This window comes from Cydia amplana, chromosome 6 (genome assembly GCF_948474715.1).
Source record: "Cydia amplana chromosome 6, ilCydAmpl1.1, whole genome shotgun sequence".
Lineage (NCBI taxonomy): Eukaryota > Metazoa > Arthropoda > Insecta > Lepidoptera > Tortricidae > Cydia > Cydia amplana.
The window spans coordinates 10,547,221-10,661,426 of NC_086074.1; the positions used below are offsets into that span (position 1 = coordinate 10,547,221).

At 37.7% G+C, this 114,206-nt stretch overlaps 12 protein-coding genes across 13 annotated transcripts; 7 read left to right on the forward strand and 5 right to left on the reverse strand.

Moving 5' to 3' along the window:
* Positions 1-271: 271 nt before the first annotated feature.
* On the forward strand, positions 272-18,057 carry LOC134648797 (sodium- and chloride-dependent GABA transporter ine-like). The gene is made up of 9 exons (XM_063503355.1): positions 272-852; positions 11,587-11,780; positions 14,306-14,440; positions 15,648-15,861; positions 16,175-16,671; positions 16,778-16,890; positions 16,976-17,255; positions 17,411-17,643; positions 17,815-18,057. The coding sequence occupies exons 1-9, from the start codon at positions 446-448 to the stop codon at positions 17,959-17,961; spliced, it is 2,220 nt and encodes a 739-aa protein (XP_063359425.1). The 5' UTR covers positions 272-445; the 3' UTR covers positions 17,962-18,057.
* Positions 18,058-24,022: 5,965 nt separating this feature from the next.
* LOC134648856 (glycerol kinase 3-like) lies at positions 24,023-35,823 on the forward strand. Its single transcript, XM_063503436.1, has 12 exons — positions 24,023-24,227; positions 24,405-24,533; positions 25,082-25,211; positions 26,792-27,009; positions 27,319-27,531; positions 27,712-27,814; positions 28,132-28,239; positions 28,610-28,772; positions 33,391-33,592; positions 33,756-33,885; positions 34,518-34,610; positions 35,517-35,823. Exons 1-12 carry the CDS (start codon positions 24,156-24,158, stop codon positions 35,618-35,620), a joined length of 1,665 nt encoding a protein of 554 aa, XP_063359506.1. The 5' UTR covers positions 24,023-24,155; the 3' UTR covers positions 35,621-35,823.
* Positions 35,824-35,959: 136 nt separating this feature from the next.
* On the reverse strand, positions 35,960-38,508 carry LOC134648798 (RNA-splicing ligase RtcB homolog). The gene is made up of 5 exons (XM_063503356.1): positions 38,158-38,508; positions 37,937-38,067; positions 36,868-37,572; positions 36,559-36,723; positions 35,960-36,283 (listed from the first exon to the last, which is right to left on the reverse strand). The coding sequence occupies exons 1-5, from the start codon at positions 38,447-38,449 to the stop codon at positions 36,056-36,058; spliced, it is 1,521 nt and encodes a 506-aa protein (XP_063359426.1). The 5' UTR covers positions 38,450-38,508; the 3' UTR covers positions 35,960-36,055.
* A 935-nt stretch (positions 38,509-39,443) lies between these two features.
* Positions 39,444-40,190, forward strand: LOC134648799 (NADH dehydrogenase [ubiquinone] 1 beta subcomplex subunit 11, mitochondrial-like). Its single transcript, XM_063503357.1, has one exon. It carries the CDS (start codon positions 39,553-39,555, stop codon positions 39,982-39,984), a length of 432 nt encoding a protein of 143 aa, XP_063359427.1. The 5' UTR covers positions 39,444-39,552; the 3' UTR covers positions 39,985-40,190.
* Positions 40,191-40,964: 774 nt separating this feature from the next.
* On the reverse strand, positions 40,965-44,394 carry LOC134649234 (uncharacterized). The gene is made up of 5 exons (XM_063503952.1): positions 44,080-44,394; positions 42,899-43,126; positions 42,515-42,647; positions 42,048-42,208; positions 40,965-41,184 (listed from the first exon to the last, which is right to left on the reverse strand). The coding sequence occupies exons 1-5, from the start codon at positions 44,179-44,181 to the stop codon at positions 40,966-40,968; spliced, it is 843 nt and encodes a 280-aa protein (XP_063360022.1). The 5' UTR covers positions 44,182-44,394; the 3' UTR covers position 40,965.
* A 1,297-nt stretch (positions 44,395-45,691) lies between these two features.
* LOC134648800 (uncharacterized) lies at positions 45,692-52,554 on the reverse strand. Its single transcript, XM_063503358.1, has 3 exons — positions 52,473-52,554; positions 51,914-52,345; positions 45,692-46,078 (listed from the first exon to the last, which is right to left on the reverse strand). The coding sequence occupies exons 1-3, from the start codon at positions 52,485-52,487 to the stop codon at positions 45,971-45,973; spliced, it is 555 nt and encodes a 184-aa protein (XP_063359428.1). The 5' UTR covers positions 52,488-52,554; the 3' UTR covers positions 45,692-45,970.
* A 1,597-nt stretch (positions 52,555-54,151) lies between these two features.
* Positions 54,152-78,538, forward strand: LOC134648854 (sodium-coupled monocarboxylate transporter 1-like). Its single transcript, XM_063503435.1, has 13 exons — positions 54,152-54,632; positions 57,423-57,700; positions 57,793-57,958; positions 58,122-58,233; positions 67,367-67,434; positions 67,723-67,877; positions 69,759-70,002; positions 72,233-72,348; positions 73,003-73,102; positions 74,262-74,432; positions 75,679-75,833; positions 77,409-77,607; positions 78,271-78,538. Exons 1-13 carry the CDS (start codon positions 54,576-54,578, stop codon positions 78,496-78,498), a joined length of 2,049 nt encoding a protein of 682 aa, XP_063359505.1. The 5' UTR covers positions 54,152-54,575; the 3' UTR covers positions 78,499-78,538.
* Positions 78,539-80,281: 1,743 nt separating this feature from the next.
* Positions 80,282-82,968, reverse strand: LOC134648801 (Golgi reassembly-stacking protein 2). Its single transcript, XM_063503359.1, has 5 exons — positions 82,803-82,968; positions 82,435-82,719; positions 81,890-82,204; positions 81,057-81,348; positions 80,282-80,789 (listed from the first exon to the last, which is right to left on the reverse strand). The coding sequence occupies exons 1-5, from the start codon at positions 82,863-82,865 to the stop codon at positions 80,410-80,412; spliced, it is 1,335 nt and encodes a 444-aa protein (XP_063359429.1). The 5' UTR covers positions 82,866-82,968; the 3' UTR covers positions 80,282-80,409.
* Positions 82,969-84,695: 1,727 nt separating this feature from the next.
* Positions 84,696-90,500, forward strand: LOC134648802 (hyccin). Of its 2 annotated transcripts, XM_063503361.1 has the most exons (8): positions 84,696-84,893; positions 85,690-85,855; positions 85,939-86,033; positions 86,282-86,499; positions 86,585-86,838; positions 87,005-87,121; positions 87,466-87,749; positions 89,956-90,091. In XM_063503361.1, the coding sequence occupies exons 1-7, from the start codon at positions 84,696-84,698 to the stop codon at positions 87,717-87,719; spliced, it is 1,302 nt and encodes a 433-aa protein (XP_063359431.1). In that variant the 3' UTR covers positions 87,720-87,749; positions 89,956-90,091. The 2 variants fall into 2 exon arrangements, with proteins under 2 accessions (XP_063359431.1, XP_063359430.1); XM_063503360.1 differs by lacking the exon at positions 87,466-87,749 and having other exon boundaries at positions 89,956-90,500.
* Positions 90,501-91,429: 929 nt separating this feature from the next.
* Positions 91,430-92,224, forward strand: LOC134649235 (uncharacterized). Its single transcript, XM_063503954.1, has 2 exons — positions 91,430-91,637; positions 92,030-92,224. Exons 1-2 carry the CDS (start codon positions 91,452-91,454, stop codon positions 92,171-92,173), a joined length of 330 nt encoding a protein of 109 aa, XP_063360024.1. The 5' UTR covers positions 91,430-91,451; the 3' UTR covers positions 92,174-92,224.
* An 890-nt stretch (positions 92,225-93,114) lies between these two features.
* On the reverse strand, positions 93,115-95,350 carry LOC134649237 (uncharacterized). The gene is made up of 5 exons (XM_063503955.1): positions 95,138-95,350; positions 94,357-94,492; positions 93,934-94,019; positions 93,645-93,801; positions 93,115-93,392 (listed from the first exon to the last, which is right to left on the reverse strand). Exons 1-5 carry the CDS (start codon positions 95,210-95,212, stop codon positions 93,124-93,126), a joined length of 723 nt encoding a protein of 240 aa, XP_063360025.1. The 5' UTR covers positions 95,213-95,350; the 3' UTR covers positions 93,115-93,123.
* A 2,014-nt stretch (positions 95,351-97,364) lies between these two features.
* Positions 97,365-104,601, forward strand: LOC134648830 (F-box only protein 21-like). The gene is made up of 11 exons (XM_063503404.1): positions 97,365-97,571; positions 97,670-97,801; positions 98,409-98,561; positions 98,893-99,079; positions 99,631-99,825; positions 100,312-100,461; positions 101,162-101,319; positions 102,073-102,211; positions 103,115-103,189; positions 103,477-103,693; positions 104,423-104,601. The coding sequence occupies exons 1-11, from the start codon at positions 97,405-97,407 to the stop codon at positions 104,599-104,601; spliced, it is 1,752 nt and encodes a 583-aa protein (XP_063359474.1). The 5' UTR covers positions 97,365-97,404.
* Positions 104,602-114,206: the final 9,605 nt, after the last annotated feature.

The window sequence follows — 114,206 nt, forward strand, 5'->3', positions numbered from 1 at the left end:
CCCGGATTATAGTACATATAGATACAGTTAAGGAGACGAATATGAATAGTCATGAAGTATATTTGTAAATGGTAAGATTAAACGAACGCTGTTAAGATTAAAAGAAGAGCTCGGCAACAATTTACAATATATTATCTTGAAATGAAATGTGATTTGCCTGACGTGATCGCAGGCGCAGCCGTGACGTAAGTAACTGTCATCGCCAGCACACAGCGCCGCCGAGCGCAGGCGCGGCCCCCTACCCTCCCCCCTTCCTGTGCTCTCCCCACTACCCAGAATCGCAGTTATTCACCAATTGCTACGATTGACGGACGGATACAGTCGGGTGTCCGCCACGCTAAGAGCGACCTCGTTCGCTTGCGTCCGTTCATTATTTAGCCGTCGCGCGTCGCTAGCGACGTACGCGACATCATTCATCATAGTTATGGCACTGTGAACCGATAGTATGAATAAAGCCGAATCTTCAGCGGAAGCCGCCGTGCCCAGCGTGGCAATAAACGTGGACCAATATGACGACCCGGACGAGGAAAGTTCAAAGCTTCTCCATACTAACGCACCCACACCGATCGTGACGCCCTCTGGACAAATGCGCAAGGTGAAGAGCTTCAGCGATACACACAAACTCCGAGATGTGTCCACCGCTTCAGGTGCAGCATCAGCCAGATGCCTGCGCCCCTATGAGCAGGTGACCCCATACCCTGAAGGCTCCGAGTGTGGAACAAACCAATATGGAGCACCTTCAGTCAGATCTCTCGCATCAATCGGGATGGGATGCACGGATGGGCGTAAATTGGTTATTAGAAGAGTGCCGACTTCGCCTACGGAACTGTTTCATTTAGTGCGACCTCCTACGTGAGTATGTCAACAAATGGATATACATACCTATGCTATGGCTCCTAGACAATCAGTGATCATTTGCATTTGCACATGTGCATTTAGGTACAAAGGAAGAAAACGATACTGCACAACTCCAGGTATCCCCGCCCGACAATCCTATTTAGATTTAACTGCTCTTATCAAACAACCATTCGCACCTTCACACTCCGTGTCATTTATTGTATTATCTTAGTCGAACCATTTTACGTGAGTTAATACATATAAGTATTAATCTACTTTGTATTATACCTAGGTATCTACATACAAAGATACGTTCCATACCTATCAAATAATCATATGTTCGTACTTTGTGTTAAGAGTTTGTAATGTTATTGTATATATAGATTAGTTTTGCCTAAAAGTAAATAAATGAGGCTAACAATGTCTATTTGATGATGGATTTTAAGCAGACCAACTGATTAAAGTTTAATTCAAAAAATGATAAATGATATTAAAGGATTAGCGCGCGTTTGTTTGTGTAAGTAGGTACAATTATTTGTAATTGCATCAATTATAACATTTATAACTGGATGTCAAAATAAACTGATTCTGTGTAGATACGAAACAAAAAAAGCGGCCAAGTGCGAGTCGGACTCGCCCATGAAGGGTTCCGTATTTAGGCGATTTATGACGTATAAAAAAAACTTCTTATTAGATCTCGTTCAAACCAATTTTCGGTGGAAGTTTAGTAGTAGTAGTAGTAGTAGTAATCACTTTATTGTACACAACACAGGTTTACAGAAATAAAGGTACAAAGGCGAACTTATCCCTGTAAGGGATCTCTTCCAGCTAACCTTCGAGTAGATGAGGGGAGAATTCAAATTAGATAGACAAACTTACGGAATGTACAGTAACACTTTAAAAGTAAACTAACCTAAATGTCCAAAAGTAAATAAAATACATAAATATTATTATAAAATAAAATACATGCTACATACATAAATACTAAACATATATTACATATAAATATATATATATATATATATATATATATATATATATATATATGTGTATATATATATATATATACAAGTGTCAACAAAAAAAAAATAGACATCAGTACTTAACCAAATCACGCTTGGCAAGTTTACATGGTAATGTACATCATATATTTTTTTTAGTTTTAACATTCTCTTATTTTAGAAGTTACAGGGGGGGGGGGACACACATTTTACCACTTTGGAAGTGTCTCTCGCGCAAACTATTCAGTTTAGAAAAAAATGATATTAGAAACCTCAATATCATTTTTGAAGACCTATCCATAGATACCCCACACGTATGGGTTTAATGAAAAAAAAATTTTTGAGTTTCAGTTCGAAGTATGGAGAACCCCAAAAATTTATTGTTTTTTTTCTATTTTTGTGTTAAAATCTTAGTGCGGTTCACAGAATACATCTACTTACCAAGTTTCAACAGTATAGTTCTTATAGTTTCGGAGAAAAGTGGCTGTGACATACGGACGGACAGACAGACGGACAGACAGACAGACAGACATGACGAATCTATAAGGGTTCCGTTTTTTGCCATTTGGCTACGGAACCCTAAAAACGGAAAAAAATTGCCGACCAGATTAAAAAAAACAACCACTATTTGGAAAACAATAGAAGCATGAATAATAACAAAAGTGACATTAATAACTCAACATAGTATGTACCTTTACATTTATTCGGTACCGGCAAAATGCGGAATGTACCTCCGTACTCCGTACCTCATGTTTAATACAATAGAGAGAGCTAAATAATAACTAATCTTCCTTTCATATATTGCCTAATTTTACTGAAATTGCGATTGACTCTTGCTGTTATCTTTGTTTACGAATTAGGTACCTACCTACATAAAAATAGGTAAATATATTCCAGTATTTACTTAAATAATTTATCGATAACTGTTTAATGGCATAGTATATGATCAATTATAAAAGCATACGTACTTATGACTGGATCATATTTTGAAAATATGTGTGTCTCAATTCAAACATATCATATTGTAGGTAGTGTTTGAATATACGATTATAATAAATGACATTAACAAGTTTTTACAGAAGGTGTATTCGGGTAATTTGCATTATAACTGCTTATTTGAATATCAAACTTTCAAGAAATTTTTAGGATCAAAATTTTGCCAAATATATGTGGCTATTAGTGTTTTATCGCTACTAATATTATAAATTAAATATTCCGATTTTTTACCGACTTCAATAAATCGTTAATCACCGACTACTCGGAAAATACATTAAAATAAGTTTTTGGAAAAATAATCATTTGTGGTACAAGCTTTTTATCGCTGACTGTACTTTTTTTCCACAGACAACTAATACTCATCGAGAAAATTCTAAAAACCCCAAACACAATCAGATTGCGTTGTTTTATCAAATTATCACAGAGTTCCTATGGCCACCTCCTGTCTCCATCATCAGATCAGCTCCATAATATTGCATTGTCACCCGAGTTACCGTATGCAAATTTTCAGCTTCATTGGAAATCGGGAAGCGGGTCAAATTTAACTTGCAAGATTTGGCCCGTACAAACATATGTAGTTAATACATATATACATAGATACTCAACGACGAATACTCATTGCAAGTTAATAATAATAAAAAGCTTGAAAAATTGATTGATTTTTGACTATTTAGATCGATTTTGAAAATTACCTATTATTTTGTATTGAAAGGGTATTCTAATTGGTTCCATTGTAAATAAATAATACCCAAGATGACCCAAGGATGAAGTCAGGGTCCGGGACGGACGAAATCCTGTGTGGCTACCACCAGATGTGGCACTGACATAAACGCTAGCGTGAACGTAACTTACTTTCTATGCCTCTCGCTCGTACTGACATATTAGTGCGAGCGAGATGTACTTATAGAAAGTAAATTACGTAGACGTTGGCGTACATATCAGCGTTGACACTTGTGCACTGTCAGTGACTCATGGTACGGGTATTGGAAAAATCGAGGGAACTCTTCATATTTTGCTTTTGCGAAGTAGACCTGCTGTTGAAGACCACAAAATGATGACATTTTAAACATGTGTAGTGAAGTCGCTGTTCTTTTTTTAAACGGTTTATTTTAAGTACGTTACCTGATTTCTTGAAGACGGCCGAGTCGATTTAGAAAAATATTTTGGGAAGGTTATACTTCTCAGTTGATGCAATTGCCATTAGGTCAGAATCTTATATTAAGAGGACCAGAGTGCATACCTATAGGGATTTGGGTATTTTTCATAGTAATTATGTCTCGGAAACACACACTTACAAACAAACATGTATTTAACTTCTATAGAATAATTGTATAACCTTGTCAATTCAATAGAGGATATACTTCTTGAGCAGCAGCATCTTTCAGCAGAAGTATTTCATTTCGAGTGTCTATCCACTCAAATCCTGAGCAACATACAGTACCTTTACCAGTATTTTAAAATCGAATTATATACTTATTATATATTTAAAATCTAATTATATACTTATAGTTACCTTATATTACGCACCGGACCGCAGTTAGCGAGTTTATTTGACGAACACTATGTCCAGCAAATCAGTCCTAGTACTCCTCCTTATCCTAGTCTTATAACTTATTTCGAATATGAACAGAAATTTAACCGTAGGTTTTTACCTCCACGTAGGTTTTTGATACTTGGTGGGTTTTGGTTGTCATTTGTCATGATATACACAAAGATATCTAAGATAACACGCAGAAATGAACCCAAAGATTATTCATGTTCTAATTGCTTACCTTCACTGCATACTTATTTCTTTCTCACCATCATAAGCGCGCGCACCTGTAAAATAACATTTAACTTTATATCCGATATACCTATACTAACTATATATACCTAACTAAACACCACTAGTAATTGATAAAAATTACTAAAGTCATTCCAAAAAAATCTCTGTGTGTTTCCATATACAGTTAGTCCGTTCGAAAAGAGAAGAGTCATGGAATGTATGTGGCCCAATACATTCCACGACTCTTCTCTTTCCGAACAGACTCTAGTAGAAGATGGTACGATTGAGGAAAGTTGCCCCTAACTCATAAATTCTAGATAGAAGTCAGGTACTTATTTATAAGTTATAAGACTGTAATCTGTGTCAAGTTCAAATCAATGTCAAAAATATTTGAAGGTTTGAAAATATAAATATATACTTAATGACACAATTAACCGATCTTACCAAAAATATGTTATTAAAGGCTACTGAGGCATCTGAGTTTACCTTAAATCCATCCAAATTATAAGTTTTACTTGATCACAGCACGCACTATGAACGAGTACATAATTCATATTACCTATACAATACCTAAACTAAGCATACTTAATAAATTGCTTTGTCTTATTCAAATTCACAAGTAACATTATCAGTTATGAATTGCAACAGACATCAATAAATCACTTTATCGCACTTCCAGATGAAACTAAAATACTAGCTGTGTTTGTTTTATGTTATGTGTTATACGTAAACAATGTACCTGGCTACTTTCTGTCGCGTACATACCTATGTCTAGGTACTTAAAAAATGTTTTATGGGGTTTCTCCAGGCCCAATATTGGACAATAGGTCATGTGGACAACAACATACCTACGTATACTTAACGATTTGGGTATAGGTAATAGATATACATAGGTACTCGTATTTTACTAATGCTTTGATTATACAGTTTTTAAGAAGTGGAAGATAAGGATGTAAGCAAGATAATTAGGCTTTTAAGCCCGTTTATGTTAATATGTCCACAGGAAAGACGCATAGTTAACGCCAACTCATAATAATTGACCCAAATGCGATAACTCTAGGAACACAAGTATGTAGAGTAAGACATAAAGGCAGTTCTACTGTTCCAATACTACCGCCGCAATAGAGTGTGCTATTTAGGGATGCATTAATGCGATTTATTCGTGTGAATAATCTTTTATTCAACAAATATCCGATAATTTAATAATCTCCACCAGCAGTTCCGCTTCGCCAAATTTCAAGAGCAAAATGCACAAATCACTATAAACGCACAAGTGCGAGTCGGACTTACCCATCGAGGGTTCCGTACAAATTAAACTTATTTTGTATTTTTATTTTTTTACTAATTTGTAGTTTGCAGATTTTTCACTGTAGTTACTTGTAGTGTAAGACGATATTATATGCCAAATTTCATAGTTCTAGGTCAATGGGTAGTAGGTAACCCAATAAATTTATCACATTCGGAATTAGGCTTTTTCTTCAATGTTAAGAGGGATCAAAGTGGCACTTTTCCGTTCAAGTACATTTTATTGCCACTATAAAATATTATACAATGAAATATGAAATCAGTATGCACATAATCGATTACAATTTCTTTATAATCGATTACGTGCATAGCATACTATTTTTCTGACTTAAATAAGATTTTGTAATACTATTTTGTTTGTAGACTGAGCAGGAAAGCGGACCCTGGCGCTAGGCCGGGAAAACGCTAGGTTGAAGAAGAAGAAATAAGATTTTGTCATAATAGTAAAAAAATAATGTAATTAGCGTACCTATTTAAAATTAATTAACAGCGTATTTTAATTAAGTAAATTAATTAATTAGCGTAATATATACAAAACAACGAAATGCATTATTTTAATAATTTAATTTTTATTTTGACATTTAGGTCTCCTTGAACTGGCTTGAACGCAGCTTGTCCATGCAATTTAAAAAGTTTAGTATTACATAAACGTAGTTTTGTACAAATTTTTAACAAAAGCATATGCAGCTCTGTATTGTGTATAATTTTTAAACAAGTGTTACCTAAGTAGGTTAAATCAAAGCGCTGGTGGCCCAGCGGTAAGAGCGTGCGACTTGCAATCCGGAGGTCGCGGGTTCAAACCCTGGTCAACCAATACCAATATACCAATGAGTTTTTCGGAACTTATGTACGATATATCATTCGATATTTACCAGTCGCTTTTTGGTGAAGGAAAACATCGTGGGAAAAACCGGACTAATCCCACTAACCCACTAAAATCTACAAAAATAATACTCTTGATTTTCATTTTATAATTTTAGGTGTTTACTGTCTTTGAAAATATATTATGTGCCACGGTACAAATAGCTGTACCTACTTTAAATTTGTGAGTAGGTATATAGGAATGCTTAAATAATGTTTTGAAACCTAATATAATATTATGTCATGTCCTCATAGGTGATGTGAAAATCAGTGTCACATGGTAGTAAAATTAATTCCACCTTGGGCGTTAATACTTGAATCCCTCACTACGCTCAGGATTCTATGTTAGAATCCTTCGCTTAATTCAGGATTCTATGTTCTCTCGCGTCGTAAATAGGTAGGTAAATAATTTGCTCCCTTGTTACAGTTGTTACACAATCTACGATTGATTCCCTTGAGAGTATCGAATATACGTTTTGGTTTCACCAACTCATTGTCAGTGACGATCATTTCGAGTTCACTGTCTTGTTGGACCTTAAGTACCTAATTGAGCGCTAATTATTTTATTCCGAGCTACTGCTGGAAGCACTCAAGCGCTAATGTGAGAATGAGCGATGTAGCCATGATGTAGCAATCAAATCGGAAAAAATAAATTATCATGTTACGCCGAGTGAGTTACGCCGGGCGTGTCTCACTCCGCGATTTCGTCGCTTTGCTACAGGTAGCTAAAACTACATCCGTTCGGCCCCAATTTTGGGGAGAGCCATAAGCCGCGCGTGGCGCTGTCGCCACCTAGCGGCCATATCTGTGCTGATCGTAACAGACGCGTTTCGTTAGAGAGTGAGTCTTCTGTACTTAGTACTATTATTTATTCTGTGCTTACGCATTCAATTGTCGGTTCATATATCATCTGTTCGACATTAATACATACATATCTGGGAGACCGAGCAAACATATAAAATCTCAAAAATCTGCGTTTACCTAGCTAGATCGATTTTTCGCCCCCGGAAACCCCCATATACCAAATTTCATTGAGATCGTTAGAGCTATTTCCGAGATCCCCGAAATATATATATATATATATACAGGATGGATTTTCGTTTTGGGTCAGTGAGGGCAGCTACCAGATCCCGTGCTGCTACGAGAAAATGGTCTTAGAAGACCTTCCCTCGATTTCAAATTAATGAAGATTGGCTTTTACAGATTTAAAAAAAAACATACAGGGTGCGAGAAAAAGGTCATTTTTGACAAACTTTTTTTTATGCCAATTGATCCCATTCCTATTGAGGATCAAAAGCTTGTATAGAACCAAAAAAAAAATTCCGGCTAGAAAAGCCACAAATCGAGGAAAACTTTTCCCATACAATTTGTATGAAAATGAAAACTTTTATTTTTCACATGCTATTTTTGTATGCCAATCGATTCCATTCCTATCCAGTATCAATAGTTTCCTAGGGGTCAACTTTCGATAATGTACTAAGAATTGCTCGTTTAAAGGTATTAGATTTACGAGTACATTGTTTATACACTTCAACTGAAAAGCTAAAAGAACTCTAAATATGAGAAAACGCCTTCATTATCAATAAGAACGTGCGTTCAGATGTTTTTATCCGCAACTGAAAATGCATTCAATTTATAACGATCACTGTAGGTACGTATCGAACTTATCATGGCTTAAGTGGAGTTTTCTTCATCTCGAGAAAATCCTCGAAAATCCCATTAGCTTTACATCTTGCGCGCCTTGGCTTGGCCGACATGACCTTCATTCACTGAAAACGATAAGGTTGCACTTGGATATCCCGCATTTTATCTTGGAATCAACAATGAACGACGGTCATGAATCATACTATCACTAACTGATTAATGATCGAAATACGTATATTACTTACTTAACGTTAACGCATGAAATTATTTTTTACAACCGAAAAATACTTTACTTGTGTGAATGATACGCGATATCTCGGTAGTTACTACTTCAAGTTATTTGTTTAAAGAGATGTTTTGAATTACTTACATCCATTCTAATCTCGAGATTCCAAATCGAAATAGATTTTTGTATTTACGATAATTATCTACGTCCTATTGTAGTTTATCATTGTTATGAGAGTTCACACACATAACTCAAAGCCATGATCAAAAGTTATGTATAAAGTGGAAAATTTTCTACGATCTATATTCGATCTATATTTCCTAATCAGAAAAAATGCCTTGACCGGTGTAAGGTGTAAGAATTAAATCCATTGAGCTCTAAATGACGTCACGTAATCTACAGCACCACGAGTTATCCATCTTTAAAACCAAACAAGTGACAAGGTTAAACAGTTACCGTAGAGCCGTTATCATTACTCTTCCACGTGTTGAATGGTGGTATAAAGCCAAGTGGAATACATTATGCAAAGGCTGCATCGTTCATAATAATCATAATAGAACACAATACATAATCCATTTAAAACTAATATTAACCATTTTGGCCTCGAATGTCCAATTCCTGAAATGTCCATATGCCTCGAATGTCCAATTCCTGGAATGTCCATATGCCTCGAATGTATAATTCCTGGAAAGTCCATATGCCTCGAATGTCATGTTCCAAAATGGGTCTTGGAAAGTGTAAAAAAAATGTTTTACTGCCAAATGTACTTTTCACGATAAACTACTCAATGAGACGATTGTAACAAACTTAAATACGATGGGGTTACGTTGATTTATTGCAGAGTTCCTATGGCCACCTTCCGGTTTTATTATACTCGAGCTCTATGTCTATGTCATAATATAGTATTTTATGCAACCGTTGTTTAAGAGAGGTCAAAAAAGGCGAGTGGCGTGAGTAACAATTTGAGGTGAAGCCGAAAATTGTATTGTTAATAAAGACGCCACGAGTATTTTTTGACTCAGTTAAACAACGTTGCATACAATACTTTTTCTACGACCAAGCACTTACTTTGAAATAAAATTGTATATTTAAATAACAAATATTTTTCATTCAAGAAGTAGCAAAGAATGGAGGGTACGGGCAGGAAAAGAATGAATGAAATAAAAAAAGAACATGTCTATGGTTCACTCATCTGTCAGAGATGACACTTAAAATTTGGTTGTCAACAATGTATTTCATACAATATTTTTTAAGTGGTGATTACACGAAGTATCGTAAAAGTGCCAAAAAGATACTGCGTGTATGCACAAATACTTTTTTGGGGAATAGACTAAAGACTTGTCTTGACAACTATAGGATAGGGGTTTAAAGGTGTATGCACGACCCTTTAAATGACAAATAAAAGTACGGGAGTAGAAAAATATATATACATTTATCTGAGTTTACATACGAGCAACGTTCACAGAAATGGGTCAAATTTAAGTTAAGTATAAGATTCTATTATAAACACCGTTTCGCGACACAAACATAAATAAATGCATAAAATGGATAAGTTCAAGCTTTATTTTGAGCTGCATAACCTTAACGTCGTCGTTGTTATCTACACCTAGTCCACAAGGTGCCTGCATATTTAATTAGTTATGTTAACATGTCACTTCAAATTAAAACACCTCATCGTTGTCTACTTACTTGAAGACATGATTATTATCATGATTGACAAATATTTACATACCTATATATAAAAATATAATAATATATAAAAATTATATCATCAATTAAATATTATCGTTACACGGGTTAATTGATATGTTAGGATCTAATTAGTAGTACAAAAGTTATATTCTGGTAAAGTAGTACTTGAAGCAGACTTTAAGTAAGACTTAAAGGTCCTAACCTAACCTACCTACCGTATGCAGAGTTAGCAGTCCATAACTATAGGAGAGGCGTTTTTAGGGTTCTGTAGCCAAATGGCAAAAAACGGAACCCTTATAGATTCGTCATGTCTGTCTGTCTGTCCGTCTGTCCGTCTGTCCGTCCGTATGTCACAGCCACTTTTCTCCGAAACTATAAGAACTATACTGTTGAAACTTGGTAAGTAGATGTATTCTGTGAACCGCATTAAGATTTTCACACAAAAATAGAAAAAAAACAATAAATTTTTGGGGTTCCCCATACTTCGAACTGAAACTAAAAAAAAATTTTTTCATCAAACCCATACGTGTGGGGTATCTATGGATAGGTCTTCAAAAATGATATTGAGGTTTCTAATATCATTTTTTTCTAAACTGAATAGTTTGCGCGAGAGACACTTCCAAAGTGATAAAATGTGTGTCCCCCCCCTGTAACTTCTAAAATAAGAGAATGATAAAACTAAAAAAAATATATGATGTACACTACCATGTAAACTTCCACCGAAAATTGGTTTGAACGAGATCTAGTAAGTAGTTTTTTTTTTATACGTCATAAATCGCCTAAATACGGAACCCTTCATGGGCGAGTCCGACTCGCACTTGGCCGCTTTTTTTTTAATTTAAAGCCAGACTTAAGTTATCATGTTTAATTTTCCATTTAAGTAAGTACCTAGTGACAAATGGATGTTATTTGACATTAACTTTCGGTTTAATGACGACCTCGTATATTATACAGAAATACACACAAATATAAGTACTTGCGATTTGCGACTCTACGTTTAGGAAATATTTACCTATTTACAATAAAGTATGTAACAACCCGATAGAATGAGTTGAGTACATCATCCACCATGTGTTCATTTTTTACGTCTCAAGTCAATGCACTCTGTGAATTTGTTGAAAAGACTAATAATAAATAGCGGCGCGTAATTTTTTAGGTTAATTGGTCAACCCTTAAGAGAATTCAGCTAAAAGTTGTAGAAGAAAATTCAGTTGTCAGTAAACTACAGCAACTTTTTAAGATATTGTTTTTAATTACAGGCCGCCAGATGAAGATACGGGGTCTCACGAAAGCGATTGCGATGAGGAAGAGGAGGATGCAGAAACGGACCACCTTAAACCCCGACGGCCATTTTGGCCAAACAAGATACAGTTCGTGCTGGCTTGTGTGGGCTACTCCGTCGGCTTGGGCAATGTGTGGCGCTTCCCATACCTCTGCTACAAAAGCGGGGGAGGTAAGATTACCAACTGCCAAGTTTTACTCGTTAACGACAACGAACAGAGTTAATTGCAGTTTATATATGTTTGCACACCAAAAATAAACAAATTGAAGTCGGTTTCGTTTCCGAAGCGTTAATCATATGTACACGAAGTTATCTAAGGACATATTTTAGCGATGAACGTAATTTTTGCACAGACCATTTAACACTCATTCACCGCTAATGTTAACAAGTTATGTTGTCGCCGGACGACGCTAAATCACTCATTAGGATGACAAAAACGTCGTGATCTTCGTGGCATTGCACCGCGATCTCTACAGAATGTTCCGCGACCATTTTATTATCACTTGGGTAAAAATTATCCTTACACGATGTCACGGAATCATAAATTAAGGCGACCATGAGGACATTGACACTAATGAAAGGTATTATTATGATATTTACTGGCACATTATCTTGTTTGTATTGCTTACTAATGCGTCTATCCGGGACGCAAGGCCAAGAGTATGGCAATAATCTCCTTTTTAACTTCGACTTCGTAAGTTCAGCACATGCCAAAATTAGGGCATACATTTTCCTTAACGTTCTCACTGTCATTTACGGAAGTCATGGTAGAGGAGATGCACTGTATTGTTTTCATCAAATTACTTACGTATGACTACGAGTATTTAATGTTTAAGACAAAGTGAGCAATCAAACTATTGAAGTAGGCACTACTCAACGTTACCAAACCCTCCTGAGTCACTCCGTCACGTTATAGTCTCAAACAAATGTTATCTTTATTATTCCGGTAAAAATTGTCACGTCATAATCGTACCTAATCAATCTACGTAAGTTTGGCAGTATCGAATTAGAGATACGAGTAAATCACGATAAGTGGAGTAGGGTATGTTATGTATTGAACAAATCGTGAGATCGTGTCCGTGATTTGTTTGTGTCCCATCACGCTAACTGCGGCTAGTTGACACCAAGGTACCATCAAACAAACTAAGCTACACGACAATGCGGTGTGAATTACAGCTGATTCCTTCGGTAAACTGATACTTCACACATCGCAAACGCGAGATATCAAGTGATTATTAGTCATTATCTTTATTATTGTTAAATAGGCTGCTTACTAATACTTCGAGTGTTTCCAAATTTAAGTATAAGATACAGACAGAGTAATTTGATCACCCATAGCGGTATTCTACTTTGTTTTCTGGTAGATTGTTACATTTAATTGTTTTGTAATATAGCAATAATATTACGAAATGATGACAACCGCACTTACCACGACTTTAATGCATTACGAAGAGGCGTTAAGTAGGTATTCCTCCGGTACAAACAAATAATTCGGCTCGCATATGCCACAGTTAAAAAAAATTACGAAATAAGACGACCTTGACCATAACTCTTCTGTTCGGTTTTGTATGGGAAGTACCCTAAAGTATCCATGCCAAATTGCAGTTTTCTAGCACTAACGATCACGGAGCAAAGCCGCGGTCATACGGACAGACGGACATGGCGAAACTATGAAGCGTTTCTAAGTGACTACGAAACCCTAAAAATTTCTATATTTTTCATTTAACTATAACATGTGTTGGCATAAACACGTGTAGCAGAAAAACTCGCTTACCTATTTGAGAAACAAAGCCCAGAACCGAAAGGTATAAATATGAGCACGACAATCATTTCAGTGGGCGAATTAGCAGGTTAATTATGCTAGTTCCTGTAGGTCAATTCGTTGTTAGCGCAACGAGAGGACGGAACAATGTTATGAACGTGTCATTCGTTGTCATGTACTTAAGTACAAACCAGTTTAACAAAAAAGCTATGCTTTAAAATGGTGGAAGTGGAGACACAGACCACACAGATTTAATCGTCTATCGACTCCTCGATCGATAACATTTTACAATTTACAAACATTATAGTAGGATCGAAAGGCCAATCAACGGAGTCGTTTGTATTTGCACTAAGGGCCGGTTGCACCAAACCGTCTGTCACCGTTAACCTTTTGGACGCCAATGACCGATATATACGCACCGCAGGTCCAACGCCAAAGACGTATTAATCGGTCACAGACCACAGAGCAACATAAACCTAGGTGCATATGCATAAAGTTCAATTTCAGTTTTGACACTTCGGTGACGTGGCGTCTGAGAGACAGCGTTTGTGTTTGACACGGCGTCGAAAAGGTTAAAGCGTTCGCTAAATTTTATTGCATGGAAAATGTTATGTTTGACGTTAATCGGTCTGTTAAATGGGGTTGGTGCAACTGGGCCTAAGTGAACTGCATTTTGACAGCCGGTCATTATTATCATCTTTTTGTAAACTCCGGCGTATAAACACTATAAACAAACTTTAAAATTATCACTCAAGTTTCCATAGCGACATTGCTATCATGTTCCCAGGGTACCACGGTATCATGTACCACGAGATTAATGTCGCGTAATATTTTATTACATATTTTATTTTTAGTTTTACCGGTGATCGACTGTAATATTCGTCAATGTTTACGTGTCCTTCGGCAAGTAAAAATAACAAAATCATTTTTTCAGGTGCATTCCTCATCCCTTACTTCATAATACTCCTAGTTTGTGGCGTGCCTATGCTCTTTATGGAGCTAGCGATTGGACAGTACACTGCGCACGGACCAATTGGAGCACTTTCGCAAATATGCCCCCTGTTTACAGGTAACTTGCTTAAGATAACATATATACATTACTTCTATATACTTACTACCTATGTCCTAACATAGTAACTATAGTAGGGATCAAAACCATCTTGAATGACTTTATGACTTCCTAATGTTACATAAAATTGTGCAAAACTGCGAGAGCAAACCACATGTATGGATTAATAAAGGACCTCTACCTATAACGTTTTTTTTTTCAATAAAATTATTTGGGACAGTAGTACCTATGGAATTACTAAGTGTAGTAACATATACGTAGGTACAGTCAGCTGCAGAGATACCTGACCACCTTCATAGATATTTGTTTGCAGGAGGAGTCAACTATCTCTGCAGCTGACTGTACTTCTACGTCTTAGTACCTATTTTAAGTCAACAAATTTGTTTAACACATATAGGTATCTTGTAACCTACACTCATTGACATATATTACATATATATCTAAGGACTGGCTTTACGGGCAATAATGATGAGGCATGACAGGGGCCAGTACAGCGGTGTGAAATCGCTACAACGCGATTGGTTGATGAGTTCGCATCACGCGCGCGATTGGTTGACGAGTTCGCATTACGCGCGCTATTGGTCGCAACTAGTCGCGTTAGACTGCGCGATTGGCTGGAATTCGTGGGTAGCACCGCTGAACTAGTACGATGTTTAGTGCCCCATTAGCCCGTCCTTAGATATTATACGTCAATGCCTACACTACACTTTTGTCGCGTTCAATAATTGAACAATATCAAAAGAACACATGTTTTGCCCACCCATATAACTATTTACGTAATGATTCAAGGCGAAGATAAATTGAATGATATTCATACAAACTGCTATAGGTACATATGTATTTAAACGATACAGTATTATTATAGGTACCTCCAATAAATGTCCAGCCTTCTTCCTTGTATGTACTATTTGTATATCGGCGCTAATGACACACGTATATGTTGTATACGATACGTAATTAGGTAGGTATCAGGTAGTTAACATTTATTTAATTACGTTTATAAAATCCCGGAGAAGCTATTTGTTTCGAAAAACGCTCTATATTCCCGTGCAAGAATTAAAATGTGATAGAGTAGAGCTGTTTATGACCCAAAGGACTTTAACTAAGCAACTATAAGTAGTAAAAAGTAGTAATATAAAAAAAAAAAGCATACACAAACACACACACTCAAGTACTCATCATTAATTCGGTATCTAATGGCTTTCAGGTGCCGGTATCGCAAGTGTGGTGATCTCGTTCTTAATGTCGACATATTACGCAGTAATAATAGCCTGGGCAATTTACTACTTCTTCACATCGTTTAAGGCCGTAGTCCCGTGGGCTAACTGCAACAACCGATGGAATACGGCTCAATGCTGGCAACCTGTTCATAATCTTACCAAGCCAAACGGATCTCAAACGGCCACTGAACAATTCTTCGAGTAAGATTTATGTTTTCTGTTGAAGCGCGTCAAGCATGGTGTGTCTCATTTCCCTCAGTGTTATCTTTTTGACGATTCCGGTTTCTATTATCAATATTTTGTTATATTAAAACAAGTCATTTTCGACGAATCACTTAGTATAAAAAATACCCCGAAATCTGTACGAGATAAAAACCTATCCTAGCCACAAGTTTTAATGCTAATTATATATATTATCTATTTAATATCATTACTATCAAGTTTCTTAAATTTTTCTAATGACATACCTGGTCTTCTCTTACCTACTTTTACTTATGCACTTCTATTTTTTCAGGAAAAAGGTATTAAGCATGAGTGATGGTATCGAATATCCCGGTGGCATGCGGTGGGAGTTGGCAGCTTGCTTATTCTGTGCTTGGTTGTTAGTGTACTTCGCCCTGTGGAAAAGTATCAAGTCTTCGGCTAAAGTGCGGTACATCACAACAACACTTCCATTTCTGCTGATTATAGTCTTTCTTGGCCGATCGCTCACCCTCGATGGCGCTGACAAAGGATTAAGATTTTTCTTCAAGCCGGAATGGGAATTGTTAAAGACATCAAGGCCCTGGGTAAACGCAGCGTCGCAGATCTTCAACTCGATTGGAATAGCTTTTGGATCGATGATAATGTTCGCCTCATATAACAAATTTGACAACAATTTCTTGCACGACACGTTGGCTGTATCTCTCGTCAATGCCGTCACTAGTCTGATCGTGGGGATATTTACCTTTGCTACGATCGGAAACATAGCTTTCGAACAGAACACTTCTGTAAAGGATGTCATTGCCGACAGTAAGTATTTATTTAATAACTAGGTACAACACCCAGTACTTATATAGCAACTATTAAAATATCAATGTTAATATAAATGTGTCTTTCTAATTTTAACCAATTTCAGGTCCCGGGTTACTGTTCGTCGTATATCCACAAGCAATAGCAAAGATGCCAGCATCGCAACTTTGGGCAGTCTTATTCTTCTTTATGTTCCTCTGCCTAGGATTAAACAGCCAGGTACTTGACTGCTTTCATATAATTGAAGTTTATATCAGCTACCTATTAAAAATGAATAAATATTAATAAACCGTTTATATTTCAGTTTGCCATAGTTGAAGTCGTAGTTACTTCAATTCAAGATGGTTTTCCAGATATGATACGGAAGAAGCTTGTCTACCACGAACTGTTGGTACTATGTGTCTGTGTGGTATCATTTCTATTTGGGTTACCACACATCATACATAGTGGAATCTACGTTTTCCAACTAATGGATTATTACGCTGCCTCGCTCAGTATCACATATCTCGCCTTCTTTGAAGTGGTCGCTATAGCATGGTTTTATGGCGCCGGCAAACTGTCCCAGAACATCAAGCAAATGACAGGTGAGACATTTTCAACATTCTATCAATAGTGAAATGAACTTATTGAACCCACAACAGTATGAAACCACCGGTGTATAAAATAAATACACAGATCTTATCTTTGTATCTGTGAGAATTATGGTAATTATAATTAAAGCGATTTATGTATATTCCAGGTCGCTACCCATCGCTATACTTCCGAATATGTTGGTTAATTGCGGCGCCAGCACTGCTGCTGGCGCTATGGGTCGCTAGCCTGGTGGACTACACGCCGCCCAGCTACCGCCAGTACCAGTACCCTGGGTGGGCGCAGGGTCTCGGCTGGGTCATCGCGTCTCTATCGCTATTGTGCATACCGGTTTATGCATGCATTGTCGTCGCAAGAGCGCCGGGAAAAACAATAGTAGAGGTACGTATAATTTACGTTCTTATCGTATTAACACTTCCTGTTTTGATTAATGACGAAAATAGATTTCAAGCATGAGAACTAAAAAAAAAATGATTACCATTTTATCAATTTAAGTTATATAAGCGTACGCAAGAATGCTAGATAATTAATGTCAATTTCTTTTTCTTGCAGAAATTGCGGTATTCCATCCGTCCTAATTCAGTGTGCGAGTGTGGAGTGAACGAGTGTGACGTGTGCGGCTCCGACTCCGAGCCGCCCGACGACAAACACCCCACCATTACCTATTATCAACAACCATCGTTTCCTAGTCCTAACTAATCAATCCAAATTAAGTAGTGTTCATCACAGCCGCAGCTGCAATTAACGTGAGATATGCCCAGGCCTATTTATGGTGCCGAGCGTGAAACGTCGGTGTAGAATGATAAAAATAACAATACACTCTTTTTTTGGGGCAGTCGTGTAAAAATAGGTGGTAAGTTGAACTCCATTCTCGTATACTTATAGGTATTTATAACAGAACGTCGTGGTCGTGAGCTTACTCTTACGTAGGAAATTTTTAATGTCATACTAAATGGTTGTCAAAATACATAAAGTACGTTCTATAGAAAATCGATTGAAAATACCAATTAATAAATCGGCCTGGGCATAATCTCACCTTTAAAAGCCCGACGCGTGTTAATTACTAATTACACAAATGTTTTGAACATAGGTAGTACCTAGATATAAAAGAAACAAAGACAATAATAGAATAAGATATTTTCCGCGCTATCATTATCTTTTTTATTTATAATGATCGTAGAGGCACTTGACCTAATACTGCTATCACGTTTAGCAGTGACACATATTTCTTAGCACTCGAGACGTGTGGTGCGAAGCGCGTATACGGTCAAGTTAACGCTAATCACTCATTCTACTGATTAAATCGAGATAACAACGTGAGTTGTGTACCTAAGTCAAGCAGTTGCGTTTAATATTAAAATTTATTGTTCTCATAGTTCTCAGGCTATACCTATATGTAGGTAGATATCCCAGGATATCGATAGTTAAGGTCATTCAATCAGAAAATATCGAGTTTTAAAATGTTATGTCTATTTATATATGGTATTTCAAAACAACTATCAAAATTAACTTATGTAACATTCCAAATTGCTGTGAATCAATGTTAATCGCTATTGTAAGTTCAAAGTTAAGTATGTAGTTTATTGTGATAAAAAACATTCCATGTGTTATAAGTTTCCTGTTAAGAAAATGATATGAGTGATGTGGCTAATTAAGGTGCTTAGGTCCTTCTCCGAACGCAGTTCGCTAAGCACTGAGCGGACAGCGGTGCGTGCCCGGGATTGCGGAAATCATTGTTCTTTTTAATTATTTTTAACAAAAAAAGTAATCAATGAGTTCGATCAAAAACAACATAACGCATTTTTGGAAGCAATTTTGATGTTAATCGGTTTCGAATTGATGAAGTTACTAGAGAACGACCTCAAGATTGCTATTCATATTTTTTGGCAACCGTATTATGATTTTTCATAAACTTTGCTGGTTGAACCCTCTGCACCTTAAAGTCAAAATTAGTTGTAGAAAGTCTTGCAGACTGTTTCAAGTATTTATTATAACTGCTAAGTAAAAAATGGTTGTGTTGTTCGATTATAAATTATCAATAAAAAATTTGTTGAAATTTATGCCTTAATACGAAATAATGTCTAAAAACCGTGAAAGTTTCAATCAGTGATTTACTTGATGATTCACTATATACAAAAAAGGAAAAAATGCTTATTGTATTTTTGGGATGTATGATAATAGAGAGCACTCTTTGTCTACAACTACACAATTTAACTGTGCCCTAATCACATAATGCTCAATCGATTCAAATACCCTTTTATCACATGCAAATTTCAAGGTGGTTCCCTTACATTCTTTTGCTCATATCATAATTTGGAAACAGTATCAATACTATCATAGTTATTGTCAGTTAGTATTTACTGCATATTTTATGACGAAAAATTATAAGCCTTAAGGTTATTATTATCTACTTTTTTCAAATAAAATTAATTAACCTTTTACCCGTCATAAAGCCCAATTATATAAATTTAATGTAATTATTTAAGAATTTACCTCAAATGAAACAATACTACAAATCGAAAGTACAATACAGACACTTTACTAGAAGATGAGAATATAATGTATGTGTGTATTACTTCATGAAGCTATGTAAATATTTAGGGATGTAAATATTTAAGTTGCTTATGAGATGTTACCAATGTTAGTGGTATAAGAAATAATACCAAGAATACTGAAAATACTTTGATGTTTTATTTACAACCCACTTACATATACACTCAACAGTAATGAAAATGGGTACATTATACATTCTAGACCCAATTATTGTTAAATTCCAATACCTCTGGCTTAACATTGACATTATTATTCATACAGAATTATAACAGTAAAAGTATCTTTATAATTGTCATATATAAATAACTTGGAGAACAATGTTTCTCTAAAAAGAATAACCTAGCTAAACATACAATTAATTCAAATGGTAATCATACTTGTCAATGCAATGTTCAATCTAGGCCAATTTTTAGTGAAGGTTTTTCTAATACAAGTTTATTAAACTAAGGAGTTTATTCACTCCTTTTATTACCTCAATCAGATTATAACTTATTAACAATTAGGTATCTTAAAAGTAGTGTAAAAGTATCATAACAGATATAGTTATAATAAAAAACTAACATAAGAAAAATTGCCTTGAGGTTTAAGACATAAAACAAAAACATGGTGTATACCAGATGTACCCATTTTGATCACTCTTGACTATATTAACTAATAAAATTAAGTAAAATAATGAAAATGTACCTATGTACTATTTCCGTCTTTTCTTTGGGGTAACAGCACCATCTTCATCTTCTTCACTATCTTCATTCAGTTCTGAAATTGATATAATTAAATGAGGCAAGCAAATCTCTACTCTTAGAACAAATACAAAATAAATAATTAATGGGGTAATATTTTATAGGTAATTAGGTACTTATCAACAGGCATCGGAGTTTTTGTCGCATGGTAAGACTAATAGCAAGCTATGGAGTCGACATTTGCCATAAATGTAAACTCTTATTCATACTCATACTCATAATTAATTTTATTTAATATGAGAACAGATTACTAAATAGCTACTACATATATGAGTTTAATTTATTAAACCTCATTTGTTGCAATAGATACGTTTTAAAATAAATGTATGTTTCAATTGGGTGAGTTGTACTTCACAACTCAAGCACACTATAGCAGATTTTTCATAGTCATATTGTAAATCGTTGTATGGCTAGATCCATGCCAAAATTGCAGCTATTTCTGGGTTAGGCATAATAATTAATTATGGAATATTCCACAACGTATTTACCACTTACAGATATAAATAACTACTACATTTGCAATCACCAGTGATTGACACATGACAAATACTAATCAATTTTATCAGCGGCACAGAATAAATAATAGTACTAAATACTGACTCGCTCTCTAACAAAACGCATCTGTTATGATCAGCACAGATATGGCCGCTAGGTGGCGACAGCGCCACGCGCGGCTTATGGCTTTCCCCAAAATTGGGGCCAGAACGGATGTACTTTTGGCTACCTGTAGCAAAGTGACGAAATCGCGGAGTGAGCCACGCCTGTCAGCGGTCAGTACCTACATGACATTAGGTCTTTCGCAGTGATGTAGTTTGTATAGTTGTATGTTAAAATAGTTGAAATTATGAATTCATAATGTAATAAAAAAATATTTTTTTATATAATTCGACTAAGATAATAATACACGACCGACCCGCTCTACAGGCATTTTAAGATAAATTAAATAAATGAGTATGAGTATGAATAAGAGTTTACATTTATGGCAAATGTCGACTCCATAGCTTGCTATTAGTCTTACCATGCGACAAAAACTCCGATGCCTGCTTATCAACATCTGGCAAAAATATTTAAAGAAAATGTCTTTAAACTACCAATTAATAAAGTTATCCTTTATGATGAAAAGAATAATATAATGACATAAATTATTAGTTATTACAGTTAAGATTAAGGTTAAGATTAAAAAAAAAAGAGTTATTATTGTAAATGAAAACATACCTCTTTCAATCAAGATGATCGGAACTTGTATCTTTAAAAAAAATAAAGCAGTTGTATTATACTCATAAGATGACTGCTAGCAGTCATCTTATGAGCCTATAGACAAAGCATTCAAATGACATTGCTTTAGATATCACTGTCAGTCATTTAATTGACACATTTGAGTGCTGGAGTAGAAAATAATGCATTACATTACAGACATAGCTGTGATTGACTTGGGATTGGGAATAAGAAATATTATTTTGACTATGTTTATTTAATGCACAGAAATGTTGTCCTATATATTGTACTAAAAACAATTAGCTATTTATTGTGTGGTATAATCTCAGCACAAAGTACTATTGTTTGTTTATTTTTAGCTTTAGAAAGAAGGTAAAGAATATTGACGTGTCTTTTTATTAAACAATATTGAAAACGCTTTAAAAATTACTTATGAAAGCAAAAGAATGTAAAAGAACATATTTACTGTGACTTATTTTTCAATGGTGATTTTTAATCAAAAGACATTTCAAGATCGACTATCTTCTTTCTAATGCTAAAAAAATTACTATACCTAAAGCGTAGGTTTTTGGACATGAGTAACTCATGGTTATTGACAGTAACCAACATCGTACCTTCATTATCTCCTTGGTTGCTCCCACCACGGTCTTCTATGATGTTAGTTAGGGTTGCATTTACTAATTGTTGAAACTCTTGAAGAGACTTCACTAGATGTGATGCTCGTGGATTAGTGTTCTTCACAATTGTTTTTATTACTTGCTTATTCTCAGTTATCACCAATTGCATTTCCGGCACCATGTTTAACTATTGATGTAATTTTTGTCGACTAATAGATAAAAATTCCCAAATTTAAACTTTTGTTCTCTTGTTTGCATGCCTTTACCCGCCTTGTTTTTTCGTAATTTTCGTATTTTAGGATTTGACAATGACATTGACTAGTTGATTTTGACGTTAGGATGTATGACCGTTGCCATTAATATAGGTAAATGTTGAAGTGAAAAACTTATATATTAGGTCCATTACCACTATCGCACCGAACCGCGACTTTAGTACGTCGCACCCATAAGTGAGAGCGAGAAAGAGAGAAATATCTTTTTGGCGGTGCGATAGTGTGATGGCTTTAAATCTTGTCGATAGAAAAACGCGGAAAATTTGCATATCCAGCTTGACAGACTATAATAAAAAGCGGCCAAGTGCGAGTCGGACTCGCCCATGAAGGGTTCCGTATTTAGGCGATTTATGACGTATAAAAAAAAACTACTTACTAGATCTCGTTCAAACCAATTTTCGGTGGAAGTTTACATGGTAATGTACATCATATATTTTTTTTAGTTTTATCATTCTCTTATTTTAGAAGTTACAGGGGGGGGGACACACATTTTACCACTTTGGAAGTGTCTCTCGCGCAAACTATTCAGTTTAGAAAAAAATGATATTAGAAACCTCAATATCATTTTTGAAGACCTATCCATAGATACCCCACACGTATGGGTTTGATGAAAAAAAAAAAATTGAGTTTCAGTTCGAAGTATGGGGAACCCCAAAAATTTATTGTTTTTTTTCTATTTTTGTGTGAAAATCTTAATGCGGTTTACAGAATACATCTACTTACCAAGTTTCAACAGTATAGTTCTTATAGTTTCGGAGAAAAGTGGCTGTGACATACGGACGGACAGACAGACGGACAGACGGACAGACGGACAGACAGACAGACATGACGAATCTATAAGGGTTCCGTTTTTTGCCATTTGGCTACGGAACCCTAAAAAGCTGTCGGCTTATAGCCGTATCCAGGACACGCAGTGCAAGTGTAATTTATATGTCATAATCTCATAGAAGTTTGACGTTTAAAATAACACTTGCACTGCGTGTGCTATCAATGGCTATCAAAATCGTTGCAGACTCTCTCTATCAAAATCGTTACTCTAAAAAACTTGGATAAATCGTTCTGCTTCAAACAAGTCTTGATCAGATCAGGCCGTGTTTTTTTGGTTGTTCATTAGCAATGGCAGTAGTTTGTCAAAATGACAATTCTTAAGACCGTTCAAATTCCACATACGAAATGCCCTAAGAAAGTAACGATTATAAGTCGTAATTAGTAGTGAACTAATAAAATACAATATAATTACAAAAAATCATAATTTATTTAAACAATTGCAATTCAGGATACTTTGGGTTCCGTAATATAACAAATTATAGTATTTTTGTAAAACTCTAAGTAAGAAATATCTATGTATGGGGTCATTTAAGAACGTTATTCAAGACAATCAGCTGATTTATCAAATTCTAATTTTTGAATACTGTTCGGAGTCAAATATTAACAATTCACTATGTAATTGCTTAATTTTGTATTAGAAAATATTCAGTCCACCAACCAAAAGTATTATGCGTACATTTGGTAAATTTGGGCCATTAATAGGTGCCATAGATGAAGGAACATCCAACGTAAAGTTTTTGGTAATACCCAGTTGTTTTATAAATATTCTTCAATGATTTCGTTTGTATCCACGTATCCTAATATTTAATTTGAATAATTGGAGTCTTACATGAAACAGAAATATAATACTCTTTTGAATTCATCATCATTATCGCATACGTTTGTTTTTGTGATTTTAAAGGTCAAATTATTTGTAGGTTTTTGCAGCAAACACTTCAGAAGTGTTAACTTATCATCAATCATCTCTAAAACGCTTCAGCCCACAAGAAGGATGGGTTGAACAAGACGCACTAGAAATTTTAAATGCTGTGGTGGAATGTATTGAGGTACTCTATTTTACTCCAATTTTTGAATGATTTCATTTAACTTTCCAGCGTTATTCAGTTTTTATACTTTAGTACCCATAACACAAGTTGACAATCAACTCTGGCACATACACTATTTACTTTCTATGCATCTGATGTTTGTGTTTTTATGTCAGTGTTGACACTTTCAGTGACTCATGGTATGGGTACTAATTTAAGTTGTACAGCACTTTATTTTCTATGCACGTATTAAATTCTGTTTACACTCTCTTTATATAACAAATCCCAGTAAGTGCATTTATGGGTGTGTATCATAAATATTTGTTTTTGTGTTTATATAAATACATAATTATCTAGTGCCTACAACACAAGTCTTATTGCTTACACTTAATTTAAAGGGACTGTGTTGATTTGTGTAAGATCGTCCCACAATATGTATTGTTTTTCGATGTGGGAATGCTGTTAGGCATCGTCCCCTGGCTTATTTATTAATTTATTTATTTTGTTTATTTATTATGATACTATTTTGCTATAACAGGAAATAGAGGTTGTTTTAATTAATATTACAGGTAACTGCAGATAATTTGAGAAAATTAGATATAAATCCTGAAGACATTGTTGGTATTGGAATCACAAATCAAAGAGAAACCACTGTTGTATGGAACTCTGCTACTGGACAACCACTTTATAGTGCCATTGGTAATTATGTCATTACTGACTAGTCTATGTGCCAGAGACTTCGTCTGCATGGGATGATGATGACTATTGATAAAAGCTATGTCCTTTCTCAGGTCTCCAACTATCTCCATACCAAATTTCATTTAATTTGGTCCAAAGGGTTTAAGCATGAAGAGGTAGACAAATAGACAGAGACTTTCCATTTATAATATTAATAAGAGTACCTATTATATTTCCTGAATAATTATTATGTACTTGTGTAAGCTTTGTCAGCTCATAAAAAAAACTCAATAGAAACATAATCTATATATATAAATGCAAGTGTCCTGACTGACTGACTGACTGACTGATTCATCAACGCAGAGCCGAAACTACAAAAGCTATAAAGTTGAAATTTGCACACTAGGTTGAATTTATAAAGTGTACAAGAGATAAGAAGCGATTTTGAAAAATTCAACCCCTAAGGGGGTTAAAAAGGGGATGAAAGGTTGTATGGGGTGCAAGTTTTATTTTAAGCTAGGAATTTGAAACTTTGTAAAAATATACTATATTAAAAAACAAGAAAAAATTTCTGCGTTTTCGAAAATTCATCCCCCAAGGTTGTGAAAAAGGGGTTGAAAATTTGTATGGAGATAAAATATTTTTGTGAGTGTTGGACTTGACACTTTGTATATGGAGATATTATTATAAGACGGGAAAAGTAATTTCAGCGTTTTTGAAAATTCATCCCCTAACAGGGTTAAAAAGGGGTTGAAAGTTTGAATCCATTATACAAATGCTTTGAAACTTCTTAGAAAGGCATAATAGCCGATGACAAAAAAAGTAATTGCGACGTTTTAGGTAATTCAACCCCTAAGGGAGTAAAAAAGGGGATGAAACTTTGTCCTGGGGTGCAAATTTTATTTTAAGCTAGGACCTTAAAACTTCGTAAAAAGGTATTAAATTAAAAAACAAGAACACTAATTTCAGCGTTTTTAAAAATTCATCCCCCGAGGTGGTAAAAAAGGGGTTGAAAATTTGTATGGAGGCCAAACATTTTTTTGAGTGCGGGACTTGAATTGTTGTATAAAGGCATATTATTAGAATACAAGAAAAATAATTTCAGCTTTTGAAAAATTCATCCTCTAAAATGGTTAAAAGGGGTTGAAAGTTGTATAGGGTTCAAATTTTATTTAAAGCTAGGAACTTCAAACTTCGTAAATAGGTAGTTAGGTAGTAGGTTTTATTAAATAGAGGACATGAAAATCTTCTAAGGGGGTTTAGAGGGATTATATCGAGGACAATTTTATTCAGTTAGGGGCTTGAAACTTCGTAGGTTGTGAAAGACAAGTCTCATGCGTTGTATAATATTAATAATTAACAAATGATTAACCGTCCTACCGCAATCTCTTGCTGCATAATGTTCTAAGCTAATGTAGAATATATAACCACCAATATACAAATCCACGCGTACGAAGTCGCGGGCAACAGCTAGTCATAAATATTTAAGATATTGTCTGAACAAATCTCACGTCAGAATTGTCCAATTTGGGTTGAGTATTCTATATACCTACATTCCATAATGATATTGATTGTTGATGCACCATTATTTATGATTCTAGTTTGGCTAGATGTGAGAACATCTAAAATCGTTGATGATCTACTCAAGAACAAAGGTGCACACTCAATAAATGCAGTGTCACAGACTAGTGGGCTTCCATTATCCACATACTTCTCGTCAGTGAAACTGAAATGGCTACTGCAGAATGTGACGGCTATCAAAGATGCTGTGGCAGCAGGGGAGTGCATGGCCGGCACAGTGGACTCCTGGCTAATATGGGTATGTTATGTAATATTAATTGACCACGAGTAGGTTTAGTTATTAGTTGCCAAGCGGACCCCAGGCTCCCATGAGCCGTGGCAAAATGCCGGGACAACGCGAGGAAGATGATGAGTAGGTATACAATAGAAATTATGAAATTAGTCACTAACTAATTATTAGTGTTTACTTCAAGTACAAATTAAAGAAACCTATACAGAGTTTAAACAAGCAACCAGAGCACGCAAAGACTTTTTGCTTTATTGTTAAGGTTTAACTTTTGGCAACAAGACCATTAGTTGTGTTTGATGTGTATCAATTCAACTTCAGAACCTCACAGGCGGCACACGGGGAGGCATCCACGCCACGGACGTGACCAACGCCTCCAGGACCCAACTCATGTCGCTACGAAGTTTGCAGTGGGATAAGGGCCTGCTGAGATTTTTTGATATACCAAAACAAATACTGCCAAAGATAAAAAGTTCAGCTGAGATTTATGGTTATATATCTATGGGATCTCTTCTTGGTGTGCCAATTGCTGGGGTGAGTAAATAATGGAGTAGGTATCAATCAGATTAGGGTATAACACCAATTTCTGTAGCCAAGAAGTAACCAAATTTTGTAAAAATAATACATATTTTAACCCCTTTTTACCTCAAGGAACTAATTCCGGGAATAAAGCTCTATATATTATATATGTCTTATTGTGTGTTTTTGTTTCAGTGCTTGGGTGACCAACAAGCAGCATTAGTTGGTCAGGGATGCATGAGATTTGGTCAAGTGAAATGTACATTTGGTACTGGTTGTTTTCTGTTATATAATACAGGTATAAACACTTATGTAGTTACTTAAAAAAAATGTTATTTGGAGAGCATTCATCTGTTAAATGACTGTAATTTAAAACCCGCGAAAAAATTTCATGCCGCCTCGCGCCTTTTAGAAATGCGTAATAAACGAAAGGCTTGTAGAAACATGCTATTCTTGCATATCAGACGCTCAGAATACGAGTGGAAATAGAATTAGATAACAACTGTACAATTATAGGTAATCTCAGTATTTTCTGGAATTTGTTGTCCATTTAAATTGAACAAGTACGTCGGTATATCGAAACGTGTTTTACAGTTTTGTGTTATTGGTTGACAGGTGATTCGATAGTGCACTCACAAAATGGGCTCCTAACGACGGTAGCGTACAAGCTCGGACCCGACGCGCCGCCCGTTTACGCCTTAGAGGGATCCGTTGCAATAGCAGGTAACATCTATTTTCGAGACGGAGTTTATATATTTTTGAGTTATATTTCCACGGGTGAATTAAAATCGCACAAATAATAATTATTTTTTGTTTTGTAGTTTGATCTTCCTGTCAGAAGATGTATCATAACGAAGAGGAAAAGACAGAAAAAATGCTATGTGCGTACCCTTTTTATTTTTTCCTTTTCGATAGGATACCACTTTATTCGGCCCAATCAATTCATTATTTTCCCCATTTAAATTGAGAATGGAATAAATAAAGTAAAGGTATGAATTAGCTAAAAATCGATTCTCATTAATTTTATTCTAAGCTGGTCAGCCTGGCTTGGTTTGATTCAATTGAATATTTATAATGGCGGAATTCTATCTAGGAGACACGTTGCAGTGGCTGCAACACGGCCTGGGCATACTGGAGGACGTGGCGGACAGCGAGACGCAGGCCGCCGAGGTCGGCGACAGCGACGAGGGCAGCTGCTGCTTCGTGCCGGCGTTCAACGGTATATACTCGCCGCACTGGAGGAAGGATGCGAGGGGGTAAGTATTCTATAGGTACACGTGTAACTAGAGACACGTTGCAGTGGCTGCAACACGGCCTGAGCATACTGGAGGACGTGGCGGACAGCGAGACGCAGGCCGCCGAGGTCGGCGACAGCGACGAGGGCAGCTGCTGCTTCGTGCCGGCGTTCAACGGTATATACTCGCCGCACTGGAGGAAGGATGCGAGGGGGTAAGTATTCTATAGGTACACGTGTAACTAGAGACACGTTGCAGTGGCTGCAACACGGCCTGAGCATACTGGAGGACGTGGCGGACAGCGAGACGCAGGCCGCCGAGGTCGGCGACAGCGACGAGGGCAGCTGCTGCTTCGTGCCGGCGTTCAACGGTATATACTCGCCGCACTGGAGGAAGGATGCGAGGGGGTAAGTCTTCTATAGGTACACGTGTAACTAGGAGACACGTTGCAGTGGCTGCAACACGGCCTGGGCATACTGGAGGACGTGGCGGACAGCGAGACGCAGGCCGCCGAGGTCGGCGACAGCGACGAGGGCAGCTGCTGCTTCGTGCCGGCGTTCAACGGTATATACTCGCCGCACTGGAGGAAGGATGCGAGGGGGTAAGTCTTCTATAGGTACACGTGTAACTAGGAGACACGTTGCAGTGGCTGCAACACGGCCTGGGCATACTGGAGGACGTGGCGGACAGCGAGACGCAGGCCGCCGAGGTCGGCGACAGCGACGAGGGCAGCTGCTGCTTCGTGCCGGCGTTCAACGGTATATACTCGCCGCACTGGAGGAAGGATGCGAGGGGGTAAGTCTTCTATAGGTACACGTGTAACTAGGAGACACGTTGCAGTGGCTGCAACACGGCCTGAGCATACTGGAGGACGTGGCGGACAGCGAGACGCAGGCCGCCGAGGTCGGCGACAGCGACGAGGGCAGCTGCTGCTTCGTGCCGGCGTTCAACGGTATATACTCGCCGCACTGAAGGATGCGAGGGGGTGAGTTTTCTATAGGTACCTACATATGTAACTAGGAGACATATTGCAGAGGAACACCACGGTCTGTCACCAGCTCACTAATCAACACACTGCAATATTTTTGACCAATCGACAAGTGGTTGATCGAATTCATTACGGCTTGTCACTAAAATGTTCTTTAGAATAATTCAGTTGAGTAACAAGTGTCACAGAGTATTCAGCATTGAAAAGTATGTGATTATGTATGGTTCAAAATGGTCTGAGAAGTCGGGTTATTCCCACTAGTTACCACCAAGTTGTTACCAGTGGTAACTGCTGGGATTTTTTCCCACCTTTTACCACTGTTTACTACTGGGAAAAATAATTCCCAGTCTTCGATCAACACGGAAGGGATGCGGCATTCGCACTATTTCCTCTCTGCCTAGGTACAAGATCAACTGATCTAGCGCGGGTAATAAAACTAGTTGCGCTCGGATTTTTAACTAGACCGAGTCCAGACGCGCGAGTGAACACAGCAGCAGAAAAAATGCCTAATTGCTCGGTTATTTGTTGTAAAAAGAGGTCGAGGACATCAAATTTACAAAAAGAAGGTGTTACATTTCACATGTAATATTTTTTTTACATGTCATACGTTTAATTACATTTAAACACAATTATTATATTTTAGTCTCATGTAATTGCTGGATTTATCGATTTTGCTCGCCCAGTACAAATTGAGGATCGGTCGAGCGACAAATCCGACTTCTCATCTCTCAGAATACAATAAAATTCTTCGACGTAAATGTGTTAGTGTGCGTGTTGTCACACTTGTGACTCGTCCGTACACAAAAAGAGATCGAGGTTTGCAAGATTTGTCTTTGACGTGTGTCATTTTCTATGTATTTGTGTCGTTATTACAGATTGGATTTTGTATGCAAGTGTGTGAGAAGTGCGACTTTGTGCCACGGATTTAGAGTTAATAAACTGGATCGAGTACATTGACCAAAAAGTGTGTCCACATGAGAAGTCAAACTAGAGCCCTGCATCTCGTTCTAATTAGGGTGACCATAAGACATCTGTATGTGGGATATTAGGATAACATAACATGGAATATATCAGTAGGGTGTGTCATTTTGTAAATAAAGTGAAATTTTAAGTAGTCAGGGTTTTTTTTTCATTTGTAGTCGGCCTCTTTCGCACTCACTCATGGTATGTTCATAAAGGTAGGCTTCCCTTTTGTCCACTTCAGCTTTTTGAAGTGAAAACTTCTTTAGCGGCACTGGGCACTTTTTGAGGTGAGGAAAAAATGATAAACTCGAGACAGCGTACGGCGATCACGTGACCGTAAGGGGCGTAAGGCGATCACGTGACCGGAAGCCCCGTAAGGTGGCCACTCATAATTTAAATTGCATTTAAATCAATAAAGAAAAACTCAATGTTATTTGACATTTATGTTGCGGACTCCTTTTCAAGACTCTTTACCTATGTTCAAATAATTTGACGTTGTCATGGCAGTATGTAAATAAACATGTCAATGAAAAAGTGTGATCTTATTTGAGAATGATAATAATATATAATAAATAAATAGAATACCTCCGCTAAACGTATGTATCGTTTTACCGGGCGTCGGTAACATAGTGAGGTGAGTTTTCATTTCTATCGGCACTCCCGGAGTGCAACCGTTGTTGCTTGTTTTAAGTGTAAGCGTCATTGAAGATCTGTTTAGCAAATATGACGTTTTTTTAAAGTTGGTGCCTTTTTTCTATTGACGGAAATGTATCCTATCTAGAAAGAATCGATTGCATATATTATATTAATTATATAAACAATTTGACACACCTTTTCCGTAACAAAATATTATGTATAAATGAGAGTCTGTAATATTTAAGGAGTTATGCACTTTGGTTTTAAATTTTGGCAATTTATTCTATAACAAATCTTAAATTAAACATGCCGAAATAAAGACATAATACCTATTAAGTTAAACTTACTTTTACATTACCTACGTTAATAATAAGAATTCTGTGAGACCGATTCACAACGTGCCGACATCATAGTCACCCTAATGAGTTTGACAATGTTGTCTTGTATTTTTATAGTAAAATGTAATAATTGTGGCTTTCTTGTGAAACAATATTCCACAATTAGCAATTATTTCACTCCAACAACCTTTAACACAACATTTCTTCACAATTTTTAAGAAATTTCGCATTCACGTGTTTTGAAGAAATGTTATCAAGTTGGGGATACCAATTAATATTTAAAGTTACTACAAATTCTACCATACTAAAATTTAGGTTTTTTTTGCTGTGTATGCGCTTGGTTTAATCAGTTAATAATATTGGCATCATAATTATTTACAAATTACTTAAAAGATATCAGAACTGTAATCTGAATAAAGCACTAAAATTGTATAAGAAGGTAATTAAATTCAGTAGTTTATTGATATAATTTCTACCACTATGGTATCTTTTTAACATTGGCAGCATGTGCGAGTGAGACACAGGGCTCGGGTTTTTCTATCTCAAGTGGACCGTTTTCTCTAGTCTGGTACGAACAACTTTCTGTCTCGGTGATAAGGTTCAAATTAGTATGGCAGAAAAAGTGACAACTCGCTCCAGTTTAAAAAATATAACTTCATGCTTTGTGCACGTTCCCCCCCGCGAAAAATGGCAGAATGATTTGAATGTCAAGATATCCCTTGGGCCTATCCCTTCCGACGTGTCGGAAGCCCGTGTTGATCGAAGTTCCCAGTAGTTACCACCAAAAATTTGTTAGAGTTAAATACTAATAAAAACAGTTTAATAGTAAAGTATAAATATAGGCAGTTTAGTAAAACACTAATCGACTTATAATTATTTATTAAATTACTCTATAAATTTAAACATTACATAAACCCAGAGTGAAGTAGAAATCGACCTAATAATACCATTTTTAGGGTTCCGTAGCCAAATGGCAAAAAACGGAACCCTTATAGATTCGTCATGTCTGTCTGTCCTTCTGTCCGTCCGTATGTCACAGCCACTTTTTTCCGATACTATAAGAACTATACTGTTGAAACTTGGTAAGTAGATGTATTCTGTGAACCGCATTAAGATTTTCACACAAAAATAGAAAAAAAAAATTTTTTTTTGGGGTTCCCCATACTTAGAACTGAAACTCAAAAAAATTTTTTTCATCAAACCCATACGTGTGGGGTATCTATGGATAGGTCTTCAAAAATGATATTGAGGTTTCTAATATCATTTTTTTCTAAACTGAATAGTTTGCACGAGAGACACTACCAAAGTGGTAAAATGTGTCCCCCCCCCTGTAACTTCTAAAATAAGAGAATGATAAAACTAAAAAAAAATTATGATGTACATTACCATGCAAACTTCCACCGAAAATTGGTTTGAACAAGATCTAGTAAGTAGTTTTTTTTTTAATACGTCATAAATCCCCTAAATACGGAACCCTTCATGGGCGAGTCCGACTCGCACTTGGCCGCTTTTGTTGTCTGTGTGCTTCAGTTGCTTCACGTCATAAGATATCCCGATTCGCGGCACGTTTTTTCTTAGACTATACAGGTCTTCTACAATTTTGTTTTTGAAGAGAACTAGAGTCTGTTCGGAAAGAGAAGAGTCGTGAAATGCATTGGGCCCATACATTCCACGACGCTTCTCTTTCCGCACAGACTCTATGGTGAACTTCCAGAATAATGTGCGGGCTGAGCAATTCCACGCGGCGCTCGCACGTGGTGCGCGCGGCGCTGGAGGCGGTGTGCCAGCAGACGCGAGCGGTGGCGGGCGCGGTGGCGGCCGACTGCGCGCCGCTGCGCCGCCTGCTCGCCGACGGCGGCATGGCGCAGAACGCGCTGCTCATGCAGATGCTGGCCGACACGCTCGGCATACCCGTGGTGAGTGTCTCTCATACGCCTCTGAGCAACTTCACGCGTCGCTCGTACTATAATTACAGGTTTACAATTACGTAACGATGGATTCCTATTTCAGTCAGGGATCGGAATTTTGTCAGTTGCGTTCCCCATTGTACAAGTATAGTGATTAGTCGATATGGTCCAGGTCCGGCCGCTGATGATGGAGAGCACAGCCCTGGGCGCGGCCGTGGCGGCGGGGCGCGCGCTGCGCGTGTGGCCCGCCAGCACGCCCGCGCCGCCCGCCGACACCTTCCTGCCCGCCATCTCGCCCGAGGGTGAGTACATGTGTACTGTACCGGGTGGCACGACCTATGCCGCCGTGATCCTGGTGGCCGAATGGCTCGGGCATTTGCCGCGATAGCAGTGGACGCTAGTCCCGATTCCAGCCTGGGGCACTGGAGGCCTTGGTCACTTTTTAGGGTTCCGTACCCAAAGGGTAAAAACGGGACCCTATTACTAAGACTCCGCTGTCCGTCCGTCCGTCCGTCTGTCACCAGGCTGTATCTCACGAACCGTGATAGCTAGACAGTTGAAATTTTCACAGATGATGTATTTCTGTTGCCGCTATAACAACAAATACTAAAAACGGAATAAAATAAAGATTTAAGTGGGGCTCCCATACAACAAGCGTGATTTTTGACCGAAGTTAAGCAACGTCGGGCGGGATCAGTACTTGGATGGGTGACCGTTTTTTTGCTTGTTTTGCTCTATTTTTTGTTGATGGTGCGGAACCCTCCGTGCGCGAGTCCGACTCGCACTTGGCCGGTTTTTTTCTTAGTATATGACATGTATTTCCGTTTAATAATGAAAATAATTTAATTTGTTCTAATTTAGTTTAATTTTATTTTTGTCCTAATACTTCTAATAGTATTATTAGATTATTACATGTCTAGTTATTTCGTTATAGATCGCGAAATCCGACGGGTTCGATGGGAAACCGCATTGGAGCGGTGTATGGGCTGGGTTAAAGAAGAATCCGAAGAGTCCACATTCAAACCAGGTGAAAAATAGTCATTTTTAGGGTTCCGTAGCCAAATGGCAAAAAACGGAACCCTTATGGATTCGTCATGTCTGTCTGTCCGTCTGTCTGTCCGTCCGTATGTCACAGCCAGTTTTTTCCGAAACTATAAGAACTATACTGTTGAAACTTGGTAAGTAGATGTATTCTGTGAACCGCAATAAGATCTTCACACAAAAATAGAAAAAAAAAACAATAAATTTTGGGGGTTCCCCATACTTAGAACTGAAACTCAAAATTTTTTTTTCATCAAACCCATACGTGTGGGGTATCTATGAATAGGTCTTCAAAAATGATATTGAGGTTTCTAATATAATTTTTTTCTAAACTGAATAGTTTGCGCGAGAGACACTTCCAAAGTGGTAAAATGTGTGTGTCCCCCCCTGTAACTTCTAAAATAAGAGAATGATAAAACTAAAAAAAATATATGATGTACATTACCATGTAAACTTCCACCGAAAATTGGTTTGAACGAGATCTAGTAAGTAGTTTTTTTTAATACGTCATAAATCCCCTAAATACGGAACCCTTCATGGGCGAGTCCGACTCGCACTTGGTCGCTTTTTATTTTTTAAATACCTAATGTTGAGATAGATACTTTAGTTTCGGTTGACGGGTTACAAAACGCGAAGTGAATGGGGTTGAAAACCGCCAACTGTTAAGTCATTAATCCTAACTACTGGAAGCCGGCATTAAAAACAACCCCAGCGCCATGTGTTTATCCTCATAGCCGGCAGCGCTCGATAATTACTTTAATACTCATGCTACGGCTCCCGCCCCACAAGCAGATTTTCACAAAGTGAGAGAGGTGTTTAGACCTGTTGCAGCACTCAAATACTATTATTATATACCAGTATAACGTTTTTATATAAATTTTTTGATGTTCAGTTTCAGAGGAAATAGATCGAACAACGGCAGTGCTGCCTCCAGGCCTGTTCTTCCTCGGTACCGCGCTTCTGGTAGTCATAGCCGATAAACTAAAATCCATCTAGTTCTTGTCACATTCGTGAGCCAATCTTAAGTCATTAGATACTACCTCCTTATGTTAATGTTGGCTTGTACAAACAAAGTATTAATATATTAGTAGTCGAATTGTTAACATATTTTTGTGATTGCTTTTGGTTAGCTATTATACCATTATTAGATCATTATTAGATTTCAGTTTTTGTTTTTGATTATAGTTGTTGTTCCTAAATGTGTTTTTACTAACCCTATGTACTGTGCCATTCATAAATGTTTTAGTAACCATGTTCAGTTTTATTGAACAGTTGTTTATTGACGATATTAACTAGTACATACGTATGTTTTTTGTGAGAATAGTGAAAAACACATAGATATAAAATATGTTAATTACAAAAGATCTTATATTGTTAATTACCTAACACAGTTCATTATATTATATTGTGAAAATGCATTGGAAAACTTATTTAACCCTTGATAACTGCGATCGGTCGTAGTTTGACACTTTTCTTGCTAATACCAGCAGCATGGCATGTGTTCACAACATCGGTAACATTTTTGTATGATTCTGGGGCCTCTTCCATGACTAGTTTTGGAGAGGCGACTCTAATAGAAATACCCATGTTTTCCATTTTTTCAAGGACTTCTTTGTAATCGATATTTCGCCTAGACTTTGCACGTGACAAAGCGCGGCCCTGTAAATAAAATTAGTACATATTAAAAACATAAAATAACGTATTTAATGAACCAGCTCCTGAGGAATGCATTATGTTCATGAAGAAAATTTGCTTTGTTCCGACAGTTTCTTACGAAACAAATCATCATTTATGATGATTCAGTAATTTCCATATCTTAAAAATCCATGAGTTCACATTTAAGACTTTCAGACCAAAAGTATATTGTTCACAGAACTACTAGTAAGATTACTTGTGTGCTTCCTAAAATCAAAACATTAAAAAAATATACTTACAGCTCCATGACATGTTGAGCCGAACGTTTCAGTCATGCCTTGATGAGTGCCGGTGAGCACATAGCTGCAGGTCCCCATGGTCCCTCCGATAAGAACAGGCTGCCCAGTCAGCTGATAATCCACTGGGATTAGCGGGTGGTTGGGCGGAAATGCCCTTGTGGAACCCTAGGAGAAACAATAAAGCAAAAGATTTTTTTATTGTAAAATTTGAACTTTCATCCTGGTCCTGGATAAGGGTTAAATATGTGATGTTTTGGTAGTGAGTTGTCATTTCAAATACTTGTGACTATAAAATAAATGAAATCATACCTTTCTGTGGACCAGTAAAGTCTTAACTTTTCCATCCACAACATGCTCCTCCGTCTTTGCAATATTGTGTGAAACATCATAAATAACATGCATGTCCAGATCATCAGGTGTCATTTTAAATTGTTTCGCAAATGCCTGCCTCGTGAGGAAAGTCATAGAGCTACGATTTACCCAGGCAAAGTTGGCTGCTGCTGCCATTGCCTTCAAGTAATCCTGTCCTTCAACAGAATTAATTCTAGCACAAGCTAGCTGACGATCATTAGTCTCAATATTGTCTCTTTTCATAGCTTTCTCCATTTGCACTAATGCATCAGTTGCAACCTGATGCCCAAAGCCTCTGCTGCCCGAATGAATCATCACACACACTTGTCCAACTCTTTCCAGACCCATTTTTCCAGCAGCATATTTGTCATAGATCTCATCTACAACTTGAATCTCAGCATAATGGTTACCAGCCCCAAGGGTTCCAAGTTGGGGCAAGCCTCTCTTCTTGGCTCGAAGACTAACTTTTGAGGGGTCAGCTGTGAGCATCCTGCCATATTCTTCACAATGTTCTTTGTCCTCGGCCCACACATAACCCTCTCTAAGAGACCAATCCATGCCCATCTCCAGTGCTTCTTCCAAATCACGGGCATTCATTGGAATTATACCTTTAGAGCCTACTCCCACAGGAATATGGTCAAAGAGACTCTGAGCCAATTGTTCCTGAAATTGATTAAGGTTTTCATTATTCTATTAATATTGAAGTATGAATGTTTTTATTTTTTGTTTCTTTCCTCCTTCATGCAAGAGGCTAAAAGGATTCCAATTTGATTTGGCACATAAATAGTTTAGCTCAAATGGAACAAAGGATACCTTAAGAGATATCATAGCTGTTTCCTGTCTGTGCAATTTACTGGGTTGCAGTTAGTGTGAGAGTAGGAACTGTTTAATAATTTATATGCAGACAAAGTTATGGGCATAGGCTAGTATATATAATAAAACTTGCAGGTATCTGGTATTTTAATTTGACATGATTCCGACAGTTCTTTATATATGAGCAAGCAGAAAAAAAGATATATATTAGTACCTTCAGGGGTAGTACATCTTTTACATGTAAGTTAGTCCTCAATAATCTTACACCACAGTTAATATCAAACCCCACGCCTCCAGGAGATACAATAGACTTAGGATCAGACATGTCAAATGCTGCCATATTACCTGAAACAAAGCAATACAAAATTATGTTGTGAAACATTACAACTGGCTGAGTTTTAGTAATTTCTAGTGATTATAATTATATCTTGGTACCTATAGCGAAGCCATATCCCGAATGTACATCGGGTAGACCCACAGACCGGCCTACGATACCCGGTAAAGCCGCTACGTTTGCAATTTGTTTTACACCGGGAAGAAAGCCGCCAGTCATGCCGGGCCGGCATGCATTTCTCAATTCGTCTAACATAAGCTTCTCTAGTGAATTATTTACATAAAATATGCCTTCAACATTCATGTTGGGTTGAAATCCCTTCTTAATTTTCCAACAATATGGATTTATTTTTTCCAAATATTTCAATTCTTCGTTGTATTGGCGAACAACCATCTTAGTAGCTTCACACCCGATTAAGCACTTTGAGTCTTTTTACCACGATAATGGTACAGTACAGTACAGAAGTAATTTCAATCTATATGAATACAGAAAAATAATCGTATGATGTATTATACGTATGATAGTGAGCACAGATTAATAATGTCAGCTAAAAAAAAAGTACAGCGTACTGTCAAAAAAATGTTGCCCTATTAAACACAATATTAAAGCCATAACACACTACCGCACCGCACCAAGGTCGCGGTGATTGTTTAAGTTCAGACCTCTACAGACTACAGACCTTACGATTTGTTAGAATGAGAAACAGAGAGTGATACCACAAACTACTAATAGTGATAACAGATTATCGGACCGGACCGCGACCTTGAGCGTCGCACCCATAAGTGAGAGCGAGAAAGAGATATATGTTTGGTGCGACGCTCCAAGGCCGCGGTCCGGTCCGATAGTCTGTTATTAGCTTAAGAATATACAGAGGAGCTCCGCGAAAACCGACATTCGCAAATTGCGGGGATCTTTCTCTTTTACTCCAATGAAAGCCGTAATTAAAGTGACAGAGAAAAATGCCCGCAATCTGCGAACTTCGATTTTCACGGTTATGGCCTTGGAGGATATAATCAAACGGAGACGCCATGTCTGTAATTTTCTGTACAAAACAGTCTGCCGATTTTTGCGGGGGAGGGGAACGTCAAATGTATGCGTAACGTAAAAATAGCCATGTCAGATAAACGTCAGTCCATACATTGTGTATGACCGTTGGCCGCCTATTTTCGACAGAGGGCAAAGCCTGTTAATGGCTACTCCGTTTAGTTGTATCCTCCAAGGTTATGGCCCGTTATGCGCATTTTATAAAGTTGTAGTTTTTACCGCAATGAACTAGAATTCCGTCACCGTTCTACCAACTTAAAGAAAATATTTGGCCAAATTGTTTGAGGTTGGGCATACTCTAAATTAGAAAAAAGCAAATGTCATGAAATAAAATGTCAATGTCAATTGCTCGCTAATATTTTCTCTCGATGGTTTCGTAACGATATAACCCTGCATTAGATATTATCTTAAATTATAATTACAACTGGTTGCAGATCTTGTTCTATAATACAATGTCGGCGCTCATCAAACTGCGTCACATGCCTGTGATGCAACGATGTCTGTGGAATCATATAAACAAGGTTACCCGCACCATTTCAACTTCCAAGAAGAATAGCGAAACAGCCACCGCCGCCTGCGAAACCAAACCTCAAGACAAAAACTGGGTGAGCTATGGATTTGATTATGAAAGTAAAGAGGATGACACTAGTGCCCACCACGCGTCCTACTTCTTCACGATCACCTTATGTTTAGTCTTCGGTGGTTTCGCTTGGGCCTATGCTCCTGATGTAAGCTTGAGAGATTGGGCCCAGCGTGAAGCTTTCCTCGAGTTGCGCCGCCGTGAGAAAGCTGGTCTCCCGCCCGTTGACCCCAACTATGTTGATCCCAAGAAAGTGAAATTGCCAAGTGATGAAGAGCTAAATGGTGTTGAGATCATCATTTAAGTGTTATTGATGTTTAGTTTTCAATTTAATTATTATTTTTATGTAGAAATGGTTAGACAATAGGCATAATCTGTGTAATTTCTGGATTTTGTTTAAATAAGGATAATTTTGTAATTTCTTTATTTTCTTTTTCCTAAGAACTATTGTCTATTTACTGTATATATCAAAGACATGCTCTTGCATGTAAATAAACAAATCAGACATTTTATGGGTTATTTTAATTAAAAAACTGTTTACATACATGTAGGAACACATCTTTAATTCAACGTAAAAAAGATAGTTCAGTAAAAGTAGTATGTAGTCAAAAAAAGTAGTTCAATTTTGATCAACAATTATTTAATATAGATGGTCAAGCAAATCTTGTCAGTAAAAAAAGGCGCCAAATTCAAATTTTCTATGGGAAGTTATCCCTTCGCGCCTACATGTTTCAAATTTGCTGTCTTTTTATACTGACAAGATCTGCTTGACCAAGTATAGTCACAATGATTTTGATTAGGAAAAATATAGAAAAATTACTTAGTTTTTGAAAGTGGTGCCAAACCAACAAAAACATTCCCTGCTGCCAAAGAGTTAACTATGTCTTTTATATGCAGGTAAGGGCAGTGTTCTTCATTGCCTAAAATTTTGGTTCTGGAACATTTTGTTTTGGCACCTCCTTTAAAAACGGAAGTAATTACCCGGATGGTTATTAATTTTCTTATTATTAGGTATTCATTACTTTTTGGCAGTAATTTGCTTTACGACGGGATAGGGACTGGACAAGGTTAGGGGTGGGGGGTGTATAACAATCATTTTGTGCTTTTCAGTGGGTTGGTTTTTGTAGGCAGTTTCCATTAAAAAACAAAGGTTTTTTTTTATTCTCACATCAAATAATCACATAAAATTTTATTGGCCTAAGTACCTATATTCTATTGACAGCCAAAAAGTCACAGGGAAATTTAAATACAATATTTAAAATTTTATATCTAAAGTAATGATGATCTATGCTCCTTTTACACGCACCACCCTCCCTCCTGCCACAATAGCAAACACACTGTTTTGTGAGGCTGCCAACCCATTGATGCAAGCACCAAGTTCCAATGATCCAGAATCTTCCAACTGGTCTGTTGTAAATTTCCATCGTCGTAAGACGCCGTCCCAGCCTCCAGTCCAAGCATAGTCACCAGAGACTGCCAGACTTGTTACAATCATATCACTAACCTGTCAAAAAATTGATATGTTTGGTCAACCGGTCTTCATATTGGATGCGGATCCGCACGACGCTCCAGTGTGAGCTATTTTGAATAGCGCTGTCTCACTCACATACCAAAATGACGTGCTGATTTGCATCAGTGTGATAGTAGTCTATGAAAGCAAAGTTGTCCACTTTGAACCCCGTGCATAAAGTTTACACCTAGTGCACCTGATTGTGGATTTGGACTAAGAAATTTTTAAGCATATTTAGAACCTTGTCATTTCAACACCAGAACTTTGCTAACTATGGCGATTTCAATTAATTTTTAAAGTTCACTAGAAAGTTGAGCGCTGGTGGCCGAGTGTATAGATTAGCTAACCAAAATTTTTGTTCCATTCGCGTTTTCTTCCCCATTCTGTTTTTTAACCATTGTTTTATTTTCTGAGTACCTAGGTAGTTAATTTGATTACATGCGTATGTCCCAGTCTTCCCCAAAGAGTATATTTCCGAGAACAACTGTGGGGTTATTGCGTCTGTTATTTATTTCCAAGTAGCTATTATCACTAGATGACGGGACGGGAGCTCTTGTAACTCACGTTGTTTTAAAGGGCGTCCGCTAGTTGTCGCGGGTGAGCGGATTAAGGAAAAATTGTATGAACAACCCAAACTAGCGAGTGGCGCGGACGCGTGTTCGATGGATTTTTACCTACAATGATACCCGTGCACCCGCACCAGCTAGCGGTCACCCAAAAAAAAACTTAAATATTTAGACGCTATAATCCCATTTATTCCGGTCGATCTTAACCATAAACATTAACTTGGTTACTGAATCTATCTGATGGAAGATGGGAATGTCCTACATTAATAGATGCTGAAAGAAATTTCAAACCTTAACTTCATGCTTTTTCTTGAAGACGGTAGCCACGGATGAGTCGTGTAGAGCAAGATTGTTTCCTCCTCTCGCCATGCAAACAAGATATGGACCAGCTACTCTCAATGGAGCGCGACCCTCCATAGTATGCCGCGTAACAAATCGAGTTCTGGATTCATCTATTTATAACATAACAATCATTTAGGTATTATGGTTAAAAGTAAATTTATAGGATAAAACCACTAATAATAAGAGCGTGCGTGAACTTTCCGACTTTTACGAGATAACACACTGCCTCTTGAGTATTGGCGCGAAATATTGGGCCTGATCGAGTGATCCAGCAGTTAGGGGTCCAGCTGGCTCGATCGATATGTCAAGTAACGTATATGGTTCCGATTTAGGACAAGGTGGCAAAATTATAAACGCGCACAGTAGCGTATTAGGTAGGTTTAAGCACTATAAATCTATAATGCTTATGCACTTACCAGGCTTGATTTCAGTGACCGTCACATCCAGATCACGAACGGTAAACAAAAATGGTGCGCTCAGTGCAAGATCTTTTACTTCTTCTAACACGTTGTACATTGCTTTTTCAGTGTTATTCTCGTACACTTTTACCTAAAATTATTAAATAATTTAGCACTTAAACAATAAATTTAATGAAACGCCTTACTAAATTTAATTGCATTAAGCTCTAGCACTTTGCGTAGCACATATTTACATCGGTGCGTAGGCAATAGTGGAAGCTCTTTTTAATCAATACGAGAGTAGGTTATGAGTTTATTTATTCTGAAAATCATTCATCAATCATCATAATATAATAGGTAGTATATTATAAGTAGGTACACCCTTCTTGGTTAAATACTTACAGTCCCTGCTTCATCGCCCGTGTACAACTCGTTTCCAGAAACATGTAGCACGCTAACATCAGCCCCAGGCACTGGTATTTCGGTAATCTTGTCTCCTTTCGCAGACCATACTCTGATGCTGCCATCGTTCGAACTGGAGTAGACGGCGCCGCCGCCCGCCGCAAGGGCGAACAGTTGAACTGCGTGCGCCGGCCATGATGCTACGGGGCTCAGTTTGTCGTCGAAGGACTATAGATAATAGTGCAAGCGTGTAAGTTAATTTCTATCAGCATTTCATTTAAATATTTGTATTGAATTCATCTAATAGGTAGGTAAGTCGGTACCTATCAAATAATCGCATCTTGTGTAGACAGACGCTTTAGGAATAAGTACCTGCATAAGAAATACTTAGATCCTAATATGGAGTCCCAAGTAGTCAGTTTGCCTGAACACTTAGGTTTATAAGTTTTGATATAATATTTATGTTTATTGGGTCTTAAATAAAGTTCGGGTAGGAAATGAAATACGAGTACCTATGTATCTTTGCTTTAATTTGTTATACCTATGGTACCTACCCCGTTTCCAGGGTTTTACTCCTTCTCTCAATTTTTTTTTGACAAATAGGTAATAAGTAGCTAGGTATATATACTTAACTGAACCGCAAACCATTATTTTCTATCTGCCACCAAACTACCAGTTTACACCTACTCTTTTTATTACAATATCACTGAAGGTAAATAAAATAGGGCGCTGGTGGCCTAGCGGTAAGAGCGTGCGACTTGCAATCCGGAGGTCGCGGGTTCGAACCCCGGCTCGTACCAATGAGTTTTTCGGAACTTATGTACGAAATATCATTTGATATTTATCAGTCGCTTTTCGGTGAAGGAAAAACATCGTGAGGAAACCGGACTAATCCCAATACGGGCCTAGTTTACCCTCTGGGTTGGAAGGTTAGATGGCAGTCGCTTTCGTAAAACTAGTGCCCACGCCAATTACTGGGATTAGTTGCCAAGCGGACCCCAGGCTCCCATGAGCCGTGGCAAAATGCCGGGACAACGCGAAGAAGAAGAGACTGAAGGTAAATAAAATAATTAAGTATAGTTATTAATCTAGTTAGGCAATTACCTACATTTTATGAGTTCTATAAGTTAAATCTGAAACAATTTTTTAACTATGAATTACATTTACTAAGAAATACTTACATGGATATAGCCATCTTCAGTTCCAATGTACAAGTTGCCGTCAAATGCTAATACGCAGGGATCAGAAGTAACTTTTGTTTCGGCTTCAATTTTCAGACTCATGTTTAGGTTGTACACTATTCAACTCCAGAAGTTACCGGCGACTGTGTGTTTTGGTTTTCGCGCGCGGTTAGTCTGACGCTCCAACCTTTAGTGACATTCTCACTACAACTATTGAATAATGCTTTTATTTTAAACACGACTGCCAATCGCCAAAAGATTTCTCTATCACTTTTGCTCCATGTGGTTAACAAAAGGGATAGAAATATGATGTCGATGTTTTAGACTCAGTTACTAAAAATACTTTAGACGCTGGCAGAACTAAAATAGACACCAAAGTGAGTGCACCGATCTCGAAGATTGTTTGTATAGAAGCGTAGAGATAGTTCCAGATTCATCTTTGTATGAATACCTACCGGTTGAAGTAAATAAGATGGTTACAAATTCTTCTATACCTAGTCGTAATACGGAATAGGTCGTTTCTACTATTTAAAACTTTACAAACGTTTGCGGGCTGAACAAGGAACGTATCTACGCTAAGCACTCTTGATAATTTTTCCGCTGACTTATGTACCGTACCTACCTACCTATATTTTTTTCAAAATCTGAAAATGTCAATCGTCAGTAATTAGTACCTATTTATAAAGTAAGAGGTCTCCTGAAGACCATTTCTCATTGGGATATCTGCCCCCACTCACCCATTTAAAAAATCTACCCTCTACCTATATTATTGCGACATGTTAAGTGATTACTTGATTATGATTAGATATCTACTCACTAGTTAGGTACTGGCTTATGATGTGGTTGTTATGCAAAGTCGCATTATAAAATCTTCTAATAGAAATGAGAGAATGTTGAACTAGCATCCTCTCCTTTTTCATCATTCTTCGGTGCATTCATAACTGCAATTTAAGATCAACGTACTACAAGTGTAATAAAGATAATATTACCTAAATATCTTTGACCAGATCTTTATTCTAATGTAAATGACCTCGGCAGTGTGTTGCTAGATGGAAAACGCAACCTTTTGAAGCACGGCTCTATTACGAATTCAAGTAGGTAGGTAATTACGTTGAAAACTTACGCAAATTACTTTCGTGCACATGTCAGTTACGTAATTACCTATCTTAAATTACCGTGATTCACATGTTTTCGTTTTTAGCACCGTTCTAATCGCAATCCTTCCTGTCGCGCGATGCCCACTGATTAACACCTGTTGCCCGCTGAAAACTAGCGTCAACATTGCCTAAGGCACTACATAACCTACCTCTCGTTAAGGAGGACATTTGAAAACGAATTAATTAAGTAACTATGTACATAGCATCAATTAAGGTCTTGTCGGATGAAATGATTGGCGACGTAGCAAAAGATTCTTGAAGGAGGATTCCTTTCACCTGATATGTGGCAATAATTTTGAGTACCTAACTACCTGACGAGATGTAGGGCCTAATGAATGGTTCAAAGTAGATTTAAATATATATTTCACGTATTTTATGGTTAATTAGTGTTATACTTGATATAATTATATTTACCTACCTACTGAAATGAATGAAAGGGGATATCGAAATAAATATTAACTTATAAAACATTTATTTATATAAAAAATAATAAGTATATTTACAAACATTGACATCAATTTGATGTAAGATACAAAAACTTGCAGAAGTTTGACGTTGCGCCACCGTGATAAACCTACCTCTGAGCGTACTGCAGGCATTTCTAGAAGACTGGTGAAACGCAATATCACAGTAGTACGTTGACAAATCACATAGCAGCGCTTTGCTGCTTGTTTCATGTGTTTGGTAGATAGTAGAGTAGGTGTGTCACGAGGGCTGGATCAGCTGTCTCGAGATCAGTAGGAGCTGCCGCCGGATGGGGCTCCGTACTCGGAGGAAGGCGCGGACGCGGGCGCGCCGTACTCCTGCTGGGGCTGCTGGGCGGCGGGGTAACCTTCTTGTTTCTGAAACAATTGAATAACTCATAATTAGTCACTGCTACATTTTACGACTAAAAACTCTAAATTTAATAACTAAGAAACAAAACCCCCCCACATATTATAATAGCGCCATGCGCCATACCAACAGATAGGTATACATAAAGGTACCAAGCTACTCTCGAATTAATAACATAGGTACATAACATATGTACGAGGGGTGTTCAAAATATTCTCGGTATGAGAATGAAAACAAACAAGTACGAAAAGTTTGATATTTTTATTTTTCAATATACTCCCCCCCTATGTTCATACACTTAAAAGATCGATCAATTATTTTTTTTAATCCCTCGTAAAAATATTTTTTATCTTTCGTGTAAAAATGCTCCTCCACTGCCGCCTTCAATGCTTCATCGTCAGAAAATTTATTTCCACGCAGATCCTTTTTAAGATTGGGGAGCAAAAAGAAGTCGCTGGGGGCTAAGTCCGGACTATACGGTGGGTGAGTAACAGTTTTAAACCCACATTCAACAATAGCTGCCTTGGCAATATGAGCAGTATGGACGAGGGCGTTGTCATGCAGAAGCAGAATACCTTTGGTTAACTTTCCTCGCCTCTTTTCTTTAATTACATCCTTTAATTGACGTAGAATGTTAGCGTAGTACTGTCCTGTGATATTTACACCTTTTTCTTTATAATCGATTAGTAATACTCCTTCACAATCCCAAAATATCGTGGCCATGACCTTGCCAGCTGAAGGGATGACCTTGAACTTCTTGGGATGAGCTGAACCCTTAATGTGCCACTGCATGGACTCTTGTTTACTCTCTGGGTCATAATGATGAACCCAGGTTTCATCTCCAGTAACTATTCTTTGCAGCACCTCATCAGGATTTTCACCGCACAGGTCAATAAAATCGGAACAACAAGCTACACGCATGTCTTTTTGAAGCCGAGTCAGCATTCGCGGAACCCATCTTGCACTTACTTTTGACATATTAAGATGGTCATGTATAATATCATGTACGGTACCAATAGAGAGATTGGTTACTTGTGCTATAGATTTTACCTTCACTCGACCATCTTCCAATATAAATTTTTCCACTTTATCAATATTTTCTTGTGAAGTAGCTACTACAGGCCGGCCAGGTCTAGGGTCATCTTCAATACTCTCCCTTCCGCGTTTAAACTCGCTTGACCACTTTTGAATGGTAGATAAAGAAGGAGCAGACTCACGGTAAACACAATCCATTTCCTCTTTTATGGTTTTTTGATTTTTACCCTGTTTTGTCAAGAATTTTATCACGCATCGATGTTCTAATTTAGTTAACATTGTCAATTCGCACATGATGTTCATGTTTGTTCAGCAATTGCAGAAAAACAAAAGACTATCTCGGTTCGAATTATACTTTTTTTTAATGTCAACGAATAAACCTTAGCGGCCAGTAACGAAAGAAATTTTAGAAGAGGTCGTAAGATATCAATACCGAGAATATTTTGAACGCCCCTCGTACGATGAGAACAAGCTTGCATAGAATGGAGAATTAGCACTCAGCAACCCAACTAATATCGACATCTATCATATTACGCAGTTACATTTTATTTTAGAGCCTCATTGAGATGGACAAAAATACCAGCAATTATAATGCTATTACTATTAGCTTGAACTGGTTCACATAGAGTTACGCAATGAAAGCTACTTATTCTGCGTGCGTGTTGGACGTGACTTGAGGTACATGTGCATACCTCCATATGGCAACAAGTGTTTATTAATCTACGACCACAGCCGGATATCAACATTATTAGATCAACTAAAACTGGGAGTTCACGAAATCTATCTCGGGTGGTTGTTGTTTGTTTGATTACATTGCCATTTACGGCAACAATTTACTAATCTAATACCTTTAAACGAGCAATTCTTGCATATTTATTTATTTATATGTATATATATTTCGGGGATCTCGGAAACGGCTCTAACGATTTCGATGAAATTTGGTATATGGGGGTTTTTGGGGGTGATAAATCGATCTAGCTAGGTCTTATCTCTGTAAAAACGCTACTTTTTGAGATTTTATATGTTTTCCGAGCAAAGCTCGGTCTCCCAGATATTAGTTAACAAACAGAGCAAAATGCGCTATATTTTTCGTGTAGGTTGGTATAGTCTCTCTGGCAGTTAAGTGTGCACCGTCTTCTACAGTGATACTGTGATAAAGTATGGGAGCGCCATACATGATGTATCTAGCTACCTAGCACATGGCGTGCCAATTTAGCATAGGCGGACTCTACCTATCTATGCTCATAGCGAAGGAAATTGTGTAAATAGAACTTTACATAATAAAAAAAATGAAGTAAGCCGAGTAAGTAGGACGAGGAGGGTAACAAAGGGACGGCATCCAATAGAAGTTAGGCGAACTATCAAACTTCCCATACCTATATTCATAATAGATATTAATAGTAAGTACCTAATACAATGAAATCTTAACGAAGACGTTACATTTGAAATAACTCGAATAACCCGTCTGTTTCGAATTGCGGATGCTCATTTTTCGCGGTCATACTTAACTCATATATGTTGTATTGTAGAATTTGATGTAAATTAATAATACAATTCCCTAGTTTCCTCTACCTACTTATTATACAACTCTACCTAGCTACTATCCAAACTTAACGACGTTTTTTCCATCAACCTGATGTACCTATAACGAATAGACAAATGGCGCTCAGTAGATAGATCTAGACTTAATTCCTACCAAGCACCTAGATCTGTTACAACTTACAAATGTTACAATAGTCCATTTGTGTTGCAACACATCATGGCACTCATTACACGGGTAATGTTTGAGGACAGTAGCGTCCTCCGTTGCGTCAACATAATGATGATCGCGGGTGTGTTAGACTTATGCAGATTGTATAGCAACTTCCTGGATCATTCCAGGAAACGTTAGCGCACACTTTCACAGAGACAGCGCGAGCGCATCCCCGCTTAATCACTGCGGCAGGGCTTCAATCTCGCGCAATCACAACAGTACACGCTTATAGCAATTTACGCGCTAATAACCCCTCTAGAGTAAAATTGTTATTAATGCTATTAAGATGCTTTATAGACTGTAAATTAATCGCCAAGTTACATCTGCCGTAAAATTATGGTTTTATGGTCTGCTGGTTTTAACCTATTGCGTAGGTGGATAAATGCCAACATGACCTTAATTTTAGTGATTAGTACTTACTACGAGTAAGTACTAATCACTATATATATTTCGGGGATCTCGGAAACGGCTCTAACGATTTCGATGAAATTTGGTATATGGGGGTTTTCGGGGCGAAAAATCGTTCTAGCTAGGTCTTATCTCTGGGAAAACGCGCATTTTCGAGTTTTTATATGTTATACCCAGATATTGTAACTATAATCACGAAAGACTTTTGACCAGAAGCACAATTGCAATATTTAGCTAAGCATAATTGTAAACAGCGCCATCTATTGGCAAATAGGCAAACTAATTTGCGCGACCATAAAAAAAATACACTTCCAATGTGTCTGGGTTAGCGTTGTTCATAACTATTCCACATTTTAATCGATAGCTTAATTACATAGTTCTCGAGATATTTAGCAATGTGACAGACAGACAGACGCACGAACCGACGCGCGACGGACAGAGTTGCACCATAAGGGTTCCTTTTGTACCTTTTTGGTACGAAACCCTAAGAACAGAACCCTTACAGAATCACTCGTGTGTCTGTTTGTCCGTTTGTCACAGCAAATTTGCTCCGAAACTACTGGATTGACTTGAAATTTTATTCACGTTGGCAGCACGGCGCACGAGTGTGGAGGGGGCTACGGGGCTTAGGGCTTCAAAAAATGTACCTAATTATGGAATCTTTGAGGCGCGATTCCGAATCACACTTAGCCGGTTTTTTAAATGCACTAATTACCAAATCGTCATAATCCGGTAGTTTTACGAATAGCGTGACTGAAAAGTTATATATTATTTGACATTTTTAGGGTTCCGTACTCAAAAGGAAAAAACGGAACCCTTATCTCCTTATAGGATCACTCGTGTGTCTGGCTGTCCGTATGTCACAGCCTATTTTCTCCGAAACTGCTGAACCAATTAAGTTGAAATTTGGTACACATATGTAAGTCTATGAACCAAAGGCGGACATGTAACCTAATTAAATGAATTTTAAACATAGGGGGTACTTTTGGGGGGTGAATGAGACAGTTAAAAAACAAAGTTTTGCAAACTATATCGTGTTATATATCATATGAAAGAGCTCATTGTGAGAATCTCAAATATATTTTTTTTATAATTTTAAGATAAATAGTTTACAAGTAATTTAAGGAAATAGGCATAAAATGACCATCCCCCCCCTTTTCCTCCGAAACTACTGGGTCTAAAATTTTGAAAAAATACAGAAAATAGGTCTTTACCTATACAGGGTGCCATTTGAGTCGTGATCAGTAATATGTTTTTCTAACTCCATAAACAACGAGCAATTGAATGCCCCTACTCTTACTAAAATCAGACAAGATTTTTTTGATTTTTATGTTTATTTATTGTCATTTATTTTACTTTTACAAGTGGCTATGTGGTATTTAAACAGCTTTGTAAGATATTTCAAATGAAAAATTAAGTAAATTTTATTTCTAACTGGGACAAATGACAAAATTGATGTCAATGACAGTTCCGATTCAAAGAGGCGATTCAGTTTACTAATTTAAATATCTTAATAAGCCGTTGTAATATCCTAAATCCACTTATAAAATTAAAATAAATGACAAAAAATAAAAAAATCTTGTCTGATTTTAGTAAGAGTAGGGGCATTAAATTGCTCGTTGTTTATAGAGTTAGAAAAACATATTACTGATCACGACTCAAATGGCACCCTATAGATCAGCGGTCGGCAACCCGCGGCCTGCGGGCCGCATGCGGCCCGTGAACCTGTCACTTTCGGCCCGCGAGCCTCCCTGGCTATTTTCTAAGTATGTAATATTGACAAACGACAATGTCTGATAAAGTCATGAATATTAACACCGCGTCAACTTCGTTTACTACTATGTGGCCCTTGGCTGCTAAAAGGTTGCCGACCGCTGCTGTAGATCACTGGAAAACCTATTAAAAATGTGTAATCAAGCGTGAGCCGGATTTAATTACTTATAGTTTTTGATCCGACCCTTACGGTTTTTTAAAGACATTTTACTCACGTTTCACATCAAAAAATACATTGTCAAAAATTGTGTAATGTACGGAACCCTTGGAACGCGAGTCGGACTCGCACTTGGCCGGTTTTTTAAATTTCAAGTCACCTACACTATTATAATCCAACATTGTCAGTATAAAAAGGCGGCAAATTTGAAAATAGTAGGCGAGGGCGATAGATCTCTTATAATTTATGAAAATTTTATCTTTCGCACATATTTCTACAGACAAAGTTGGCTTGCCAGAGTATGTATTCATCTTTGTTCACTGGATCGCATGTCTACGGCTAAAAACGGTGTGATTATAAGTTCGGTTGTTCCAATTGGTTCAATGAATTAATTTACCCCCTTTGCGGCACCTTTGCGTCGGGGGTAGGGGGCAGCCTGGGACGGGTTTTAGTAGATAGACAAAATATTGTAAAAAAAGAATAAAACTAAAGTAAAAACTCGGTTCAATTTCATAAAAGTGTCCCCGATCTTTAGAAAAAGTAGGTATTCATAAACGCGAATAGCCTAACAAAGTTTATGCGACAAAATAAATGCGATATATGTAAATTAACTTAATAAGTAGGTATCTGGCAAACGATTTTCTATTGGATTTTAATGTTCTGGGCGTAATAGGTTATTTTTTTCTAGCAAATAAAATGTTATGGTGGTGGGCATACCTGAGTCTTGTACCGGATGAAGTAGACCTCCGGCTTGGCGGGCTGCGTGGGCGCCGGCGTCGGGATCACGATGTCGGGCTGCTCCTCGGGTTTCTTCACCAGAACGTACACGAGGGTCTTCTCCTCGTTCTGAGGCTGCACCGGGATGATGGGTGCGGTCGGAGTCGGCGGGGTCGGCGCCTTGATGAACACTATCTTGTAGTGCTTCTGAGGAGGAGGCACGTAGATCTGCTTGCGGGCGGCCGGGTACTCGTTGTCTGGGGGAGGCACGTGCACGTATACGTGTTTGTGCACAATCGGCTGCTGCTGCGGGGGTCCGTACTGAGGGGCGGGCGCGCCGTATGAGGACGAGGGAGCTCTGTATGACGACGGAGGCTCCGGCCGCGCCACCACGCACGCCGCCACCGCCGCCAGCATCAGCGACTTCAGTACCTGCACACACAAAAAAACCCGCGTGTTATCTAGACACCATCACTGAAGTTATGCACTAAATATGTCACCAGATCACTAAGGTCAACCATTGATCACAGCACTAACAGGTACCGTGCTTAGCACCTACCGTTTTGTCACACATCCTGGATACACGCTTTGAGCAAGACGTAGCTTTAGGTAGTGTCCAGTATTCAGGCGCCACCAGTGTTTATAAGAGATGCGCGTTCTATATCCGGAGGAGGGGGCACTTTCGATGGTTCACATGTATACGTGCCTTGCGCAATGCAATGGTACGCGCGCGCCGCCCTCCTATCCTACGGTGCACCGCTCGTCACACGGGGGGTAACTAGTAGGTAATCGTTTAGTATCTGAAATTACATAACTGTATATTCTTACTTACTCTACAAATCTGCGTTCTATCTTTGCGTTATAGTAGGAATAAAAGTTATTTAGTTAAAACCGTATCTATATTCAATTCGATCCAATCAATCAACTGACTTTAAAGTTTAAATATGTCTGAATCAAGGCGATCTTATGTGTAGAGCGATAAGGCGTGCAGGGTCAGGGCCGTCGGGGGTGCTAACTAAGGGGTAGCAGGATCGAACCCCGCCCTGGCTCGTACTGAAGAGTTTTATAGAAACTCTTACCCGCAGTTCTTTAATGAAGAAAAACATATAATGTTGCTTATGTCAATTGACGACGATGACCGCTTCCCATCAGGCGGCTACTACTACTTAGGCGGCGACGGACGGAACTAAAGCAACTAGTTATTTACAATAAATCGTAGTCTTTAGAAAGGGTTCCATTCAACTCAGTTCAGACGGGATGATCAAATCGACCGATTTGATCAGGAAATTGGCGTCAATCTCATCTAGCGTCCGTGTGGACGTACACAATTTAACAATAAAATAAATTTTAAATTTTCATGTTATTTTAAATTTAATAAAAATGTTAAAGTTATAATAAAATAAAGTTTTTCAAACTATATCGTGTTCTATATCAAATGAAAGAGCTCATTTTGAGAATAAGTATCAATTTTTTTTATAATTTTAAAATAAGTCATTTAAGAAAATAGCCAAAAAACTGGGTCTAATTTTTTTTTTAAATACACAGTTCTGTATCTATAGATGACAGGAAAACCTATTATAATGTGGAGTCAAGCGTGAGTCGGACTTAATGTACCCCAACCCTTGGAACCCTTGGAACGCGAGTCCGACTCGCATTAGGCTTTTTTTTAATATCAACTATTACGTAAGTGTAACGAATACATTGATATGCTACATAAAAAATGCATACCTAATACCTAACAATACATTACCCACATTCCTATAACTATAACATATATATTGGTTAGTACTTATTGTTTGTGATCGATTGATAACACGTTTTGCCGAGCATGTTACCTACGCGGCAACATGTTAGAAATAGATGACTTTCAAGAATATAATTTAATTACCTACTTCATTGATACAACCAGTGATAAAGTGAACTTTTAGTGCAACATTGTTCGTCAGTATCAGTAGTCAGTAGGTACCTATTTATACTCGTATAACTAAGTATGTAGGTACCCTACTACTCAAAAATCGTCAGTAGATTGTCAGTAGCTATATATTCTTCCCTCTTAATAAAAAAAATGATTCGCGTAACGTAAAAATGAACCATAAATGCAGGATACAGTAAACGTAAACACCACAGAACTATTTCTTATTGATAATTGGAAATAAGCATAAGCCCTTATTCCACCAAAAATGGATATTGAAGACGGAATTTATGACAGCAAGTTAAATAAATTTCTAATGTGTTCGGGACAACTTTATTAAGACTTAAATAAACGACCGCATTGCGTAGTCGTATTCGTTTTACCGCTTCAGTTCTTATCGGTGTTTAATAAACTCAAAACAGCATACGCGTACCTACATGGCTGTAAAATTGGCTAAACAATATGTATACCTGAAGAACACTACAAAAGGGAATTGGAAGAAAAGCGACGTGTCGATGTGTGATACACTTCGGTTAACGAACTGGTCCATCTCCATGGCGAGTTAATTACCATTGATTGGTGTGCATGGTCGGCAACTATCACGGCTAGTCCTGGCTCACAGTGCGTCCGGGACCCGACAGTGGCACATCAATCACGAGATCATCATCATCAACGCATGTAAACAAAACGGTCCCGATTTGTTACCAAGTCCTTGTGATTTAAACAGCTCTTGACACTAGCGCCACAGAAATGAAAACACGACAAGTAACATGTTTGAATAATGCAATTCTTCCATGCAAAATTGTGGTAAGTGTTCAAATTTTTATTCATTTGTAACATAGAAATAGATTTAGGTCATAACTATATTAACATTATATTTAAAAAAAAGGGAAAAGTAGTCAATGAAGCATTCCTGGAGGCACTTATTAGATACATTTTAAGGCATAAGTAAGTAATAGTTAATAGAGATTCTCGCACGCACGATAGTTAAGTTAAAAGACAATATTAAAAAGTTAATTATAAAATTGGAAATCTGAAATAGTCTCCAAGTGGTATTGTAAATAAAATACAAAGCCCGCGAATTTAACACGAACGACGAACGACATTAAAGAAACACAGTCGCATTGTGTATTTATTCCCTCCCTGGTCTAAATAACTATAATTTACAGTCGTTTGTTCAGGCCTATATAACTTAATCGTACAGGTATCATAACGAAAAAAAAAATGTAAACAAATATTGTAGGTAAATATTATGTACCTATGTACCTAGATATGAACCAGGCATTACAAAAAACCATTGATACTTATTTTCGAGTTGACCTAAAAAGTTTTTAAATGTTGCACATCGGCCATTTCAAAACGGTAATTCAGTAAATGAAGGTGAAGGAACCATTCCTACTCGCAGGCCCTCCGATGGTAATTAGACGATTTTTCAAACATACCTATGCTGCCTTCGTTAATGAGTTAAATCACGATTAACCTTTTACTGCTGCCTACCTTACCCAGTTGTGCGACTCAGGTCGTGGACACACGCCCCTTCGAGATGTGATTAATATGATAATCTAGGTACCAACATTTGTTACAAATATCCCACTAGCCATTTGTCTTGTCAACAATCACTAGTACTGAGTGATCTCTCTGTTCATAAACCTATTTTTTTTTTTGTAAATATAAAAACGACTTCAACAAAGGATAAAATAAAATATTTATCCCTTTTACATGCGCTATCCACTGATATGTTTGAAGTCGGTCCAAGCCAAAGCTTAAAAGCGTCGTCAACACACTGTCGAACCGAATACACCGACCTTAGTGAAACTTGACTTCGTTCCTGCCTGACCATCATGTTACTAAAAGTTTCACGCTTCGGGTACATTTCATGTTTCAAGGTCTGGATCTGAAGCCATCAAAATTTGAGGAGTTCCCATAATTCCTCATGGAACACATTATCAGAACTGGACCATCACAAAAATATTCGTTAAAAACTTAATACTTACCTAATGCCACTTAATTATACAGGGTTAAACTGTACTGTTAAATCCCTTGCCTCTAGGAATTTCTCTACGAACAGACGTATGAAATATCAACCTATATAAGCAAATATTGTTTAAATGTAGTTAAATAAATGCTTAGTAGGTACAGCACTAAGATATCCTACATATTTTTTAAAAAGCGGACAAAAAATAAATGATCAATTGATCAGTTGATCACATACCGGCGACCTAAGTAATTAAAAAAGTTGATTGCACAATTGAAATCTCAGAAGCTCCGATGTAGGGAGGGACTTTCATTCCTATTCAAACCATTGTATAAAAATTACAATAATAAAATGTTCTGTCTGGCGTCATATATTATTGTGGTTTGCGTTTTGTTACACTTCTTGCCGAAAGTCCATTATCTTTTGTGATGTCAAATTTTATATCCAACTTTAGACGCCGGTATCAGTTTTCCCTAATACACTTGTATTATAACTTTTTATTTTCTCATAATTACTTACTTACTGTATTTAATAATAATATGATATATGTGTCTCTACACTACACAAACAATAACAAAAACTTCGCAACGTTTTCTTCATAAATGTCAAACTTTTCAGATACACAAAAGATAAACAATCTTATCACCTACCTACCCCACCCCATGACCATTTTTTTGCCTCCGTATGTATGTATAGTATAAGTAGTATAAGTATAAGTATAAGTATTGTATGTATAAGTAGTTTGCATAAGATCAAACTTTATTTAATGTATAACTTTTGAAGATAGAGCTCGTACTAAATAACTGATTATTTTGGTAGGTTTGTAATGACTATATATTTAGGTAGTATAAAGTAGATATCTATGTAACTGTAAAAGTTACAGTTGTTAAATTAATCGTTACTTGTTGACCAACTCCAGCTGTCAAAGTGAATAATAATATACCTAGAAGATGTTCAAGCTTGGATGACGAAAGAAAATAATCCTAATTGTTTGGAATGTAGACACGCTACGTCATCATCACCCTTGAGGAATGTCCATGCGTGAGTGTAGGACACAGCGTAGTTAAGCTTTCCGGAACCATCCGGTTCGTGGGAGCTTCAGCCAGATCTCAACCGGATTATTTCGCTACGCTCTACGTTATTGTTATCGTTTCGTATGACTAAGAAAATTACTGCGTGCGACTTACTTGTTGGTTAATTCATTCATCCATAAGGGTATATGCCTAATTAAAAACTTTGTAGTAATTTTCACTTATGTTAATACCTACCTACTTCAGTATACTCTACTGTCACGTTTTTTAATTTTCCGCAATTGAATAATAACTTGTGGTGGTGTAAAACGATCCAGTGGAAATTATTTCATTGAACGGCTGTATCACCCACTCGCCGATTATGCAATTAGGTACGCTTCACGTTTTACGCCGTGATTGATACGAATGCGTTTTAGTTAATACATAGATACCACGTATGGAGGCTAATTTGAAGACACTCCCAAAATAAATATTTTACAGTTATTAAGATTCCTAAAAAATGCGATACTCATTTATTATATTAATTATAATTATATTATTTCGACACTAGTTGTGTATATTTTCCTTAAGAGGCGAAATATTTGTTTTCAGATCTCTACATTGTTAATAGTATGCTGCTATGGTACTTTTACGTCAGCAACGCCGAATACAGTTAATGCAAATAGAACAATAAGTGTTCAAAATGAGACCGAGATCAGCCAACTGTTCCATTGGGAGGATTACAGCGTCCTCGCTACCATGCTGATCGTGTCCTGCGCGATTGGCGTCTTTTACGGATATTTTGGAGAAAAACAAACAACCAGTGATGACTTTCTACTCGGAGGTTCCTCTATGGGCACATTTCCAATGGCCTTAAGTCTTGCTGCAAGGTGAATCAAATTAAAGCTTAATCTTTATGATAATTTACATTTTACCTGCCCTTCAATAACCAACTAGTAAAACAAACATTCATTATTTTCAGTTTCATAACTGCTATAGAGTTATTAGGAAACCCAGCAGAGATGTATATCGGAGGTGCTCAATTTTGGATGATTTGCGTTTGCTTCATACTAGTGGCGCCCATTACAAGCCAACTTTATCTGCCGGTGTTCATGAGACTGCGTTTGACTTCTTGTTACGAGTACTTGGTAAACACTTCAATGTTTTTTAATAGCATGTTACAAGCTTGACATCGTTTTTTTACTAGTTTCTTGTTCTCTATTGAGTGCATTTAAAAATTCGATTCCGATTAAGCGTATAGTTATTTTCTGTCACAGTTCACTTAACTTTCTTTGAAAATATTATTTCCAGGAAGTGCGGTTCTGCAAGTCGATCCGCGTGTTCGCGAGCACCCTGTATATGTTACAGATGATACTCTACACGGCAGTGGCCGTATACGCTCCAGCACTTGCGCTCTCTGATGGTAACCGTTCTGTTATGACTAACGTAATATATGTTCTAGTTATATCTAATACCTACGATCTCGGAAACGGCTCTAACGATTTCGATGAAGTTTGGTATATAGGGGGTTTCGGGGGCGAAAAATCGATCTAGCTTGGTCTTATCTCTGGGAAAACGCTGGTTTTTGAGTTTTTATATGTTTTCCGAGCTCGGTCTCCCAGATATTGATTATTTTAAACAGAAAGAAATAAGTTTATGCCAAAAATTTAGTTTTTGGTACAAGCTTTTCTCGCTAGCTGTACGTTTCTTACTACAGGCAACTAATACTCGAGACCATTCTAAAAACCCCAAACAAAACAAAACACAATTAGGTTGCTTTGTTTCATCACCACGTTCCTATGGAAACCTGTCTCCATCATCAAATCAGCTCGATGGTACCATAATTATGGCATTGTCACCCGACTTACATATGTATACTGTATGCAAATTTTCTGCTCAATCGGAAGTCGGGAAGTGGGTCAAATTTAAATTTAGCTTCCAAGATTTGAACCAAACTAACTAACAAACCAACAAACTTACATACTAACAGGGATCAATCGAAATAAAAGCTTGTAAAATATCGACGAGACACCATTACCCATGAGTGAAGTACAATTACTGATAATCATAACTTTTCGCCTAAACAGTACTTATATCAAAATTGGTGTACCTATAATATTATACAGACTGATTTTGTTATGTCTGCTCAGGCGCAGCATGGTTCCATTTTTATCGCCTGTCACTATGCTCGTCACTTTCGCACTTACATACTTGTTAGAACGTGACAGACATGGTGACAAGCGATAAAAATGCGACCGTCGGGCTAGCACAGGAGTAGCGCGACAGACAGTATCTCACCCGCGAGATAGACTACCCGTTCCTCTTCAATTAATACAGTTAGAAAAGGCGGGTACCTAGTCTAATCTAAGCAGTCTGTCTCGCGGGCGAGGTGCTGTCGCGCCTCTCCTGTGCTAGGCCTACAGCTTGACCATATAATATAACCACACACAAGAAAAATCTGCTGTCTCATACATTACGGCGAATATGTGAATGTTTTTTTATGGAATAGCAGAATCAGAGTATAGTAAGATATAAGAGAATCACTAATAGGTATAATTACCTACCTACTTATTTTTTATGTTGTCTAAGTAACCAAAGTACTAGCTACTTTATAATTAATAATGTTAAGCTATCGCTATCGAGCAAATTTTAGTAGTAATTAGATATTTAAATTGGGCAATCACATATTTCTTTCGTGCATTGTTTAAATAGAGCTATAATAAAGGAATATTATCTACTACTTACTTACAAGTACTAGTACCTACTGTAATAGGTACCTATTACAAAATAGTATTACGATTACGAGAAATATAGGTGAAGACGCTTTTGTTCAGCTACAGAAGTATGCATTAACCCGCACTCATCAGATCGTTTTTACGATAATGATGGTAAAGTACTACCTTGCTGAATAAGGTCTACTAAATATTTAACATTCTTACATAATTTATGATATAAGATAATGTAACAACTTAGAACAACCTGGTATAATCATTACTGCAATAACATAGCTAATAAAAATATTTAGAGTGATTCAAACAGAAACAAACAAGAGAAACTCACTCCTTCCATTGGATAGGAATTTTGCAACAGAAGCGTTGGCCAAACAAGGGATCAATTTTGGTATGCCATACATATTCAATGGCGTAGGATAGTGACAGTAATAGTTACTTGCACAATACCCCATGCCGAAACATTTACGTGACATGATTTTAGGGTGTTAGTGTACCTACGTACGTATTCAAATGTGTTAAACTTGAAATAAATGACTACATGCACCACATACAAGTTAGGTACTTATATAGCTATCGCAATTTAAGTTTAAGCAACAAATTAAAGTCGTAACTAGGTACTACTCGATCAATAATATAAAAAATGTAAGATTATTGTTTACCGCCTATCACAGAATCAAAAGCGTTTTAGAAATATGTTGAGGTAGATGAAACTAACTAGGTGATACCTACATGATATTAATACCCACCTATGCATATGCCTACATTACTTGTATAAAATAAATAAGTTTGTGTCCATCAAGCAACGCGGTCATGGACAAGTTACATGTTTCAATGGGTTCACGAATGCACCACCGACATAAAGAACCGAGAGCAGATACACACCTGATAATTATTGCAAATCAATCAGCCAAAAAGCATTTGCTACGTATGGGTCAGACGGATTAGTAGATGTTACTCAATAGGCATAAAATAAAGTAGGATAGACGTATTCGTTCATATGACGGCACTGCGGCAGTAAAACCATCTATAGAAATGGTCCATAATTGTACCACGCTATTATTACGGAATAACATTCTGATTTCTAACTATAATAGAATAGTGTATGCCGTTAGTGCCTTGTAGGGACGTAAGAATAGAATTTCCCACCGCGTGTACAGGCAAGTGTCGCAACAAAGTGTTTCCAGCCCCACGTAGGCCAGTGGACGGTTCTGCGTCTGCGGTTTTACAGTAGCAAAAGCTATTCACTTTTACCAAGTCCGTAATGTCACGTACACACAGAATTTTAATTACTACAGCTTGTAAGGTTGCCTATTCAGTAATATTGTCACTAAGTTAGTAATTAGCACTAACTACGTACTTTAAAGCAACGAAACTCTACCTACAACAATAAGTACTTTAACACAGCAACAAGAAAGTAGGTAAATTAAACATTACATTCACTGAATATTTTTATATATGACTAGATTAAATATTGAGCTTAACAGGTTGAGTTACATATTGCTAAGTATATATAGTTTATGCAGGGATTGCAGGGAGAGTGAAAGCACGTAACAGAATAGGAGCTATCATAAAACGAGCATGCATTATGTAGGTACCTTTACCTACATAATGTCGTGCATATATGGACGCACGCATGTCTATCTTACACAATGGGATGACAAAAGTGCAATAAAATTAATTCAAAGGTGCACGTAATTCAGCGGTAGCCATCATGGATAGGAAATATGAAGATATCAAGATGTAGGTAGAATAGTGATAGAAATAAAATTAGAAACAAACCAAAACACAGCGGTTTGAAGTATAATTTTCGATTTCTTAGGCATTTTGGTAGGTCATAATATTTTATACAATCGTGATATTTATAATAGAGAGCATTTCAGTTGAGTACCGCGTTTAGGACACGAAGCTTGCTGGTGGGCCTAAGTAAGGTACGAGATTGAAAAGCTTGATTATATCGCTATTGTATATGTCAGCGGCAGATCGTAAAATCGGGCATATCGAGATATTCCTAAGCATATCATGAAACGCCGCCATTTCACAAGACTAAATTATTAGGAGGTATTCAACTGAGCTTGCATTCATTATTTGCCGACAATGCTATAATGGTATTGGTCAGTACTCAGTAGCGAGTAATGCATGTGTGGTGTGTGGCCACACGAAGCCCACGCAGGTGACGCAGGGCTGAAACAAAGCGCTGCGCCGGCGCGAGCTGCCGCCTCAAGCCATTCAAGTTAGGTTAGCCCAATGCACAAACCGGTAGTAGCCCGGAAGCGACACGTTGCAAAGGTACAAACAGTGAAAACTGGTAGAGGTTCCGCGTTCTTGATCGAACGATCGCGAAGCGTCTCCAATTCAGCTTGGGAAAAAATGCTTTTTAAGTAATTGCATGTCCGGCTGTTCTCTACATTCTCTTTTTCTTTAGATTTTTGTTAAATTTTATGAACCGATTCGATATTATGTGGATTTTAGAGCCACACTTAGGTAATACCTATGCTGCATTTGCCTGTATTAGGTATGAGGTCGCGTAGAATCGCCGGCAAATTGTTTGTCCCTGATACACATCAAAACTATTTATATATGTCGGAGCGAGACACCAGAAGGACGTATTGCAGTGTTACAGTTCATAGCTTTAAACGCCTGTATAAAATCGATTAGCAATGTTTGGCTACATATTATTTGCTTGTAACGGAATCCTAAAGTTGCGTAGAGAGTAACGCCACCATCTATTGGCGTATTGATGAACTAAGATGACAGGTAGAAGGCTTTGGAACGTCAAGAGGGGTATCTTGAGTGAAGGTAGGCACGAGCAGGCATTTTTGTCGTTATGTTGGTAGACTGGTCAGGCAGGTTTACCAACTTGAATTGGAGGCGGGAGCGGTTGGCTCCGCCGCTGGAACTGGCTTCTTTCTTCTTGATCGGACCGCGCTAGAGATCGGACGTTAGCCAAGCTCGTGCCTAATTCGCTACGTTCCTGAAGGCTTACACCTGAAGGATTATTCTGAAAGCTTATAGATTCTCACGTTGTTTAACCGTTTAGCTAAGTGTTTTATTCCAAGTGTTATTTTGATTTCTTATGTGCCATTAGAAGCTTACTTTTGTAAAATAAAGAAACTATGTGTTGTTTTGAAAAGATGTGTCCCGCCGAGTTTGTTGCCGGGTTAAATCTTCTCGGGTCAGAGGTGTAGGGTTGGAGCCGGTGTAGTTTGACTTAAATAAAGATTTGAACGATTTCATGTGATCTTTTTATTTTTATTGAATACGATTCCATCGTAAGATCGTTTATTTAGTACTGAAATAATAGTAGGCACTAGTATGGTTAATGAGTCCGAATGTTTATTTCATGCGTTGGTAGCATACCTACTATTTTGGCTGTGAAGTAATACATCTAGGTAATACCCCCACGCGCCCACCGCCATCGGGACCATCCGTCGCCGACATCAGCAAGTGGGATCGATGCGGAGTTTCATGTATTGCTTACACAGCCACCTGGGAGCGTGGTGTATTTCTGGTGACCTACATTCCATAATCTGGACACGTGGTAAGGTAAGCTCACGTGTCTAACCTTCATTGAAAGGTGAGTGCAATTCATTGTTATTTGGTGAGAATTATTGTGAAATTGTGAATTATGATTGAGGCAGTCGAGCATAGCGGTCGTTACGTGACGTCATGTCTGGGATCGTTATGTTTCTTTGTAATTAATTTTTGTAATCCATTTAAATCGAAGCGATCTTGAGTTATTTTGATTTGAAATCCATACTGTTAATTAAAATCAAGTATTAGCTATCACGACGTGATATTATTCATCGCTCACTTGTGAATCTACCCTCAATAATTGATTTTTCATGAAAATACAATTAATTTTTAAAATCTATTTAAATCTAAGTGATCTTAAGTTATTTTGGTATGAAATCCATATTGTTAATTAAAACAAATATTGGCTGTCGCGACGTGATATTATTTCATCGCTCACTTGTGAATCTACCCTCAATAATTGATTTGAAAATACAAATAATTTTTAAAATCCGTTGAAATCTAAGTGATCTTAAGTTATTTTGATGTGAAATCCATATTGTTAATTAAAATCAAATATTGGCTGTCGCGACGTGATATTATTTCATCGCTCACTTGCGAATCTACCCTCAATAATTGATTTGAAAATACAATTAATTTTTAAAATCCATTTAAATCTAAGTGATCTTAAGTTATTTTGGTATGAAATCCATATTGTTAATTAAAATCAAATATTGGCTGTCGCGACGTGATATTATTTCATCGCTCACTTGTGCATCTACCCTCAAAAAATATTTTTTTCATGAAAATACAATGCACCGTTAGAAATTGATCCTGCTGATTTGCCAATGCATAGGATTATGTAATCTTTACCCTGTAACGTTTAGTAATTAATAAAATTGCGACAAATTATTGCTCGTAATGCCGTGATAGATCACAAATCGTGCATACTATGGAAACATGAGCTACGCATATGAAAATTAATGTTACAGTGTCCTGCAGCCGGAGCCGAGCGAGCTTGCGGACGCCATTGCGCCCGTGATACAGAGGCGGCTATGCAGTATCTTCTGTGCTGGAGATTTGGAAATAAAAGGACAGGTTTCGTTCTGATTGTTTATTAGTGAATTTTATTTTGAGTGTAATGGCGAAGCATAACAGTCGAACGTAACTAATAAGCTGTCACTTTTCGTATTGGCCCATTTACCGTGTTACTTATTTTTGGAACACGTGTTTGTTTGTTCATGGAATTAAATAAAACGCACTCATTGAAGTTTAAATTTTATTCTGAGATTTTTGAAGTCCCGTATACATTGGAAACATGTTTTTTTTTGTGTCTGCTACCTTGCATTTCATAAACCTTTTGAGTGTAGCCTGCATTCATGATAAACCTGATACCGTGCAAATGATGATTTCAGTAACAGCCAGCTATGTTGAACCACATCGTGTCTCTCGCAATCTGCCGCAGCAACGGCAACGGCAAGCGGAAAGAATCAGCCTCCGTGCTTGGGTTGGACCTCACCACCACCACCTTTGACTTGGTCGCGTGCATCATACTTTATTAAGCTGGTGAGCAGTTCCCATTTCGTTGGGATTATTTTGAGATGTTTTACTTCTGCATAGAAGTCTTGAGCGAGTTTGATTTTGATCAGTAATGTTCAGTTTCAGTTGATCAGTTGACGCTGATCGTACCAATGGTTCTGAGTAACATGATTTAAAGACCTGTTTTTAAATTCTTTTTTTTTTTGGAATTCACTGTTAACATTGTTTTGCTTTCGACGGACTGAAAGCTTGTACTTTCGTAGGACTGTAATTACGCCCGATGGACTGGGCACTACTGTTTTGCTTTCGATGGACTGAAGGCACGCCCGATGGACTGGGCAATACTGTTTTGCTTTCGATGGACTGAAAGTATGCCCGATGGACTGGGTATTGTTTAGTGACCGCATCAGAAGTGCCGGAGCATGTAAGAGGTGCACGTGGTCTGCTTTTTATGTGCAGAATGCTCTTTGCGAGGAGTAGCACTTACGCAGCTGAGATGGTTACTTCTGACGAGGGTCTGGTATCTGCCGAAGGACTGGCAATGCACCGAAGGACTGGTGTTGTTTTGTTAAAAATGAATTCCCGTTTATGTACTGTGTTCATATGAGTAAAATTGGAACTATCAATTCAGAATGTTATTTATTCTAAGATGTCTTACAAAAATTTAAATCACATATGACCAATTTTTTTTTAATGCCAGATAATTTCCCCGTAAATTGATAATGACGACAATAGTACTGATACTGTCGAGCAATGAATTAGAACTGTTGTGATTTGTGTTTTTTGATATTTGGGATTGTTCTGTTTTCACATAAATTTGAGAGTATCCGCCAGATGGAGGCGATGATTATTGGAGTGTATCCGTTAGATAGCGGCGATGATTACTGATGATTATTTTATTTAGTCGTTGCTCGATGGACTATTTTTGACTAGAGAATTGAGGATTGTTAAAGTAATTTAGAACAATTATTTTTTCTGGTTTGATTGAAAACAAAGTTTGATTTTAATAGTAATTTGAGTGAGACCCAAATTGTTGGTCAGGAATGACCGAGCGATGAGATACTGTGCTGTATGTTTTGTTTCAGTATCAAATGCATACACCCACACACGAGGACGTGTGTAACGCAGGACGGCCGTGTCGGAGCGAGACACCAGAAGGACGTATTGCAGTGTTACAGTTCATAGCTTTAAACGCCTGTATAAAATCGATTAGCAATGTTTGGCTACATATTATTTGCTTGTAACGGAATCCTAAAGTTGCGTAGAGAGTAACGCCACCATCTATTGGCGTATTGATGAACTAAGATGACAGGTAGAAGGCTTTGGAACGTCAAGAGGGGTATCTTGAGTGAAGGTAGGCACGAGCAGGCATTTTTGTCGTTATGTTGGTAGACTGGTCAGGCAGGTTTACCAACTTGAATTGGAGGCGGGAGCGGTTGGCTCCGCCGCTGGAACTGGCTTCTTTCTTCTTGATCGGACCGCGCTAGAGATCGGACGTTAGCCAAGCTCGTGCCTAATTCGCTACGTTCCTGAAGGCTTACACCTGAAGGATTATTCTGAAAGCTTATAGATTCTCACGTTGTTTAACCGTTTAGCTAAGTGTTTTATTCCAAGTGTTATTTTGATTTCTTATGTGCCATTAGAAGCTTACTTTTGTAAAATAAAGAAACTATGTGTTGTTTTGAAAAGATGTGTCCCGCCGAGTTTGTTGCCGGGTTAAATCTTCTCGGGTCAGAGGTGTAGGGTTGGAGCCGGTGTAGTTTGACTTAAATAAAGATTTGAACGATTTCATGTGATCTTTTTATTTTTATTGAATACGATTCCATCGTAAGATCGTTTATTTAGTACTGAAATAATAGTAGGCACTAGTATGGTTAATGAGTCCGAATGTTTATTTCATGCGTTGGTAGCATACCTACTATTTTGGCTGTGAAGTAATACATCTAGGTAATACCCCCACGCGCCCACCGCCATCGGGACCATCCGTCGCCGACATATATATATTACTTATAGGATGTGTTTGTATCATAAACTTAGTCTATCGTATAAAATGGGCCATACTTCAGCAGTTAGGTTGACCTCTCTCCCGTAGATATAGTGAAAGTTAAGGCTTAAACCTAATTTTCTTACACACAAGCTGTTGACTCCATATAAGATTGTCCACAGGAGAGACAACTTATGTTGGCATTAATGCTTACGCGATGATTCACGAATACTGATGGCTTGCTTGACGATATCTCGCCTTCGCTCGATAATCTCGGTATACAGGGCCAATACTCGAGGCACATCGATGCATTTCCAGGGACGTGCCTTGACGCACAAAGCGCATTAAAAGATGGTGAAGCGTTGCAGTGACTATGACTACACTCTCCATTTACAGCTGACATAATACAACTTCTCATGATTTATGCTCGCACGTTCGCTTAATGGGCAACTTTATGCAGTTAGCTATTTTGGCGTCAAAACTATTGCTAAATCGTCTTCAAAGACTAAAGAATATTAATGGTTTCTTTTCTTTTTACAACGATATATATTTAGGTTTAGTTGATAAACCTAAATAAGGAACCAGGTAAAAACCTGTATTATGGTTCCTTATTTAAATTACGTGTCTTACCGCGACAACACACAGCATTTCATATACCTCTTATACTTACCCCAAAATCATCAGTCATCATCAATGATCAAGACTATTGTATTAGGTACCTACTATCATTAGCATAAGTATGAATCCTGTTTTCTTCTATATTTGAGTAAATATGCAAATTTTGTTCACAGTGACGGGATTGAACACCTACCTTGCAGTTACGATAGTGTACGTCGTGTGCATATTTTATGCCTCACAAGTAAGACATTATTTCGCATCCGAATATCATTATCGTGAATATCATGAATATGAATAAAAATTATAAGTAGGTAATTTAAGACAATTAGATATATTAAACTTACCTAAATATTTCCTACCTGAGGAAAGTGGAGCCACCCGTCATTTATCTGTCGAATTCTAGGTACCTTTTTTGTATACTTAATTCCCAAATAATGCATTAAGGTAGAGGGTAAAACGTTAGTGGCACATACATAAATTATTGTGATTCGAAATTTTTAACTTTAACGAAATGTGTCTTAATTGGTAGGGTGGCATGAAAGCAGTGATAATGACGGACACGTTCCAGTCAGCGGTGCTAATCGGCTCGCTGGCTGTGGTGCTGGGCATGGGCGCCGCTCGCGTCGGCGGTATGGACACCGTCTGGGCTCATGCAAGGGACTCCAACAGACTGCATTTCTTCGAGTAAATATCCCGATTGTTCAAATTTATTTTGGTAGTAGGGTAAAAGGTTATGCCAGCCTGGTAAGCTATCAACCTAAACCTGTGGAAGTTAAGTGTCATAAACGAGCTGACGATACTAGTTTTTTTTGATGCATTGACATCTCAAGGCGTAAATGCAATGAAAATAACTCGCAAATTTTTCAGCAGGTAATTCCTAATGCGGATCTTTGTTTATCCCCTAAGACGCTTAAGGACAGTTGTTATCTAAAACCTGTGTCTAAAACCGTATATAAGTAGGTACTTAGTAGGTAATTAGGACTGTTTAAAAAAATGCTTGAATACAAACTTTTGAACCGAAATAATTCAAACAGAATATATACATGGGCAAAGCGTTGGCAAAGCTTATCTGTTCGTAACTAGGTACAAAACATTATAAAAGCACTGTGACTAATCAGCAGAAGACGTAACAAAAGATGTGTTTTAACGATTTTAATAAGTGTTAACGGGTATTAACTAGTTATTTAATTGAACTCTATAATGGTCACGAATTAGTTAAAAATTAGCTTTCTATAAAGTGAAAACTTTCGATGCATTCGGTGATGTAAGTAACCTGTTGATGTGATTGTAACGAATAATATTACGTATGTACTTGAAATTTACTTGTAAACACATTCTAACTGTCAACCTAAATTACGGTCATGCGGAGACAAAAATAACAGTCTCGAAAACTAATAAGCATACTAGATAAACACTACGGATATTTCAAATAGGTAGAACATTAAGTACATGTAAAGTTAACTAGTTTAAAGCAACGATGGTATAGGTGTGATTATAACTATATTTTTGACTACTCCGCCACCATTATCTAAGGAGTTACAATTTAATTTTTCTTCTTCTTATACTTTTCGTCTAGTAGGTATACGGTTTCATATATCTATTTAATGTAATTATGTTCTCTTTGTACAGTATTTTATAGTATTTATATTATATTGCATAAGGTCATTGTTGTGAATTTCATACAATACGTGGGAACATAATCCCTACACTCTAAGATACATAATCATAAAATCGTTTTCATTGAATAGTTATAAAGTGTTAACAGCAATTACTTTTACATCAACTTGTAGGTATGTATCGACCGACAATTTAACACGTTTCTTCAATCGTGAACGTTACGTTTTACGGGTCGATTGTGTAAAAGAGTGAGTTTAGTAACGGAATGCATAGCAATTACCCAGTGAGGGGTCACGGGTTGAACGGGTCGTCTGCAAGAGAAACCGCAAAAAAGCCGCTCTAATACTCACTTTAGATTGCGCACATTGGCCTGCGCCTGCGCCGCGTCCGAGGCGTAGGTACTAGTACGAGTACACGTCTAGTTAATCATAGGTCAGCAAAATGAATGAAGTTTCAGTTGTCCTAAGGACGCACTGACCTCTACTTACTTTTCATAATATGTATGAATATTCATTAATTTTGCTATACAACCAGTACAGACATCAGTGAGAAAATGCGTAGGTAGGTAGATACTTTGTTAGTAAACGAGTTTGAGACACCCAAGCGGATATCCCATCAACTCAACTCCTTGGAGAACGACTATACGAAAAGTACGAAAAATCTAAACCGTTGACGTTGTATCTTTCCTGGCTTCTATCCCTTAGGTATTAAAAACCCCTTTTAGTTCCACAAGTTAAAAGTTCCACATTGAAACACTGCAGGTTTGAGAGTTAAACAAATACTTTTATAATTAATTAATAAAAGTTTGAGCGGCGTAATGCCATCAAGATTACCATATGCCAACCCAAAAATCTGACTGGGTTTTACGTTGCAACATTTGTAGTAGGTAGGTACTATATATTACGGCTGCGCTTAGGTAAAAACATTAATCCATTATTTTGTTTGTAGCATGAATCCAGACCCAACAGTACGGCACTCTTTCTGGTCAGTGGTCGTAGGAGGCACCATGTATTGGACGAGCATGTTCTGCGCCAACCAAGCCTCGGTGCAGAAATACTTGTCAGTAGAGCGTATCTCGCAGGCGCGGGTAGCTCTCTGGGTATCGGCCCTCGGCCTCTTCGCGGTCTACTCCATCAATTTCGTCACCGGCGCTGTTCTGGCAACTCATTATGCTAACTGCGATCCAATTCAGGTAAACGCATCATGAATTAACAATTAGTTTGATAACGTACCTATAGGCAATTGAAACGATTAAACAGGACGTAATCTTCATCCTACTCGATGTTGTCGATTGAGTCATTAGGTAGTTGATAATGTTGATGTCATGGACATAATTGACAGTAAGTGAACCGTAAGGTACGTTTGTTTTCCTTTTTGTTTATTTTGTTATTACAATTTACCAAATAAATTGGTTGGTCACCCGAACAGGTTAATAATTAGTATACGTTTCATTTTGCCAATTCTGCTTTGAAGTTTAGATAATTGACAACGTGTATTTTGACTTTACTAACTTAAATCGTAATTTTATTGTAAGTTTGTTGTAATTTTATTGTAAATAGGTACCTGCATGTTAACGATCATTTAGATTTAGAATGTTGTTTAAATATAGGTACTCCATTCACATCTAAATTTCAAACGACGCAGAAGTACCTACTTTTACCTATGTACAAATAATGCAATAGTAGACTTTTTGTAAACGGCATAAGATTTTCACATACAATACGAGTCTTATTGCGGATTGTACCTATATATTTTAGGATTGCAAGCATTTCGTAACGAATTAGATCCTAGTCACACTCTAGGATAAGCTCTATTTTAGGGTTTCTAACTTATAGGTAGGCTAGGCACTAAGGGCCTACTGTAAGTAGCCAATTAAATTTGAAAATTTCGTAACCGCTAGTTGCCTTGCCTACTGCCAGTCCTTCCATAAACACGTCATTCCTTACAAATTTTATTTTATGACGCTCGTATCGTGACATCGACGTATAAATGAACATGACTTATTAATGTGTCGTAGTAAAACAGAGAAAGTACCTAGATATCCGCTGTCATCTTTTTACCCGACTGACAAGGAGATTGAGGTAATGTTATTCAAGTGCATGTTTGCATGTTGTCTGTTTATTTGGCCTGAAAAACGTGAGGATTGTTAGAGGATCCTAGACCAGCGGTTCTCAATCTTTTTTTTTGACGGAACCCTTTTGGAAAGCGAAATACTTGATGGAACCCTACAATAAAACAATAGTTTTTAGAAGTGTATTTTTTTTATTAAATAAGCGTAATTCTAAATTCTTGCGGAACCCCTGCAGGGGTGTCGCGGAACCCCAGGGTTCCGCGGAACACACTTTGAGAATGGCTGTCCTTAGACTCATTTCAGATGTTGGATGAAACTAACGAAGGTTATGAATACACGGGAACATTATTAACTAATTATGTATATATAATCACTCGAATTTACTTATTACTTTAATGATTAAGTACTTACTTTCATTTGTTTTTATGCTTCTTGTTTTATTTAAAGGAATGAAGCAATGAATTTTACCAATACAATAATTCGTCGAATGAATGGATAAAATCCTACGGAACTTTATGCAATCATTTGTCGTACCTACCTAAGTACCTATATAGGCATAGTTAAGTATATGGAGATGAGAGACCGAAGTTACGATATTTTAAAATGATAACTAGGTACCTACTTATTTCATACACGTGATGATGCAAATCATATCCAAATTGGTGTTATTAATTTTGGTTTACGTTCTCTTGTTAACTTGTTAATGCCTTGTGTATTTATATGGGGATTCCCACAATTTATGAAATAGCTTAGTTTGTAAGTATGTACCTACTACCTACTGATTGTGCAAGAGTAAAAAACCGTAAGTAGGTAGTATTATCATTTAATTTAGTTTTTAATATCTTTAAGTATGTACCTACCTATCTCTAACTGTTTATTTTCCCTACAAGTGTCCACCTTCCCCCATAGTTCCTCTTACTCCACCTGACCTTAAACGTATCACTACATAGTATAAAAACAAAGTCGCTTCCCGCTGTCTGTCTGTCTGTATATGTATGCTTAGATCTTTAAAACTATTACGCAAAGGATTTTGATGCGGTTTTTTTTAATAGATACCTAGAGTGATACAAGAGGAAGGTTTATGTATAATTTGTTAACCCGTGCGGAGCCGGGGCGGGTCGCTAGTAGGCTTATAACTCATAATAGTATAGGCATTGCTAATTGCTGAAGAAGTCTCGAATAATGTTACGATACCTAATAAAAATTTAAAAAATTAGTCTTAGGTAAAATACAGTCTTGAAAGTAAGATGTAAAAAGCCTCAGTCACACTCGCATTAGTTTATATTAAATTTATTTATGTAGGTACATACCTAAGGTAATATGTCATATAATAGTATTGTATATACCTTAGGCGCGGCAGATCAACGGCTCCGACCGGCTCCTGCCGCTGTACGTCGTGCAGCAGCTCGGCAACGCCCGCGGCGTGCCCGGCTTCTTCGTGGCCGGCATCTTCGCCGCCAGCCTCGGGTCAGCTACCACCTCTCATCTCACTCCATACCATACTATAACTAATCTAGGCAATGTATATGCCAGTTTTGTTGTCACAGCACTGGTAACTTGAGTAATTCGTTCGTAATTCACACTTCACAAAACAAGCAATTATGATCAAGGATCGAAAAAGTCTTCGTAAATTGCTAAAGCTCGAAATGTCCTTTAGATCAGACTTTTGCAAGCCTTACGACTTTTTTTTTTAAATAAACACATTAACAATTAACATTGCCAAAACCAGCGCGAAACTCATGCAAGCGTCCCATTGACTGTGGTTCTTACGCACTTCATTCCAGAATTAAGAATTAACCAGACAAGTCCAGTAAGGATACCGGTTTCAATATTATTTTGAATGAACTCGATTTAGGTGGGTAGGTATCAAGCACGCACGTTATACAGTCGTGCCTATTAGGCACAATATATTGGTTATAACAAGGCAGGCGCTGCGCTTGCCGTCAGGCACTTTAAAGAAAATTTAAAAGCGATATTTAATTATTGTATTGTATTTGTAAGTATGCTGAAGATAAAAACACATCTTGTCAGCCCATTACTTAGTTTACCTACATAATAAAGTTTTACTAACATTGAATCTCATACTTAGATTTTTTCTAAATTGTAATTGTCTTTTCACAGAACCGTAGCCTCAACTTTGAATTCATTAGCGGCTATTGCGTGCCAAGATCTAGCCACCGGGCTTTTAGGAATACGCCTGCCTGAAAACAAGGGAGCGGCGGTAAGTATTAGAAAATACAATATTAGAAATACAATCTTCCCCGCGTTGTTCCGGTCCTTGACACGGCTCCCGCCTGGGGTCCGCTTGACAACTATAATCCTAAGAATTGGCGTAGGCATTAGTTTTTAACTTTTTACGAAAGCGATTGCCATTTGACCTTCCAACCCAGCAGAGTGCCCAGCCAGAGGGGAAATTAGGCCTTATTGGGATTAGCCCGATTTACTCACCATGTTTTCCTTCTCCGAAAAGCGACTGGCAAATATCAAATGATATAATATCGAACATATATAATTATTACGAAATTAAGAAAAACTATAGGTATTGAACCCGCGACCTCTGGATTTAAAGTCGTCGTCTTACCGCTAAGCTACCAGCGCTTCAACAATACAATACGCTAATAAACAATATAATAATTATTATGAATTTTGTACATGTTGCGCTCGCAGTCTGAATTACAGCAATAAGCAGCTTATCATAATCTTGGTACATATACCTATGTGCAGTGGTGTCCTTCACATCGCTTAGCCGGGCACATTGCCTCAGGCAGATCAGTTGAAACTTTTTTTTCAGTGATCTCTATTTGTTACGAATCTCTAGTAGGGGATTCAAGTGGTACCTAATAATACCTAAGGTAAATATAATTTTGTCGAATTTGTCGCTACGATTACTACGACACATACTGATTTCCATACTATGAAGAAATATAGTACAGATATTATGAGGAAAGTAAAATACAAAATTTCATAAAACAATACTTAATAAAAAAAATAGTCATATGGCAGTTAATTGTTTATCAATCCTATAAATATTATCAGAGTTAAGTTTTACGTAAGTACCTACCTACTTAAATATATTTATTTTTCTCTTTCTTGGGTAGTCACTTCCATTGGTAGCTTTCGAGGTAGAATAAAATAACTACTTACTTTTTTGCGTAGATTCGGAGCTAAATAAGTCACATAGGTACCTATAAGAACTCTACGTGCTTTAGATTATCTACTTATCTTTCAAAGTCACTTGCTTCGAGAGTCATTCATTTAATTTTAATACATCATGTCTCGTTTAATAAAAGGCCTACCTACTTTTACTTCCGATCATTTACCTATCTGATAAATGATACGGTATACTACATGACATACGTAAGTAATTTTTGTGTTGCCAGATTGCCCGATGGGTATGCCTCGGGTGCGGCGCGGTGTCGTTCGCGCTGACGTTCGCCGTGGAGCGGCTCGGGCCGGTGTTGCAGCTGGCGCTGTCCTTCAACGGCATGGCGGGCGGCGTCACGCTCGGCCTATTCACGCTCGGCATGCTGTTCCCCTGGGCCAACGCTAAGGTAACGCGACACGGTGGTGCTGGCGGTACAGCTGGCGCTGTCCTTCAACGGCATGGCGGGCGGCGTCACGCTCGGCCTATTCACGCTCGGCATGCTGTTCCCCTGGGCCAACGCTAAGGTAACGCGACACGGTGGTGCTGGCGGTACAGCTGGCGCTGTCCTTCAACGGCATGGCGGGCGGCGTCACGCTCGGCCTATTCACGCTCGGCATGCTGTTCCCCTGGGCCAACGCTAAGGTAACGCGACACGGTGGTGCTGGCGGTACAGCTGGCGCTGTCCTTCAACGGCATGGCGGGCGGCGTCACGCTCGGCCTATTCACGCTCGGCATGCTGTTCCCCTGGGCCAACGCTAAGGTAACGCGACACGGTGGTGCTGGCGGTACAGCTGGCGCTGTCCTTCAACGGCATGGCGGGCGGCGTCACGCTCGGCCTATTCACGCTCGGCATGCTGTTCCCCTGGGCCAACGCTAAGGTAACGCGACACGGTGGTGCTGGCGGTACAGCTGGCGCTGTCCTTCAACGGCATGGCGGGCGGCGTCACGCTCGGCCTATTCACGCTCGGCATGCTGTTCCCCTGGGCCAACGCTAAGGTAACGCGACACGGTGGTGCTGGCGGTACAGCTGGCGCTGTCCTTCAACGGCATGGCGGGCGGCGTCACGCTCGGCCTATTCACGCTCGGCATGCTGTTCCCCTGGGCCAACGCTAAGGTAACGCGACACGGTGGTGCTGGCGGTACAGCTGGCGCTGTCCTTCAACGGCATGGCGGGCGGCGTCACGCTCGGCCTATTCACGCTCGGCATGCTGTTCCCCTGGGCCAACGCTAAGGTAACGCGACACGGTGGTGCTGGCGGTACAGCTGGCGCTGTCCTTCAACGGCATGGCGGGCGGCGTCACGCTCGGGCTGTTCACGCTCGGCATGCTGCTCCCCTGGGCCAACGCTAAGGTAACGCGGTACGGTGGTGCGGTAGTATCACACTAGAGCTCTGTACATACGTAATACTTAAAAAAATATTTGTTTTGTACTACATAATTTGATTATACTAACGTTTAATTCTTCAAATAACTTATAGGCACACCTATAGTATACTCGTAATTCGGGTTTTATACTAACTCGTGCATTTCCTCTCAGAAGGCGACTTCGAAGGCCATAAAATGATGGCATATAATTTAGGGACGTCGGTTATTTTTGTTAAATGTTATGTGTCAGAGATAATATTTAAATCTTGAGGTGAATGTGTTGGGTAGGGCGCCGTCGCAGGCGGTGTGTTCGGGCTGGTGGTGGTGCTGGCGGCGTGCGGCGGCGCGCAGCTCTCGCAGGTGACGCCGCACCATCTGCCTACCTCCGTCGAAGGCTGCCCCGCTTCTTACAACCTCACCGAGGCGTTAGCTGTCAACCCTGCGTAAGTATTGCCACCACCATAGAGAAAAAGGTAAACTTAGAGTGCTAACTCCAACATATATGTACCTACAATAAAAAGTATAAACTCATTTGTATAAGTATTTTAAATTCTTGGCCACTGTCTCACATGTTGTATTTTAATAACGATCATTGTAGGTAGGTAAATGCATGCAATCTTGACATTATACTTATACAGTAATATTACTTACTTAGCTACAAAGTTGCATTCGATTTTGCAGTTACCTATCGTCTAAAAAAACAACGAATCTGGGTTAAGTAAATGCAATGACGATCCATTCTATGAATTTACCCAACTATTAAATGTAATTGTTGCTAGAGATCCAGATTCTAGGCTATTCATATTGTGATAACATCGAGATGCTAAGCGAAGATATACATATACATATTTAAGCACACAACAGCTTGAACGAATGCAGTTAATTAAAAGTAGATAGAAGCATTTAATTCTTAAGCGTAAATAATCTGGTAAGTATCCTCTCGAAGACGGAAATTCTATTAGACGATACGAGTACGTACCTATACTAGGTAGACTATAAACGTTAATTGTTAAGGACAAACTATTTAATCTTTGAACCGTAATTGTGTCTAAGAGTATTCGTTACTAATTCTGTTGTTGTTGTCGTTAATTACAAAAAGCGAATCGATCCTAATCTCATGGGATCGATCCCACGTAAAGGAATTAAGTACACACGTTTACGAATGCTTCAATGAAATACACCTATATACAGGGTGTCCCAAGAAGTAGTGATATACTGAAGCTGGGAGGTAGAGGACCTAGAGGGCTATCTGAATCACCCCCATGTATGTTCCGCGATTTTTCGTATTTTCGGAGTTATGATTTTTTTTAATTTTTCACTATCGCCGAGTACGATGAGATTTTTATTTATGGTGACGTGAATTATTGCGGTAGATGCCTGATTTTTTTTGTGTGCTACGCTGATAGATAGGCCAATTCAGTATGGTAACATTTACTATCGTTAGATCTTTGAATGGAATTAAAAAAAAATTAATGCCAAGAAAGATAAAATTACCCAGTATGTTCACAACTTCAAGGGCGCTTAGAAAAATAAAACATACTGGGTAATTTTATCTTTCTTGGCATTAAATTTTTTTTTAATTCCATTCAGAGATTTAACGATAGTAAATGTTACCATACTGAATTGGCCTATCTATCAGCGTAGCACACATTTTTAATTCCATTGATAACGATAGCACACAAAAAAAATCAAGCATCTACCGCAATAATTCACGTCACCATAAATAAAAATCTCATCGTACTCGGCGATAGGTGAAAAATTAAAAAAAATCATAACTCCGAAAATACGAAAAATCGCGGAACATACATGGGGGTGATTCAGATAGCCCTCTAGGTCCTCTACCTCCCAGCTTCAGTATATCACTACTTCTTGGGACACCCTGTATATTATAACTTTTTTGTTTTATGTTTATGACTAATAACCATATTGAAAAACATTTCCAGGATAGGGAATTGAGCAGACCTCTATGGCAAGATTGAGGACCTAACATAACATGTAATAAGTGTTTTATTTCCCAGAAACCAACACGAAGAATCAGTATTCTGGTTGTTCCGAGTATCGTACCTTTGGTACTCCGGGCTGGGGTCAATGGCCACTCTGCTCATGGGCCTGCTGGTGTCCGCTATCACGGGCGCCACTGACCCCACGCAGGTGCCCATAGACCTCATCTCCCCTCCCGTCATCACACTGCTCAACAAATTACCGAAAAAAGCAAAGGTAAGCCTATACTATAGGTACTGACCTATATATCACTTCAATACCTCCATGTGTAAAGCGATACCATACCTCCATGTGTAGAGGTACTTAGTACTTACCTATTGATATTGATACATAAATTAAATTTGCATTTTTTTTTAATTTACATAAAATTGTGGATTAAACCTCGTAAGACCCAGGGCAATTTTTTTAAATTAAATTTTGAAGCAGTCCATTTGCATAGGTACTATGAAAATTGTATGACGTTATATAGTGGCACAGTCATACTTTGTCGATGCAAAATCTGTGTAGAGTTTAGGATCCTTAGAGGGACAATAAAGTAGGTGTGAAAACTAACTGCCTTATAGACTCTTGGTCTATACTTTTAACCTTTTGAACGGCAATGACCGATATATACGCACCGCAGGTCCAACGCCAAAGACGTATTAATCGGTCATAGACCACAGAGCAACATAGACTTAGGTGCATATGCATAAAGTTCATTTTCAGTTTTGACACTTCGGTGACGGGCGTCTGAAAGACAGCTTTTGCGTTTGACACTTCGGTGACGTGGCGTCTGAGAGATAGCTTTTGCGTTTGACACGGCGTCGAAAAGGTTAACTCTTAAGCTCGTATCTATACATATATTTCTGACTAACCAATAAGCACCTATTGTTTTTTCAGTCAATACTGCGTCTCCCGGCGCGACTGGGGTCGGAGCGGCGGCGCAGCTCGAGCGTGCGGCCGCCGAGCATGGCCGACGACAAGGACACGCGGCGCCGGCGCAAGCTGTCCGAGCTCGCGGGCGGCGTGTTCTACAGCGACGCCGGCCTCGCCTACGGACACGACAACCTCGCGCTCGCGCACGCCGCTAAAGAGCCGGAGGATTACAACCCGAACCATTCCCATTAAAATCACAGATATTTAATTTGCTTCCTTTTTCTATACATCAGTGGGAATGTCGCCTAGGAGACCTTCAATTTTGTAAACAAATGGTCATACACAATAAGTCAGTTTTGAAGACAGTTGAGTTGATAGACTTCGATTGTGCTCGTGGAATGAGATTTAAGTACAAAGTGTAGGTATAGGCAATATCAGGTGCAATTATTAGTATTATTACTACCGCGTGACTACCGTGGAATAGGTTAGCCAAAGAAAACACCGACAAATTTTAGAATAGAATAGAAATCGTTTATTGTATTTTAATGTAAGATTAATCTTATTTTTGTTTAGGTATGAATGATGCAGCGCCATATTAATTATATAAAAGTGATATAATTATGCGACCTGTAAATTGCCTATTGTTGATATTGTACTAGTGTTGTGAATAACGTTCATTTCGGGGCTTAACCTTTTGGACGCCAATAACCGATTAATCGGTCACAAACCACAGAGCAACATAGACCTACGTGCATATGCATAAAGTCCAATTTCAGTTTTGACACTTCGGTGACGTGGCGTCAGCGTGACAGCTTTTATGTTTGACACGGCGTCGAAAAGGTTAAAGACTCGAACCCTTAAGACGCTCGAGGCTTAACGCCTCAAAAGCGGCAAAGACGATTTCTTACATATATACGAGTAAAATATATAAATACGTACAATTTTCAAATATCGTCGTCTTCAAGACTTACGAGTCTTGAGGGCTGGAGTTTTTAAGCCTAAAAATAAGCGTTATTCACAACACTGTATTGTACCCATACTATTATGTCACGGGGAAATTTTAAGAATCGCGTCATCATTTTACAAACGTTTCCACGTTTGTATTTAGTTTGCTGTGTAGATAACTAATTTAATTAGGCCCTCTATTTATATTAAGTATTCATTTATTTATATTAAAACCAATTAGAAATAAAGTTGTTCTCAGGACAAATACGGTTTTTAATAAACATTGGCTGTCTTTATTTATTTGCGTCTCCTGCTAATCATAATTCTGGCACATTAAAAGTAATACCTACTTATGTGTATTCGATAAAGTATGCGTGAAATTAATTTTACCGTCTGTGATACTCTAATCGGAGGTGCCCATAATAATGTAGGTATTAGTACTTAGAGGCATATTTGTGATTTGATATCACCAATACCTACCAACAATAACGCACTTTTTTTAACCACATCAGTTGGTAAATAAGCGTACGGCGCGCAATATGGTAAGGAGTTACCATAGCCTATGCCCGCGACGCAACTCACGAGTGCATGTTTAGATATTGTGAACACCTTGGCCGCTCCGATATATCTGATGACGACTGTACAAACATTTAGTTAGTTTAATGTAAATAAAAATAGTAAAGAAAAACGTATTTTATGTTTCGTTTCATTTTAATTTTAATCACGACATAATTGATAACATAAACATGAGAAGGCAGATAGGTAAGTAAAAGATTCTAAATAAGTATAACTGGATACCTACCGTAGGTATTATACAATGTAGATTCGACTTATCATCACAGCATTAACTTTGAGAGGCTTTTTTCGTAAAATGCTGGCGTTATAAAGCAGTAAACTGCCTTCCATTTTCAGTCAGAAAAATGCAAATAAAACATTTACGGCTGTAATAAATCTATTCGGATGCTAAGTCATTGCCACAATGATTTCATCTATACCCTTGGCTGACAGAATTTCATTTTCACACGCCAATACTGTCTTTATCACACTAATTATAGTCGGAAATACATTGGTAACATTGACAAGTCAACAGTTGCCAGAATTCATTTATAAATAATATTATTTATATTAAAATAATAACGTAACATAAAAGTATGCGGAAAATTGTCGATATTTCAATTTGATTTACAGCATACTTGATGTAAAATATTTTGTGTATTTTCACGACAGCAAGTCTGGTTGTTGTAATGTCTGTTGATGGTGTATTTCTTGCATCGTGGAGACAGGCAGTGTTGCACTGACCGTGATTGAAGGCATCCCGGGTAACGACACGGGCGTAACTACTGGCAGCCCACTCGACATCGGCGGCGGTTGCACGGGCGCAAAGGTGCTCATATCAAACGTTGGGACTAAGTTTGGAGCCGTGTGAGGGATGGGAGCTGGTGGGGGCACTTGTGACTGAGTGTAGTTAGGCATCATCGGTATGTACGGCTGCGGCTGGTTCATGGGAATCCCGGGCAAGCTCGGCAACGGCGCGGGCGGTTGCATGTTTGACACTGACGGTATGCTCCCCAAATTGGTTAAAGTTGTGTCAGCCAGATCTGTAAATTAACATTTTTGGTATGGTTCATATTTTATTTATACCTATTATTTTTGGGTTTTTAATTTGAAACCTTCTAATTCTATAATACTTCAATATTCTATTTAAATTTTTATTTGTACTAAGTGTACAAACACACGATTTATGAATATCAATGTGGAAGTGTCAACTTTATAGCCAATGCAAGAAGATACTAATTGTCATATCAATTTCTGAACAATTGAATCACCTAAAGTAGATTTAAATATTATGTACAATTTATACTCACTACTTGAATAGGCAGCCATGTTAGAAACCATAGAGTGAGCTTGTGAAGTTGGGTATTGCTGTAATAATGGCTGTTGACTCAGCTGCTCATGCTGATTGCTTGCATTGCTGGCAGGAAAGCTCCCAGGGTTAACCATTGGAACTCCAGACAAGAATGGTGGTGGTGAGATACTTGGCACTTGGCCTGCGGAAACTTGAGGTGCACCCATCAAAGGAGTCTTGTCTTCATTTAGGTTCAAATTTTGTATGTCAGAAACCAAGTTATTTTGGATTTCGGTAGATTGTAATGGAACCTAAAAAGTAATAAAAAGCATATTTTAATACTAAATATATAGGGCATTATCTATGAAAAGGGACCTTATTGTCGATGGCGCTTACGCTGCACAGCGTCGCGCGGTATTGTATTTATATCGGAGGATCGTTAATAATGGCGTAACCGCCATCGACAATAAGGTCCCTTTTCATAGATAACGTCACATATAATAAAAGTCTAGCCTGATGTTACCTACATTATTTAGTTGTAATTTTTTATGCAAGTAAATCTTTGTGGTGCAATTAGCATTATTAAGAGTAGGGCTTGAGTGGATCAAATTCTTTTCTCACAATAGCGAGAAAAGAATTTGATTTGAAAATAATAATTTTGTAGAAATAGTGTAACAGAGGACAACCAAATAACCATGTAAAGAAGTTAAAAAAAAAGGTCCACACACTTACAGCATGGTAAAGGCCAAATAACATGTCTGGTTGATCTAAACAGAACAGAAGTTATAATAGGAAAAGCCAGAATAGGAGCTATGGGTGAAATATTTATATTTCAGTAGTTAAGGGTCTCACCTTAGGGGTATTGTTGTATGGTGTTTGGCTTGGTGCTGCAGGGGCACTTCTAATTGGAATTCTGTGCAGATAGCCGTAGCCTATACCACAACCAAGACTACCTTCACCCCCCCAACTCAAGTTGGGGGTGATGAGCACCTCCCGACATGTGTCGTCATTGATATTGTACACATACAGCTTCAGGGCCCTTCCCTCATGAGCCTCTATAAGGGTGAATAGGTCTTCGCTTTCATGCATTATTGAATCAGCTCCAATAATATAATCAGAGAATGGCCTTAAACCTGCTAACTCTGCTGGTGACGATGGATGTACTTCCTACAAAACACAAATCAATAAAAAGCCTTTCTGTATGATGACGAAGCCTGCGCTGGGGCAACCTGGGGTGGATGAGTTTTCTGTATGATGACGAAGCCTGCGCTGTGGATCTGAAGGTACCTATGCTGTTATTATTATGTTGTTTAATAAATAAATTCTTCATTATATAAAAAGTATACTAACATTATAGCTGAATTATGGGTACTATCAAACATTAATTAGGTACTTACCAAAACATGCCACACATTTTCATTGGCTCCTTCAAAAGAACAGAACCTTATACTGACACCGAGTAGCCCCTGACCGCCCCAGTCTGCTCTAGGCTGTATCATTATCTCTCTCACGGATTGGCTTTTACTGCTGTACACCATCATTTTTATTGTGCTTCCAACATTTTTCTTAAGTAATTCCTTTAAAGTGTCATTGTCCTGATCTAACCGGACATTTTCTATTGCAACTATAAAATCGAAAAACGCTTCAAGTCCGGCGATTTGACCTGGAGAGCCGTCCTGGACCTACATAATCAAAACATTGACGTGTTAAAATTTGATGAACGCATCGAAATGTAAGCAATACCAAGGCAATAATCGGTACCAACCCGTAAAACATGATATCCTTCGGAGCCGCCTCCTGGAACTTCAGTGCTTTGGGAAGAACCCATAACATTAGTTTATTAAAGACAAGATAATAACTTAGTACTATAATTTATTACAAACGAATGACAGAAATACAAGTACAACTATGAGAATATGACTTGACTTTGACAACCAATTGGCAGTTGACCGTATTACGTGGCAGTTGGCAAAACCGTAAATTGGAACGTTTGCAAAGGTTGTGAGGTGTATGCACTTGGAGGATACAACTAAACGGAGTAGCCATTAACAGGCTTTCCCCTCTGTCGAAAATAGGCGGCCAACGGTCATACACAATGTATGGACTGACGTTTATCTGACATGGCTATTTTTACGTTACGCATATATTTGACGTTCCCCTCCCCCGCAAAAATCGGCAGACTGTTTTGTACAGAAAATTACAGACATGGCGTCTCCGTTTGATTATATCCTCCAAGTGTATGCATGGTGTATGCATATTTATAGATGGTCAACCAAATCTTGTCAGTAGAAAAAGGCGCGAAATTCAAATTTTCTATGGGACGATATCCCTTCGCACCTTGGAGGATATAATCAAACGGAGACGCCATGTCTGTAATTTTCTGTACAAAACAGTCTGCCGATTTTTGCGGGGGAGGGGAACGTCAAATATATGCGTAACGTAAAAATAGCCATGTCAGATAAACGTCAGTCCATACATTGTGTATGACCGTTGGCCGCCTATTTTCGACAGAGGGGAAAGCCTGTTAATGGCTACTCCGTTTAGTTGTATCCTCCAAGCTTCGCGCCTACATTTTTCAAATTTGCCGCCTTTTTCTACTGTCAAGATCTGGTTGACCAAGTATATATTATACTACTCTTTGGGTGTATGGTATGAGTGTGATGTTGTATTGTGATGCCATGCCGTACTGGCACAATGCGGATGCTGTTAATAGTCTGGGGGCTTAACACACTATCGCACCGCGATCTTGGTGAGTGATAAGTGAGAGCGAGAAAGAGATATCTTTTTCTCGCTCTCACTTATGGGTGTGGCGCACCGTGACCTTGAACGGTATGATAATGTGTTATGGCTTTTATAGATGGCCACACCGCACTGGACTGCGATCTTGGTGCAGTCAAAATATCTCTTTCTCGCTCTCACTTATAGTTGCGTCCTTAACGGACTTACGGCGGGCCTCCTTACACACAATCGAACGTGCGCGCGACCGCACCAAGGTCGCGATCCGGTGCCGCCCGCACCGCTTCTATGCTCTATGGTTAAAAAAACATTGTCAAGTAACTGTCAAGTTTGACAGATGGACGAGTAGTCAAATTAGACTCAAATTCCAATAGTTTTAAGTAAAATAATTAAAAATGATAAATTTCAGAGCAGGAGAATATTTATTCGGTTAATAATTGATATTACCTGGGCTACAAATAAATACCTATGTTACTGCGCTTGTTTTTTTGGTAAGGATCAGTCATGTCTACTTTCTAGTGTAGGTGCTATAGTTAGCAAATAACATTGTATTATAACACGAATGTAGTTATTCAAAATTTAATTGGCACCCCATTCCGCAATGTCAGACTGTTTTAGGATGATCTGTGTTTTTGTTTTCATTTCCCTACCAATTGAAGAGAGTGTATTCATAAAACTCAGGGACATGGATGATGTATCGTGATGAAGCAATCATTACTCACAGCTTTACCTCTACAGTGCCTACGGATTCCTTTTCATTCTGTAAATTGAAGTATTTGTGTGGAAAGTATCATAGGTTTTAGAATATTTTAATGCTATTAGTACTTAGTATTCAACGCACTTCACATTTTGTACATATAATTGCAATTTATTCATATAAAAATGTAAGTAATATATTTCCAGAACTTTAACCAAAGCAATAATGTCCGACTGGAAGCACCTCATAAATGAATGGCTAAGTGAATATGCATCATTACAAGATAATGAAATAAAAAGCTTTGCAGCAGAGCATGAGCATAACCATGAGATAGCAACTGCCATTTTTAACCTGTTCTATCGTGAAGACGACTCTGAGACCGCTAATGCCAAGGAAAAGGAAAATGAGGCACAGTATGAACAGGTATTTTGTAATAAACATAGAGATGGTTTAACCTTGTGTTCAATAAGAAAACCTTGATATTTTTAGTCAGTATGCTAATTAATGGTTTGTTTCTTACTTTACACATGTTGGAAATATCAGTTGAGTAATAAAGATAAACATGGTTGTTATAAGTGGCACTATAGTATTGCATTGTCACAGGATGTGTCTAATTACCTGTCAGATTCAAACCACACAGATAAATCACTGGAGACTGTGGAAATTTATATGCTGGTATTTTTAGAAATAACTACACACAACATAGGAATATATTTCTAGACAGAAGATATTACCTATTAGTATTATAATGAACTTATTAAGTTTACATAGCTTGCTTGTAGTATATCAAATAGAATATTTTTTATTTTAATTAAACATAATATATGCAAGACAGTATTCCATGTGTTTTGTATTTCATACATTCTGTCAGCAGAAAACCTATGTTGTAACATCGGGACTGTAATTAAATAGTTTTATCCATAAATTAAATTATTGTTTTGCACTATGGATAACTGGTAGAGAATGCTTTGAGGCATTAAGTCGGCCTGTTGTACTTTGATTATGTCCAATAAAGTTTAAAATAAATAATAAATTGGTAAATCTAGAATGGTGTTAAATATTTTGAATGATATTATGTAAATGTGCTTAAAAATATTACACTATCTGAATTAAATTTACAAAGATGAATCATTAAACCGTTAAAGACTGACATACGTGTTCAAGACGTGTAGTTGTCGAGTTATACTGATTTTCAAACAGAGATTGTTTTCTTTTTCAGATGCTAGAAAATGTCTGCGTTCAGCTATTTAGTTTTTATAGGTCTAAAGAAGTTGAGTTACAAAGATTTACTCTGCAGTTTGTACCAACTCTTATCTATACATATCTCAGCTCAGTGGCTCAGGGTAATAAGAAGTCTTTGAGATGTATTGAAACTCTGCTGATTGGTAAATAAGTATTTTATTTAATACTAACCTATGTGAGAATACAAATATTTTCAGAAACTCTTAACAACATTCTATGCTTTTAGGTTTATACAATTTTGAAGTGGTAGATGAAGCAGGAAAACCTAGAGTAGTATCATTTAGAATGCCATCTTTAGCCCAAGCATCTATTTATCATGAGGTATTTATTTGAGTATTAATTTGTGTATATGTGTGAGAATTTGCATACAAATTTTACTACTTTGCTGACAATATAAATAGGTCTCCATTTTCAATGTTTTCACTTTGAATTGTTGGTTGATTGTGTTGAAATACATAGTTAAACAGTAAATATAACTCACAACAGTTTAAATTCTAAAATGCAAGCCAAATCTCGCAATGTCTTAATGAGCCTCAAAACAGCTTTTAATATACTTTTATGTCTTATAGCCCCTCACACTAGGCGCCCAATTTCTGACAGAAAGTGCTTTAAGGAGATGGGAAGAATGCAACACGAAACTCGTGACCTGGGGTCCTCTTCCACAAGTAGATGTCATCAATGCACAGAATCGACCCAAAGTGATGGCTGCACTTTACTTCATTTATAACCGGCACTTGAGTTTATTGCCCAAATTAGCATTGAGACATTTTTGTATTGCAGCCTCCAGGTACAACTTAACTTACAGATATATTACATTATTTCCGGCCTATCTACCTATATTAAAGTATGTTATATTTTAACTCACTTTACAGAATAGTTACTCAGGGATTCCATAAAAAATTGGGCACTGCATCAAGTTCAACCAAAAATACACCAAGAATTCCAGTTTCAAGCAACCTGTTGTTGGAGATGGTACAAGGAGCATACTTTGCAATGTTCAACGAGTTCTATACATTAGCTTTTCAAGCAGTTAAAGACATAGATCAAAGGGCTCAATATGAGCTATTTCCTGATGTCATGTTGGTTACAAGTGCTGTCATAAACTCCTTAAAGAATAATCCATCAGGTAAAGTTGCACAAATTGTACTATGGTTTAATTAGCATTGTGAACACAGTTAATTGACCTTTCTTAAACCTTGCTGAAATGAACAAAGCTGTTAGGTACTGATTGGTAGTTTTTTTTTGTACTTAGTTAAGAGTCAGTTATTTCAAAATCGTTTTTTTGTGTACAGGTCAACCATGTGATGGCCCAATGGGCATCAGTGTGGCGCTCTCGCCAGCCACGACAACGGTTACTATGTCCAAGTCTATGATTACTAATGCATCCTTCCGGACAAAGAAACTGCCAGGTAAATACAGAGTACATTCATAAATTATAAAATAGAGTTAGAGACAAGTGTTTGGTCGCGGAAAGCTGTTTTTTTCACATTTTAACCATTAAAATACGTAATTAAATAAAAAAGAATCGCATTAATTTCGCTTTCCCCAACTAAAGATTATATTAACCCTTTTACCGTCATTATGTCGTCATATAATTGAGATATTGAAGAGTTCAAAAACATAGAACAAATTTATTCCAAATTCGCGAGTTAACTGTGACAGTGTGACGTTCAAAGGGTTCAACAATTTAAATCTCTAATCAGTGAAATTGTTTATTCTGATTATTTCGTTATTTTTCATGATTTATTGACAGAAGAGCGTCACACTGTTTGCATGCTGCCAGACGAATGCTCATGGCCTCATAGTGTTGAAGACGCGTTTTGGAATAAGTACATATTTCCCAACGAGGATACAACACGTTCACATTCGCGAGTCTCGGACGGACTGTTTAAGATATTTGATGGGGATTATTTTAAATTGACTCTGATTAAGTCACAAAGTATAAAATCTTCGGAATGTGTAGACAGCTCTACTGAATCTCTGAGTGACGTAGACACATTACAGTAACTCAATTACTTTGATTACTCTTTTAATAAAGTGGGTATTATTTCATTAAATGTATATGTAAACACAGCAACAGTTGCAATGCACTAAACAGTCAAACGTTAAGCATTTGTGTGTTAATAGTTTCAACGTCGTCCATTTTGCAAATCTCATCACACATAAATTTATCCTACATTATCGGCAATTTCACATCGCTCAATCGACAATAATTACATTATTATAAAAGCGTACATTACGTAATATAGGTATATAGTTAACTATAGGTTCTGGCCAGTTCAAAATGGTTTATGCATAACTTTATTGTTCAGAGAGAAAATTATCTCGCATTAATTAGTCAGATTATACAAAACAGGTAACACCTTCATCAGTTCACACCGGGTAGACTAAAACAGTATAAAGTTCAAATGATGTATGTATTTTAATTGCAGATATAAGTAAATGAAATGAAATAAGGGAAATATTTTGTTTCTGCAACTTGCCTAATTCTTATAAAAACTTAACTTTTGCCTCAGGTATGCCCCGTCAATCCCTATATTATGTACCTTAGGCCGTAGTAAGCTCCATTGATAACAACTTAGTACTCAATAAGTATCTATTTGTCAATAACTAAGATTGGGTAAGTGTCACACCTTCAGGTCGAACGTCGAACTGATATAGGTATATTAGGTATTGATTGCCTATCGATTAACGTTTCGTTATTTAATTACTGCTACTAGTTAATAATACGACAGTAAGTAGCACTTACGCTCTATGCATGGATGTCGTACTCTTTGTTAAAACTTAAATTTACTAAAATCCTATTTAGTGATTGGGTATAACGGATAAAACGCAATATAATTTCATATTTCCAACTAAAACGTCGGATAAGATAAAAATAATGTAATTATATATTTGACCCGTTATCCGTTCCGTTATAATCACTAAATATGTGTTCATTACGCGAGAGTTAAAAGTGTCCAAAATCCTTAATTTAAATTAAATATAAAGTTGAGAGGATCTTGGCACGGCAAAAAGCCCTTTTCGACTTCTTTGGCGTTCCAATATTTACCTAGTCCTATTAATTCCGCCGCAATTAAGTCCGCCTTTTGCGCATTTTATTTGTACATATTTTGTGCAATAAAGTTTAAATAAATAAATAAAAAATAGTTTATTAGCCTTTAGTTATTTATTCTTAACAAAACGATTTATAAAATGCTCCGTCATAGTACCTGCCGGTTTTTATATTCTCAAGGAAAGCCAAGTTAATAAGACATTAAATGTGACGTTATCTAAGAAAAGGGACCTTATTGTCGATGGCGCTTACGCCATTATTAACGATGCTCCGTTATAAATACAATACCGCGCGACGCTGTGCGACGTAAGCGCCATCGACAATAAGGTCTCTTTTCATAGATAATGCCCCAAATATATGAGCGAGCTTCATCAATACCATAATTGTCGTTGGCTTCTCTTTACGTATTATTGCAATAATTAGCAATTCAACATTGTAAGATTACGCAAGTATACCTACATATATTCGCATTGTAGAAAAAAAATATTCCCTGCATAAACCGAAAGTACCGTATTATCACATAAGTGTTATTAGTCGTGCCTAATCAATTTGTGCTTTCCACTAAAATATCTGTCTACAGCTTATTCCGACGTACTCGTGTCCATGTCAGTTGCCAATATTATTTTTTACACTATAGGTATACTTAATAACTCTAGTCCTATCTTGTCGTTGTGGATAATAAATGCATGGTATCTACGTATGCAATGCGGCGGGTCCCCATAAGTGGAAACAAGAGGTTTGATCGTAGCTTCTCTCTTCCACTCGTGGTCTCTAACTGCTCCCGCTCCCGCAGCCATCGTGGCTGAGTCGTGAGTGCCGTCTTATCCACAACGATAAAAAGTGCCAATAAAAGACCCACAGGAATGGCATATCGTCGCTATACTTACTCAACCTCATATCTGCAACAATCATTTGATGGAAATGTCGCTTTTCTTTCATTCGGAATACGGGTGTTTTTGTCATCAAATGCGTGAGTAAGTATAGCGGCGATATTTCTTCCTAAACATCACGGATGGCAATTATATAGTAAAGAAATCTCAAATTACTTCGTTATACAACGTCAACGTTTATTGAATATCAGTGTTGTTGGTTTTGACGATGAATGACTAAGATCTGATGGTTTCTTTACTTTGCCGCCCCAGATACGCCTTAGGTATGGCAAATAAATCCGATTCTTTTTATTTCCAGATGACATTCCCATACAAGCCGGTCAAGCAGTGCCCACTGAGTCGACCGACATGCTGACATCGATCACTGAGGAGGGCGAGGCGGACTCCGCGCCCATCCAGCGCGGCGCCGGCATCCGCAGCTCCAAACAGAAGCTGGCCGGGTTCACGGTGCTCGGCAAAAAGACCAAAGACGCTAAAGACAAACCTGCTACCGATAAGAAAGTAACCCTCAAAGAGACTTCCAAAGGTATCTGGAATTCTATCAGTGGAGGAGGGGACATGGTTGAAACACAGACGAAAACGAGCTCCGTCGATATAACAGACGCGAATGGTAGTATAAAAGATGACAAAGCCTCCTTAAACTCCGCCCATAATAGTACTGAGACTTCCGACAGTCGGTCGCAAGTCACCACCGACTCTCTGGACATGGAGACTACTCCCCGTTTCGCCGCCATGCAAGTTAGTTCTGTGTAATTTGACTACATCGGGATACAATGGTAACCGTGGTTATTCGTATACTTACTTACTCGTAAAATGAATTTATTAAACTATTTCTGAAATAAATTATACGAGCCTTAAACTTGTTGTGCGTGTATAGGTGTTTGTTGATCTCTAAGTGTCGGGGTCTCCAGTTACTTAAATACGGAGTATTTTCTTTACTCTAAAAGGTAGATTGTTACTGGTGTATATGTGTATGTTGTTCAATAATATATTATGGTTATCGGATTAGACATATTGTGTAGTTATTGAAACCAATTTGAAGTTCTTTAGGGTTATGGTACTATAGTATTTATTCACATAAAACGATAAATGGGTATGCAGTCTGAGTTCTTTGGGCTAGGATAAATATACATATGTGAACACACAAGTCACACAACCCTTCTAACCCCATAAGGCATTTTAAAAGTTCCCAGACTCAATATGTATATATATCGCAACTCCCAATTTCTTTACAAATATTTCGTTTGTATATCAACATACCTCTTCCAACCTTATATCTAATGTTATTGCCTACTGCAAATTATATAGAAATGTTATCAAAACATACAAAATTCAAATGACATGTAACAAGCTCTGTTATTTTGTCCCCTATGACTATTAAAAAGACTTTCCAAACGAAGTGTTATCTTTGTTCCTTAAACCTAATGTTATTTATATCCTGTCGTTCTTATCACATCACTGTATGACTAACTTTGATCGTTTACTTCAAGAGAATATTTACAACCTTTCTATGATATGGACTTAATTAATGATAATTACTTCTAAATAGGAATCAATATGATACCTATTCTCTGGAAAAAAAACATGAAACACGTTTTTCCGAGGAACTTTATCTAAAATTCCAAACAGTTACGAATAAAAATTCCTCGTCCCGTTTGAGCGTAGATAACGCGAGAAGCGACGTGATATGATTGGGTATACCTACCATAAACCACACAGAAGCGTGTCATACGCGCTGAATCACTGGCGCCGACGCTTGTGCAGATATCCAGTGTTTTGTATCGCAACATTATTATGAAACAAATGACAACCATCTTGCTCCTGGCGCTTGTGTCGTCATGCGTGGCGAGAGATCTGGTCATCGGCAGCAGCTACGGAGCGCACCTGGCCTGGCGGACCAAAGTCAACGCCATGGCGTTTCCGTTTAAAAAAAGAGTGCGAGAAGTGTTTTATTGGAACCCTGAACAAATACCTATTCGAGTGAGTAAAATGTTTGAATATTCATATTTTACTAGTCTACCTACTCCCCTAAACGCTATTTTTGTATGCATCTCAATAGACGCGATAATACAATTATTATAAGGGCTTAACTCTAGTCTAGTCTATAAGTAAGTATAAGTATGGACCTACAAATTTGGCGTCTAGACCCGGATACGTTGGATTTTGTAAAACTGTTCATTCCGAAACCCGAAGGCAGGGGCTATATATTTCCCACCTGAATTTGAACTTTATTTCAAAGTGATATGGTTTTATTTTGCATAAGTAATTTCTGTCAACGCCTTATAATAAAGTTAAGACTTACTATTAACAGTAAACCTATAATGAAATTTTCTGTCACTTAGTTTACTAGTTATTGTTATTATTTGTTTCAGGGAATAATAGCGAGAGACTTGGACCGAACGACGGGCGCGGTGGAGAGCATCACGGCCGGTGGGACAGGCCTCCCCTACGTCAATGTCCGCCTGAAAAGCGCCCGAGGAAAAGGGCTCAATTATCAGGTTGAAATTTATGTTTGAAGTATGTAGGATATCATTTATTTTGTGCCTGGGCAAGGAAGTAAGAAGTTATTTTTACAATATTATGTTTTATTTAGTTTCACTTGACAAACTAATCAAATGTTACAAGAACTTCGCAATTGAACCCGAGATCAAAGTTAATTCCCATACAACGATTCGTGCTTCGTCATCGTAGATAACGCTATTTTAGCTTTATGCGTATGAAAACTTTCACCTTATACATACCTACTGCTATAAATTAAAATATGGACTTGCTCGATTGTTGTCGCAGGCACCATACATTACATACAATAAAAGCTTAATAATTTAAAGCATATTTTACTAAATAGCGCCATCTACTTTAAACTTTTTTGCACCCTCTCAATGGACCTCTGGATGGAGATAGCCTTTTAGCCCTATTCAATCTGTGCACGACTGTGGCGCCACCCAGGCGGAAACGGGTTAAATTAGTTATCTCAGACTTATCTGATAGTTGACGAATAGTGGCTATGAAAGTGTCGTCCCATTAGTTGTCATTAATCCCGCGTGGCGAGGGAATCAGGGATTGCAGACCCACAGACAGCCAATACCTGCAACTAGAGGAAAGCCGCGTTGCATGAATTTTGTCAGTCGTCTGTATTTACTAGCTGCTGGAAAAATTACTTAAAACATTGTTAAACTTTAAATAAATGTCATATACTAAGAGAAAGTGACCAAGGCCTCCAGTGCCCCAGGCTGGAATCGAACCAGCGTCCTCTGCTATCGCGGCAGGTGCCTGTGCCATTCGATAACATTGGTCGATAACATTGTTGTTATCGAGCTGACCTGATGTTAAATCGTATTGGAAAAAGCTAAAAATAACAACGCCATATATTTTAGGTCCATTAGAATCACGACTAATTTAGTAATCTGCAGGTAGGGAGGTAGTTTTTATGCTATCTTGCAATTAAAAAAGTTTTTTGTTAGACATTTCAATTCACGTTCGAATAAAACGATACAGGAATCCTCGAGACGAATTCTGTGCCTTTTTTCCGCGGCACTGTGTATATCGGTCCGCGGTTCTTGTCGCTGGCCAGCGGTATGTGGTCGTCCATCCCCTGAGCGGCCCTCAGTTGGTTGGAGTTGGTCATCTCGAGGACCTGCCGTAGTTTCGCGATGGTCGCTGCTTGCTCGTCACGTTCCATCTCATTTATCAGCACCGGCAAATTCAGCGCGCACACCCACAGGTAAAACATTCCCACTAAAAGACAGAAAATTGAACTGGATGATATGCGTTTTTGAAATATGAACTATAATACTAATAAATTTCATAATTGCCTTCATTTTTGTATAAAACTGATTACATTGTCAAAAATAAGGCGTCTCTGAGCATATTTTAATGTAGAAATCTTCACTACTCGAAAGTACCTAAAAAGATTGTTTATTTTATCCCCGGTCTCCTCTATTTGAATGGCACCCACTAAGTCATTTTACAAAAGAAGAAATTACTTACAAAGAAGAAAGCCGCCGGCGACACTAGCGCCGATGAGAAGTCCTATGTCCATAGTGTTCTGCTTGAGAACCAGTAAGCCGGTGGCCACCAGGACTGACAAAAATAGCAGCCGGATTAGCTCCGCCAGGATAAATCCAATAAGGAGTATGTTTTGGAACTGTCAAAGTTAAAATAAAAACGTTACGCCTAGTCACATTGACATCAGGGTTTTTGCCATCCATTCTTTTGGATTCTGGGTATCAGAAATATTTTTACTTTGGTATTCTAGTGCTCATTTTAATATCCTTACCGTATATGCCCCGTAAATGAATAAGATACATGTCACTATGTACAAACACGTGACTGTTATCCCGAAAGTGACATACCGGTTGAAATCTGGAAACGAGAAGTTATAGGTAAAAAACTTAGCAAAGCCGAGTCGAGGGCGACTCTTCTTTGTAGGTAGTAATAAGTAATGAAGTGTATTCTAATAGCGTACCATATAAGCGCTACTTGCACCATTCACTAACCCGGGGTTAACAAGTTAAACCTGGAGTTACCATGGTTAATACCAGTACAATTTGACACTGGGTTAATAGGGGGAGTGGCATACATTTAGTTACACATTTCTAGTATTCTCTAGTTGGCCCTCCCCCCCTGTACCCCCTTGGACGGTAAAGGTGTAGGTAGTTTAGACGTTATTATACAAAAAAATAGTAAAGTTATACTTCACGTGTCAAAATATCATCTATATAATCCTTTGTATAAATTAATATCATGTTTTGAGTCCACATCGCGATGTCGTCCTTGGCTTGGTCGGGGTGTGTGTAGGCCAGGCCGCATCCGATCAATACTATCACGGCCTGCACCTGCATAGGCAAAATGGACAATTATATCGATAGCTTTATTTCCTGTTTTCTGCCAGATTCTTGTAGGTACATACAGTCAATAGTTACACTGTTATTGTAATGTCATACCTACCTACTTACTAACTTAAACGAATCTTGAAAGTCTTGAAACATATAGTTCCCGTTTACAATAGGTACAGTTGTCAATTAAGAATATTATAATTAAAGTACTTAAAAAACTAAGAATTAAAGTTTAATGTTCGGATAGGTATAGGTACCTATTTTATTTATTTATCTTAATACCACGCCGGTAGCAAATAAGCATAGTTACAGCCCGCCTGATGGTAAGCGGTTTCCGACTTGCCGTAGGTCATGGACATTTACAAGTTAAAGAGGACTATCACACCGACCCATTGAAAACTTGTAGATAAATCTGGTTTTTTTTACGACAGACAATAAGTTAAATATGTAGTAACTAATAGGGTACTTACACCTAATACCAGTCTGAAATCATTACCATCCTCGTATCAAAAAGTCGGCAACACGTATGTGACTTCTCAGGTGGTACAAACGACTTGTAGGCTAATATTGCGCTGTCTAACTCTATTGCTTATTTTCCACCGCTGTGGTATAAATTTGGTTTGAAAAATTAGAATTCATACGTACTAAAGAAAATATACCGATCAAAATGCCTCCCAAGCGTAAAGAAAACCAAAAGCAACAGCTATAAACAAATGCCATTTTTAAATACTCTTAAAACTTGTGCATTTTACATGATTTTTTTATAAATAGTTTTCTGGAACTTCACTATGTAAATATAACTTGAGATATAGGACTAACATCCATCACAAATAATGGAACCATCAATACTAACTTGCCTGTTACATGTTGTTTCCGAACAAATATCATAATTTAATAGATATGGATCTTGATATATTAACCTGATTATCGAAGCTTTTAGGGGCTCGCTGAAAACACGTGTGATTCTGATTCATTTAACTTAGGTATCAACCCTGGGATATTGCTGATTTTTCACCATTCAAAAGTGCAGCTGCTGATAATCTTCGCCTGGGGATAAAATTGTCGTTCATCAACTGTAGGTAGTTAAGTATCTTATTTATTTTTACAATACCGATGGTGCTCCATTACGACACCCTGTGCTATAATAAGCACATTACGTAACTAATACGTTGAAAATTTATCGGGCCATATTATGTACAGTGGGCCTAGAAAGTGGTCTACCAGTTTTGACAAAAGTTTCTGCAAGATCTAACGATCGCTAAGGTTGACAATTGTCACTGACATTCATGTCAAATCGACCTTGTTGTCTCATGACATTCAAACGAACCTCAACCGTAGGGTGGTAGACCACTTTCTTGGCCTACTGTACTGTAAAACGTTGTACGATACACGTGCGAAGCGAATAGGTCACTCACAATTTGCTAGTTTTCGCACTTTTATCGTAAATATGATATTTATGATATGATACGGAACCTAATATAGGGTTGCAGTTTTGTTCTTACTTGACTTGCTTATTTATATCAGTCATGGATTGTACTCTGTCATGCCACAGTTTTAACCCTTTATATAAAGCATAAGGGTTTCAGAAATTATGCAAAATTAAACCCTATCACTTTGAAACAAAGTTCAAAATCATGTGGGAAATATATTCCCTTTGCCTTAGCTAGACTAAATCGCTAATCGATATCAATTAGTTCATAGATTTTTTTGCAGGAATTATGACCGGGTACAGTGTGATGGACATAAAACGACATCAAAGATCAGCGCAATTCAACATTTTAGGAAAGTACACGGTGTTTTTTTAAACTACAACGGAGAAAGCTAAAATGCATGTTTTTAGTTCTTGAGTTCGATATAAACTAAAAACATTAATTACTTCTTGAGGTGAGTACACAGAAACATCAAAAAGGCCCCCAGTACAGTATGACCACATTAGTTCGAACTTCGAAGGACCATAACATGGTCCTTCGTGCCGGATATGATCATACTGTTAACGTTAAAGATCGTTGCATGCAGTTGCAGCATGGGCAGGCAAGTCAAATTTTACATTTCGATGATATAAATATTAGTAAATGCAAAGATATAGTATGGATTATGGTGGGCAATAAATAAATTCGAGCAATCATAGTGCCGGCCAGTCGAAGTATTTAGCAGATGGCGCCATCATAGCTTGTCCTGTCAACCCCTAAGCACCCTCCAGACTATATGCGTGAATCGCGGCGCGAAGCCGCGAACGCCTGTGGAGCCGATTTCGCTGTCTGTGAAAATCGACTCCACACTCGCGGTCGCGGCTTCGCGTCGCGATTCGTGCACGAGTATCATATGAATCTACATAGTTTAAACTGGATTGGGCATGAGTGGTGGGGATATCTGACAGAACGGGATAGTCTTATGTATCTTTCAGTAGGAGTAGCAGCGAAAGCCCTATTATTGTTTGTCCTTGTCACAGTCTCACTTTTTTTTATTCCCCACCGTAAATTAGTATGGTGGGCAACAAATAAATTCGACCAATCATAGCGTCGCATTGCGTATGTTTTGTCCCTCACGGAGGCACGCGTTTATGCCCTGGATGACAGCCGATTAAGCCAATCTCATAGAAAAAGGGGCAAGCGTTCTCACTTATGGGTGCGGCGCATCGTGAGATCGTGACGTTGAACGGTGCGGTAATGTGTTTTGGCTATTATATTACCTTAATAAAATCACATATTCTAAACGTACCTAAAATCTACCGAGTGTCATTACTGTCAATGTCATATCAATTTCATAGTTTTTCTTTCTTATACACAGGGGCTTGGTCGATCACTTTGTTGATGAAATTAATATTATATACTATATAGTCGTAAAATAATACAGTGAGCTGACGTTCAAAAGTTACCAATTATTTATTGTTTATAATCAAATATCATAGCAAAATGGAGGAAGAAACCTGTGCAATAAAGAGTCTGCCCAACGAAATAATAACATTAATACTAGATAGAAATGATATCCGCGATATTCTACGGTTCGGTGCAACTTGCAAGCGATTCCACGACTTCGTGAGGAGTAATCAATACTTATGGAAAGATATGACTAAACAAACGTAAGGTCCATTCTTATTTTTATATGAGCCAAATTCTTGTTTAGTTTTAATTAAAGATATTTTCAATAGTTTAGGTACAAAAAAAACAATGATTACAGGTTGCCAGCGGCTCTATTTAAGATACTTGAAGAATATACTGAAGGAGATTGGTTGGTTGACCTGAAAGGGTATCACACAGTGAAGAAGCAGGTGTATTTGGAGCTTATTGCAATGTCACCACAATTTTATGGGTATTTAATCTTTGTTGAGTCACTTTAAAACAAAACTAAAATCTGAATATTTATTACGTCAAGCCTGTCTGGGCTTTTTTAAAATAAATATCGAAAACCCGATTCTTTCAAATTGACAGCACTCTCCATCCTACAATTAAAAAAAGATGTCCCAAAATTTTGTATGAAAATTGTACATTCCACTATGTCACGTTACATACAAGTGAAAATTTTTCTCATACTAAAAACGTGACGTAATGGAATGGACATTTTGGGACATCTTTTTTTAATGGTAGGATGGAGAGTGCTGTCGATTCTGAGTAGAATGAGCCCAAGAACGTCTAGATTTGAAAGAATCGGGTTTTCGATATTTATTTTAGAAAAAGCCCGTCTATACATGTTACAATCTTAACCATGGACATCCCAAACAAACCTTTCAATTCATAACACTGATTTAAACTTTCACGAATTTTGCACATTATTAAATTCATGTTTCATTCTTTCAATTCATGTTTGTTTGGGTCTAGGCTAGATCAAATCAGGCCCAGTAACCCCAGTCCATATTCATATTTTTTTTACATTTAAACTTTAGTTGTGTATTAATTATTTGATAATGAATTGTCTTTAGGCGGGATAATGATATTAACATTCAGGATGTGAGACCCTTCTTTAAAGCAGCCCTGGTAAACAGATTCAGCTTCAATTTTGCAATATACATTCTACAGGATGTAATCAGAAAAGGCAATACTATGATTAATAATAATTGCAAGACAGTCATAAAGTAAGTATTTGTTTTCTCTAACTAAAATTAAATAGTATACATAGAATTTGTCAACCCCCTTGAACCCCGATTAAGATATTTGGATGAACACTACTAGATACAGTAATACACTATATAGCCGGTCAAACAAATTTGTCTGTAGAAAAAGGTGCAAAATTGAAATTTTCTATGCGACGAAAACGCTTTGGCACCTACATTTTTTAAATGTGCCACTTTTTTCTACTGACGGAAATGGCTTGACAGACTTGACATAGTATGTAATTAATAAATCCTTCTACAGTGTTTACATTTGCTTAGTTTTAGTGATTTATATAAAACAAATTAATCTCAGGCCCTTCACATTGACGGAAATGCACTATGCGAAGATTGTTCTGAGGCATTTAATTCACACGTTCCTATCTCTAAAGTGGGTGAGGGCTCATGTGAACAATGAACTGTCACCCGAGGCTGTCTGTAACTTCTTCATTCAGTGGGTTGACACACTCCACATACACCCTGATGAACATATTGACATAAGGGTAATAAATAATATTAAGAATTTTTTCATTTATATGTGCTTAATATGTGTGTCTGCCAGCTAATCATGTCAGTGGGTATGCAAAGCAAGTCAGTTGATGTTCCACACACTTCGAAACTACAGTTGTTATTTTTTAGAAGAGCTGAAATCACTTATTTTTTTGTTAATGAGGATACCCTATTGTTTACCTATGTGTAAGAAGTCACATATTGATAAATTTCTTCAGTTCTGAATTTAAAATGTTAGTAATTATGTTAACAAGCTCATTGTTCTCGTTATTCTGTCCCAGTAAAGTAGTTAGTGATTAGACATTGACACAGAGACACAGTAACACAGATTGTCTATAAAGAATTGGTTTTTAATAGTAACAATTTCAAGTTTTTTTAGGGCCTCTTACTTGAATTTCATGAAATAAAATGAAAATCACATTATCTCGTATTTTAATTTCCCGTTTGTCTTGTCTGCTGACATGGTTGGTGATAAAACTACAGTTAGTGAAATACAGTCAAATTATATTTTAACATTATTTGATAGGTAATTATAACATTTCAGATAAATGACTTGGTTGAGAAAGTAAAAATTATTTTGTGTGAAGATGAAATTAAAAAGGCAGCCGTAGAAGACGACGTGGAGAAGCAAAGGATTACCGAGAGAGATATTTTATCGGCCGTTACGCAAGTGGTGTATCATGACCGGCATATGGCCATTACCACTGCAGCTAATTTGGACACCCTGGATATTGTCAAGGTAGACTAGTCAATATTCAATACCAAATACCAACAACAGTTTTCCCAAGTGCCTCATCAATCTCATCGTCGTTGTTGTTGGTGCAGCTATCTAACATTTTTGCATTTTAGTTTTTAGTGCGTATAAATACCTACTGTCATACAACTGCTATTTATAAAAACTTCCAAACGAAAAACTTGATATGCCTGACCTTGTCATAGGTACAAAAGTATAGCATAATAAAAAGCATTAATCATATTCTTATTATAAGGGCGCCATATAGTGACCTCTTAGAGAATGTTAAAAATGTTAAACCTAGATGGCGTCATTAAATAATTTGTATTTTGTGCCTTTGAAGGTGGTCAAGAAGGTATTTTACTTTTTAAAGTAATAAATAGCAGTAAGATAACAATATTATCCACATTCGCCGCTAAATTAAAAAATAAAATTTTAAGTCCCTTGTTATAGTTTATAATATCGTGAAAGTTCTAAATCAGTACCTTCTAGGTCCTCGACAACAAATGTGGTAATGTGCTAGTGGTTACTGCGATCTACCAGGCAGTGGCCAAGAAATGCGGCGTGAACTGCGAGCTCATCGCGTTCCCCAACCACCTGTTTCTGGAGTGGCGCGATAACTCCGATCCTAAAAACCCGCAGGTATGATTATTATCATATATCAGAATTCTTACCATGTAAAAATTTTTTCCATTCATTATCATTGAACACTAAAGGAGCCTGTAAACTCGTGATACATACGCTAAACTCCAAATCCCATGCAAGATTAAGCGTAGGCACTCGTTTATATTAAGGAGCTGTGTTGTGCCATGTAGCTAAATTCTAGAAATGCAAATATAAGCAGGAAAATATTGCCTTTGGGATTCAAACCTGCGTCTACAACATCTGCGTTATCCGAGCAGCTTCCGTGTGTAGCTCACCACACAATCAGTTATTTGCCCGTCCGACAGTTACCGACCGGTTTCTGCGCGACAGCTCAGCCTTTAACTGTTAAGCTAACATGCTAGTGGTTTTGTGAGCTGTAGACCTCGCGAGCATCACTTAAAACGGAATAAATCGGCCATCATGAAAAATTTCCAAAAACTGTGTCAAATAAAAAATCTATATAAATCATCGATTCTGCTCACAAACTTTCACATTGTAGAGAATTGCGACCTGTAGAGGAGAACCTCCGCACATACGAAAACATTTTTGCCAAAGCTGAAACGAAGACCTTCGCTTACGCTCGGTCAATTACGTTGACACAAGGTTTAATATCGATTACCTTCTTTGAGTAGACTCAACAAATACAAGCTATTTTCCATGCCTATTCAAAGTAGTAATGTGGTATCGACGCTTGCAGGTGTACACAGTGGAGCCTTCCAGCGGGGAGCTGAACCGTCGCCGCCGCTGCCCGTTCTCGCAAAACGGGCCGACGACCAACTATAGATATTGCCCGGATTCCCTGCTCCAGTACATCTGCTCGTCATTCCACATGAGCATGGGAGCTATTCGTAACTGGTAATTATATATTCTGAAAAAGCAATTTAAATTATTAGATATAGCTATCGCTATCAGCATTATAGTTGCGATTACGAGTCACGCATTACAACCACATTGTGATGTAATGACAGCAGGATTTTGGAATATGTAAATGTTCATTTTTCGTACCGGATTGCAATTTCAGCAGGCAACTGCAAAATACAAGCTTAACAAAAAGTTTGCATAGGTATAGTTTGTAGCTTTGTAGTAGAGCCCGAAGGCTTATCCTATTGTCTATTGTTCAGTAAAACCGCACGTGCTACTTACCTGCAAAAAAGGGTCCTAATTATTCTATTTGGCACCTGAGCGCGGGCTAGTCCAACGCTCAAAAAACCAGTGTAGGTGCGTTCTCCGATAACGCGCCTTTGTTACGCATCTCGATGACACATTTTAGACTGGTTCTGTAGCGTTCGACTCGCCGGCACTCAGTAACCGAAGTACCGATTTTTTATGCAGGTGGTTGTGGCACGTGGCACGAGCGGTTTTTCTTAACAATAGACAATAGGATTAGCCTTCGGGGTCTATTAGAAAGCTACAAACTATACATTCGTTAATGTGCCACCTTTTTAATTAGTACTAAGTATATAAGTATATGCAGCGGTGTGTGTGTGCTCAAATCTTCTCCCGACACATTGCTCATATATCTCATAATATACCTACATATAAAAATTTGCGAACTTTCGCGCCTGAAGCATGAAATGTAACACACTCTAACATGTTCTTATTTTGTAGGAATACACTCAATGCTTTGCACCTATTGGATTTCCTGGGATCGAATCGGAGTACACACAGTTCATACAAGAATTTCCTGCCTTATTTACTTGACCCAACCCATATGTCAGCGATGACCTCTCCTCTCAACCTGAAGCACGTAAGTTTTCATAAGATTCACTGACAAACGATTACCTATTCAGTTCGTTTAGGTATGAGCCGATAAGACGACCCGGGAACGGCAATATAATAAAACGGGATCCTGCGGAAAACCGTACAGTCAGCAGCAATAGTTGCTAAGCGGGCGAGGTGTTCAAAATGATCTTGACGCGATTTTATGTTAAGAGAAGAGAGGGCGTCAAGGTAATTTTGAACACCTAGCCCGCTTAGCAAGTATTGCTGCTGACTGTACCCGCAAACAACGGGATGTTCAAAAGGTAAGAGCCCTAACGGGAATGGTCGAGTGATCGCTATTAATCTGTCAGCTCCTAGTGGCTCATATATGAGCCAGAACGCTTATGGGTAACGTCATATCGTGGGATTCGACAGGTTTAAAAAATGTCTATGAAGGCCGAGCTGCAGAAGAGCATATTTTAAACGGTCTAGCATGAGTTGCGTTCTCGCGCGCGAAAACGCAACTCATGCTAGACCGCCAGATATAATAAACTAATGTTCATATGTTTCAAAGACAACCCGCAAGCCTGATGGTGAGTTTCGAGACCATGCGAAGGCCGAAGGAAAATCGTTTGCTGAAAGACAAAACGGATATCAACAGCCATATTAGGGCTCATTTAGACGATGCGAGTTTCATAACATTGCGGGTTTTGATCGGCCGGTTGAATTGGACGTAACCAACAGTCCGCAATGTAACTAAAATCGCATGCGAGTTCGCGCGCCGTCTAAATCAGCCCTTAGCGAGCGCATTCGTGGTGCCAACAACCATTCCAGCTCATTAAATACCCATGAAGTCAAAACTGATTGATCTTTACTACTCCTCTTGATAGCATTTTATTTTACAAAAAGTGGCACTTTCACTAAAGTAGGTACTCATTTTGTTTTGCAGTTGAGCACTCCCCATATCGAGATAATTAGAGCGCTCTCCAGGAATGAAGTGCCCGTCGATTGCTACAAGAAGCGAGTAAGTACCAAGTTATTTTAGTATGTCTACAACCAAATTATGACCCGACATAATTTGGTTTTTTATTCCAAATCACTTTCGTAGCGTATTTTTCTAGAAAAGGCAGTATTTTTATGCCGATTCTACTTAGTGAGGTGGAATTAGTCACCAGCCAGTTTTTTAATGTTTCCACTAAAGTGAGGCGGTAGAAACCCTCGATTATGAAAGTAGAAAGACGGCATGTTCTGAGTGGATATTTTTCCAAGGCAACTTAGACTCTTATTACAACGTACAAACTTATTTTCCAGTTCTCTATAAGACATCGTACGGGTAACGTGAAGTACGCCGTGGGCATGACGTGCTACCACACCAGATACGACTACGTGTGCATAGTTCGCAGCTGGGACCTGCACTGCGCGCTCAAGTGGCAGAGCCAGATGACTGCCGAGAGCCTGTACTTCGGCGTCATGCAGCCGTTCTACAACGTCATCGCGGCTGACCAGTCGGAGCGTTATGTGCCCCAAGGTAAAACACGGATAAAGAAAAGATTATGCAGCGGGCTCAGCACGGTTCCATTTATATCGACTATCACTATGCCCGTCACTTACGCACTTATATACTTGTTAGAACTTGACAGGCATGGCGATAAACGATAAAAATGCGACCGTGCTACTAGGGCTGGAATAACATTCATCTGAAAGACATAGGTTATATTGACATAGAAGACGTAATATAAAAATGTTAGTGGTTTGCTCTTGTAGTCAGATGAATCAAATACAAAGAGCAACTTTAGATATGGATAAGGTGACTGCTATAGTTATTGGCCACTGCATAGTAATTGGCCTTTCCTAACAAATCAGAAATAAACAAACCAATGGAAACCTTATTGTTAAGAGCGGCCAATAGGGTATTTTCCTAATAGTCAAATCAGTTTCTTTTTTAGAACTGGCAAAACGATTTGCTAATATGGAATTTATATGAAACATTACATCGTGACGTCACGGCCAACTCACCTACTTTTTACACGACTGCCCAAAAAAACAGTGTTTATATTTCTATCCGATTTATTAAATAGAACTTGTGTTTTAAAATAACTGCTATGTTTTTCTAATACCACGTCGTCGTCGTCGTTTATCTCACGTCGACCAAGCAGTGATCTATTGTGGCGGGTGTTACCTCCTCTTAGTTGATCTTGAAGGCTAAGTTCGCAAAGCATAAAAAAGTTATCGTAATTCTTTTTTAATTGTATTTCAGAATTCCTAAAGGAATTGGATCGGCCCAACCGTCTCTACCACCTCGAGGAAGTGATAGCGACGGAGTTCACCCATTTCGACGGTTTCGCGTACGTCCCCAACGACGAGAAGCGGGCGGAGTTCCCGGACGACGAGCCCGTCGTGAACGTGTACCGCGAGCGAGCCGAGCTCCTCAACTAAAGCGGCCTTGGAGGATACAACTAAACGGAGTAGCCATTAGATCCCCCCCCCCTGATCCGTGAGGGGGGCTTTCCCCTCTGTCGAAAATAGGCGGCCAACGGTCATACACAATGTATAGACTGACGTTTATCTGACATGGCTATTTTTACGTTACGCATACATTTGACGTTCCCCTCCCCCGCAAAAATCGGCAGACTGTTTTGTACAGAAAATTACAGACATGGCGTCTCCGTTTGATTATATCCTCCAAGAAAGCGGCGGTCGCAGGGTACTATACAACGCCCATTGATTGGCACGGGATACTCAATGTTGCCGTCAAATCAGGTTGAGCGTGCTATTAACCTTTTCGACGACGTGTCAAACACAAAAGCTGTCACTCAGACGCCACGTCATTGAAGTGTCAAAACTGAAATAGAACTTTATGCATTTGCACGCAGGTCGATGTTGCTCTGTGGTCTGTGACCGATTAATCGGTCTTTGGCGTTGAACCTACGGTGCGGATATATCGGTCATTGGCGTCCAATAGGTTAATAAAGTTAAAACCTAAAAGCTCAACGCAAATGGCGCCACTGGGGTGGACGTCTTTTGACAGATTAGATATCAGAAGCTAACTTGTGTTTGAATGCCCCTAAGATATTTCTGGGTGGTTGCAAATCAAAGGGCATCGCCAAAGGGCATTTAATAATACCCCGTTTTTGTACAATAGCGCACGGTATACTAGCGGCAAAGATAAACCAAGCAGTACATACACACCTGCCTGTCAATAGACCTTTTTGACAGCGCCCTTTATAGTGAGCCATTGGCAGCTTTTAAACCCAATGGACTTCAATTGAGACGTGCCGACAATAGGTAGATTTAGCCTATAAATAGCAGACTGCCAGGAATACAGGGCTGTATCATTCCCTACGCTCGCGATCCTCGCGAGTATTATATGATACATATAGCAAATAATTTATCTATTCATCTTTAGTGTCTGTCTATTCCTATCGTATCCATTTTGTAATCGGATCGAAGGCAGTATATTTAAATTCAGAAAATGTTATTTAGTTGTTACGTTATATAAGTAACCTTTATGTTTTATATAATATTTCAAAATATAAGATTATTACAAAGAAGAAATATTTTAGAAAGAAGCTTTAAAATATTAAGCATTTAAGTATACATAGCTATAAAATCTAGTTAGCTGTTTTTGACGTAAGCACAAATGGTCTAAAACAAAACGCCACCAAACACATAAGCGTGTGTATAGTTGATTTTTAGGGTTCCGTACCCAAAGGGTAAAAACGGGACCCTATTACTAAGACTCCGCTGTCCGTCCGTCTGTCCGTCCGTCACCAGGCTGTATCTCACGAACCATGATACAGTTGAAATTTTCACAGATGATGTATTTCTGTTGCCGCTATAACAACAAATACTAAAAACAGAATAAAATAAAGATTTAAGTGGGGCTCCCATACAACAAACGTGATTTTTGACCGAAGTTAAGCAACGTTGGACGGGGTCAGTACTTGGATGGGTGACCGTTTTTTTGCTTGTTTTGCTCTATTTTTTGTTGATGGTGCGGAACCCTCCGTGCGTGAGTCCGACTCGCACTTGGCCGGTTTTTGGAACGAAGTTCCTTGTCGGACGGTTAGCGGCTAGGCGAAAAAAAGGTAATATTTGACCGTCACACCCTATACGATTGAAAAATATGTAATGAGAATCAAAATGAGGATGACGGGCACGGACACGAACATAACATAAAATATTATAACAATACATATACCTATAACAACAATCAGCATGTGCATGAACACGCACGATCACCAGCCTTTCTTAAGAGGCCGGTATCTATTTTAGTGCCAATAGAAACCAATACTTGTTATTTAGATATTACGTAACAAAAGGTGTACAATTTCAACGACTAAATCTATCAATTTTACATTTTGGCTCTAAAATCGTTCCAAACCGAGTGTTCCACGACACTCATCTTTTTTTATAACCGGCCGGATAGCACTTGAGCAATTATCTTGTGAACGATGACATTGTTTCTAATACCTATATGAATGCGTAGAAGATAAAATATGAGAACATGAAGGAATTGTGCTCAATGTCGACTGTGATTTAATGAAAATGCGTGAAGGCGAATGTGATGCAACTGATGAAATTTATACGAATGAACGAATGATGTACGAGTATCTAGTATAAACATAACGTTACGCTGTATTTTTATTAGCAGATATAGCATTGAAAAGGCATTCGTGTGACAGGGCTTCTATTGAGAGATATTGTAAATAAATAAGACCAATCAGTCATCAAGGTTTAACCGATTGGAATGGAACCAATCACTCATCATGGTATGGAATTTATTTCGTTATGCCCTTTTTAGGGTGTGTTCCCGGTACTTTTCTATACAGAATCAGACGGGAATTCCCGGTCCACGCCATACAGATTCAGCACCGCGAGAATTCCCTGCCCTAGCCCTTGCCTGTGTTGAGGAATTCTGTACGTATCTACATCGTACATCTTATCAAACAAAGTCTTACGCTGCGTCAGTCTGTGTGTATGTATGTTCGCGATAAACTCAAAAACTACTAAACGGATTTTCATGCAGTTTCCACCTATCAATAGAGTGATTCTTAAGGGAAGTTTAGACTAGGTGTATAACTTGTTAGGGTAACCCGTGCGAAGCCGGGGCAGGTCGCTAGGATAGGTACTTAAGTGGTAGTTTTGTATAAAAGGTGGGGGTAAATGTGAGTGGAACCGGTCATTAATATCGTCAGTCAACAGCAAAAAACAAATATTTACCTTTCTTCCTATTATCAGCAAACTGGCAACAAGGTATACACAAAACTATCGACCTCTTTGGATAGTCGGGATCGTGCCTATGTGCTAAGTAGTTGGGGATCCTAGGCTCGAATCCCGGATTTGTGTTTATTAAGAGTTGTTCCCGAGTTAACTATATCAGATAGTTTAATATGTTTAGGTTTAGTATATACCTATAACGATGTATATCGTCGTCTTGTGTAGTATCCACATCTCAAGCCTTACTCAAGAGCTTACTGGACTAGGTAGTTTTCCAAGATTGTCCCATTTTTTTTTGATCTAAATATTCACATTTTACTAAAAACAAACTTTGTCAAATATATGGTTATATGTCCAATCTCAAGTCTTTCACATTTGTTTTGTCTTGCCCAATTTATATACCTAATACCTATAACTTAACTGTATAACTTGGCATGTTTGTTGTTACTATGATAGAAGACGCCAGAATTGTCTATAGTCGGGTCAGCACAGTTCATAATGTATGAGAGCTCTACATGAATTCTCACACTAGAGATTTTTTGAGATGTGATAACCTATGTTGCAAATTCTATATTTAAAAAAAAATTTCCACAAAATATGTCACATGGTTTTAATAAATCCAAACTATTATTAAAATAGAAAAAATATATCAAAACATGAATCCGACACTCGAGATTTTTTAATATGCAGTTCTCAAACATATACTCATTATGTATTTATATTTTCTCCCAGCTTGACACCAAAACCAGCTCCCAATAATTTTCTTTATTAAAAATATTTTTTTATATAAAAATAACAACTATGTGTACATAACAATTACATGTTAATTAAGCTCTGTATATTTACTATATCCTACAAAAAAATCTCTCACGTAAATTAATCCATTTAATTACTATTAACCATTTTTGTTTTGAAAATGTTTTCGTTGCTTCGAGAAAATGGACAGTGGGTTTGTTTTTCACTTTCTCAAATCTCTTTCTCATGTTAGTGTAACAACAAAAAATCTCCCACGTATATGTAATATTGTATGGAATAAAACCATTATTAAATCATCCAAGCTATTTAAATTACCCTAAATGGCGGGTACTGATTCACTGTAGAGAACGTTTTATCGACTTCCATATCTCCGTCTCACTTCAATGTTCGCGGCAGACGATTGTTCCGCTTCAACAGCCGAGAGTTCGCGATCCGGTCGACCGTTAATTCTCCCATGACTATCTTACCCAGTTTCATCGGTATGCGTTGCGCGCTTACTTAACACACCTCAGGCCAAGCTCCTATAAAACGCGCAATGCATGCATGCATTGCGGTATCTCCTATACGTCACATATGTCAGCTATGAGGCTATGACATGGCTATGACAGACTGTGGCAGTTAGTTCCAAACAAGTATACAGACTTGTCTACCCACCATAAAGTTTAGCGTAAAGAGAATATATCACTCCTTAGTGAAAAACCATACGGTTTGTGCGAAGTTGAGCGTTATGTCAATGCTAATAAAGATGATGGTTTGACTTACGGAAATGAATAATATAATATCATTTTATTTTATATTTCCAATTCCCGTTTCATTTACACCCAATATTAAATCTTTTTCCGTAATAAAATGCGTATATAATTACTGTCATCATCTGTATTTATTTTATTTCTTTAACCCCCGTTATTCATAAACGCGCTACAAACCTCAATTAGCTAATAATAGTAATAATCGTTTGTCCTTATCTGTCACTTTAACTTATGTATTTGTAAGTAAGGGATAAACATAATTGAACTAAATCAGGCCCGTAAAGTTTATGAATAAAGTGGTTAATCTTTATTGCACAAAAGAAAAACCTTATAGTACAAGAGGCGGACTTAATGCCATAAGGCATTCTCTACCAGTTAACGATGGCTTGTCCTCCGGCCCATTTGATCGATGACCTCCTTTGATTATTTATTTTTAATGGACGCCAAAATCCAGACAGGAACTTCGATTTTGACATTTACCACAGTAATGCAGTCGGTAGCAATGTCGCGCTTCAAAATTGCTGCAGTCGACTGCATTGCTGTAGAAAACGTGAAAAAGGTCATTCAAAGGGTAATAGGGTTATATACACCGCGGGATTTAATAACCCGAAAGATTTAAACCAACGATTTTAGAGCCTAATTAGAGTATATAAAGTTATATAACACAGTCCAAAAACCCTTAATTTAAGAGATATTAATTATTTAAAACAAATCACAAGTAAAAAAATCTCAATTCTAACACACCCTTATGCGTGACGTAGCCACCAACTAATTTTACACGCAGACGCACTAACTACATGGTTATTAGCCAGTTTCACTTAATTAAGTTTGATATCCTACAAAAAGGTTTCACTACCGAAATTTTGTTCTGTTCTCAATCACGAGAGTACAAACTATTTACCTTTACGATAACTGGCTGATAGTTTGACGAAAATGACGAAATTGATGTCAATAAAATGACATATATCATATGTCACACAAGATATGCGCAAGATAACATCTTTAAATTTGATTGACTGTAATAAATAAAATTCATTTAGCGGATATTCACTTTGTGTACGGATTTGGAAACCCGAAGAACTATGTGCTTCCGGCACGACGGACCCACTTCAGCCTAGAAGTTCGTAAATTGGCTAGACGAACAATACCCAGAGAGGTGGATTGGCCGTGGAAGCAACGTTCTAACCTGGCCCGCCCGGTCACCCGACTTAACGCCATTGGTTTTTTTCTATGGGGAACTCTGAAAGATAAGGAAGGAATACTCAACACCAGTGAACTCTGGAGAAGAATTATTAATAAAAATTCGAACGGCTTCCGAAGAAATAAAGAACACTTTTGTAAACCTAAATAATGAAATCCGTTTAAAATTAAATCTTTGTGCTGAAAACGGTGGTACACACTTCGAAAACCTAATTCATTAAATTAATAAAAAAGCGTAATTGTTTAACATAGTTGTTTATTTTACTTTACTCGGTATAAATCAACACATCGAGAATTTAAAATACGTACTGATAAGCATGATCGATATTTTAACAAAAGGTCATTCAAGTAATCATCCCTTTCCAGCTGTAGTATGAGTTAAAACAATAAGAGGCATGATTTCTTTCGGATATAATCATGGTTAATGGCTTTGGTTACCTCACTCAAAGGAAAAGATTTTATCGCAAAGTTTCAACAATAATAACTGCACTGTACCTACTGTTGTAGTAATTAATAAAGTTTTGATACAATTTGTGGTATTTTGAGGTGCCAATCAATTGAAATAATTTCAACGTAAACATGATCCTAGACATAACTTGACAATTCTTGTCATGGAGCACATGTCACTGCATTCGCCGTGCATCGTATGATATCGGAGTGATTCATGAAATGTCATGCTCGCTCTCTGTTTCTCTACTTGAGATTAATTAAACTCGCTCACTCTCTGAATAAAGGTTTGTTCACAAAGAAGCGGTAAATTAATATGATTTAATTTGTACTGAAATAGTAGTTTAATTAAAATATATAATTGGACCCATGTTGATATAACATTATTTACTCGTACTGTCGTCAAAAATACGTGGTTTAAATCTTTCGGGTTATTAAATCCCGCGGTGTATAAAATGAAATGATGCATTAATAAAACTTTAGTTAATTAACAATATTATATTAAATCATTAACAACTTTGACAACACGATCTCTTCGCAGGTAGGTGCTCTACAAGGAGTTTATATTACAACATTATTTCCAAGAAATAATCTCTCATTGTTACGAAAATGTTGGTAGGGTGGCTTTAGGTTACTTTTCGTTCATATCGTCTTGGATATGGGTGAACATGGTGTTAATACACTCAGTATCAATCAACCTGTAAAGATATTGTAGCCTGGCCTTTTCTCGAAAAGTCTTCTAGAAAAATTTACGCTCATGTCGTCTCGGATATGAGTATATTTGGTATCAGTGCATTCAGTATAATATCCTGAACACAAATATATGAGATGACAAGCGCGAAAGTGGTGAGGGTAGTTGCTGACGCAAAGTTTTTACCATTTTTCTTTTAAACATACCATGTGGGGTACCAAATGAAAGGGCCTTGTGAGTAGATCACAAATATATAACACACGGTAACACTTTTACTACTTAATCCAACAAATTATTTGAAAACGTTCAAAAATTTCACAACGAGTTGAATTCCAACTGCTCTAAATTGACTAAGATAACTTGATCCCAAGTTTCCTTGCAATTATACGTAATCGAGGGCCAGGCTCATACTAGTTCTCATGTCGCGATGCGCTAACGCTAACAAAAACTAAGCGTTACGAATTGCTGACATTTGCTTCTTTTAGTTTCACTCTACTCAAGCATCGGATGACAGGATCGTTGAAAAGGGACAAACATATCCTTTGACGTTACGTTACTCTTCTCGTGAATTGTCAAATTATAAAATTCGAAATTATAGTCCGTCAACCAAATCTTGTCAGTAGCAATGTAAAGCAAACTAAAGTAGGGCAACACTCAAAGAGCAGTATTGCGCTAAGAATAGCAGCAATGTACATCGAACCAAAAGATTTTTTTTTTCCGCTGAGCGCGCCCTGCGTACGTCAATTCAAATTGTCACTCGCGGTTTATTGAAAAAATTTGAAACATGGACGGACAATTTAAAAGCGATGTTAAAACAATGTTAATCAAAATGATGAACAAATTTGAAGATATCAAAAACAACTCCCTATGGTAGTGCTTATATTCTCTTTGTTCCCTATCTATGTCTTCTATGTTTACTAAAATAAAATCATATCAAAATGCAGATAATTAGATAGTGCATATATTTGTTATTTACAATATAATATGCCACTTGTTAATGTAAATTAGTGTACTCTTCTGGATGAATATGACATACCTGTGTAATTTTTTTGATTGGTATATATTGTACAATAGGATTACATATTAAAAATAAAACAACTGATATTTGGGTGTTTATTTAATTTAAAGGTAAATAAGATAAGGGTCACTTTAGCTTACACTATAATTCAGGTCATTAATTGAAAAAATATAATGAAGTTACCAATGTTACCGGGTCACTTCAACCAAGCATAATACTCTGTAGTATTCTATTGCATCTTTGTAAATAGTCACAACTGATTGCTGAAAATATTAGACATGTGGGCCTATGGACGGTTTCCAGGACACAATTTATGGTCTTGTTGGATAGATTTAGGCATACGTTTTAATTTTATCTATGCCTTTTAACCCTAAAACAAAAAAACTGAACATAATCTTAAAAGTTCGAAAGAGTTCTTCCAGTATGTACTTGTCATAACCTCAATTTTTAGTAATGTTTACCATCAACGAGCATGATTGTACATTGTAGGCCCCTTAGCTTTGCTTATTCTTATTTAATGTATTGGTATTTAATGGTGACAGCAGAAATATCTCTTGAAACAGAAACGATTCAGAATGAAAACCAAATGAAAACAAATAAGGTGACGGCTGTCGTTCACGATACACATTCCACAGATAAAACACAGATGACACGCATTTTGGAATTATTCGAACACAGTGTTGCTAACCCGCGATTTTTCAAATTTGCCGCCTTTTACTACTGACAAGATTTGGTTGACGGACTTTAGCTTTGGAATTTGTCCGGGTGGCTATTCGAAGTATAACTTGGTGGACGGTACTTACTAACCAAATAAGCTTGAGATCCAGTATCATAGATAGTTGTAAGACTTCAAGGGTCTATTTATATCTGACTGTGCATCCTGTATTCTAAACGTTTTGTGAATAGATATAAAAATTGACACCTATCATTTTTCACATAAACACAGACACTTTATGCATTGAATTATTAAACCTTAACGCAATGCCATAAGTCATAAGGTATATTTTCCTAATATACCTTGATGCTAATTCGAACTTTGTTATAAAAGATGTCATTTTATATCATTCGCGCGTGCATTTCACTCGTACTAGATGAAATATGTATTGGTGCGAGCGAGACGGTTGGGCGAATGATAACAAAATGATATCTTTTTGACATCTTAAACAAAGTTTGACTTGGCCTCTGTGGAAGCCTGGAAATACAGCATACTTCATTGACTTTTTATGCTGGAAATTGATTTAATAATTGCGAGAAAAATAAGTATGTTATTCTTCAATAACTTGTACAGTTACTGTCAAAAAACTAGAAGTGTCCATTAATTGTGTAGAACATTATTTGCTGTTTGTTTCCAATATCATGCTGCTATTCTGCGAATATAGCAGTTCCTCAGGCAGATAAATTAAACATGATCGAAACAAATACTATTAACCACAATAGTAAACTTTTCTCTCAGTGTGGGATATTCTCGGTCATGAAAAACTTACAAAATTATTGTTTTTTTGATTAAATCTATAATTAATATTATTGTCGGGAGAAATTCTGACCGTGTAGTCGTGTAAGCTTCATAGCCCATTCTTCAAAAAATCTCTAGTGTGAAATTACTGTTTAGGTAGTATAAAATATAAAATAAAAAAAATGTTATTTCTCAAAAACGGGAACAGTTATCAAGTTGTTAATTCGCAGCCGGGTAGTCAATATGATATATAATTCACCCGTGTAGAAACATTTGACTGTGCAATTAATGTAACTTTAACTTTATATTGACTCCACTACTACGTTTCATTTATTTATGTATCGGAATTTTGAGCGCATCACTTTACTTAGACCTAATAATTGTTGTCCCTACAGCTTGTAAGCCGTCTTACCGTCTAAATAGCAGCGAAATAATAAAACACAACTAGTATTAAAGTATTTTTATTTATCCATATCCCTCGCAGTGCTCAAATAGTTGTTGACAAAT

Excerpts from the sequence above, each read along its gene's own strand:
- LOC134648797 (XM_063503355.1), top strand. The coding sequence starts at position 446 with ATGAATAAAGCCGAATCTTCAGCGGAAGCCGCCGTGCCCAGCGTGGCA. Across the intron at positions 11,781-14,305 it reads CTGCTACAAAAGCGGGGGAG|GTGCATTCCTCATCCCTTAC; the intron begins GTAAGATTACCA and ends TCATTTTTTCAG. Across the intron at positions 15,862-16,174 it reads GCCACTGAACAATTCTTCGA|GAAAAAGGTATTAAGCATGA; the intron begins GTAAGATTTATG and ends CTATTTTTTCAG.
- LOC134648856 (XM_063503436.1), top strand. The coding sequence starts at position 24,156 with ATGCGTACATTTGGTAAATTTGGGCCATTAATAGGTGCCATAGATGAA. Across the intron at positions 24,228-24,404 it reads CATCCAACGTAAAGTTTTTG|GTTTTTGCAGCAAACACTTC; the intron begins GTAATACCCAGT and ends AATTATTTGTAG. Across the intron at positions 28,240-28,609 it reads GGGATCCGTTGCAATAGCAG|GAGACACGTTGCAGTGGCTG; the intron begins GTAACATCTATT and ends AATTCTATCTAG.
- LOC134648798 (XM_063503356.1), bottom strand. The coding sequence starts at position 38,449 with ATGGTTGTTCGCCAATACAACGAAGAATTGAAATATTTGGAAAAAATA. Across the intron at positions 38,068-38,157 it reads GGGATATGGCTTCGCTATAG|GTAATATGGCAGCATTTGAC; the intron begins GTACCAAGATAT and ends GCTTTGTTTCAG. Across the intron at positions 36,284-36,558 it reads GCTCAACATGTCATGGAGCT|GGCCGCGCTTTGTCACGTGC; the intron begins GTAAGTATATTT and ends TTTTATTTACAG.
- LOC134648799 (XM_063503357.1), top strand. The coding sequence starts at position 39,553 with ATGTCGGCGCTCATCAAACTGCGTCACATGCCTGTGATGCAACGATGT.
- LOC134649234 (XM_063503952.1), bottom strand. The coding sequence starts at position 44,181 with ATGAGTCTGAAAATTGAAGCCGAAACAAAAGTTACTTCTGATCCCTGC. Across the intron at positions 42,648-42,898 it reads CGGGCGATGAAGCAGGGACT|GTAAAAGTGTACGAGAATAA; the intron begins GTAAGTATTTAA and ends TAATAATTTTAG. Across the intron at positions 42,209-42,514 it reads GGTCACTGAAATCAAGCCTG|ATGAATCCAGAACTCGATTT; the intron begins GTAAGTGCATAA and ends TGTTATAAATAG.
- LOC134648800 (XM_063503358.1), bottom strand. Across the intron at positions 46,079-51,913 it reads TCATCCGGTACAAGACTCAG|AAACAAGAAGGTTACCCCGC; the intron begins GTATGCCCACCA and ends CAATTGTTTCAG.
- LOC134648854 (XM_063503435.1), top strand. The coding sequence starts at position 54,576 with ATGAAAACACGACAAGTAACATGTTTGAATAATGCAATTCTTCCATGC. Across the intron at positions 57,959-58,121 it reads CTTCTTGTTACGAGTACTTG|GAAGTGCGGTTCTGCAAGTC; the intron begins GTAAACACTTCA and ends TATTATTTCCAG. Across the intron at positions 72,349-73,002 it reads ATCTTCGCCGCCAGCCTCGG|AACCGTAGCCTCAACTTTGA; the intron begins GTCAGCTACCAC and ends GTCTTTTCACAG.
- LOC134648801 (XM_063503359.1), bottom strand. The coding sequence starts at position 82,865 with ATGGGTTCTTCCCAAAGCACTGAAGTTCCAGGAGGCGGCTCCGAAGGA. Across the intron at positions 82,720-82,802 it reads AAGGATATCATGTTTTACGG|GTCCAGGACGGCTCTCCAGG; the intron begins GTTGGTACCGAT and ends TTGATTATGTAG. Across the intron at positions 81,349-81,889 it reads CATACAACAATACCCCTAAG|GTTCCATTACAATCTACCGA; the intron begins GTGAGACCCTTA and ends ATTACTTTTTAG.
- LOC134648802 (XM_063503360.1), top strand. The coding sequence starts at position 84,696 with ATGTCCGACTGGAAGCACCTCATAAATGAATGGCTAAGTGAATATGCA. Across the intron at positions 86,034-86,281 it reads AAGCATCTATTTATCATGAG|CCCCTCACACTAGGCGCCCA; the intron begins GTATTTATTTGA and ends TATGTCTTATAG. Across the intron at positions 87,122-89,955 it reads CCGGACAAAGAAACTGCCAG|ATGACATTCCCATACAAGCC; the intron begins GTAAATACAGAG and ends TTTTATTTCCAG.
- LOC134649235 (XM_063503954.1), top strand. The coding sequence starts at position 91,452 with ATGAAACAAATGACAACCATCTTGCTCCTGGCGCTTGTGTCGTCATGC. Across the intron at positions 91,638-92,029 it reads CTGAACAAATACCTATTCGA|GGAATAATAGCGAGAGACTT; the intron begins GTGAGTAAAATG and ends TATTTGTTTCAG.
- LOC134649237 (XM_063503955.1), bottom strand. The coding sequence starts at position 95,212 with ATGGCATTTGTTTATAGCTGTTGCTTTTGGTTTTCTTTACGCTTGGGA. Across the intron at positions 94,020-94,356 it reads TATAGATGATATTTTGACAC|ATTTCAACCGGTATGTCACT; the intron begins GTGAAGTATAAC and ends TCTCGTTTCCAG. Across the intron at positions 93,802-93,933 it reads TCATTTACGGGGCATATACG|TTCCAAAACATACTCCTTAT; the intron begins GTAAGGATATTA and ends TAACTTTGACAG.
- LOC134648830 (XM_063503404.1), top strand. The coding sequence starts at position 97,405 with ATGGAGGAAGAAACCTGTGCAATAAAGAGTCTGCCCAACGAAATAATA. Across the intron at positions 99,080-99,630 it reads ATGAACATATTGACATAAGG|ATAAATGACTTGGTTGAGAA; the intron begins GTAATAAATAAT and ends ATAACATTTCAG. Across the intron at positions 100,462-101,161 it reads CCGATCCTAAAAACCCGCAG|GTGTACACAGTGGAGCCTTC; the intron begins GTATGATTATTA and ends CGACGCTTGCAG.